Source organism: Eubalaena glacialis, chromosome 9 (genome assembly GCF_028564815.1).
Source record: "Eubalaena glacialis isolate mEubGla1 chromosome 9, mEubGla1.1.hap2.+ XY, whole genome shotgun sequence".
Lineage (NCBI taxonomy): Eukaryota > Metazoa > Chordata > Mammalia > Artiodactyla > Balaenidae > Eubalaena > Eubalaena glacialis.
In genome coordinates this window covers 20459949-20603364 of record NC_083724.1, presented here as the reverse complement: position 1 = coordinate 20603364, position 143416 = coordinate 20459949, and the positions used below count along the sequence as shown (strand labels likewise).

The 143416-nt window shown below is 49.5% G+C and overlaps 2 protein-coding genes across 5 annotated transcripts in view; both read right to left on the bottom strand.

Moving 5' to 3' along the window:
• The window catches only part of AKNA (AT-hook transcription factor), a 42005-nt gene extending 22008 nt beyond the window's left edge, over positions 1-19997 (bottom strand). Inside the window, exons 1-7 of the mRNA XM_061201007.1 lie at positions 19911-19997; positions 14497-14883; positions 10438-11504; positions 8645-8719; positions 3569-3707; positions 2740-2894; positions 84-143 (exon numbers count right to left, since the gene is read on the bottom strand). Coding sequence (XP_061056990.1) covers positions 84-143; positions 2740-2894; positions 3569-3707; positions 8645-8719; positions 10438-11504; positions 14497-14770 — 1770 coding nt within the window. The 5' untranslated portion in view covers positions 14771-14883; positions 19911-19997. The remainder of the gene's footprint in view (positions 1-83; positions 144-2739; positions 2895-3568; positions 3708-8644; positions 8720-10437; positions 11505-14496; positions 14884-19910) is intronic.
• Positions 19998-34850: 14853 nt separating this feature from the next.
• WHRN (whirlin) lies at positions 34851-124314 on the bottom strand. 4 transcript variants are annotated; one of them, XM_061200042.1, is made up of 13 exons: positions 122861-124314; positions 101177-101395; positions 91375-91500; positions 57788-57990; positions 56653-56689; positions 55268-55480; positions 54245-54454; positions 51339-51371; positions 40487-40558; positions 38717-39254; positions 36654-36835; positions 36014-36136; positions 34851-35725 (listed from the first exon to the last, which is right to left on the bottom strand). In XM_061200042.1, exons 1-13 carry the CDS (start codon positions 123479-123481, stop codon positions 35543-35545), a joined length of 2760 nt encoding a protein of 919 aa, XP_061056025.1. In that variant the 5' UTR covers positions 123482-124314; the 3' UTR covers positions 34851-35542. The 4 variants fall into 4 exon arrangements, with proteins under 4 accessions (XP_061056025.1, XP_061056027.1, XP_061056028.1 ...); XM_061200044.1 differs by having other exon boundaries at positions 36654-36832; XM_061200045.1 differs by lacking the exon at positions 51339-51371.
• Positions 124315-143416: the final 19102 nt, after the last annotated feature.

Sequence of the window (143416 nt, the reverse complement as noted above, 5' to 3'; positions counted from 1 at the left end):
CAAACGAGGCTTCAGAGCCTGTGCCATGGGAGACAGAGCAGCTGTCTGGCAGCTCCAAGGGCATCTCTTGAAGTGGGCAGTACCTTAAGTTGGTCCTGGGGTGTCAGCTGTCCTGCTTGCAGCAGTTCTACAAAGGACTCCACCTGGGAATTGGAAAGGGAAGGAAACACGCTCCATTAATCCAGACTCAGAAGGTGAGTCCTACAGACTCCCACACTTAGCCACAGTCACACTTCGGTGCGGAGAGCTGGGCCCTGCCTTGGGATGTGGGTTTTCTGACAAGCACGGAGAGGCAGGTGCCAGAAAAGCTCCACCACTGGCCTTGGCCATGGCAGCCTTGGGAAAAATCAAAGTGGAACCTCCAGGAATTTATCGACAGCAAAGCGCACTTACTCCTGTGCATGAAACCTACGGCAGCATGGTGGGCGTGGGGCAACAGGAAACAGTCTGAATGCCTATCTGTGGCACGGTATGCAGCCATCCAGAAGATGAAGGCACATGTGTGTGTTCTTATGTGTAAATGCCTCCAAGACCTACTTTTCAGCATCAAATCAAGGTACAGGACAGTGCTTATGGTAGGCTACCATCTGTATAAGATACGGAGAGAACAAAGAAGGAAAAATACAAACACAGTTGCTTATGTATTATAAACTATCTCTAGAAGGTATATTATAAACTATCTCTAGAAGGATGCAAGAGACTAAACTATTAATTGCTTCTAGGGAGGAGAACTGGGTGGTGGGCGGGTACAAAGATGGGAGGAAGGTTTTCTACTATATGTATCCTCTGAACTTGGAACAAAGTGAATTTATTGCCTACCCAGAAATATTCAGATTTGGGACATTAAAAAAGTCAAGGTACATTATAGTGTACATACTCATGTGACCATTTCTATAAATGCATGTGTGTGCATTAAACATTTTGCATGAAGCAGAAGGGCAAGAGTGGAAGAAAAGATTTCACTGAATATATTCTTTGTCCTGTGTGAGGGTCTTTACCATGGGTATCTATTACTGTTACAAAAATTTTTTTAATTAGGAAAAAAAAGGCAAAGACAATTTGGAGATTTCTAGCATTTCTAGGAAAGCTCTAGATCAGTGCCAAAATATAATATAGAAATTTACCTAATATAATTACATTATATAATTTATATAACATAAAATAGAAATGTAATGCAAGCTGCATATGTAATTTAAAACTTTCCAGGAGCCATACTAAAAATGTGAAAAGACACAAGTGAATTAATTTTAATAATACATTTTATAAACCTAAAATATTATTTTGACATGTAATCAATGTAAAAAAATATATTGAAAATTTTATATTCTTTTTGTTGCACAAAGTCTTTGAAATCCAGTATGTGTTTTACACTTACAGAACGTCTCAATTTGGAGTGGCCACATGTCAACTACTCACTAGCCACCTGACCAGTGGCTCCTGTATGGACAGGGCAGCCTGGATCATTAGGGGTCAGCTGGTGCCCCAGATTTTGCTCAGTGTGGTGACCTTGGCTTTGCTTTACTTTACAGCACACAGGACAAGGAGAAACATCTCTCCAGTTACAGGACCCAGAATGGCGGTGATAAAAAGGAATAAAGTTCATGCTGCTACAACATGGATGAGCCTTGAAAACATTATGCTAAGTGAAAGAAGCCAGACACGAAAGGACAAATGCTACATGAATCCATTTATAGGAAATGTCCAAAATAGGTAAACCCAAAGAGACAGAAAGTAGATGAGCAGCTGCCAGGGGCTGGGGGGAAGGGGAATGGGGAGTGACTGCTTAATGCATACGCAGTTTCTTAGTGGGTGATGAAAATGTTCTAAACTTGACTGTGCTGATGGCTGCACAACTGTGAATATGCTAAAAGCCACTGAAGCATTAACTTTAAATGACTGAATTGTATGTTATATGAATTATGTCTCAATAAAGATGTTACAAAAAAGAAAGAAGGAAAGGAAGGAAGGAAGGGAAGAAAGAATGGTGGTGTTTCTTTGAAAGAATTTGTTTTATGGACATGGTGACATAACTATCGCATTTCCCTTTCTGCATTGACAACTAGGAAGCTCAAAACCAAATGTGAATCTGATAAAGCATTCAGGGTCCAGCAGAACATTTTGTTTATTCACTTCTCCCTAAGTTCATTTTATTTTTTTTTCTATCCTTACTTCCTCTTTGCCCCAGTTTCCTCACTTCCGTTTTCAGAATGTGGTTACAATGCATGTATTTTCTAAGCTGCTTTAAAGTACTTTTGGAATAAAGCCAAGTGTATAGTTATAAACAGACCTGCAAACAATTCATAGTTACTTGGATGAAAATATAAAGGCCCCTTGAGAAGTAACTGAGGATTGATTTCCATAACGAAAGGAACTAAGGAAGTGAGATGATCTATCCTAAAGAGGAGAAGGTAGAGTAGAGGCTCCATAACCCTTCCAGAATCCTGAAAAAGCAGAGAGTCTCCCCCAGAAGTGAAACCGGAGATAGTTTCAAGCACAATTAGAGAGAGTTTGATGAGACACACTGGCAAAAAGGGAGTTAAATCTAGCACTGGGTGACAAGGAGGAGGCTGGAGCCAGGAGGTCTCTAAAACCAGGGTCAGGGGGGCTCTGTTTCCAGGTTAACTCCAGCAGGGGAATAATGAGTGAGCCTCGCAGATAGCCCCTCACCCAAGCGGGCAGAGGCTCTGCTTTCTCCAGGTGAGTTCCATCTCTCGTGGGCAAAGCTGGGGTTCCACTCACCTTGGCCAGGAACCGACTGGCCCGAGAAGTCAGCTCCTGGGCCTGCTCCGCTGATGGCTGGTCCTGGGCGATGCCCAGGTTCTCCGGAAGCCACCCTAGGGCGGGTGTGCTGGGGGGCGAGGAGGGGTTCAGGTCTCCTTCAGCTGATGGCCACCCTGGAACATACAACCACTAAATGCTGGGGCCAAGAGCAGTCCTTCCTGGGGCTGAGAGACTGTTGCTGAACCTCAAATCCACCACCTCCATCCTCGAATGACAGCTCAGCCATCTCACGATCGTGCCATCTTCACATCGACCTGAGGAAGGGGCCTGGGCAGTGCTGTCCCCATTTATAGGAGAGAACAAGGTGTGGATCAGCCCCGGATCACACAGCTAGAGCCAAGCCAGGTCTCTGGGTTTCCAGTCAATAGTGTGGGCTCCAACTCAGAAAGATGCGGGTTCAAATCCCGACCCTCCCCCATAGCAGTGTGACCTTCTACATGTCCTCACCTCTCTGAGCCTTGGTCTCCTTGACTGTCAGTGGGGTAACACCAGTGGGGACCTCACCAGGTGAGGGCTCTACAGGGACGATGCTCTTTGTCATACAACTCGTCCGAGATCACACAGCTGCTAGGTGGCAGAGCTAGGGCTTCGCCCAGGCTGCTCTGGCTCAAAGCAGACACTTTCTACATCTCCATTTGACCTCTTCAAGTCACAGGGCCCAGAGAGGGGCCTCACCTCCCTCCCTCCCCTGGCCTGAAGCCAGTGCCACCCCAGGGTGAACCAAGTGTCCCTAGAGCAGAGTCACAACAGAGGAGCCCTTCAGCCACATCTCCTCTCCCAGACTCACCTGAAGCCTCAGAGGGGCCCGGCCACCGCTCTACAGAGTGGGGCTGTGGGATGGTGAAGGACAAGACCTTGGTCCCCTGGGGCATCGTCCCCGTGTGGATGCTGTGGCTGGGCTGGGGCGGGTCCAAGTACAGGTTCACCTTTAAGGGAGGAGAGGCACAGCAGAGCCAAGGGTTGGGGCAAACCCACCCAAAAGGCCTCACCTTCATTCATGCCATTCAGGCGCTCAACAAACATGCCTTTGTATAATAAATAATACCTTTTAGTGGAACCCTTGGGTGGGGGCCAAACACTGGGCCAAGGGCTTACATATCCTTTCATTCTCTCTTTATGGCAGTCCTGAGAGGAAGGGACCATATGCCTATCTTACAGAAGAGGGAACTGAGACTCAGAGAGGTTGAGTCACTTACTCAAAATCTCCAGCTGAAAAATCCTTGGGCTGGGATTATAACTCTGCTTTGACCCCAAAGTCTATGGTTTTCCATATTAATAATTTTATTAATAATATTTGTTATAATATATCATAATAATATTGTAATCAATATAATATTTAACATAGAACAAGTATAATTATATTATAGTAATATGATAATTAATATTTGTTATTAATAAAAATATTTCCAATACTTATCATTACATTAATAATAACAGCAATTAATGACTGTTTGAATGAATGAGTCAATCAACAAGTAAAGGAATTATCTCTCAGTTGTAGCAGATCTCCATCATTTGAGGATGGATTTCATATGGTAAATAGTCTAGTGTTTGGGAGAGAAGTAGAGAGTCAGGGAGATGGCCAAGGAAGACCTTCTGAAGTTAAAGACCCAAGTGGTTTAAAGCAGGTTGGCAACTATGGTCTGTTTTAGTGAACAAGGTTTTAGTGAACACAGCCATGCTCGCTTGCTTTTGTATCGTCTGTGGTTGCTTTCATCCTATAACAGCCGAGATGAGTTGTTACCATGGAGAATATATGGCCCACAAAGCTGAAAATATTCACTATCTGGCCCTCTACAGACAAAGTTTGCTGATCTCTGGCTTAGCGTGTGAGCTCTGCAGTGCCTGGGTTCACACTGAGGCTCTACCACCACCCTCCTTTGAGTGCTAGAGCAGCTGACTGAACTCACCTGTCTGTGCACAAAGTGAGTGCTCATTAAATAGCAGCCACCACCCTCACATTCATCACCATCGATATTATAACTATTACCATCACCATCATCATCACTATCACCGTCATCATCACCATCACCATCATCATCACCATTGTCATGTATGTGGCCATCACGGAGGCAGGTCCCTAAAAAAGCTACTCTCCTATGGTGCCTCAGGGTCCCCTGGTCCTCATGACGTCAGGCAGCTTATCTTACTGCCCTCTGCTACCCTAAGGTCAGGAGTGGGCAGTTCAGGGTGGGCTCCCAGGCCCACAGAAGGCAGCCTCTCCCTGCTTAAGCTGCTCTTCACGTCCTGGCTGTGGCAGAAAAATCTACTCCAAAGTGAGGGACAATGGCTCAGCCATGGCTGGGCCCCCCTGCTGCCTCCCCCCTCTTTCAGGCCCAGCCTCTGATGAGAACAAAGCTGGATTTTAATAATCCCCTTGGCCATCTGCTCAGGCCCGCCTGTGGGGACTTGCCCACCAGCACCCCTCTCCTCCCAAGGTGACCCAAATCTGGGGGAGGCCCGGTCCTCCTGCGTTCCCCCCTGCCCCACCCCACCCATCGGCCAGCCTCAGCCCGGGCCCACCAAAGGCCCAACCTGGGGGAGCGACAGGAACAAACTGCTCTCAGCACCTCTGCTTGCACAGAGGGACCAAAGGCCCGCGCAGAGGCCCGGGAAGCGGGGAGCAGGGGTGAGTGTGGGTTTGCCGAGCTACTCAGGCTTGTCCCTCCTGGACCCGTCTCTGGACACAGGCAGGACCCACCCCCAGGGCCCCTGTTTAAACCAGGGTGTCCCACGGTGCTCCCTGAGGCTAGATTGGCTCCCTCAGGGGCGTTAAGCAGGGAAGGGTGGACGAGTGCGGGAAACACTGGGTTAAATAACTGACTAATCTCAGCACAGATGGGTTCCTCACAGCCTTTAAAATGCTAATGGGCTTTTATGAATGGGGCGGGGAGTGGAGAGACTAGGAAATGCTTCCGCAACTCCTCCAAACACACAAACCTCCCTCGAGCCTCTCCTCCCTCCCCCCTACCCCATCCTTACCCTTCCCTCCCCCTCCCCTCTTCCACTCCCACCCTCACCTCCACCAGGTGGCCATCAGAACACACACTTTAGGAAAGGCAGTTTTATGTCATCCCCCCTGATTCTTTCTGGGGTAATTTCCGGTCTCAGCCCCTCCAGATCCCCCTACAGCTGAGGTGGGGGACAGCAGCTGGAGGGAGGTGGCAACACAGCTGCGAATGCAGGACACCCCCATAAACTCTGGCCCTAAGCTAGTCACCGGGCAGTGACTCCTGACCAGCCCTGGCTCCCTGCCCGCACCCCAGACGGGATCCAGTAGTGCCCCCCGGCCCGGCCCTGGAACTCCCTGGTCAGCCTCCCCAGTGGCAGAGCTCACAGTCATTTAGTCTGGCTCTGTTAAACCTAAAAAAAGTGGGCTGTGGGCTATTGGGCTCAAACCCCAGCTCTGGCACCTACTTGTTGAGTGATCTTGGGCAAATTCCTTAACCTCTGTGCCTCAGTTTCCCCCATGGTAAATGACTGAGGACAGTGGTCTGTAAACATCATGTATTACTATTGATATTATCACTGTAACATCAGCATTCTGCCTTGTCATGCCTCTGCCACACACCCCTTGCCAGGGCCCGAGCTGGGCACACCCAGGCACGGGGAAAATAGTGCCCACTCTGGAACCAGGCAAACATAGTTTAATCCCTCACTTTTAATCCCTTACAAGGCGTGGGATGTTGAGCAAACCACTCCACCTGGCTGAGCCTCAGTTTCCTCCTGTGAAGAGGATCAAACGAGATGACTCTGGCAGCGTACTCAGCCTGGGGCCTGGCACCTTTTTACTGCTCAGCAAATGCCAGTCTCCTTCCCCTGGTCCCCACCCACTGCTGCTGCCCTAGAGCCAGGCCTGGCCTGGGTGTTTAGGGCCACATCCCCAGCCTGGGGTCCAGCCCTCCCCCTGGGGGCTCTGAGCAGAGGGCAGCGGGCCCCCGGCGAGGTCACTTCAGCCAGCTCAGCCTGGGGGAGCAGTACCGCTTCCGTCTCTGTGAACCGGGCTCCCTGGCACGGGCTCTGAGTGGGAAGCTGCTCTGGGGTTTCCCGAACCTTCGAGGGTAGAGTCTGCAGAGCTCCGGACACAGTGAGTAGCCCGGCTGGAATCTCGGCTCCCTCAGGCTCTGTGGAGCCCGGCAAGGCCCCTCCCCGCTCAGGCTCCACGTCCTCCTCAGCCCTGCCTGTACTGCTTCCCAGGGCGCGGAGAGGATCGTCCTGCTTCCAGAAGAGTCCAGCTTACCTGTGCTCACCCTTCTCTTGAGGAGAACCCTCAGGCCAAGGAGTCATTTTTCCAGAAAGCAAGACCAGGTGAGCTAGTGCTGAACCATTCCTGGCCTCTCCAACCTTTCCTCCTCTGCCCCCTCACACACGCAGGGGTCTGGGGCACCAGCCAGGCCGGTGTAGGTGCACGTGGTGAGTCCCCACTGGGACAGGGGAGTGTCCAGGAGACGCACACAGCTGTGCCCCCATGGTGTCCCCCTGCCTGGCACACATGGGCACCCAGTGAACACCTTCATATTAATACTATTAATCATAACAAGATTCCCTAACTCTTAGGAAGTACTTGCCAGGTACATACTTTCCATACACGAACTCATTCCTTTAAATAAGTAAAGGGGGAAGGAAGGAAAGGAGGGAGGGAGGAGATATTCCCGGCCTCTGACCCTGAGCTTGACCTTTGGCAACCTATTCCCCTCCTGGGGTCCTGATTCTCCAATCTGTGAGATAGGGGAGCTGAGGATTTGGACCCCATGACCAGTTCCTTTCTCCTCGGACCTTCTAGGAGCCTGCGGCCATGAAAATGTGGTTTCCCCGGAGAGGATGCCTCACCAAGCCCTCTACTACCCCCATCCCTTCGGCCCCTGAAACTGGCTCAGAGAGGTGGAAGAAACCTTAAGACATGGGGTGGGGGGAGGAAGGGGAGCCCGTTGGCTCCTAGGAGGCCCGATTAACCCCCTTTTACAGTTGTGCCCAAGGAGGCCAGGATGGAAAGGACCTGCCTGTGTCAGGAGGTGGGTATGGGGACGCAGAAGTCCTGCTCCTAGAACAGGGCCCCTTCGTTTCCTCATCGTGGCTGCCTCGGCGACATTTCACAAAAGAAGCGTCGCTAGATGGTGGAGAGCAGCGGCCTGGCAGGGGGAGGGGTCTCGGAGCGTGACGGAGACAGCCCGGGTGTGGGGGGGTCGTGAGTGAGGAGGCAAGTGAGAGGGAGGGTCTGCATCTCTGCACCCCAGCTCCCACCCCTCCTCCATCAGGCAAGAGGCGGGGGGAGGTAAGCAGGAAACCAGGAGGGGCTGTGAGAGTCCCACTTCCTGCCTCACCTCAGAAAAGGGGAAGGTCCCAAATGCAGAATTCACAGCTTCCCCTAGACGGGGTGGAGGCTGGGCAGGATGGGGGTGGTGGATTTCCCCGCCCCCCCTCCCCCTGTCCCACACTAGACATTCAGTGAGGAGAGAAGCTGTGGGTGAGAAAATGGGGGAGGAGAAAGGCCAAGGTGTGATCTGGCAAGTATGAGCCTCAGGGGTTGAGCAGAAATTCTGTGCTACTCCCCTGGGGCTCGAGAGCCCAAGGAACTTCCTTAAGGTCACACAGCTAGTCAGTAATGGAACCAGGAGTTGTGCCCAGGTGGTCTCACTCCAGAGCTCATCTAGAAGGAGAGAGCTTCTGGTGAAAATTCCTGGGCACCCTGGATTCCAGCATGCAAGGACTCAAAGTTCATCAACAGTAAAGGAGATTGAGCCTGGAGAGGGCAAGGTCACTGCCCCAGGTCACAGAGTGACCTTGTGGTAGAACAAGGAAGCACCGGGTTCCCCTATCCCCAGGGTCTCCCGAGCGCCCCCCTCCACCCCACCGGGCCCAGTACCTTGGCTCCGAGGCGCAGCTGGTCGATGGTGTTCTCAGCCTCAGCGTACTTGGTGAGGAGCTTGTGGTAGTCCTCCTGCAGGAGATGGGGGTGGGCAATGAGGTCACGCACCAGGCCCCTCACTGTGAGACCCCTCGCAGGGGACCCATTCCCCAAAGGGGGCCTCTGGGTGCCTCGGAGTGAAAGAGCTCTGTAGTGGTAGTTCAGCAGACCCCTTCAGGCTCACATGCACTACAGACCCCCACGGCCAAATTCTGGGGAGTCAGAGGTGGCAGGACAACTCCTCCACCATCCCTTCTACACCCCTGACAGTGAGTCAGGGATGAGGGCCTTTGGGCTGGTTTGCCTCGATGCATAACCGTAGCAACTTGCTTATTTGTCCGAATTCCCTGCCCTCATCTGTCTTCCCCACTGCTCTGTTCCCAGGAATTAAGTAATATGTGCTTAATAAGTATTTTTTAATGGCTGATTGAATCATCTAAGGGTCCGGTAGTAGAAAAGTAGAAGACTTGAAAATCACGGTTGCCTTTACTCAGAGTCACTATTTGCCATAAACAAAACTGAAGAGCTTCTTAAAACAAGTCATTACAGGGGAAAAGCAAGAACAAGTGTCACTGGTCGCCTTTGAAGGAGGCCAGGGAACTGACGCATTGTTCTGAACACTGGTAATTAGAAGGGCAGAATCAAGCGTTTCTCCTGTCTTTCCCATGTGAACGAGGCCTTGGTAACCAAATAGTTGATGACGGCAAGTTTCACTTTATAGAAGATTTCCCACAAATACATGCAGAAGGAATGCTAGCATTAGGATACTACCACTCTGTCACCCCCAATGAAAGCCTGGATCAAGGCAACGACTGTCAGGGGTCCTTAACACCACAAATGAGAGACCAGCAGGCAGTTTACACCTCCTGAAGGCACCACCTATGATGGGCTCTTGCCAAAAAAAATCCCTACCGGCACAGAGCTCATGATCTGGGGGGAAATAAACAGACGACGACAACTCGAAAACGCCTCTGCCTCTAACTGGGCAAAACACAGGACACAGAGAAGACAACGGGACACATGAAGAAATATCAGAGAGTGTATCAGCAAACCGCAGAGCGTGGGAGACTCTACAGGACAGAAACCGGTTTCCTTAACAAATAAGTTACAAGGAAGAAAGAGATCTGACCAAGAATGCAAACAGAAAGGCAGGGTGGGGAGGTGGTGCGCAGAGACTTGAAAAGGCACATCGACCGCATACGATACCTGAGCCGTGTTTGGATCCTGATTCGAACAAACCAAAATAAACAAGCCATTTATGAGACAGAGTGGGAGACGTGAACACTGACTGGACGTTGGTTGATATTAAGGAATTGGTGTTAAGTTTTAGGTATGCTGAGAGTATGGTTATCTTTAAGAGAGATTCCTTATCTTTAGACATACCCACTAAAATATGTGGGGGTAAATGATTTGAAGCCTGAAATTTGCTTCAGAATACTCCAGTAGGGTGAGAGGAGGAACAGGTGAGGCCATAGATGAAAAAGGTTGCCAGTGGCTGGGCGATGGGTCCATGGGGGTTCGTCATACTGTTTTCTCTCTTGTATATGTTTTGAGTTTTTCATAGCAGGAGTTAAAAACAAACAAACACGGCCTACCCTTGCAGCATGAGTGCAATCACTACTTTTTTGAACCAAGGGCTTGGGACTGTCCCCATCGCAGGGGACCCCTGGCCGAGCCCCAAGGCCCCCCACCCCAACCAGCCTCCAACCCAGACCAACAGGTGCCTTGGTGTAGAAGTGAGTCGGGCTTACCTGGAGCTGATGGACCAGCTTGGTGGCTTGTTCAGGCATCTGAAATTCTCGGGGTACCCTGGTGGTGGAGTGAGTAGGAGGGGGGTCCTCTCCCGGGCAGACTTCTCCGCTGCTTGACAGCAACTCCCGCACAATCTCGGCAGGTGACTTGAAGATCAGCGGCCTGGCAGGGCCCTCAGGCAGCCTGCTGTGGTTCCTGGCTTTGGGGGGGCGGTAACTCTCATCTTTGGGGAACTTCACCCGGGGTCCCACCTTGGAGAAATCAGGGAGCGGGTAGTTCAGCCGCCCCTGGCCGTACTTGGGGGCATCAGAAGATGAGTGACCAGCCAGAGTGGCTCCCGGCCTGGGCGGCGGCCTGTCCTGTCGAGCTGGCCTAGGTGGAGGCTTCAGGGGGCTGATGGAGCCGGTGAATCGGGAAGGGAGCGGCTTAGGTGATATCCGTGTCCGCTTCCAGGATTGGTCCCCGGGCTGAGGGCAGGAGAGGTTGGTGGTTTCTCTCCTCCATCTATCTGCAGGACACTGGACGCTCTGGGCTGGAGGGGCTGAGGACTCCTGGAATTCCGTGGCCGTTGCCAGAGTAACGCTTCCTCCAGTTCTATCGTTCGGGTTTAGGAGGTGGTGGCTGGAGCTCTGGGGTGAAGTTTCTGCCAGGGCAGCGGGCGGGGGGCCATCAGTCTCTCCGTCCCAGGTAGAATCCAGGCTGCCACTGGGGGGGTTGAGGCTCACAGTTCCACTGCTCCATGACCTGGCAGAGCTGAAGTCAACAGTTGGGTTGACCTCAGAATGTTCTGGAAGTTTGTCTCCACTGGCTTGTTCATCAGAAGCCACCCAGCCTGTGGGCTGACCCCAGCCCAGAGCCATGGGGCTGGTGTTCCCATTGCCCCCCGAGCCGAGATCAGTCTCATACCCCAACCTTGGGGAGCTCTCTCCAGCTTCCTGGACCTCAGGGCCTCCCACGGCCTCATCTGCCTCCTCTTCAGTCATGTCCAGTTGAGGATCCTGCTGGGGGGGCCAGCTGAGTGGCAAGTTGGAACTCTCTGGGCTGTCCACATCCTCTGCTTCAAACTCTGGAAAGACAGGTCATTGCTTAGTATACGCCAGGTCTGGACTCACTGTGTCACATTACCTAGGCCATCTCACCCCTCTGGGCTTTCATTTCCTCATCACATGGTGACAGCAAGAAGCCCAGCGATCCCCCCATAGGGCCAAATACTTTTCGAACACCTCCTCTAGTTGTCTCAAAGGTCCTCCAAACTCAATCCTCAAACCTGGTTGTCCCCCTAGCGTTTCCTGTCTCAGCAAATGGAAACATCATCCCACCCAACTGCACAAGCCAGAAACCTGGGAGGCATCTTTGCCATCTCCCTCCCCCTATCCCCTGCAATCCAACCTGTCACCTGGTCCTGTCCTGATTACCTCCTATGGTGCTCTCAAACTCACCTGCTGCTCTAAAGTCCAGAACCACCAGGTTTGCCCAAGTCTACATCCTCTCTTGCCTGGACCACTGCAGCAGCCACCTAATCATCTCAATTTTCACTCTTATTCTCCATATGAAAACTCTTCACTGTCTTCCTGTTGTTCCCAGGAGAGAGCTGAACCTTTAATATGGTCCTAAGGTCCCTGTCTTCACCCCCCATTAGCTCTCCTGCTCCATCTCTTTCCATGGTTCCCCTCAGTCTCTCCCTGCTCTAGCCATGCCACATCCTCTCCTACCACAGGGCCTTTGTACATGCTGATCCCTCTGCTAGGGTCCTCTCTCCCTCCCTTTGTTTAGTTAACTCCTATTTGTCCTTCATACATTAACTCAACCTTGACCGCATCAAGGAAGTCTTCTCTGATCTCTCTAACTTAGGTCAAAAGCTCTCTTTTATAGGCTTTCATATGACTGAATACCTCTACTTTGAAATATTTATTACAGCTGCAGTTTTCCATTTATTTATGTGATTCTTTCATTAATATTTTCCTCCCCCACTACACCGTAGGCTTCATGTGGGCAAGGATGCTCTCTGTTTTTATTTATTATTGTATTTGCAGATGAGGTGCTCAATATTTGTTCACTGAAAAGAAAGAAGGAAGGAGGACAATAAGGCATGCAAATCTCCCAGAAAATGGATAGTTGTTATAATTATTAGATAGTAAGTGCTCAAGAAATATCCATTCATCCATCCCACTCACCCATCCACCCACTCACCCATCCAACACCCACTCACCCATTGATCCAACCATCCATCCTTTCAATCGTCCATCCATCCACCCACTCACCCATCCATCACCCACTCACCTACCTATCCATCCAGCTATCACTTATCCATCCATCTATCCATCCACCTATCTGCCTATCCACCTACCCATTCATTCATCCATCTGTGCATCATCCGTGCAGTCAGTGCTTATGGAGCACCTCCTCTGTCCTAGACCCTGTGTCAGCCTCTGGCACAGATCCAAAGTTTCATGAGATACAGTCTGGGTACCACCAAGCACAGACTCTCTGCTCTGGCCAGATGCACCTTTGTCATAATCCTTATATCACTCTTTGCTTCCCCATGCTCTTTCCCCTACCCTTGGCACCTCTACATCTTTCATCTCCTTAAAATCTCCTTCAGCGAGTCTCTCTTGTTTACAGCAGCGTACTTGAAGCCCAGAGAGGTTAAGTAACTTGCCAAAGATCATGCAGTGGTTCAGAGCAGTCCTGGACTTAGAAGCAAGGTCCCAGCTATGCAGGTAAGTTAGTCTCTGCTGATGGGGGTCATGCAGTGGGATGAAGAGATCGGGCTTTGGAACCGGGCAGACCTGGCTTCAATCCTGGCTCTTCTGATGCCTCATAGGGCACCATGAACAAGTAGCTGACCTCTGTGGCAACCTTTACTCTACCTGGAGGCTATTCTCTCCTACCTGGAAGAAGGTGGTGAGGAAAGGTGGAGATATGGCTTGCACCCTGCCCAGCCCTTTGCCTGTCACACAGTAAGGGCACAGGACATGGCAGCAGCTGTTACATTACAGCAGGGGGTTACCATGTGACCTCAGGAAGAGATGCCTCTGCCCTTTCATCCCAGTGCATCCCCGTCACCATTCCCCAAGGAGAGCTCGGAAAAGGCTCCTGAGTGGGTAGCTGTGGGCAAACCCTACTTTAAACAGACCTGGCATGAGGAACTTGGGGTCACTGCACAATCTACTATCAGCCTGCCGGCTTCTCTGACATCTACGGGGGCCTGCCTGATTCCAGAATCCTAAGACAGGGGCGTTTCATTCATATTCGAATGCAATAATCACTATGTAATCAAGCTCAAAGGTGTTATTACTCCCATTTCACAGATGGGGAAACCAAGATTCAGAAAGGAGAAGGGACTTGTTGAGCCAAGCTAGGAATTTAGTCTCAGTTGTTCTTGATGCAAAGAAAACAGTTATTTCAGAAAACAAGGGAAGCCATCATTCTCGTTGCTAATCAGGATTTTAAAAAATCGTAGAAATGGGCAGAACCCCTGGACCAAGTAATTTAAAATATCAAGGTTACTATCAAATTAAGTGTGCAAAGATATACTAATGACATATCTCTGCATTATTTATAATAGCAAAAACTGAGAAACTACCTAAATGCCCAGCAGTAAGAGGACTGGCCCAACAAATTACAGAATATCCACACCACGGAATTCCTACGCAGACATTAGAAATGACTTGTGGAAGAATATTTGATAAGCTGGGAAAGCGTTCATGTCTATTAAGTTACAAAAAAGCAAGTTACAATAAAGTTTGTAGAATACTGTTGCATATTCGTACTACATTTATATATATACACACACACACACACACACACACATATGAAAGAGAGCAGCTATCTGGATAATAAGTAATTTTTAGTTTTTTCTCCTTTGGCTTATATTTTCTGATTTTTCGGCAATGAACAGTACTGTTTACATAATTTAAATCTTAAAAAAATTTTAAATTGTAGGCTTCGTAGATTTTAACTTAAAAAATTTTTGAAACTCTCTATTCCTGCCTCCCGCCAGAAGGGGGGAATGTTTGGGGGACACCACTGTGGGATTGCAGGGAAGTCGGTCTCACCCTCTTCTGCAGACTCTCCTGATTCAGGATCTGGGTGCCCATCAGGCTGTGAGTCCGGGCCCCACTCCAGTGGCTGCAGGCACTGCTGGGCCAGGCGGAAGTCCTCCAGGAGCTCAGGGCTGGTGGCACTGGGAAAGGGAGCCTCTTCTACCAAGCTGCTTGTGCCACTCCCATCAGCATCCTTTCCCTTTTCAGCCCAGGCCCAGCGCCTCCGCCGGGGCCCCTTTCCCAGGCCTGACTCGGCCCAGTGGACCTCCGTCCCGGAGCTGGCCATTGGGCCTGGCCTGAGTTTCACCTGGGCCCCTTCATCTTCAGGAGATGGAGCTGCCCCTATGGGCACCAGAGTTCCCGCCGGCTCCTCTCAGCACCAGCCATCCTGCCTGTGGCCTGTCGGGGACACAATCAAATGGAGAGCATTAATCCTTGAATCCCCTCCTTTCTTCAGAAGCAGAAATTACCAGCAGGAACTCTGGAGTCAGAAGCCCTGGTTCAGCTCCTGGCTCCACCCCTTTGAAGCTGCATGACCTTGGCCAAATCACTCCACCTTGGATTTCTTCATCAGTAAAACTGGGGTAATAATTCCTCTCTCTCTCAAGAGTTTTATAAAATTACCTGAGATATGGGATGAGGAGGCCAGCGGCCGGCACACAGCAGGTGTCCCATGTGTGCTGGTGCCTGTTACCATGTGCCAGGTTCCACACGTGGGCGCCGGGGCACAGGCCCTGCTCACATGAGAACTGAGGGCCCAGGAGGAAGCAGACAAACAACCGGCAACTAGAGATCAAAGTGAGAGGGATGGGAAAGCACGCTGAGGGGCCTGGGGGTCCAGGGCAGGCCCAGGAAGTCAGGATAGGTCCCATTTAGAGGCCACGCCCTCTGGGAACCTTCCTGACCTGCTCTTGGGTAAGATTTCAGATCGTGAGTGGGGGACCGGTGAAAAGAGCATTCCAGTATCCAAAATAATTGAAAACAGGTACTCAAATGAATACGTGTACACGCACTTCCCTAGCAGCACTATTTGCAATCGCCAAAAGGTGGAAACGACCCAGATGTCTATCAGTGGATGGATGGACAAACAAGTTCTGGTCTATCCACACAGTGGAATATCATCCAGCCACTAAAAGGAGTGAAGCAATGACATGTGCTACAAGGATGAATCTCAAAAACATGATGCTAAGTGAAAGAAGCCAGACACAAAAGGTCACATACTGTATGAGTCTATCTGTACGGAATATCCACAATAGGTAAACCCATAGAGAGAGAAAGCTGACTAGTGCTTTAGCTGGGGGAGTGGGGAGAGGGGAGTGACTGCTTGAATGGGCACAGGCGTCCTTTTGGGGTGATGAAAATGTTTTGGAACTAGATAGAGGTGGTGCTTGCACAACTTTATAAGTATACTAAATGTCACTGAATTGTTCATTTTAAAATGGTTAAATTTTATGTTATATGAATTTCATCTCAATTAAAAACAAATTTTCAGGCAGGGGTTCCATCAAGTACCAAGGCCTGGAGGCAGGAGGGGGCAACATCTAAGTGGTTTCCCGATGGCTGTGCTAGTGGGGGCAGGAGCTGGGGCTCTGATTGCAGAGAGTGTGGGCATGCAGACCACGGGAGAGCACGTCGAAGTGCAGTTAGAAGTTTCTCTCTGGCTGCCTGGGGAGAATGAACCAGAGGGAGAGCCTGGTTGCACAGAGACCTGTGGCACGGGAAGGATGGCTGCAGAAGGGCTCCTCCCCGCCTGCCTTTTGTCCTCTCCTCCTTTCCCTCTCTCCCTTCTCTCCCTCCCATCTCCTCTCCCCTCCCGCTATGGCCAACACCCCCAAGTGCTTCCTCTGAGCCCTGGAAACACAAGGCTGACAGAGCAGCGGCATGGTCCCACCCAAGGAGCTCATGCAAAGCGCCCACTCTACGGGCAGGAAAACTGAGGCCCAGAGAGCAGAGGGTCCTTGGCTGAAGCCGCACATGGGTCGGAACAAGGCTGGCATGAGAGGTTACCTTGCAGCTCAGGTCCCGGCTCTTCCCTCCGTGCCATGGAGACAATGAGAATAACTCCAGGCCTCCCAGGACAGACACGCCCTGTGTTTGTCCCTGCAGCCTCGTGTGCGATTGGGTCTTGGTCAGAGCCTTGGTTCATACCGTTGGGAAAAGTCAGCAGGCAACTATTTCTGGATAGAGAGTCCCCCAGGGATTGGCTGCCACCTTCTCAAGGGCTGGGGTAGGAACGGGGACTAACATTGTCCCCGCTCTGGTCTCAGGGGCCTCACCCTCTTCCCCCGACACAATCTTCCTCCCTCCTCCCTGAATTTCCCCCAGATCACCCTGTAAGCCTCCGCATGACCCCCACCACATATGCTGGGCCCTCGCTGTGCCACCCAGGCTAGAAGCTTTACTGCCTGTTCTCGATCTGCCCTCACCCCAAACAGGTAAGTAGGTCATAGGAAAACTATTCTTCAAGTGAGAAAACTAAAACTTAGCATGGAATAGTTACTTGACCAAGATCACCCAGCTGGTTAGTGACAGCAAGATTTGGAACTGTCGATTTTGGCCCAGTGAGTGGTCTCCAGGGTTTTTTTTTTTTTAATCACACAACTCATCATTAAAAATATATTTGCTCATATACCTAACATGTATTTCTTATAACATCACCTGCATGCATTCTCACACGAATATATTACGTGTTAGAAAAAATATATCTGAAACTGAATTTTTAAAAAGATCTAATAGAAAATAAATATTTTAAAAGGAAGTTCTAAAGCTTGCTTTCCACACCCTCTCGGGGGGCCTGTACCCCTCTTGGAAATCCCTGCCAGCTTGAGTGCTCTTAAGAATCCTCTAAGAATGCAGATCCCTAAGGTCAACCCGAAGGGACAGGGCCCAGGAGTCCGCATTTTAAACCAGCGCCCCAGGCAAGGCCCACCCTTTGACCTTGACTAGGCCTTCTGGACCCTGCCACGATGGCAGGTGTGGAAGGTGCTAAAAGCCTTTGCTTTTCTCTTTCTGAAACCTCCGCCAAGGAAGTGGCTGGGGGAGGCGTGTGGGTTTTTTTTGACTTCTAAAGGGCTTTTTTCTAGCCGTGCCACAGAGCAGCCCGTCCAATCACAGAGGCCTCGGGTGCACAAAGAGGAACATCCTGTCTCCTGGGATGACTCAGTCATTGCAGAAATCTCACTGTGACCAGGGAAAGCCACTGGTTGGAGGCAGCTGCGGTCACTGGCTGGAGTTTTGCACATGTTCCCCAGGCCCCCAAACTTGTGAGCCTCTCATGAGCGAAAGCTCTGCATTTTGCACACGCCACAGCCCTGGGTGCCATGGAGTCCAGGACCGGTCGGTCAGCCAGTCAGTCAACAAACACACATGAGTGCCAAGCACGCGCTGACTTCACGCTGGGACGAGGATGCCTGCTCACTGGGCTGCTGTGAAAGAGAAGCAGGCAGGGTGTCTGGAGACCAGCTTCTGGGCCTGGTGCTGCTGCTTCACCGTGAACTGCTGGGCTTAGGTTTTCCTCACTGTAAGATGGAGAAAATGCCACCTGCTCTCGCAACCATGGGGAGTGGCGCCCTGTTAGGGTGGGCTGGGAGGTAGGGGACGGGGCTAAGTGAACTTTGAGGTTCCTGGTTGACTTGTTGGCTTCTGAGGACCACAGACTCCAAACAGTTAACCCCCTCCTCCTCCCTGAGGTCCCACTTCAGAGTAACAAAGATATATATTGAGCACCCAGTGGGTGCAAATTAAGAAAACCTATGATCTCCTACTGTGTGCCAAGCACCACACAAGACATGAGGAATACAGACCTGAGTAAAAGCGTTCCAAAATTTCAGATGGGGGGGCGGTACAGAATGATTACTGTCGAAGGAAGCACTAAGCTGGGCCTGAGAGACAAAGAGCATTCCAGGCAGAGGGAACAGCACAGGCAAAGGCACAGAGGTCTGAAAGTACGAACAGAACTAGACAGAGAGCTATGGCAGGGGTCCCTGAATGGCGGCCAAAGACAGGGTGGTTCTAGACAGCCTTCTCGAGGGCACAGGGCTGCTCCCGAGGGGCAGTGGGGTTGGGTGAAGGCCCAGTGGGGTTGGGAGGCTGAGCCCAGGAGAGCCCCGTGAGCACTAAGTCCCCTCAAGGGGTGGGCTGTCCCTGTGGGACTGCTTTCTCCAGGGCTCCGGGGGCCCTGCCAGCCCTGGAGAAACTAGCCCCCCAAGGAGGCACCACCCACTCCCCGTCCTTTTGTACGTCTCCTCCCTCCATCCACACCACCTCTGCCGCTGGCTCTCTCGAGGGTCTGCGAGACCCTTGTGGTCTCTTTGTCCCCTTCCCGAGTGGCTCAGCCACCCTCAGGGGGCTTCTCTGCCCCCAGGTCCAAAAGTGGAGACCCTTCCCTTTATGGCTCAATCCCCAGGTTCTCCTCTGCCAACTTCAGCAACGCAGCCCACCTCTGCTTCCTCATGCGCTCCCAAGCCCCTTACTCTCCAGCCAGAGCTCTCCGAGGCACCACCCCCCTTGCTCCCACCCAGTCCCTGACATCTCCCAGATGTGGAAACTGAGCCGCAGAGAGGTGGCTGCCTTTCACAAGACCTCGCAGCCCGGAAGTGTGGCCAGGGATTGAAATCCAGGGCTTGTGACTCCGAAACCAAGTCCATCAGACTTGGTGGGGCGGCGAGAGGAAGGGGAAGGAAGACCCCCTTACCAAGTGGCTGGGCCCCTCCAGAAAGGCTGGGCTTTTGAGCTCAGAGCCCCATACTCGGCAGCTCTCCCTGAGCAGCTGGCAGGGCACAGACCTACTGTTCTCAAGGGGTTCCCGCCAGCCGTGTAGAAACCAGTTCCCGCCAGCCAGCCGTGTAGCACAGCCACTTCCCCCTCTGGACGTACCCTGCCCCCAGCTCTCTCCGGCGGCAGCAGAGGCCGAGGAGAAAGAGGAAAGATGCCCCTTGCTGCTGCGGACTCTTGTCCCGCCAGCCTGCAGGGCCGGGCTGGGTCTGCCGGCCCATCCCTGGCTCCTCTCCTTGTCCTTACTCGGCAGAAGGGGCCACTCTTTAGTGGGGACCCCCTGCTGCCTCCTGGCTGCTCCTCACCCGTGCATCATGTCTGAAGCCCCTTAGCAGCTCCTGGGGCTAACTCGCCATGTGCAGATGAGGACACCCCGGGCACAGAGAGGGACCAGCACTTGCCCAAGTTCACAGAGATCAGAATCAGAGCTCTGGCTGGGATCCAGCATCCTGAGGCTTGAGGAAATCCCCCCAAAATCCACCCTTGCCCTGGGGGCCGGGCTCCCCTAAGCCAGAGAGAAGTAATACAGCTGCCACAGCTGCAACTTCCTGGCTGGGCTGGTCCAGCTGCCCGGACTGTCCCAGAGAGCCTGTGACTGGCCCGTCCAGGGGGAAGGCGGCTCCCCCAACCCCCGCCCTCCTCGGCTCCCTCACCTCTCTCGGGCTCCGCCACCATCCTGTTGGCCCAGGCTCAGGGGACCTGCATGTGGAGTCTTTGTTCCAAACCTGGGGAGCCCCCTGCCTCCATGGCGCCCTGGCCCGCCTCCAGGCCGCTCTGCCAGCCCCAGTCGCTGCTCACAGACTAGCATCGCTCCCCACCTCTCCCCGCCCCTGCTGCGGCTGAGGCCGCCTCGCCTCGGCAGGAAGCGCCCAGCCTGATTTCCTACAAGTGTTTGTCAGAAGGAGGGGGTTTGTCTGCGTGCAGAGTGAGAGGGAGCAGGAGCTTAACCCCTTGCAGGCCCTCTGCAGGTCGGCACCGCTCAGGAAGGGACTCATAGAAGCTTCCAGTGTCAGAACTTGGGACCATCTCAGCCAAAGTACAGACCGGAGACAATAAAGCCCAGAGAAGGTCAGAGGCTTGGCCAAGGTCACACAGCATGCTGAGCCTGGAAGGAGGTCTCCAGCAGCCTCAACCCTTTGAGGGTCTTCTCCGTAGCCCCTACCATCCAGGGCATGAACTTGATTGAGGATCCCTCTCTCACTAGGGCAGTGCCCGTCTGTACAATGGGAGCCCAGACTGGATGCTTGCTTGGCACCCTTCCAGCTCTGACTCTCTGTCCTGTCTGCCAATATGCGACTAAACACCTCAGGAAGGCTGCAATGATTCCTGCCATCCCACCCACTGTCCTCGCCCCAACTGGGCCTGTAATTAGAGTGGGATTTTCCAGGCAGCATGGAGGTGGGGAATTGGCTGACTGAACTGAATTTCAATGGCAGGGCACAAGACAGGCCAAGCCCTGGCTCCACTCTAGTGGAGACACAGACAATAAACAAACATGGAGAGAAACAGAGTGGGTGAGATGGGCTGCTTTCAGTAATACTGATGCCTAGGTTCACCCAGACTCATAGACTCAGTCTTTGGGCATCAGCGATTTTTTTTTTTCTTTCGGCCCTGCCATACGGCATGAGGGATCTTAGTTCCCCGACCAGGGATCGAACCCGTGCCCCCTGCATTGGGAGCACGGAGTCTTAACCACTGGACCACAAGGGAAGTCCCCATCAGCGATTTTAAAGTGTCCCAGGTGACTGGGATGTGTGGCCCTGGTAGACAATCTGTGAGTCAGAGAGTAATGGGTTGGGGCAAAGAGTTTGGGGATGGTCAGGAAGATCTCTGTGAGAAGGTGGCATTCAAACAAGGCACCAGAAGGAAGAGATGGCCAGGAACAAGCCACAAGAAGGGCTGAAGGCAGAGTATTCTGGAAGGGCAAGTGCAAAGGGCAAGGTGGGAACCAGTGGGGCTTTCCCTGAGAACGGCAAGTGTGTGTGCCCCGAGCAGAGCGAGCCAAGACGGAGAGGCAGGAGCAGGGCGGAGGGGTGGCCTCGGTGTCCCGTCCCTGCACGTTGTGGCTCCCAACTCTGGCCCCGCCCAGGATCCAGGGATTCTGATTCAGGAAACAAAAAGAAAAAGGAGAAAATTTGGCCTTTGTATTGTCCAAAAAGCCCTCCAGGTAATTCTGGTGAGCAGCCAGGTTTGGGAACCACCCGTGTAGGAGAGAAAAATGCATTTTACAGTCAATGCAGACCTGGGTTCAAATCCCAGCCCCACCTCTTGCTAACTCTGCGACGTTTGAGGCTTCACCTCTCCAAGCCTCAGTTTCTTCATTTCTATAACAGGGATAAGAAGAGTAGCCACCCCACAGCACTGCTGCCAAGATCCAATGAGGTAACACTTACAAAGTGCAGAGCTGGGGGTCTGGAACACGAACTAATGAATGAATGAATGAATGAATACTCCCAAGGTCAGTTTGTGAGTATCTGGCAAAGCTAGAACCGGCGGCCCTCATCCCAGTTATCACCCCATCCCCTTCCCTGACTTTTACCCTCATCTGGGTGGTGGGACTCTACCCGCAGCCCAGCCAAACGTGCAACAGAGCCAGACCCTAATGAGGCCCCTCCCTGCCAGTTCTGGTGACCATGTGGGCCATTGTGTGAGGGGCGGGCTCCCCTGACACCCCGTCACTCACTCACCCTCCCTCCCTGGCCATTAACCCAGGCAGCACTGCCATCAACGCCAGGTGGCTGCTGATGCCAGGCACGCCCCATGGCCCCTGGATAACCCCGAACCCAACTTAGCGGCAGCTGCCAAACCCCAAGGGAAACAGCCTCCTGTGCATGCTGTTCCATCTCCTTGACACCCACTTCTTACCAACCCTCCTCCCTGCCTTGGCTTGTGTGGTGCCCCCTGCCGGCACACCATCTCCACCCACGGCCAAATTCTATCAATACTTGACCAAATTGAGCTCATTCATTATACTGCTACCCTCAAACCCACCCTTCCCCATGCAGCTTGGCCCATCTTTCACTCAAGTGCACAAGCCAGAACCGACCATCATCCTGGATACTCCCCTCTCCCTTACATCCCAAAACCAATCCATCATCAACTCCTATTGATTTTATTTCCTCAGTGTCACCAGAATCCATCCCATCTCTGCATCCCCACGTGGCCTTCTGCAACGGCCTCTCCTGGAAAGCTCTTAGGTCCCTCCAGTCCATTCCTCACCCTGCACCAAGGGTTCTTTCCAAAATGGAAGTGTCCAAACACGGCCCTTCTGTGCTTAAAACACTCTGCTAGTTGCCCACTGCTCTGAGAAAGAAGATGAAACTCCACACCCTGGCCGCCGCTCTAGTCTCTTCGCCCTCAGCGTGCTCGGGCAATACGGGGATCCTTGGTGTCCCCGGGACAAATACCCGGTGCTCGCCCTCATCACCCAACCCCAATTCTTCTCCCTGGTAACTTGCAGGCAGCTTGCAGATCCCAGCCCCACGTGCCCTCCTCAGGGACTTGCCATTTGGAATTAGATGTTAGGTCTGTCTGCCTGACCACTGGGAGCTCTGTGAAGTGTCCCATTACATCCCCGTGCCCAGCACAGGCCCTGACACACAGGAGAAGCACAGTGAACACATGCTGGATGATCTACGGAATCTAGCCAGTCGCCCCAGCCCGGCTTGCGGCCCTCACATCAATCCAGTGAGGGTGATGTGACATCCCCATTTTACAGGTAGGTAAACAGAGGCCCCGAGAGCTGCAGCAACTTGCCCATAGTCACAACGCTGGTGAGTGCTGCTGTAGATTCAGACACAAAAAGACCCGAGTCTTTAACGACCATGCTTGGTGCTCACACCGTGTAGCCTGTGGAGATTATTAATAACCTGGGCACCAGAAAATCGGGAGTGGAGTTTATTACCAACAAATTGCAATTCACTAAGCCAATGTTCTAACTTTATAAGGAGGCTCTGGTTCCTCACAGAGCCTTTCAGTTTTCTAAAGTGCTTTCTCATCCTTCATAGCACTAGATGCTTGAGAATCACTTTGGGAAGTAGGCAGGACAGGGGTATAATTCCATAGTACGGGTCAGCAAACTGAGGCCCAGAGATGGGGAAGAGATTAGTTCCTGGTCACCCAGGAGAAACAAAAGAGCAAACAAAACACCTTGGCCCCTACTGCCAGGGCTTGAGTACTTCCATCAGAAGCATGCCTGGAGCGCTGCGGCTGCACAAGCCTGCCAGTCCTCACCACAGCAGCCCAGTAAGCCCTTGGCCATTTGTTCCTCCAGCCCCTGGGTCATGATGCTCTAACGCCGTGGTGGCCATTTCTCACCCACTTTCCCACTGCCCACCCTCCCTGCTCCCTCCCTCCACAGTCATTCTTAAGCCCCACCTAAGTGGGGAAGGTGAATCTCTTTCTTAAAGTCTTCCCGTGCCTCCCAGGACACGGTTCAGGACTGGGATGGGCATTGCTTGCTGATGTGATGAGCCCTGGACAGCCACTCCTTCACACGATGTCCTGAGGTCCAGCGCGTACAGTGGAGCCACCAGGCTTCTCAGCCATCCTGGGGGAAACCAGGGGCTGGCGACTTCAGGATTCATGGGGGCTGAAGGCTGTTATTTCACCCTCTGCCCCTCCTTGAGCTCCTGATATCTCCCTTCCCTGGGGAAGAAATGAAAACCCATCCCAAGGTCACCCATTCCTTCCTGCCCAGGTTGCTGAATTTACCCCCATAGTTAAAATCCACAGGGATGTGGGGGTGAGGAAGCAGGGGAGGATTTCAGGAGTGAACCCAGAAGAACCTACGGAAGCCTGGCTTGGGAAGTGGAGACCCAAGTTCCAGCCTGAGTGATGCTGGACAAAAGCTTTTCCCTCTCGTAGCTTTGGAGGCTTGAGGCTTAATGAGAGTCTCTCTGAGGTTATCAGAAGTGACCTTCTAGCATAAAATCTCCTAAGTTCTTGATTCCACTTGCCCACACAGGCAGAAACACTGTGCTGACGGGAGGCTGCGGGGAGCAGGTGTTCAGGGCACATGGGCTTTGTGAATAATCAGAGGCTTCCAGGTTCTCTCTTGAAAGCTGTGTGGCCTTAGGCAAGTCACTTAACCTCTCTGAACTCCAGATTCCTCATCTGTAAAATGGGGCTTTACAGGATCCTTGGTCAATGAGGCTATGTACCTAAAGCCCTGGCCAGTGCCCAATTGGCACAGAGCTCATGAATAAATGACTTTGGCCATATTCATGAAACGCCCATATGGCCTGCTCCCTGCAGGACTGAGTTTAATTTTCCTGGCTCTCCCAATATCAACCACAGCTCAAGCTTTGAGTCCTTTACATAAAAGGGGACAGCCAGCCCTCCCAACGAAGTGGAGAGAAATGCTGCCATATCCCAGTGATTCTTCTCCCTGTGGCCCCCAAACCAGGTCTGGGGGTCACTGACCCAGCTAGAAACTGTGTCTCCACCTTGAATCGTTAAGGATGGGAGGAAACAGGCCTTCCTCAGCCAGCTGAAACATGGGTTATGAGGAGGGTGTGGTCATATTGAGGAAAACACACTCATGCTCACACACTCGTACACACACACACCCACACTCTCAAATTTATGTTCCATGGAAAGAATCAAACAAAAAAAATGTGCATGTGACGGGAACGCATTGCTAACAGAAAAACTTTATTGCGCGCCTATTATGTAAAGGCCCTTCCATGGATTAGAAGCTCATTATTTAATCCTCATACCAATCCAAGGAGGTAGGAATTATGCCCATTTCACAGGAGAGTAAGCTGGGTTTGAATCAGGCTGTCTGAAACCAGACACTACAATCTTAATCACTTTGCGACTGAATCTTACAGTAGGTGGAAAGGTTGGAAACAACCTCAATGTCCAATAACAGAGGATCATTAAAATAAATGATGATATTTCCACTCAAAGGAATATTATGCAGTGATTAACAGTCATACTGTAGAAGACAATAAAGTGATGTAAAAAATTGTGATATGTTAAGTGAACAAGCCAGTTATAAAATAATGTGTATCTAGTGTGAGTCCGTTAAAGAAAAACACAGTAAAATGTGGAGGAAGAGAAGGGAAAGAGGAAGGGAAAAAGAGAGAGAGTTCCTCCAAAATGTTTACAATAATTATTATTAGGTAGAAAACTAAGGCAAGTTTACTCTTTTTCCTTATGTGTGTTTTCTAAAAATAACAGTTGTTTTAAAAATAAGAGGGCTTCCCTGGTGGTGCAGTGGTTGAGAATCTACCTGCTAATGCAGGGTACATGGGTTCGAGCCCTGGTCTGGGAAGATCCCACATGCCGCGGAGCAACTAGGCCCGTGAGCCACAACTACTGAGCCTGCGTGTCTGGAGCCTCTGCTCCGCAACAAGAGAGGCCGCGATAGTGAGAGGCCCGCGCACTGCGATGAAGAGTGGCCCCCGCTTGCCACAACTAGAGAAAGCCCTCGCACAGAAACGAAGACCCAACACAGCCAAAAATAAATAAATAAATAAAAATAAAAATAAAAAATAAGAGGAAAATGAACATTTACTATTCTTAAAAGAACAAAGCAAAACAAAAAAAAGCCACTGCTGCACGTCTGTGCAGGGCTTCATTCTGATGAGACCTTGGGCCTGGCCCTCCTCGGTTTCCCGCCTGTGAAAGTTGGGAAGAGTGGTTGGGCTCTTTGAGGGCCTTGGCAGCTCTGACATTCTGTGACATTCCGTATCCCCATCCCACAACTTCTCTCTTCCTCTTTTTAGACTCTGACACCATGTGCTTTTTCACATGGCACATATAGCCATTATACAACATGTAGGATTATGTGAAGGTCACAAAAAAGGAAAGGAAGCAATCCCTGCCTTAGCCACTCTTAACATCTTGGGACATGGCATGTGTTATCTGATTGGAGCCTCATAATCGGGCATTTAACAGACGAGAAAAGGCTCAGAGAGGTTACACAACTTGCCCAAAGTCACACAGCACATTAGGGACAGAGTTGGATCTGCACCCACAAGTAAAGCATTACCCTCCGAATGAATCCCTGATTGAGGGGTGGGGGGCTGAGTGCAGCCTCCTGAACCCTGAGGTCCCTCCCGGTCCTTGGTCCTTGGCTGTGGTCCCAAGGCTGAGAAGACTCACAGCTGGGCATCCAACTCTGGCTTTGCTCACTGGTCCCTCCCCCACAATAGGCTCAGCTTGGAGTAGGGGGTGGGAAGAATGCTGGCAAGGATCCAGGGGGCTGGTACAAGACCACCACCGAGAGCAGGGGGTCTCTCTCTGCAGCCGAGCTGGAGTTTGGCTGACACTTGGCAAGGAAGATCAGAGCCAATATGGGACTGTAGGCTGGAATGCAGGAGGGACTGAGAAAGCAAAAATGTGAGGGTTTGGGGGCAGAGAGGCCTGGGTCCAAATCTGGTGGTTCTGACCTTAGATATGTTTCCTAACATATGTTCTATATTCTCATCTACAGCCTGAGGGTAACACTGTCCTCAGGGACATGCTTGTAAAGTAATGGGATAGTGTTTGCCAGTCTTAGCACACAGGAGGTGCTCAGAAAACCAGGGGTGCTGTTAGTCTCCTCCTGGCTCCCCTGATCAACCGGGGCCTCTTCCTGGCCACCATGCCCCCAACTCATCCTCCAATCCCTTCAGGACATGCTGCTGGATAAATCTTAGAGCATCATTCTGACCAAGCCTTTCCCTGCTTAAAGACCATCAAATTGGGCTCTTGTCACTTTCAGGTTAAAGGCTAGACATTTTGGCCTGGAATTCAACAACCTGTTCCCAAGTCAGAAGGCTGCTGCACTACACAACTCACACCACAGACTAGGAGCCTCATCTCATAAAAGTTTCCTTCCAAAATCCCACACTTCGGGGGAGCTGTAGTGGGGTGCAGGCCTTTTGGCCTGGCTCCCCTTGGTCTTCCTGTACCACCAGGAACCCTCCAACTTCTGGCTGCCATGCAGAGCAAGGCTCGTCTTCCATCACCCAACACCCTTCACATGCAGCTCTCTTATTAGAAAAAGGAAAGAGAGAAAGAAAGAAAGAAAGAGAGAGAGAGGGAGAGAAAGAAAGGAAGGAAGGAAGGTAGGAAGGGAGAAAGGAAGAAAAAGAAAAAGCTCTGAATGTGGCATTTACTAATTTCTATAATGTAAATACCCTTATTATGGTCAGTTTCAAGCTACCAACACAATATCACTGAACACAGCCCTGGGAAGAGATGCACACAATCAGCTCTCACCAGATGACACACCCCTGCAAATCCCAAAGTAATAACCGACTAATCCCCGTGAAGAGCTGTGTGACCTCAGATGAGTGACTTAACCTCTCTGAATCTCAAGCTTCTCATTTGTAAAATGAAAACAACAATAGCACCCATCTTATGGCAATGATGTGAACACTAGGTGATCAACAACAATGTACTGAGTACCTACTATGTGTAGGGCTCTGTACTAGGCACGGGGAGGGTGACTGGGGACAAGATGAACAAGAGCTCCTGCCCTCCCAGACCTCACTCGATGCAGTAAAACCCCTGGCATAGTGGCTGGAATATAGCATTCCATAACCATTAGCTATTATTATCAACGGTATTATTGTTGTTATGCCTTCCTTTCTGTGGGCCTCAGTTTCCTCATCTCCAAACTTAAAATGTAGCCTAAAAACTTTCTATGATGCCACCTCACTTGAGCCTTAAAGTGGCATTACCATTCCCATTTTACAGAGGGGAAAACTGAGGCACTCAGAACTGAAGCCAGGCTGAGGATTCAATCCAAGTTCTTCTAACTCTCATTCTCCAGATCTGTCCCACCTCCTGGACTGAGGAAACATAAAAAGGACCTGAAATTCAGCTGGTGACTCAGCTGGATGCTTAAAAAATAGTCTTTCTTCTCCACTTCATGGGGGTAAATTGAAATGTCCTTTGTGTGCACCAGTTTCCAAAACACCCTCTCAGCATGACAGCCACAGTGCCGGGACCATTCCCAGTCTCTCTGGAAACCCTGGCACTTCTGGCGGACTCTGCAGGCTGATGAGAGCTGATGAAACCCCCTTGCAAGAAACAACCCAAATCACATGTTTCAAATGCAAACCACTGGACTTTGGGTCTTTGCCTAAAGTCCTCACATGGGCACCTTCTCCCTCTTTCTGAAGAACTGAGACCACCCCTGGGAATAAACCCAAATAATCCTCCAAAGACCATGGGGTCCATCCCCTATTGGTAAGTAAGCCAGACTTAGGCCCCATCAAATGGATAGGTAGAAATTCTGTTTCTTGACAAAACAAAACCAACAGCCAAAAAATAAAACCCACCAACTCCAAAGGAGGTGCCTCGAAATTTCGCTTTGGAAGTCCCTATATGTATCTAACCTCAGTCCTTCATGCTTCAGTTTCAGTCATTTCCTTTCCTTCTGTTCTAGAGGGCAGAAACAATGTCTCTTTTCACTGCAGCCAATCTCAGCTTCTCTTCTCAGCTCCAAAACAGCCCAGGTTTGTTATCAGCAATTTTCCTTTCCAACTTTCTTACTGAGAAGCAGAAGCTTTCCAAACGTAGGTAATGATCCGCTCCAACCTGTCATTTCTTTCAACAAAAGCCAGGGAAACGAACAGGGAAGAGTCTTGTCCAAAGTCGCGCAGCAAGAAGGCTCTGGCTCTGCCTGTGCCAGACCCATCACACAGGGTAGAGGCCAGCTCGGCGGCCGCCCCGCTGCGCGCCCCTGGGCAAGTCTCAGACCCTCTTTGGGCCTTAGTCTCCCCATCTTCGTACCAAGAGAGGCTGGCCTTATTCCTGCAGTTCGTTCCAGTTCCTACCCCTGTCGGAGCTGCCCACCCTCATGCTGGCCCTTGCTCTACCTCCGTACCCCTGCCAAAAAGAGGAAAAGAAACTTGCGTTAGGCGTCCGGGGAGGGCGCGCGGCTCCGAGCTGTCAGGCTGCGCAGGTTGTTGCCGGGTGAGCGAATATCACACAAATCCCAGGACAGAGAAGTCCCACCTCCCCGGTAACCACAGCTACCCGGGCCACACCTCCAACCCAAACACAGCCCGAGGCCCAGCCAAGGACCACCTCCGGATTCCCTCGGGACCCCTCCCCTCCCGGTGACCAGCCCCAGCTGGAAAGAGAGAGAGAGAGAGAGAAAGCCAACTCCCCCATTGCGCGGAGGTGGAAACTGAGGCCAGAGGGTAGAGACTGCGCAACCCGTAGGCCGGCGGCGTTTGGACTCGGATCCTGATAGCCCGTCCAGGGCTCCCTCCTATTCCCGGGGCGGCGATCCGTCTCCTTCCCGTGCTCAGGGGTTTCCACGTGGGAGAGGCCGAAAGCTGCGCAGTCCCTGTGGATCGGAGCCCACCCATGCTGTCCACTCTCCCTCCCCATTCCGCCGACGGAGAAACTGAGACCCTCCGAGAGGCCAGGACCCGCCCCAGACCCACCGCGAACCCCTCCCCGCGTCTCACCTGCTGGCCGCCACGCCGCGCGGGTGGTTTCCCGGAGTTGAGCGGCAAACAAAGGCCTCCAATCCGGGCGCGGGGCGGGGCGGCGATATTTTGCATAATCCCGGAGGCCTGCCTGTGACGGCCAGGGCGAGGCCCTGGGAGGCGGGGCCTCTGGAAGCTCCACCAATCGCAGAAAGGCGACAACCCACGTCCCGCCCCGAGGGGTTCGGACGTAGATCCAGGCTCCAGGACTGAAAATCTCAAATCTGGGAGATTGCGTGTCCTTCTGGAACGCGCCCAGTGGCAGCCGGGAGGCCTGGAGTTAAGACATTTGTGCAGGGTCGCACAGAGCCACAGTGAGTGAGAAACCATAAACTTTGATAGCCAAAACTACTGCTTCATAACAGTAGTAATAAACTTTTCTGGAGCACTTACATGTCAGGCACTGTTGTAAACTCTTACTATGCTCGATCGTCTCGTAAAAGATAAGTGGGTATTATCACTACCCGCCAAGTGTATTCCACTCAAAACCATCATTAGACAAGTGGGCAAACGCAGGCTTGGAGAGAGATGAGAACTTGCCCTAGGTCCTGCAGTGAGAACAGCACAGAAATAATCCATTGTTCAGTGAAAGCGCACCGTGAAGGGTGGCAGTGTAAGGCGTCAAACTGGCCTAGGCTCTTGCCCTAGTTCTGCCAGTGGCTGCCACTGAACTTCAGGTAAATGGGATTCTTAACTCTCACCTCACAGGATTGCTGAGGGGAGTAAGTAAATATGCATAGCACCAGGCCTATAAGAAATAAATCAATGACACTAATTTAAAGGGCTCCTGGACCAACCTTATTTCACAGAGGGGAGGGGGTGGAATAGGCCCAAAGACAGGAAGTGACTTGCCCAAGGTCTGGCATCCAGCTGTGTTGCAGCCCAGTTCTCTTTCCTCCTGGCAGAAAGCTCTTCCCAGTTCCCCAGGTTACCACTGGGTCCCTACACACCCACACCCTCTCCAGCGTTTATTGTTTGTAGATTTTTAAAAATAAATTTATTTATTTATTTGTTTTTATTTTTGGCTGTGTTGGGTCTTCGTTGCTGTGTGCAGGCTTTCTCTAGTTGCAGTGAGCGGGGGCTACTCTTCCTTGCGGTGCACAGGCTTCTCATTGTCGTGGCTTCTCTGCCTGTTGCAGAGCACGGGCTCTAGGTGCGCGGGCTTCAGTAGTTGTGGCACGTGGGCTCAGTAGCTCCGCGGCATGTGGGATCTTCCCGGGCCAGGGTTTGAACCCGTGTCCCTTGCATTGGTAGGCAGGTTCTTAACCACTGTGCCACCAGGGAAGCCCTGTCTGTAGATTTTTGATGATGGCCATTCTGACCAGTGTGTGGTGATACCTCATTGTAGTTTTGGTTTGCATTTCTCTAATAATTAGTAATGCTGGGCATCTTTTCATGTGCCTCTTGGCCATCTGTATGTCCTCTTTGGTGAAATGTCTATTTAGGTCTTCCCCCCAATTTTTTTAATGGGTTATTTGTTTTTTTGATATTGAGCTCCATGAGCTGTTTGTATATTTTGGAGATTAATCCTTTGTTCGTTGCTTCATTTGCAAAAAGGAACGAAATTGGGTCATTTGTAGAGATGTGGATGGACCTAGAGTCTGTCATACAGAGTGAAGTAAACCAGGAAGAGAAAAACAAATATCGTATATTAACACATATATGTGGAATCTAGAAAAATGGTACAGATGAACCTATTTGTAGGGCAGGAATGGAGACATAGACGTAGAGAACGGACATGTGGACACGTGGGGGGGAAGGGGAGGGTGGGATGAATTGGGAGATTAGGTTTGACATAAATACACTACCGTGTGTAAAATAGATAGCTAGTGGGAACTTGCTGTATAGCACAGGGAGCTCAGCTTGGTGCTCTGTGATGACCTAGATTGGGGGGAAGTGGGGGAAAGAGGTCCAAGAGGGAGGGGATATATGTATACATATAGCTGATTCACTTCATTGTACAGCAGAAACTAACACAACATTGTATAGCAATTTTACTACAATTAAAAAAAATCATACAAATGAACTTATTTACAAAACAGAAATAGACTCATAGACATTGAAAACAAACTTATGGTTACCAAAGAGGAAAGGGGGGGAGGGATAAATTAGGAGTTTGGGAGTAACAGATACACACCACTATCTATAAAATAAACAGCAAGGACCTACTGTATAGCACAGGGAACTATATTCAATCTTGTAATAAAAAAGAATCTGAAAAAGAATATATATATATATGTTTACATAACTGAAGCACTTTGCTGTACACCTGAAACTAACACAACATTGTAAATCAACTATACTTCAATTAAAAAATAAAAATAAAAATAGATAAATAAATATGGTGATTAAAAAAAAAAGATGAGAAATCTGAGGCTCAGAGAAGTTAAGTGACTTGCCCGAGATCACACAGCCAGGAAGTGGTGGATGTAGAATTTGAGTCCAAATGTCAGACTCTGAGGTGTGGACTCTTTGAGGTGTGCCTTGTTCTCTGTCCTTGCGATCCTCACAGTGGTCTACTCCATCCCTCACCCTGCTTTCTTCCAAGCAGAGAGGGTGCCAAGTGATTTGAAGGCCAACTCGGCACTTGCTTGGGCAGGCCCTATTGCAAACCAAAAACTTGCCCTCTTCCGCCTTCTCCTTCATCTAGCAGCAGACCCTGAAACTGTCTAGTCGTACCTTCCGCCTGCCCCCAGCTCCGGCATTATGAGTAAAGATGTTGTGGCCAGGTGGACCCCTGGCCCCTCCCTCTCCCAATATCCAAGCTGCCTTAGCCCATTGTTTTAGGTCCCTTCAAAGGCAACAGGACAGGACACATGCTTATCTTGGGGCTTCACGTTGTGAACCTCAGGTAGCCGTGGGTCCAAATTTGTCCACTACCACTCATAAGGTATGCAACTTGGGACAAGTAACTTGGCCTTTCTAAGCCCACTTGCAAAGGAATTTTTTTAAGCTTAAAGTTCTACTGGGAGGGGAACCCTCATACCCAATGGCCTACAGCCCCGGAGTCAGACCCAGGAATTTCAGAACCAACAGTTCCAGAAACTCATTCTTGTCCTTTTTTCAGAGGACAAACTTGGAACGGTGGGCAGCAGCTGCCGGGAGCTCCCTGACCCCTGGGGTTGGATGGAGTGGGGAGATGGCTGGTACAAGACACGGAAGTCACGACCTGTCCTGGAGTTCATAGGGCAGGCCAGTAACTGGCCTGAAATTCACACAGCAGGTCAGTAATAGATGAAAACCTCTTGATTCAGAACAGATGCACAAGGACTTGGCCTGGAAAAGATGTGGTGTTTATAAGGTCAGACGGCTCCTTTGTTCACCAGCATCCCAACTGCAATCGTCTCCCTGGGGCTGACTCCGAGCCTGGAGTCTGAGCCCACACACAGCATCCCAGCCTCCATCAGAAGCAAGTAGCAGTATCCCCATTGTATTTATTTCCTGTGGTTACTGTAATGAATTACCACCAGTTCATGGTTTAAAACAACACTAATTTGTTCTTACAAAGAGAGGTCCGAAGCCCAAAATCAGTTTCACCTCGCTGAAGTCAAGGTGTTGGCAGGGCAGTTTCCATCTGCAGGCTCTCAGGGAGAATCCACTTCCTTGCCTTTTTCAGCTTCTAAATGGCCACCTGTATTCCTGGGCTCATGGTCCCTTCCTCCATCTTTGAACTGCATCCCTCCAACCTCTGCTTCCATCATCACAACACCTTTTCCTATGCTGTGCCAAATCTCCCTCTGCCTTCCTCTTATAAGGACCCTTGTGATTACATCGGGCCCACCCAGATAATCCAGGATAACCTCCCCATCTAAATGCCTTAATCACATCTCCCTTTGCCATATAGGTAACACTCACATGCAAGAGGAATCTGGATATCTTTGGGAGCCATTACTCAGCCAACCACACCCATTTTCTACATTGGGAACTAGGGTTCAGAAAGGTGAGATCACCTGCCCGTGACCGCACAGGAGTTGGAGTCTGATGCCAGGAGATCTGGGGCCTGACAAAGCCCTCTTGCAGCCAGATGAGGGTTATATTCCCTGCAGGGGTACTAGGGCTGGAGAGGAGCATACAGAGTCCCATTGGAGGGGCTGGGGCTTTGGGGGATACTGGCTGCTTTAGAGGTCAAGTGGAATCCAGGGCTCTGGCCTCAGGTGGTCTCCCTAAGCTGGGGAGGGGACAGGAGCAGCTAAGAGCCAGATCTGGTACAAGTCTGGGGAATCAACTGCCCCCAACCCACTTCTGGCGGACCCCTGGACACAGGGCTGGACAAAGCAGGACTTCTCAAAGTGTTCTTGCACCAGAGAAAGACTGGGGATGAAGGAAATGGGCACTAGGGCTGGCAGCGGGGCTGTGTAGCAGACCATATTTTGGCCCCCTCCCCTCCCCGCTCCCTCCATGGGTTTTTGCTTCTAACACCCACTGCCCTTGGCTCCTGGACCAGCTTGGTGTGCACAGATAGAGGGTGGGAAGTGATTGGGAATTCACTGCCTCTCCCCTCTCCCCCAGACCTTGTCCAAAGACTGACAACTTGAAAGCCCTGTCCCCTTTCCCTGAGTGGGGACAACTCTAGGCCAAGCTTACACTCCAGTGTCCCCCGTGGGATCAGGCTGCCACTGTCCTCCCAGGACTTTGCCTGTAATCACATCCTGCTTGGCTTCCTCACCTTCCCTTCTGATTCCCCCATTGCTATACTGGACTCTCCGCCACACTTCCTTAATGAATCACCTGAACACACATCCTCATCTCAGAGTCAGTTTCTGGGACCCGCCCTGAGATAGGCCACCTCTCTGTGTTTTAAAACATTCATGCACATTGTGCATTCTGCCTCGTAACATAAATGTTACTTAAAATATTACTATGTAAGTTTCAGGGGTACAGCGTTATAGTTTAACAACTATATATGCCTGTGCATTTTGATCTAAAAATATCTGTAAATCACCTTCAAGGAAAGTGTTCCAAAGATGTGGCTGTGGCTCCAGTGCCCCTGCGGTAACCTGCTGTGTGACCCAGATTGAGCCAAGGGGGGGCAGGGAAAATGTGATATTCTGGGTGCCTCCATCTGTCCTACCATCCCCTCTCCACGTCAAGCAATCAAAACGCCAGCCACACAGGCAGGCCACATAGCACGCTGGGTCCTAATCTTGTTCAGATCTCTTTATTGAAAAATTAAAGTCATAAGCTCTGTATATAAATACACTGACGACGCTGGTCACCTGCAAGGCCTCTGGGATAGGCTAGGGGTGTGGTGGGAAGCTGGGGTCCTGGGGTCCCCAGGGGTGTGGGATGGAAATAAATAATAAATACCATGGAGGATGAGGAGCTAGGAGGAACGGGGGTGTGAATGGGGGGGTGCTCGATGCTTATTTGTGGCACTGAAGGTCCTGCAAGATGCCGCCCTGGCTGGGGGCTGTGTCTATGGATTCTCATGTCACTTCACTCCAGACAAGAGCTCGGGCATCTGGGGATGGGCCAGGTCCTAGCTGGCCGGAGTGCAGCAGGGCCTCCACCCAACCCAGAGTTCCAGGCCCTGGGAGGCCTCAGGTGAAGACATAAGCGCTCTGCCCTTCCCCTTAGTTTCTTCCCTTCCTGAGGTTTCATGCTTATACTGAGTGCTTACTGTGTACTGGGCATTGCACCAGACCCCGACCTGACCTTCTGTTTGCCTTGCCCAGCTCTTCTTTCCCGGTTCTGGTCCAGTGGGCCAGGAAGGAGTGGAGGGATGTCTTCCTGCTACCCTGGCCATGCAGCCCCGGCCCCTGAAGGAGCTCAGTAGTGCCAGGAGGGAGGAAGGACCAGGGCCAGGGGCTGGGCAGCGGTGGGAGGCCCCCGGGCCTTGGCCCCTAGAGCATCACATTGAACTCGGTGACCAGAAAGTCAATGTAGTCACGCTCCTTGCTCTTGAAGGCCTCCGCGATGATGCGCGCGGCCTCCCGATGCTCCTTGCCCCGAAGCGTCACCCCGTTCACTTCCAGGATCACGTGGCCCACCTTGAGCTGCCCACAGTTGTGGGCTGAGCCGCCTCGCTGCAGGAGTGAGACACAGGGCACGAGCACATGGGGTGCCTGAGGGCTAGGCCAGCCTGGCCTTGACCACCCACCAGGGTAGGCCTGCCACTGCCAGCCAGGCAGCCACAATCTGGTGTCCACTGCCCTGATTAGGAAAACTGAGGCTCAGCGAGAGCAAAGGTGGTATGAGCCTGGGTCTGCCCTTGGGTGCTGGGTCGTCTCTGGGCATGGCAAACCCCTGGGGATGCTGAGAGGGGGACCTTCAGGGGTAGGGAGACGCGGTCAGGCAGGTCCCTGGGGACGTACCTGAATCGTGACGATCCTAGGCAGGGGCTGGCGGGTGTTGGCGCCGCCCTCGATGGCGATGCCCAGGGTGGCTGCACTTTTCTTCACGCGGACCAGGGTGGAGGTGGGCTCCAGGAGTCCGGGCTGCAGGTGTGAGAAAGGAAACCAGTGACAGGCCTCCTGGGTGGACAGGCCTGGCCTGGGGGCTGGACCAGCCACGACAGGCCTCTGGGTCAGCAGGGCGCAGACTCCAGCCCCGTGTCGGGAGCCTGCAGTGTGCTAGCGCTATGCACAGCACTTGGTGTGCTCAGCTCTCTAATTCTGAGGCTCGGGAGGTTAAGGCGCTGGCCCAAGGCTGCCCAGGGGGTGACACCAGGACTTGAATGCAGCCTGACTGCCTCGCCACCACATCACATCAGAACTGAGCCTAAAGATCCTTGAGACCCACCTTGAGCACTTGGCTTGTCTGTGTCAGTGGCCAAGGGAGGGCCTTCAGACTCTGAATACAGCGGTCTTTCCAGACACCCACATCCCTCCAGTGACGGGGGGCTCACTACCTGCCCTGTGGTTACTTGTCAAGTTGACCCCTGCTCAGGACCTCCTGTTCTTCACCTGGGGCCGGCCTCCCCCTCCCCCTCGGCACCCCCCGCTCCTCGCTCACCGGTTTGGCGGCCCCCTCGGTGGTCCTCTCGTTCCGAGGCGTCTCCTTGCTACTCCTGCCCTTGGTGGACACCACCTGTCTGCCTCGGCCTGGGGCGCTGGCTTCTGCCTCGCCGGCGTCCACGCCACTGTCCTCGCTCAGGGTCTGCCCGCTGTCCGAGAGCTGGGAGAGTGTGGAGGCTGCTGGGAGTGGGGACAGGAGGAGAGGCATGGTTTACAGCTGGGGCTGGTGAGGGCTTCCTGGAGGAGCTGAGCGGCAGGCTGGAAGGCTGGGGATTCTCTGGGCAGAGACTCCCTGCCACCCTCCCACCTCCTGAGACCTGCCCTTCCAACTGGGCCTGGCCCCAAGGCCACCACTTCCAGGACGTCTGCTTTGACTGCCCCTGGCATAATGATTAAAACAGAGCTTAGGAGGCAAACCCAGCCCACAGGTATGGGCTTTGTTTTGCTTTATTTTGTTTTGTTTTTTTTAACTCTCACAGTGTTGTCAATTTTTAACGAAGGACCAACACATTTGAATTAGGAGATTTCACACAAAAATTAAATTCCAAGCTTCTCGGGGGAAAAAAAAGAAGGTCTGCCATGCTTGGTCTGTGCCCCTGCTGACCCCACCTGGCCTGAGCTGAGCGACGGGCACACGCCCTCTGGTTTAACAGTCAAACCCAAACCGCTTCACTATGTGTGTAACGGCTTGGCCCCTGAGTTTGAGGCACTCTGGAGTCTGGCAGGTGGGGTTTGAATCCTCTCTGACCAGCTGCGCAATCCTGGGCGAGTTCCACAGCCTCTCTGAGCCTCCATGTTCTTGTTCTAACCCAGGAGCAATGACGCCTATCCCATGGGGTTATCATAAAGACTAATAGACACGATGTGTTGGGTGAAGCAGCCAAGAGAACAGGCTTATGCTAGATTGCCTGACTCCACGATTACATTCCGTGTCTCAGTCTCTTCATCTGTAAAATGGGGATAATAACAGTCCAGCCTCACAGAGCTGTTGGGAGGATTAGATGAGTTACTAATATTGGCAAGGTCCCTAGAACAGTGTTCCTGGCACACAGAGAGTGCTGTACACCTGTTAGCTTTATTATCATGTGTGTCCGGCTCAGTGCCAGGTCTAGAGTGATCCATCTATGATAGCTCAGGTTTCTCTCACCACATCCTGCCTGCTCTTCCCTTAGCTGCCTTCCCTCAGTGAGCTACTGAATGCAGGGACCCCGCATTCTGCATCCTAGTCTGCCTGCTGCTTGCATACAGCAGGTGCTCAGTAAATGTCTCCTGACCTGGCTGGCCACCTTCCCTGGCCAAGGCTGCCCCACGCATCACCTTAGCCACAAGATGGCAGCAGAATCCAACAAAACGTACCCAACTCACTAATAGGAGGGAGGGGGTCCTGGGCCTGCGGAGGGCTCAGACTTATGGAGTGGAAAGCCAGCGCTACCATTCCTGCCACCTCCCCAGCTGGACAACCTCTGGCAGCTCAGGGGATGCAGCCTCGGGCTGGCCTCCCAGGTGTCTGGAAGGTCAAGCCTGCACTCTGACCCTGCAGCCCCAGGTCAGGAGACCTCCAGGGGTCCAGAGACTGCAATTTCAATGCCCACCTGTCCCCCAGCACCTGCTCTGTGCCTGGCACTGGGGGACAGAGATCACAGAAGCCACCCCTGCCCTGAACAGGCTCAGTCTTCTTGGGGAGACTTGTAGGTGAGTGCAGGATGACCAGGTCTGGGGCCCCTGGAGGAGGAGCCCGACCCTCACAGCCACCTGGCAGGACTGTCAGTGTTATCTCCAGTCCCCGATGGGAAAGCATGGCAGTCTGTCCACAGTCACACAGCCAATAATGGCAGAGCGGGGACTCACATTCCCGCCTCTGCCTCCAAAGCCCCTCAGTGCGGGCTTGGGCTCGGGACCCTGTTCCCTGGCCCCCCTGACCCTGAGGGGGCCCCTCACTGGGTGAGCATCTGGTCCCACCTTGGCTGTGTTGATGGGCAGGTCAACGTAGGGAGGACAGGGAGCCCCTAAGATGACACAGCAGCACCCTGAGCCCAGCCCGCCAGGGTCTGCGGTACTCACTGCGCGTCTGGGGCAGCGCCCTCACTTCGTTCACGTCGGGCTCGCTGTCTGGGCGGTGCACCTCCACCATGACAAAGTGCTGGTTCGTGCCCGTCTGGTCTGGGTGGCCGGAGGGGGAGGGTGGCAGAAGGCTGCCCCCCGCCAGCGGGGCCTCTGCAGGGGGGCTTTTCAGGTGCGGGGGTGACTGGACCCGCGGGAAGGGGCCAATGGGGTGCTGGTTGACCAGGGCCAGATGGGCGTCCAGCGGTCTCTTGGAGCCGGGGTTGGCCGGGGAGAGGGAGGCGTAGATGGGGGAGGAGGGCGAGTCCTGTGCTGAGGAGGCCTCTGGGGCTGGGGAGGTGCCCGCCGGCGGGCTGTGGTTCCGCGGAGCAGAGAAGACGATGCCCGCGTGGGAAGACGCGGAGGAAGGCGGCTGGAGGTCCTCTCTGCCCGGCTTCCTCGTCTGGGTGATCAGGTGGTCGTGGCCTTGGGCCAAAGGTGATGGGGGAGGCGGTGGCTTGTAGCTAGGCAGTCCCTTGGAGGTGGACTTGACATCATCCTGCCAAAAGACCCAACAGGAGTAGGAGTCAGAGCCCATCGTGCCTGTTAGAGGGGAGACCTGAGCGCCCCAGTGCACCAGGCCCCGGCTGGAATTCCGTCCCCGCTCTAGCAGCTCTTGGCCACGCTGCTCTGAATAATGCAACACCCGAGTGGAAAACTTCTCCCTGCATCTCAGCAGCTGATAAGCGTCGGGATCTTGGCAGGAGTCTCTGGGGATGGCATCATTACCTTTGGGAGCTGAAGTTCTTGGCATTAGCCGGGGCTTGTCACAGGGCACGGGGCTTAATTAGATGCAGAATGCAGAGATGGAAAACAAAAAAGGCCTTTCTTTGGCTTTTCTTTTTAAGGGATTATCATAGCTTCTGGAGACAGGAGGTGTGACAGGACTGATGGGAGAGAGTGGGTAGAAGGTGGACAGACATGGGCTGGGGTGCTGTGTGGCCCTGGGCAAGGCACAGCACCTCTCTGAGTGCACCTCTGGGCAACGGGGAAAACTGCACCTACCCAGCAGAGTCGCGGGGAGGTGAGGAGCAGTGTGTGTAATGCATTAGCAAGGGGCCTGTGAGCCGGCAGGTGCTTGGTGAGTGGCAGATCCTGTCATCACTATGCCCCCCTCCCTATGCCAGCATCCAACACTGGCACAGCTCTGATGGCCTTGCGGGCACTGTTCCAAAGCCTTTACTTAGTTTAATTAATTTACTCCTTGCCACAAACTTATGGGGTAGTACACTATTATTACCCCCATTTTTACAGATGGGAAAACCGAGGTACAGAGAAGTTAAGAAACTTGCCCAAAGTCACACAGTCAGTGGCAGAGGGTGGGATTTGAACCCAGGCAGTCTGGCTCCAAAGCCCAGGCCATTCAAGAGTTATGTGGGTCAGATCACAAGGCAATGCTACCCAGACTGCTGATGCACGCGTGTGGGCACGAGGTCACGTTTAACTCCCTTTTCCAGTGCAATCACAGGGCTTCCTTGAGGAGCTCTCGACACACACTTCATGCTTCAGTACTTGCTATGACAACGTTCAGATAACATATCAAAAGTAACACCAACTCGGCAAATAGTCAAACAGCGAGACAGCCCTGCCTAAAATCCCCAGAACTAGCTGAGAGCTCACAGCTGAGGGCCTCTGTCTCCTCCCTGTGACTCTCACCAGGGAGCTAGCCCCCAGGGTCTCAGGCAGACCCGGGAGGGCAAAACGCAATGAAAGGGCCAGAGAAGGTCTTACCAGGGAAACGTCTGAGAGGGTGTTCATATTGCCCTGGACGGCCTCCCCGGTCTCCTCCAGGTCCAGAGTGTTCTAGAACAGAGAAGAAAGCCATGTGAGCAAATACAAACTGAGAGGGAAAAACCACTTTGCTCTCTAGGACACCAAATCTACGTGCCCTGAGACACCTTTGTGCTGTGGTTTAAGTTTCTCCTGACCTGCCCCACTCTGTGGGAATTTACTTTACACATTAAAATTAATGTCGATTTTCATTTGGAAATCAATTTCAAGGATGTCAATTTCTTGGAGACTTTCCAGGCCTCTCCTGAACTACATGCGGATGCTGTGGGGTGGCTCTGGCCTTGACTGGGATTTCCTGTAGCTCAGCCCGTGCTCAACACTCTCAACGCCTCCAAAACCCAAGGGTTCTCTCTCCACTGCTCCTGCCAGGATCCCAGGGAGGTGTGAAAGTGGCAAGATGCAGATGAGAGGCGGATGGGGAAAGTCTCTCTCTTTTAATTTTAATGGTTTTGTGCTGTGGGGGAAGGGGGAGAGGGTTATGGTTTCAATGGAGCTTATTTTACAAAGATGCTCATTTTTTCCTTCCTTTCCTACCTCACCGGAAGCCTAACGCTCCCTCAGGTGACGCTGAGCTGCCATCTCCAGCCACCCCGGGATGCCCAGCAGTGCTCCTCTCTAAGCTGGGCTCCTGAGGGCTCAGCAGAGCTACTTCTCTCCACCTCACCGGGCCCAGGATGGCAAGGAGCCTCCACGACCATCACCGGGCTCAACTCTCAAGTTCAGCGACCGGTACTGAGCAGTCTCAGTGCTCCAGACCGAGGGCCTGGGGACACAGAGGAGGTGAGACACCGCCCCTGCCTTCAATAGCTTAGAGAGAGTGGGGTGGACACAAATAAGCAAGGAGGAGATTGCACAGGGTGAGGAGACACAGGCATATAATGCAGCTGGAGGGGTCATCCGGGAAGGCTTCCTGAAGGAGTGAGCATGGCTTAAAGCTGGGCAAAGGAAGGAATGATGGGTGTTTCAGAGGGAGGGGTGTGCATTAAGCAGGAAGGATAGAGGATGCTTGAGAATCTTCGGGTGGTTCCACATGAGTCAAGAGCTGCTTAGACCTAAGCCTGAGGGCAGTGGGTCACCATGGAGATGTGGTCAGGTTTGCCTCCTAAGAAGATCCCCTTTGCTCACTTCCTCTCCAGTCACGCTAGAGCCATGCAGGCATGTCAGGGCCTTTACGTTTTACACTGGCTGTTCCTTCTGTCTGGAATATGCTTCCCCGGGACTATCCACAAGGCGTGATCTGTTTGCTCACCCCCTTCAAGACCTTACTGAAATATCACCTCCTCAAAAAGGTCCACGCCGACAACCGCACCTAAAATCACAACCCCCACCCCTGCCCTGCTTTATTTTCCTCCTTTGCACTGATCACTATTCTTCACCCAGCAGCCAGGATGTAATCTTGAAAGGTAAATCAGACAGTGTCTCTCCCCAGCTCATAATCCCTCCAGGGTCTTTCCATTTTACGCAGAGGAAATTCCAAACTCTGCCTTCGCTGTGCCTGGTGACTGGGCCCTTTCTTGCTGCTCTTCCAACAGGACGGGATGGTTCCTGCCTCAGGGCCTTTGCACTCACTGCTCTGCCTGCACTACACTCCTGGCTCACTCCCTCATTTTATTTAGTTCTGACCTTAGTGAGGCCTTCCCTGACCAGCCCTGTTTTCTAACAGCGCCCCTCTCCAACCCCCCCATACCACCTCTGTCTAACCCTTGACCCTGCTTCATTTTTCTGTATAAGATTTATCACCACCTGATCGGATACTATTGATTTGCTTATTGTCTCCCCACTAGGATAACTCCTCAAAGGCAGGACTTGTGACTACCTGGTCCCTACTCTATCCTCAGTGTTCAGGATAGTGGCTGCTTGGTAAATATTTACTAAGCAAATTAATTAATCCGTGAATGAATCGATGGGTGAATGAATTAATCGGTGACTCTGGCTGTCACAGGGAGGAGGCCCGAGCAGGCAAAGAATTGAGCAAGGTGGCTACGGTAGGTCACGGAGAGCAGTAATGGTGGCTTGAATGAGGGTGAAGGCAGCAGGTGGATGGGAGGAGCCCCCTGACTCCATACCCTAGGGCAGAGGCTGCCAAGTCACTCCACACTGACCCCCATCTCAAATGAGCCTCCTGAAGCCTTGAGCATTCTGGGTGGGCACAGGGCACGTGGTCAGCCATGGGAATCCACCAACCTACAAGATGCCCCGCCCTCCCGGCCCTGAGCCTTTCTCACCAGGGCTCCTCATCTGGTCCTGTGATGCCTCTGGGGCAACGCCAGGCCAGGACAACTGCCTTGTTTTATCAACAAAGCTGAGGCTTACGTGCAAACCTCAGCTTCCTGACCTCTCCCGCTCTCTCCAACACTGTCTCCTGCACACCACCTCACGGGAAGACGCCCTGACAGCTTCCGTGATGCAAGGATGGGGAGATCCTTGAGGAGGGGAGGGCTGCTCTTTCACACACTGATTAGTGGTTCTGGCTTTTCTGAGATCGCACCCAGCTCTGCCACTCACAGGTGAGTGACACTGGGCAAACCACTGAACCGCTCTGTGCCTCAGTTTCCTCATCTTTAACATGGGTAAACAGCAGTTCCTCCCTCATGGAGTTGATGCATTAACACCTGAAAAATGCTCAGAACAGAGCCTGGCACAGTATAAGAGGGGAGGTTATCAGAAGCCTGGGATCTTGCAAATCTGCCCTAGGAACCAAATGGCTACACAACGTGCCCTGGCCCATGTGAGCACTTCGATGGAAAGAAACAGTAATCCTTTCATATACCCCCTCCTCCAAAACCGTAATGAGTCCAGTGCTCCCAGGAAACAGTCCAGCTGGGCAACACAGACCATCTAGGATGAAGGTGAATGGCGAGGCAGGTTACGGGCAGTGACTTCCCAAGACTCGGCAGTTACTGCCTTGGCCTCAGCAGGAAGGTGAGGAAGGTGCCTACACAAAGACAAGAGAGGCCTCCATCACCTCAAATGTAGCTAGCCACTGCCACCTGCCCCCAAAATTCACCTTGTAGGCACCCTGGGGGCTTAGATGACAGTCCACGGTTGGACAGAAGACATGGGATTCTGTTCTGTTCTGGCACATCAGGAGCTTTGAATATTCATTTAGTTGATCAACAAGCATTTATCAGGCAGCCTTGACTTATGAGGAAAGCTCATGGGGGTAAAAGGTGAGCAGGCCACTGTGTCCCCAACACCCAGCAGAGGGCCAGGCATGAAGGAGCTGCCCACCAACTCTTGTTCGGGATCACTGATGGGGCTGGCGTTGTACTAGGGCCCATGGGAGGGGGCGAGGAAGGATCCTGATCCTGACAACACAAGCATGTTCTGCCGAGCGCTACAGGGAGGGCGTGACTTTCTCTTAGAGAGGACATCAGAGAACTCCAAACTGTGGAGGGCCTACTGCATGCCAGACCCCTGCTGGATGTTTTCCTTACATGATCTCATTGATTCTCCCAATGACCCTGTAAGGCAGGCACTCTGACTGTCCCCGCTCACATCTTTTACACTTAAGCTCAGAGAAGGCAGTGACTTGTCCAAGGCCACAGGGCCATTCTACAGCGGATCAGGTTTCTAACCCATGTCAGGGTGACCCCAAAGCCCATGCAACCTTACCCTGACCCCAGAATTGAATAGGGTCCTGATACTATAGGAACCAAAGGGCCCCAGGAGGACCCTCTCTGAAACAAGAGAGAACACAGCCATCGCTGGCCCCTGGCCTCAGTCATTCCCTGCTGTTAGTGGCATCCGGGAGCCAAGATGGAAGGCAGGGATGGAGAGGTGGGAGGGTGAGGGTGGATCAGGGACAGACATCCAGCCCTGGGAGGAAGGCCTGAAGTGGAGCAAGCGGCAGACGGGTTGGAGCCCAGCCCTGCCAGACTCCATCTGCTGAATCCAGACGCTCAGGAGCCCCGAGTCCCCGAGCCATGTTCCTTGTGCATCTGAAATAGCTGCAGACAGCAGGCTAAGAACCCGGGGGATGCGTCAGCAGAAATGCTTCTGGAACAGGCTTCGAGAGGAGGATCAAGGTCAGAGCTCATGAAGGAGCCCGTGCGTCCTGGCCTCCTCCCCACCCCCCTCAGCCCCAGCTGCTTGGGCTGCCCTCCTCCCGCACCCACTGAGGCCAGAGACTAGCTAAGGGTTTAAACCTGGCGGCTCAATTAATCCTGCCAGGTGGGACCCTTCATCAATTCTACAGCTGAGGTGACTGAGGCTCAGAGAGGGGAGGCCACCTGCCCAAGGTCACACAGCAAGGACGGAGCAGGAAGCTGAACCCTATTCAAGGTCTGAGTCTGTTATCCAGACTACTTCCCATGAGAGCCAGGATGCCCTCAAGACCTGCTGCGGTTGCTCCCCCATCTCCTTCCTCCTCAATCTGCGGCGGTTCAGAAAATCCCCTTCCTTTCAGAGAGAATTCCTTTTCATCTGAGTTTGCCCAGTCAGGGCTCAGATACCCCAGGGTCTGGTTTGAGGGAACTGTGGGGAGAAAATGAAATGAAATCATAAGGGGCAATCATCTGTGCTTGCCTCTGCCGGATGGACTTGTGATCCTGGAAAGGGAGGCCCGTAAGGCCGTGCGTGGCCCGGGTGCCACCTCAGCAAAATGAGGCCCTGCCCTCTTTCTCTCCCTTCTCTCCCCTCCCCTCTCTCCCCTCTCCTCTCTACAGCCCAGTTCTGGGGCTCCTCTGCCTCCATCCTCTCATTACAATGGGAGGGCTCTTACATAAAGGTGCTATTTTCAGCTCTTTGTTCTTCTTGCTTCTTTACTCTGATGTCTGGACTACAGGCTCCCCCCACCTCCACCCCAAAATGCACCAGAGGCCTGAGGCTGGGAGTGCCCTCCCCTTTCTGTCAATGGGCAAACTGAGGCACAGAGTCACAAAGGCTTCTGGAAGGTCGGCAGTGGAGGCTGCTGAGAGGAAGAGGACAGCGGGAGAGAGAGAAACTAGAGAGGGAGGAGCGAGAATAAGAGGGAAAAAGAGAAGGGAGAAGACTGGGGAGAAAAGACCAAGAAGAGGAGAGCAAGGGGAGAAGGAGGAAGGGAACTTGAGAGAACAGCAAGAGGTGGTGGCCTCACCAGAGCTGGGGAAGGGGAGCTTGTTGCAGCCGGTAGAGCCAGAAAGTCCTGGTGTTCCTGGGGGACAGGGGGCTGCCCAGAGTGTAGGGGACAGGTCTGGGGGTCCAAAAGGATCACGTGGCCAGACCCTGGGGTGATGGCCTTGCTGGTGGAGACAGATCATGCTGTCCCAGCCTCTCCGAGCCGGGGCTTGGGTGGAAGTCTGGAAGCTGCAGGGGAGGGCAGAGGAGAGGACACCGAGAGAAACAATCCTCAACACAGAGGGCTGGAACCTGCACTCGCTGCCAAGGCTGAGGCCATGGGAACTGGCACTGGGCCTTTTAGCAGCTTGTCCACTCCTGCTACCATGTTTGGCCACCAAACCACAGAAGCAGAAAAGCCCCCGGGAAGATGGTGCACAAAGCCCTCCCGAGAGGCGGGTGTTACTGCCCTGTCCCAGCACAGCCCGTGCTTCCTTCTGCCTCCATGCATCTCCCTCCCAATGGTCTTAGGAAAAGGACGTCATTCAGTGGACAGGGAGGGTGGCCCAGAATCTCCAGGTCAGGGACGGAAGAGCCCTTAGGACAGGCATTGGAAAGCAGGGCTCCAGGAAGGAGTCAGAAGCCGGTGAACCTGGCTGGGGGAAAACCCTGCATCTTTTATTTTCATTAACCTCTAACCGAAATGTAGCATCTCCTTCCTTTATGAACAGAGGCAACACAGCCCAGCAGAATCAGCAGCGCCTGTGACACTGTCACAGATCTTTCGTATCACATTGCAGAGGCTGCAAAGTCCCATTTATGCTCATATGGCCTGACAATTACAGCTGTTACCGACCTGCTGTCAGACCTTGTTACTGGGCGGGATGATAAAGAAGCACACGTTTTACCATTTGTTTCCACATTTGAAAAAGGCATTTCATCATCTGATTTGTTTCCTTTGTAATTCTGTGTGTTTTAGTTTTAAACATTTAAAACTGTTATCCTGAGAACGGGTCCCAGGGCTTTGCCAGCTTGCCAGAAGGGTCCATGGCACAGAAAAGGTGAAGCCCCCCCCCCCCACCCTACAGTCCTATGTCAGTGTTTAGTCCAGCTCTCCTAGGTTATAGCCGGGCAAACCCGGGCTCTGAGGGGAGCAGGGGCTGGTCATGTTCCAGCAGGCTCTGACCTCCATGGACGTGGTTCTATTTGGTGGAAGCAGCTTCCAGCACTCGCAGTGCCCACACAGGGAGAATGCTCCTCAGAGCACTGGGAGGAGGGGGCTTCCCTGGTGGCGCAGTGGTTGAGAATCCGCCTGCCAATGCAGGGGACACAGGTTCGAGCCCTGGTCTGGGAAGATCCCACATGCCGCGGAGCAACTAAGCCCGTGCACCACAACTGCTGAGCCTGCGCTCTAGAGCCCATGAGCCACAACTACTGAGCCCGTGTGCCACAACTACTGAACCTGCACTCTAGAGCCCACGAACTACAACTACTGAAGCCCGTGCACCTAGAGCCCGTGCTCCGCAACAAAAGAAGCCACTGCAATGAGAAGCCCGCGCACCACAATGAAGAGTAGCCCCTGCTCACCACAACTAGAGAAAAGCCCGCGCACAGCAACGAAGACCTAACGCAGCCATAAATAAATAAATAAATAAAAATTAAAAAAAAAAAAAAAAGCACTGGGAGGAATGGTCCTTATTTCAGACGCCGGCTGAGGCGAAGCTGCGGCCACCCTGAGGGTCACTAATGCCTCCGGTGAACCTATGGCTCTATGCTCTCGCACCACCCTCCGACCCACTTATCAAAGTGTGAATCATGGAGATGATTTGATTCGAGGCTGCCGTCCTCACTGCCCTTGCTAAGCTTCGTGAGGGTGGGCGCTGTTGTCTCTTGTTCCCGGCTACCAGTGCCCCGCTCAGAGCCTGCATGCAGGAGGTGCTCAACGAACGCTTGCCATATAAATAAGGAGCGGCAGAATGACTGAGTAAATAGATGGGCTCCTTCCTGCTCCCCCGCTAGGGAAGAACTTGCCCAGAAGAGGACTCCTAAACTCACCCGGGTTGGACCAGAGGCAGATGCAGCAGGTGGGATGTGTACCTCTCATCATTTGCTCCCTGTTTCTGGAAAGAGCTGCCTTGACAGTCAGGGGTCTCTGCAGCTGGAGGCGTCTGAGACAGGCCTGAGCGCCTCCGCCCTCCTTTGGCCCCGGATGAGGAGGAAGGCAAGGAGGCCATGGGGAGGAGGCTGACACTGCCAGGTGCTGACAGCCACGCCCTGCACCCCCTTCTCACCTTACTGCAGGCGAGACGGGCAATGGCCTTTAGAGGCAGGGTCCCCACCTCCAGCACCCTCTAGCAAGCCTGGGGAGCCCCTTTCCAGGTACCTGAGAGGCCTAGAGTGCAACACCTCTCAAAACCAGGAGGAAGAGGGCTGTGGGTAAGGCCAGGGCAAGTTCCACTGCCTCCCCGACCTCAATAGCATCTGCTCCATGGGTACAAGGCTGGCTTTGGCCTTTCAGCCCCTTTTCCTCTGCAGTGCCCTTTGCCAGCCTTTAGAGTATCAACAGAATCGGCTCCTATATAGTCCACACCTGTAAGTCCACCCCTACTCTCACTCAATCTCCATGACAACCTGTAGATGGCCGGCCTTATCAGCCCACTGTACAGATGCAGAAACTGAGGCTCCAAAAGCTTAAGTCGCCTGCCCAAGGTGACACGGCTACTAGTTGGGAGAGCCAACCCTGGTGTGTGGGATTCCAGAGCTTGTGCACTTAAGCCCCTCTGCCACAGGCCTGCTCACACTAGATGAGGAATTCAAGAAATGTCGGGCAGGCCTTTCTTCTTTCACGTAGCTCTCCTGGCCGACATCTTTATGGGAGGGGAATGATACTGTTTGGAGGCAGCCAAAAATTCCCAGGGCTGACTCTCTATTAGACAAATGGAAAATAAACACAATTTGTTGAAGGGGGAAGGCTGCATCTGATTTCCTTTGATCGACTGTGTCTGGTTTGAGGGAAAATGGCTGCAGAATAAGCCACGTTTAACCTGGGATTGATAACCGTGCAGCACGATCCAGGGAATTTGGGTTAAATGGAAACCGGCTCCAACTGGGGCATCCGTCTGCGGCATGTGGGTCATGAGAGCCAGCCGCCTGCCCCCTTGCCTGTCTGAATGCCAGAGCAGAGGACATTTTCCTACGATGTGGGAGGTAACTGTTCAGGAGGCTGGAACGTTAGAAGATGATCCTGGGTGGCCAGGGAATGAGGTTTCATTTCGGTTTCTGCTTCACATTTCCTTGATCTCCGCTCTGTGCCAAGCCCTGGGCTGGCAGTGGGGACACAGACAGGAGAAAGATGAGGTCCCTGCCTGACCCCACCAGCTTTCCCTGTGTACTGGGGAAGACACTCAGGCAGAGGTTAAAGCAACACGGCGGGCATTTTAATGGAGACGTGAAAAGCACGCGTGCTCCACGAGGGAAGGGATTTTGGCCATGAGCATGAAATGTTTTTGGCTGTTGTCCATCCAGATTGTGGGGCACGTTTGTTACTCAGCATCCCTGCAGCAAAAGCTCACTAATACATGGTGGTGTTGCAGACCAGTGCCTGGCACTTAGCGGCAAGTGGATTAATATTATTTTAAGCTCTCTCTCAGGAGGAATGATGCAGCCCTTGTTCAAATACACAGATAAGTGGTGGGAACACAGGGCTGCCATTCCTTGCCGTGCCTCCCCTGGAATATTTTCCAGAATCTCCTGACAAGAGGACTCTCAGAGTTGGAGGAGACTTGGGGGTCTGCCTGCATCGTACAGATGGGGAGACTGATGCTGACGGTGAGCGAGGGGCTTTCCTGAGGGTGCACTGCGTGGTGGGGGCAGAGAGGAGGAAGGGTGTGGGCTCCTGACTCCCCGGATGGGCCTGGTGCCCTGCATTCCTGCATAGAGGGGCTTCCAGGAGGAGGTTTCTGTCCTTGGCTCCGCATGCAGGCAGCATGGGGTGTCCAGTCTGAGACCTGCTGTGGTGTGGAGGGAGGGTGTTCCCAGGAGACACTGAGGCCAGGGCTGACCAGGCAGCAGGAAGAGCTGGCGCCTGCAGAGCCCGTCATCACGTCTCTTAGCAGCTCAGGCTGCACGACCTCCCCAGGCCCTTCCTGGGAATGAAGCTGGTCTTGGTTCAAACCCATCCCCATCTGTTCTCAACAATCAGCGGCATCCTGGTGAACTAAGTCAGATCATGTCAGCCCCTGCTCTAACCTGCCAACGGCTCCCATCTCACTCAGACGCGAAGTCAACGTCCTCAGCACATAATCTGCCACTGCCCTTCCCCTTGCTTACTGCTCCAGCCTCATGGCTTCCGGACTTTGCTCAGACACTCCAGGCATGCTCCCACCTTAGGGCCTTTACATTCGCTGTTCCCTCTGCTGGAAACACTCTTCCCCAGCTGTGGGCAGGACCATCTTCCTCACCTCTTTCAGATCTTACGCAGGTGTCACTTCCTGACCATGCCACCCCCTCCCCAAGTCCCCTTTCCTGTTTCATTTTTCTCCTTAGCGCTTTTTACCACTTAACATACTGTGCATTTCAGTTATTTATGTGGTTTAGTCTGTCATTCCTGCTCTACCCTAAATTCCATAATGGAAAGAATTTCTTTGTTGTTCACCACTGTATTCCCAGCACCTAGAACTGGATATAGCACATAGCAATCACTCAATTGATATTTGGTAACAGAACAGAAGGAAGAGAAAAAGGGAGAGAGGAGATAGATAGATAGATAGATAGATAGATAGATAGATAATGCCTAGCAAGCACCTAGTGAGCTGCTTCAGGGAAGAATCACAACCAGACTGCAGTGTTAACAGCACCAGCTCAGAGGTAAGCAGGCCTGGGTTTGAATCCACATTCCACTGTTCACTAGCTGAGCAATCTTGAGCAAGTCACTTCTCTCTAAGCCTCAGTTTTCTTCTCTGTAAAATGGGGATCATAGCAGTACTTGCCACACCTAGTTACTGGGCGGGTCAAAGAAGATACAGTTGGAAAGCATTATCATAGTGTCATGGAGATGCTTGACAAATGCCAGCTACTATTATTATTAATAAAGGCCCAAATTATTAATATGGACCAGGCTCTATGCTGAGCACTAGGGATTCGATGGTAACTCCAGACACAGTTGTTGCCCTCAAGCAGCCCACAGTCAAGGCGGGTAACCAGCCAGTCTTGTACAAATTATTGGAATATAATGACACAAGAGCCATAACAGCAAGAAGCCCAAGGGGCTGAAGGAGCCAGAGGCTCAAAGTCACCCCCCCCGAGAGGATCAGGGAAGTCTGCTTGGAAGAGGTGGCATGTGAGCTAAGGGCCGGAGCACACACAGGAGCTAGCCAGGCCATGTGAAGTGGGAAGAACACTCCAGACAGACAGATTGTGTGGCATATGCGAAGGCCGAGAGGTCTCTCAACAGCTCCACAGCACAGAAATTATCATCCTCATTTTATAAAACTGAGCTCAGAGAGGTGAAACTACTTCTTGAGGTCACACAGCAAGGAAGTGGCAGAGCTGGGATTTGAACAGAGGGCATTCTCACTCCAGAGCCTGAAAAACCTGATGAACTGGCAAACAGGAGAGACAGTGAGCACCAGGAAGAACCCCAGCTCCCCACCAGGGCCGGGTGCGGGTGTAAGGAGGTGGGGGGAAGGACCATAGCCCCCTGCCTCTGCCCCAGCTAAGGCACTCCCACAGCCCCACTCGGCAGGAAGGACAGTACCTCCATCAGGTCTATAAGCCACAGCAGCCGCTCCTGGGGAGGAAGGGTGGGCAAAAGGCAAAAAGAAAAATACATCAAATAAATATTAGGGATGGAATGGGCACAGCAAACCCCCTTCCCAAACATGCACACACACACACAAAGGCAAAATAAACAAAGGGATTCTCCAAGTCCCTTTTTTCTTTACTTGGGATGCTGTGGGCAAGAATAAAGAAGGGGTGAGGAAACCCCACTGCTACAATCAGCATGGCCTCATTCTAACTGCCTCCTTGAAGGAAACCAGGGGTTCCTCACTGCTCTGCAGAAATGACACGTGTCCTTAAAAAGGGCCTTCAGGAGATGGTCATGCCCCCGGGGGCAATCCTGGGACTCTCTAGCAGTTGAGGCTAGGGTCATTATTTCCCACTTGGCAGATGGGAAAACTGAGGCTAAGCAAAGGGAAGTGACTTGTCCAAGGTCACACCTGCAACTGAAAGGCAGAGCCTGAAGGAGGACCCTGTTCAGAAGCCTCTATCAGAGAAGACCCAGATTTCAGGGAGGCCCAGGCCCCATGGTGGCAGAGAAGCTCAGCGTCTGCAAACTGGAGCCCTGGGCTGTGCATGTGGAGAGCACCCAGCGGGGATGAAGTTTGGAGGGGGAGTGGCAGATCCTCAGCCCAGTGCTTTCCAGAAGCCACCAAGTGCCTGCAAGGCCCCGGATACAGGGTGGTTTTTCTGGCCAGGCTGGGACAGTTCAGGAAGAACAGAGGTTTCCTCTGCCCTCGGGCTGTGGGCAGCATGTCTGGGATGTTACTCATCCTTTACTCCTCCCAACAAGCTGGGGAAAGCAGCACCGCTGCCCCAATGCGAGGAGGGAAACGGAGGCACTGCGGATCGAGGCAGCCTTTCCACATTGCCTCTCCTGCCTGTACGATGTTCTCTCAGCACCCACCTCCGAGGGCTCGCCCTGGTCTTGGTTAGTCCTGATCTGACATGCCCGTGCTATCCAGTGAGTCTCAGACTCATGGTTATTCCCATTTCAGAAGCTGGGAGACCCCTTCCATCTGTCCCACAAACTCCCTGCTCAAAATCATCCCATGGCCTTTCTGAAGTCTGCCTTTCCCAGGGTGCTCCAATCCATAGAGAGGGTCTCTCCGGCAGGGCAGGGTCAACTGCCACAGCTGGAGCTCAGATGGCCAGGGTCAGCGCTCCCCAGGTGCAGGAGAGACCCCCGGGCTGGGACAGGGTCATTGGAGGCCAGTGCTGAGCTGGGGCTGAGACCCCTGCCCAGAGGCTTTCCTGGGTATAATAGTTACCCTGACTCCTCTAAGTCCTGCAGCCTGGCCTGCCATCAGGGCCTCGGGCTGCCATGGCCAGAGCCACCAAGGACCTCAGGTGATTTTACCCACAGGGAAATCAAGGCCCAGAGAGGGTGGGCTTAAACCTAAACCTCTTGCCTCCCAGGTTAGAACACACCCCATCCCACCCACTGTATTTCTCATCCCTGATTCGAAAGGGACCATCCCAGAATTATAGTCGGCAATCCTCCAAGTTTTAGAGCAGTGACTGATGGCTCCTGAAGCCCCACATGGACGTTATCAAGCCCATCTCTGTGGAGTTGGACCCAGAGAGAAATAAACCCTCGGGCCAGGGCCCCCGCAGCCTGAAAGCAGCTCACACCCGTGTGCCACATCAGAGCCAAACACGCAGCCCCAGGCAGGAGGCAGCCTTCTCCCCGCCCCAGAGGTCTGCTCAATCCGAAGCGTGACATCGCCTCCACTGCAGCTGCGTCCAGAGCCAAGAGGAACATGTGGCAGCTTCCTGGTCACCCCAAGAAGGACGAGGACTCTTGGGGGATGAAGGTGACTTGGGATGGTAGGGATAGGAGGTAGAGGAGTAGAAGTTTCCCCAGAAACTCAGATCCCCAGAGCTAAAAAAAAAAAAAAAAAAGCTATATTGGGAGCTGGAGTCCCCAAGGGAAAGGCACACACGCTCCAGGGCTATCTCCTGGTGGCTGCAAGCTCATCTGTGCCCACTTACCGCCTGTGTCTGCAGGTGGACATCACCGCACTCTGAGACCTCCTGCTCCCCCAACAGGACAACGAACACAGTCTAACAGAGATTCCACCCGTAAGAGCTCCCAGTTCAGTGTCTGGGAGTAACAGTGTTTAAGGAACTCTACTTTCCCACTCGCTTTCCACAGCAGAGAGGTGCCGAATGACCGACAGACAGGAAAGGAGAGGATGGAGCCAAGCCGGCTCTCCTGACCTCCAGCTCCAGCTCTTCCCACTGCACGGACCTTAGTAACTGGCTGTTTCCCATGACGGATAATAAGGCATTTCCTCTGCCCTTTCCTTGCAAAGGCCTCCCGGGGTTAATCTGCCTCTGAGCATGCTGGGGGCAGAGTCACACCATGAGATGGACCAGATGCTTCTCTAGGGGCTGGTGCGTCTGGGAGAAAGTCAGGCTGGGCTTTGGGGCTCCAGAGAATCAGGAGGGTGTGTCTCAGGGAAGATCCCAATCATCACGACCACGACCACGAGCGCCCTGTGTGGTCTCTCGTGGGATCCTCGCATGGATTGGCATTATTTTTTCTATTTGTCTCATGACCTGTGTTTTTCACCTTTCTCCCCCAGCCTGCACCCTATCCCCCAGACTGTGAGCGCCTGAGGCAGGGCCACAGCTGCCTTGTTCACCGGTTGTGTCCTAGAGCCCATGCCTGGCATGCAGCAGGCACCCAACAATTAGGAGGTTTTCACAGGTGAAAAAACTGAGGCTCAGAAAGGCAAGGCACAGAGCTGGCAAGGGGTCGAATGCCAGCACCGACTCCCAGTGCTGGGATTTGAACCTGCATGGGTCTCACTCCAAAGCCGTTATCTTAACTCCCCTGCTGGCCATCAAGCCAGGGACGGGGAAGGGGCAGCTCACCCTGGCTGAGCTGACAGTGGTGGAGGTGCCGTGGCTGCCCGTGGACGAGCCTGTGTCGCTGCAGGAGACCATGGAGCAGGTGTCCCCGGCCACAGGGCCGCGGGGCTGCCGTGCCTTCATCGACTCAATCTCCCGCCTCAGCACCAGGTGGTCGAAGCGGTCCAGGTCTTGGGGGGAGATGGTGCCTCTCACCTCAGAGAGGAGCAGGAACTGGAGGCAGGGAAAAGCCGGGCACTCAGCAGGGAGCTCCAGCAGCAGGTGGGACGGCCCCCTGCCACCCCAAATGACCTGCATGCAAACTTGGCCACCGGCCTCCCCTCCTTCACCCTCGTGGCTCCCCACTGTCCTAGGAGAAAAGTCCAAGCACCTTCGCCTGGAGGCCGGGCCCAGCATCATCTGACCCCTGCTTCCATCTCACCTCTTCCTCCCCGGCATCTCAGCCTGCACATAAGGCTCCAAGTCCCTGAACAGGAAGCCCCTGGCTGTCCCTTCCCCCTCCTCTCCAAATTGCGTTTCCTCTGTTAAGTCTTCCCAAATGTAACCACTCCCAGTGGATTTAATCACTTCTTCCTCGGTGCAGCTTTTGAACCTCCAACAGACTTCCACTAGAGCAGGGTTCTCAAAGGAGGCAGCACGGCACAGTCACTTGGGGGCCTCGTAAAAATTACTGGTGGCTGGCTCCCATCCACAGATGTGTGCGGTCAGCCAGCCTGGGGTGGGGCTTGAGCATCGCTTTTTAAGAGCAATCCAGATGATTCTAAATGTACACTCAGCATGGAAGCCCGCTGCGTTAGGGCCCCAATCACAGGGGACCTTAACTGACAGTTTCCCCAGGAGTCTGCGGGCTCCCCCGGGGCAGGGTCTGTCTCGGTCCCCAGCCTCCGCCTGGGGTTCAGTTTGGGCCTCTTTGTGGGTTCTCAGGAAAGGAGTGGGGGACAGAGGGCGGCAGGGAAGGATGCGGAGACCCTGAGAGCTGAAGCCAGGCGCCCCCAGCCCCGCCTCGCCCGAGGAGGCGCGGGTCACCTTGGCGTGGGTGTTGAGCAGCTCACACAGGGCCATGACGAGGGCCTCCACGGACATGCTGCCGCCGCGGTACTCCTCCAGGTAGTAGGCCATGGTGGCGCGCTCCCGTTCGTTCAGCAGGTGCCGCGCCTGCTCCTCCAGCAGCACCCGCGTCTGGTTCCCCAGGCTGCTCAGGGTCACCTGGGAGCCGGCCGGCCCCTTGTAAAACCCCAGCTGAAAGACAGCAAGACAGAGGCCTGGGAATTCGGAGCTGCTCTGGAGGCAAATGGCCAGGCCCAGCCAGCGACCCCCCTGCCGAGGGAGGGGGTGGGTCCCTCTGAGGTCTCGGCCCACATGGTAAAGCTGCAGATGTTACCGGTATGTTCCCAGAGCACGTGGCCTCCTGCAGTTGCAAAGCGCTTTCACGGCTCATGTAGCACTTTTACATATGTTATCTCATCAGAGCCTCGTGACCATGCAGAGTCAAGCAGTATGATGATTATGGTTCCCATTTTACTCTCTAGGTTGAAATATCTTTCTTGGTATGGGGATAATAGTAATTTTATTTCCAAAACATAGCTCAGATCTGCACCCACACACTCCCCCCTTCCCGGCACTGCCTCTGCCACCATCAGCTGTGTCTAAGATGCCATCCGGTCTCCCTCCTTGTCTTTTCTGCCTCTCTCTGTCACCTACACAGAGCTGCTGAGAGGACCTCGTAAAAACACAGATCTCCTCACCTTGCTCCCCTGTTTAAGCCCTTCAACGGCAACCTATCATTTTAGGTTAGCAGGCAAACCTCTTACACGACCCACTGAGTCCTGTGTGATCTGGCTCTCCCACCAACAAGCCAAGTGTGGCACCTGCCTCAGGGCTCTGGCACATGCTGTGCCCTCTGCCTACATCATCCCCCTCCTGCTCCTGCCCAGACTTCGATCTCACTAACCTCCACTTCACGTTCAGTTTACGGCCCAGACACCGTGTCACTACCTCAGACAGCCTTTGCCCTCTCCCTCTGGCCTCTCCCCCAATCTAAACTAGGTGTCTCTGTCATTCTCTCTCATCAGACGCAGCACCTTTCCTAGATGGCACTGAAAGTCTTTTGTGATTAGATACATGTGCAGTTTTGTTTTGTTTTTATGTGTGTCTCCTTCACTGCGGATAACCTCCACCAGGGTGGGGACCTGATCTGTTCTGTTCGTGCTGTTAACCCAGGTGTCCAGGGCGGTACCCAGAACCTGGTGGCACTCACAGACGTGTGTAGGATGGAGGATGGACAGTCAGCGAGCTGCCCAAATGAAATGAGATCGTGTCCGTGAGTCTCCCAGTCCACCCTGCCAGGCCCAGAGCTCCCCGCATGGGGAGATGTGAAGAAGCTGAAGACACCCAGACAGAGAGCAGCCTACCTTGTTGGTCCCCTCTGCTGTGAGATCCCCAGGAAAGCTATGAAGAAAGACAAGCATGTTTAGCCTCATGTCTGAGCAGTTCAAACAGGCACGGGGAAGGGAACGGCTGCTTTGCTGCGGGATGAGCAAAGCTTTGGGAGAACTATGGCCTGCACTCGCCGGGGCTGCTCAAGGGAATATCAACCCCTGGACAGACGAGCAGCTTCTGTCCTCCTGACCAACCATGTGGATGGCATTTCTGAAACCATGCAAGGTGGTCTCCTGAGTTGTTTCCAACCCTACAGGGGCCAGGGAGGTAACAAGGACAGGAGAGACTAAATGGCAACTGCCTCGTGGCCTCGGGGTCAGGCCAACGTTAGGGAGGGTAGGGATGGGGTCAGCTGGAGATGCTGAAGTGCAATGCGCAGGTGCAGCTTGGCTCCAGTCTATTTTCACAAAAAAACGTGGGCTCAAGATACCAGGATCCCTGATTTTCAAGAAGCAGCCAGAAATCCAGTTTTTTTCATGGGAAACCAGACGACCTTTTAAATGTTGGTAACTAATTTTTAAAAATTATAATACTGTGCAGGTGAAAGGAAGAGAGAAAGGAGGGAATGAAGAAAGGGAGAAAGAGATGCTCTGGGCGTGTTTGGCTTGGGGGCCACCAGCCAGTCTGAGACTTCTGATGGAAATCCAAAGGTGACACTTTACATCATTAGCAGCTACGCAGCCACCTGGCAACTGTATCTCACTTTATGACTCCCAAGACCCTTTCACCCAAGTAACGCATGGGATCCTCATCCACACATCTGGGATGGGGGCTGGGGTTATGACTCCCACTCCTCAGACAAAGCAACTGAGGGCCAAAAAGTAAGTTATGTGATTTGCTGGGGGGCAAATAAAGAATGGGAGAGCCGGATCCTGGGGCTCAGCTTTCCAAGGGAAACCAAGGCCAGGAGGGGAGAAGGGATGTGCCCGAGGTCCTGCCCGGCAAACGGAAGGGACCCCGGGGCTGGGACCACAGGCTCTGAGAATCAGTGCAGTCTTCACAGGTCAGGGCATGGTGCATGGCGAAGAGGTGGGAAGGGCTGTTACTGGCTTTCAGAAATGGCCCTGGGGTCCTGGGGCTCAGAGCGAGAGAGCAGGGCAGCCACACCCTGTTGAGTTCGTGGCGGTGTCCCCGATCCGGGAACTGGCAATCCACTTGGTCTCGTCCACGGTGGTTCGGGCATGGGGCAGCCTCCCGACGTCCTTCACTGTCAGGATGAGGTGCTGGGATGACTTGAGCAACCTGACCGCTTCGTCGTGCAGGATGCTGAGAAAGCTCTGCCCATTCACCTCCAGAATCTGGTCCCCAACCTGCCAAGACCACAACACAACACAGTCACCTGGGCTGTTTGCAGGACACCAACACATCAGGGCTTCAGAGCCCTGATCCCAATTCTCCTCCTGGGTAGCCTACCAAGGAGGTCACCAAGCCTCAGAGAGTCTATGCGGGTGCTTGAGGTCATACAGCAGGAGGCTCAGAGAGGTTATGTGAATTCCTGAGGATCACACAGCAAATCAATGGTAGAACCAACTGTCCAATCCTGATCCTCAACTCATGCTCCTGTCACTAGAAAGGGCCACCTCCCCTCAACTTAGCAATGGCTTTGAGGGATGTGTCTATGAGATTCCCAAGGGTCCCCTTATCTAGAAAACAAAAGCCATTTCAGAGGCCTGGAGGTGGGTGGAATTGGGGGTAGGATGAGGTGTGAAGGCAGAGTTCCACTATTTTCCTTTTACACTTCTACATTGTTAAAATTTTTACAAGCATGCATTCTTATATTACCTTAAAGTGTAAACATCATTTTAAGTTACTCAAGAAAAAAAGCAATAAATGAGAAAACTAGCCTTCCGTTAAAGGAATAATATATCGCTTGGATTCTTATGAAGAAGGCGGTTTGGGGGCTTCCCTGGTGGCGCAGTGGTTAAGAATCCGCCTGCCAATGCAGGGGACACGGGTTCAAGCCCCTGGTCTGGGAAGATCCCACGTGCCGCGCAGCAACTAAGCCCGTGCGCCACGACTACGGAAGCCCTCGTGGCTAGAGCCCGTGCTCCGCAACAAGAGAAGCCACCGCAATGAGAAGCCTGCGCGCAGCAACGAAGACCAGATGCAGCCAAAAATAAATAAATTTAAAAAAAGAAGGCAGTTTTATTTTGTAACATAAGAACATATTTTTTAATGAAAGGAGTAAAAAATAGAGAGAAAAAACGAGCCTTCCAATAAACATAAGTATGTGACAAAACCAGAAGAGTCTGGCTGGGAAGCTGCTGCAGTGTGACCCGGGGCGTGTCAGAAGGACGTGCAGCATGTTTAAACTCGGAGGTTCGGTGCTTTTCCTCTGTTCACCGATGGGTGACCAGAGGGGGCTGCCCAGGGTCACAGCCCACCGTGGCCTTGAAGGGCAGCCCCATAATGCCAATTATTTTTTATTTTTTATATTTGTTTATTTATTTATTTATTTGGCTGCGCCGGGTCTTAGTTGCGGCACACGGGATCTTCATTGCTGTGTGCAGGATCTTTTAGTTGTGGCAGGCAGGCTCCTTAGTTGCGGCTCACAGGCTCCTTAGTTGCGGCTCACCAGCTCCTTAGTTGCAGCATGCATGTGGGATCTAGTTCCCTGACCAGGGATCAAACCCGGGCCCCCTGCATTGGGAGCGTGGAGTCTTAACTGCTGGACCACCAGGGAAGTCCCCATAATGCCAATTATTCCTGGCCGCTTTTCCTTCTCCCCCGTCCCAGCCTGCTGATGGCACATAGTCACCCCCAAGGGCGTTTTCCAGTGTTTTTCAAAGCAGAATTTGGAAAAGGTGAGCCAACTGGGAATTTGGAAGAAAAAGAGAATAAGATGTGGTGATAAGGCTGAGAACTGAAACCCTGGTCCCCAGTTTCTCATCTTTTCTTTAACCCCTCACCTGCTGTTGGGGAGTTTCCAGAGCAGAAAGTGGTTACAAATTCAGACTTTCCCACCCTCCTCTGCACCAGCGTTGATGTGCTCAGAGAAGGCCCACTGCATCTTTGCCTCCACAACCCCATTCAACATTTCCTGTGCACCTACTACGTGCCAGGCTCTGAGCTGGGACACCATGCAGAGACACCATTCAGACTTTCCCACCCTCCTCTGCACCAGCATTGATGTGCTCAGAGAAGGCCCACTGCATCTTTGCCTCCACAACCCCATTCAACATTTCCTGTGCACCTACTACATGCCAGGCTCTGAGCTGGGACACCATGCAGAGACACCATGCACATCCTGCTCTCAGGCTGCTCAGCGGGCTCTGTCTTGTGCTATAATTGGGTTTTCCCACCAGCCTCTCCACACTGTGTCCCCAGGGCCCGGCACACAGTGGGAATGCAATAAAAATTCATCAAATGAATGAAGAGTCAGACACCAGTCCCTCCATTCCTAGCTCCAGGACCATCTCTGCTGCAGCTCAGTGGGGACCAACACATGACACCAGCCTGGGGCCCCAAATTTCAAACCACTTTTAACCAGATGCTGACTGTATGTCAAGAACCTCGTCTGTCCCTTTACATAGTTTTCCTTATTTAATATCTTTAATATCCTGCCAAGTAGGTATCATTGCTCTGCATCTCACCAGAGAGAAGACAGAGGCTCAGAGAGGTTAAGTAAATAGTTTGTGGTCACAGAGCTAGTGAAGAGGACAGCTAGGGTGTAAACCCAGGTCAGGTCCCAAGGCCCTAGTGCTTTCTACTGCTGGGCTGCTGTCGGGCTTCAGATCCAGCATGTCCAAAGCCTGCCATTCCTCCCTAGCCCTGCCCGCAGCATCCAGCTCTGAAAACCCACCCCCATCATAAACTCTGCCTTTATTCCCTGAGTAGACTCTCCAGGAAGTCTCACCTTCCTCCTCTCCCATCGGTCCCCTAACCTGGGTTCCCACCTGCTCATACCTGAGCTCCTGAGCTGGCATCCTCCTCCGTGCATTAACTTCTAAACTGGCCTCAGACCTAGCACCCGATTGATGTTTCTTCAGCTTTTTGCTTTCATGATATCCGTCCCGGCTTAAAAACCTCAACAACCCCTACAGTCCAGGAGGCAGCGTAACACTATGGTTAAGGGTTTCAAAGACCATCAGATTCAGGTCCAAATCCTGGCTCTGCTACTTTCATGCCACATGAGCTCAAGCAAATCCCCCAGTGAGCTTTTGTCCCTTAGTTTCCTCTGGTGTAAAATGGGGAATCCTAGCCCAGGATTGCCCTCCAAATAAATCTCTATAGTCATCAGCATGTGTTTCCCAATGCCACCAGCAATATCAACAATTTTTTTCTCTCTTTCTGCATCTTTGAGCTCCCTTAGTTGAGAAACTGGGGTCCCTGAGAACTTAGGCAACCCCAGCTGGTTTCCTTGTAAAGAGCTAGAGGTGAGACCCAACACCTGATTCGGGGCTTGGCACACAGCAAGTGCTCAATAAGTGCTTATGTGCGGAGGTACGGATTTTGCCACTTCCCACTGTGCCTCTCTCCCAGCTGGTGTTCCCCCATGCTGAGAAGCAGAGCTGTGTCAAAGGAGAGCTTCGCAGGCAGGCATTCGGGCCTTACTGAGAGCCGAGGGATGATCACAAGGCAAGGACGGCCCCCTTGGCCCACGTCATCACAGTCTCCCTGAGTAGCGGCTCTACCTCTCCCCTCTGCCCCTGGTTGTCCCCCCACAGATCCGAGCTGGAGGCAGGCTGTACTTTTCATCTGCTGAAGTGCTCTGTTTCCTTAAGTATCCCTCTCAATAGCTTTGGCTTTTGTTAAGCTAAGGAAGTCAATTTTAGTCTTTCCCACACGCTTTATTTCATCCCAGCAGTTTAATTAAAGGAAATAACATCTGAGACACCAGATAAGTGAGGGCATCCTTTTGTGAGCAAGCCTCTCCCTACAGGTCCAGGCCTGGGGGAAGCAACTCAATTCTACAAGCACCTACCTGGCCCTTCACAGCGAGGCTGGAGAAGCAGGGAATGTCCCAAATATTGCATGGGACGTATGTACACTAAAAAAAGTATTCGCTCTTTAGCTGGAACTCAGATTTAAATGGTGGCCTGTATTTTTACTCGCTAAATCTGGCAACACTGAGGTCGGGGTGTCAGTAGCCTCTGGGGGCAATGGTTCTTGGGGGTGTGTGTACCGATTTAGTGCTATGGTTTCCAAACTTCAGTTACTCTCCCTTCCCTGAGCTGGGCACCTGTTATTTATGCAGTGCTGTGAATCACCGGCACACATTTACTGCAGCCTCCTCGTAAACATTCACATCCATGAAATCAAAGGTCTGCTGTGCTAATCACATTTCCCCCTGATGCCTGCTGAATGAATCCCTACCCGATCTGTGAGTCAGTGTGGGGTTCATGTGCAATCCACCTGGGAAACAGGTGTGAAGTAGGAGTCACACTCTGGAAACCCCAACTTAATGGGGGGGGGTACGTGAGCCCGTCTTCCCCATCTCTTTCCATCCTCTCCTATCTTTCTTCTTCTTCAGAGCCTGTTTTAAAACTGAAGCTCTAGACGGGGTTGTCTCCACGCAGCCCTCTGCAGCACCTGAGTTGGTCTGAGTGACTCCCGTTTCTGTGTCCAGCTCTCTCTCTCATTCCCTCTACTTGTTGGAAAGCTTCCCGTGGTCCGGGAGCCCTGTCGGAACAGGCGTCTGCATGTTCACTGTCATTCAGAATTCACAAGCCACGTTCAAATAAATCCAGCGTCTCACCTGCTGCTCACAGCAGCCCCAGGCCAGCAGGCTGTGGAGTCCCGTCCCTACGGTCCAACAGAAAGATGCCCATGGTTCTGAAGCCAGGCAGCCATGACACAGTGGCCGTGTGGTCCTGCACAGCTCAAGTACACTCCTCGTCGGTAAAAGGCACATGATACTGCCCGCCTTTTCCAGGTCTCTGAGAAGCAAGTGGGACCACTCAGCACAGAGCCTGACACTCGAGAGGCTTTCGAGAGATTTTCATTCACTTCCCTTCCAAATGGCGGGCACAGGTTGACATGTCAGCTTGCTCAAGGTCATGGTCACACGTGGACAGCGAGCCAGCATTTGAGCCCAGCCTCTCCCCTAATCTCCCCCAACCCTGCGCCACCTTTATCCCACATAGTGTCTGGCACGCAGGAGGCATTTAGTAAACGGGAAGGGATTGCAGAGACCCCTCCTCTCTACTCTCCCAGGCTCACTTCCACTCACTTCCCCTTTTCCTTTGGTTTGTGCAACGTGAAGTCCAGGTGGAGTGTTTAAAGGTCTTCATCTGGCTCTTCCCCTAAAGCACTCCCTCCCCACCAAAAAAAAAAATACCTAAGAGCTCTCTGTGTTTATTCATTGAAATGTTACTCTCTCCTTCCCATGGTAGCCAGCTCCGGAGTTAGATAACCCGGGAGGGGGAGGGCGAATTTAAGGCAAAAAGGAAAAAGGAAAACGTGGCTACTGTCAGGCCTCCCACGGTCCCCTACATATGGGGAGACAGGCAGCACAGGGACGTGTCAGGGACCACAGAGCGAGGCAACAGCAAAGCCCAGACCCTGAGGCTGATCAACCAAGAAAATACCCACCAGCCCAGAGCTGTCAGGACACGACCCCCTGGAGAAGGGAGAGACAGGAGCAGAGCGTGATCGAGTGTCTAACATTGCTCAGCTTTCAGACAGGCGCCGATGGGGAGGACGTAGAGGGATGAATAAATAAAGGAGGCTTTATTTTATTTCTCACCACGGGCGTCCTATTCATCACCAGTGATGAAGGAGCAGAGGGTGGAGCGCGGGAGTGCCCTTCATTTTAAGGCAGAGGAAAGACTCCTCCATCATCCACAGCCACCGAGTGACAGGCTCGGGGTCGGGATGCTCCGAGGAGAGCGGAAAGGGACTTTAACAAGGACAGGACACTGATTTCCCCCTGAACTTGGCCAGCCAACCACCAGGAAGCAGGAATTCACTTCCCCTGGGTCTGAGGCCCCTGGAGCAGTGGAAAGAGCTCAGCAGGCTTAGGAGTGAGCTGGCCTTGGTAATGATTCCCTGTTACTCCTTAAGAGACTTGGGGACTTGTTTATGGTTTCTTTTGCTGTGCAAAAGCTTTTAAGTTTCATTAGGTCCCATTTGTTTATTTGTGTTTTTATTTCCATTTCTCTAGGAGCTGGGTCAAAAAGGATCTTGCTGTGATTTATGTCATAGAGTGTTCTGCCTATGTTTTCCTCTAAGAGTTTGATAGTGTCTGGCCTTACACTTAGGTCTTTAATCCATTTTGAGTTTATTTTTGTGTATGGTGTCAGGGAGTGTTCTAATTTCATACTTTTACATGTACCTGTCCAATTTTCCCAGCACCACTTATTGAAGAGGCTGTCTTTTCTCCACTGTATACGCTCGCCTCCTTTATCAAAGATAAGGTGACCATGGGCAGAAGACCTAAATAGACATTTCTCCAAAGAAGATATACAGATTGCCAACAGACACATGAAAGAATGCTCAACGTCATTAATCACTAGAGAAATGCAAATCAAAACTACAATGAGATATCATCTCACACCGGTCAGAATGGCCATCATCAAAAAATCTATAAACAATAAATGCTGGAGAGGGTGTGGAGAAAAGGGAACACTCTTGCACTGTTGGTGGGAATGTAAATTGATACAGCCGCTATGGAGAACAGTATGGAGGTTCCTTAAAAAACTAAAAATAGAACTACCATACGACCCAGCAATCCCACTACTGGGCATATACCCTGAGAAAACCATAATTCAAAAAGAGTCATGTACCAAAATGTTCATTGCAGCTCTATTTACAAAGCCAGGACATGGAAGCAACCTAAGTGTCCATCATCGGATGAATGGATAAAGAAGATGTGGCACATATATACAATGGAATATTACTCAGCCATAAAAAGAAATGAAATGGAGGTATTTGTAGTGAGGTGGATGGAGTTAGAGTCTGTCATACAGAGTGAAGTAAGTCAGAAAGAGAAAAACAAGTACAGTATGCTAACACATATATATGGAATCTAAGGAAAAAAAAAAAGGTCATGAAGAACCTAGTGGCAAGACAGGAATAAAGACACAGACCTACTGGAGAATGGACTTGAGGATATGGGGAGGGGGAGGGGTGAGATGTGACAGGGTGAGAGAGTGGCATGGACATATATACACTACCAAATGTAAAACAGATAGCTAGTGGGAAGCAGCCGCATAGCACAGGGATATCAGCTCGGTGCTTTGTGACCACCTAGAGGGGTGGGATAGGGAGGGTGGGAGGGAGGGTGATGCAAGAGGGAAGAGATATGGGAACATATGTATATGTATAACTGATTCACTTTGTTATAAAGCAGAAACTAACACACCACTGTAAAGCAATTATACTCCAATAAAGATGTTTAAAAAAAAAAAAAGAGACTTGGGGAAAATAATGTTACCGCTCTAGGCCTTTCTTCCCTCAAAACGGGAATAAGACCGGCATCCGTGAAGAGTGTTACACCAACTAAATGAGAAGCCATTTGCTGTGTGGTTATTGAGCACAGACCCAGGAGTCTTGCCCTCGGGATCTAATTCCAGGCTCTGCCACTTCCCAGCTGTGTGACCTCGGGTAATTTCCCTGCCCTCTCTGTGGCTCAGTTACCTTCTCTGGAAAATGGGGAAAGCATCAGTGCCTACCTCATAGGTCTGAGGATTAAATGAGTTAATACACTCTCCACTGTATCCCCAGCACCTAAAACAGCACCTGGCACATGGTAGGTGCTCAATGAATATTTATTGAATGAACACATACAAAGCAGGTAAAACAGTATCCAGCATACAGTAAGTCCTCAATAAATGTTAGCTGCGTTTTTGAAAACCATGTTTACCCTTAAAGTGACCCTTGGTCACTCACCAACCAAATATTGCAATTCTGCCTCCTCTGAGTCTCTCAAAGCCATACCCTCCGCCTTTCCACCTTCCGTGTCAACACTCACACATGATGGCCGCACCCACGAGGCACATACTGTTATCCCCATCTTACAGATGAGGAGGCTGAGGCCAGAAAGTGAAGTGACAAGAGCTGGGATTTGGCCTTTGTTCTGCCAGCCTGCCAAACCTCTGCTCGAACCAGTATCGGCTCCTCCTCGAGGAAAAACCAGCCTATCCTTCCACCTCTGACATGACCTCTCAGCCCCGGGCATTCTGCCATGCACACAGTAGGTGCTCTGTTCTTGCCTGGTGAACGGAACAAACGAGCCCAAAGAACCCATGGAAGGATGGCAGCAAGGCTGAGCTCCCACATCAGAGGGAGGCAGGGGAGAAACCTGCCAACCACTCGACCCCCGTGCTGAGCTGGCAGGCAGGAATCCATCCTCTCCGGATGCGCACACCAGTGGGAGCCTCGCTGGGCCAGGGCCCTAAGGAGGCTGACTTCAGGCCCTTCTTCACCACCTTCCCAAGACTTCATTGAAATGGATTTTGCGGCTTCAAATGAGGACTCCGCTGACTGTAGCATTACCACAACGAAAATTCAAATTCTACTGAAGACTTTTATTGCAATTATGAATCTTTAATAGTCTTCCATGTCAGGTTTAAAACTTTAATGGGCTTGTTTTCTTTCTTGCTTTTTTTTTTTTTTGGTACAAGTGAGCAATGCAGTTTTAATGAGACAACATTAGTTTTTTCCAACAGTTCAGAAGTCAGTAAACCTTGTCTGTATATTTTTAAAAAAAGATCAAGGTAAATGCTCAGAAGGTTCCTAGAACAAGCAAGCTGTGGGTGAGGGCTGGGTCTGGGGGAGCTCATCACACAACCCTCTCTGATAAACCTTGCTCTCACAAGGCAGAACCCACTCAGACATGCCACGGATGGAACTGGCGGACCTGGTGCATTCTGACTTCCTTCTGGTTCCTTCTTCTCACACTAAGACGTCCATTGTCAGTCCTTGCTTACTCTATTCAGGACATGGGCAGCCCTCAAAGAAGGCCTGCTCTAACCCCCAGGTCATCAGTGGAAAAACTGAGGCCCAGAGAGGGGAAAGGACTTGCCCAAGATCATACTCTGAGTCAATGTTGGAACGAGGGCAGAGAAGCCACTCCTGAGCTCTTCTCACAGGAGAGTTTGGCTTTCAAGTAAGCACATCAGAGCAATTACAAACGTCAAACCCAGGAGGAATAACAGCTATCAAACCCCTTGAGCACCTCGCTCAGGCCAGTGACCTCGTACAATTTGGCTCTACACTTAATAAGCACCACCTGAGGCATGGAATGGTATAGCCTGTTCTATAGATGCGGGCAGGGAGGCTCAGAGAGGTGAAGTCACTTGCCAAGGACACCCACCAATCAAATAGCAGAGCAAGATATGAACCCAGCCCAACTGCTATTCTGAGCCCCAGACTTGTATTCGCCTACTCAACATTTCAACTCAGATGATGCAAAGGCACTCTAAACCAGCACTGTCCGAAAGAACTTTCTGCAGTACCAGCCCCAAAGCCCTCATCATAGTTTGAGACCATGCTGGGCTGTAAGCACTGAGTTCAGGGCCAGAGAACTGCACCCCCCCTTGCATGGCACACGGGAGGCACCCCACCAATGCCTGACAGAATCAGTAACTTGTGAATAAACAATTAGATGAATGGATGAACAAATATACGAACAAGCAAGCTAGTCCCCTTGCCCTTTCTGGTTTCTGTAAGGAGGCAAGAGACATTTTTCATTTATGTAAAGGTCTAGTTTGACAAGGCCAGGGCATGTAGGGAGGCTGGGTACTTACAGCCTGGCTCTGTGCACTGCAGCAGGGAAAGAATATCCAATTTGTCAATCACAAGTAAGGGAAAGAGGTAAAAACACAAACCACAATTTAGTTTTGGCTGGAATTTCACTCTGGGAAATGGTGCACATTTATCCAGCCCTTCATTTTGGAAGAGAGAAAACTGGGGTGAGGGGTAGAGAAAATATGTCATGGGTCTGAGGCCTTCTGGTAAGTTGGGGTAAAGCTGGCCTGGAACTAGCCCTCTCACCTGATTTGTGCTGCTCCATAGACCTGTAAAAATCAGTGAGTTCTCAAGTTCAAACCTTCATGTACACAGAGTGACCAATCAGAAGAGGTAGAGTATATACTCTATGCTCTATACTCTACATTTATAATGGTGACAGAAGAGAGAAAACAGGAATAAACTTAACAGGAAATGTGTAACACACATGTGAAGAAAACTTATAACACTCAAAATGGACTCAACAAATAGGAAAAAAAAAAAAAAGATGGCCTGTTGTTGGAAAGGATTCAGCATCATTAAGATGTCAATTCTCTCTCATTTGAAAATTTAACATTATCCCCATAAAAACACAAACAAGCTTTTGTTAGATAAGCTGACATAAACAGTTCATGTGAAAAAATAAAACTGCACATGGAGGAACCCTAAATGCACATGGCTAAGTGGAGGAAGCCAATCTGAAAAGGTTACGTAGTGTATGATTCCAACCACATGACATTCTGGAAAAGGCAAAACTATGGAGACAGTAAAAAGATCAGTGGTTTGCCAGGGGTTTGGGGAAGGAGTGGGGGGATGAACAGGCAGAACACAGGATTTTTAGGGCAGTGAAACTATTCCTATGATACTGTAATGGTGGATACATTTCAGTATACATTTGTTGAAACCCATAGAATGTACAATACCAAGAGTGAACCCTAATGTAAACTATGGATTTTAGTTAATAATAATGTATCACAATGTGGCTCATCACTGTAATAAACGTACCACACTAATGAAAGATGTTAATAATAAGGGAAATTGTGTGTGAAAAGGGTGGATGGAGAAGGGGTATATGAGGACTCTATACTCTCTGCTTAATTTTTTTTATCAACCTAAAATTACTGTAAAAATGAATCTGTTATAATTTTTAATTAAAAAATCAAAATACGAGAATAGCTATGAAAACCCTGATACAGAATTGCTACAGGAGGAGGTACCAGATACTAAATCCTGCTCTAAAGCCTCTGCAATTAAATGGTGGGGGACTGACCCACGAGCAGATGGACAGACAGGGGAACAGGCTAGAAACAGGCCCAAGGACACACAGAAATGTAGTACATGATAAAAGTGGCATCACAAATCATTGTGGCGAAGATGGGCTTTTAATACATAGCACTAGGATAACTATGTAGCCATTTGGAAACAGATAAAATTGGATCCATATCTTACACTGCACACAAGAAGAAATCAGATCTGCATGGAGTTCAGGGCCAGTGTGCTCATCAGAGCTTTAAAAAGAAAAATGTATTTACAAGTGTTAAAAGAAAAAAATGGATAAAATGCTCTATATCTAAGAAAGGTTTTCTAAAGAGACCTCAAATTCAACAGAAGAAAGAATTGGTAACTAAACTAAATGATAATTTTAAAAACTTGCACATTGGGAAAAAAAAAAACTCTATAAGCAAAGTTGAAAGAAAATGACAACCAAGGAGAAAACATTTGTAATACATGTCACAGATAAAGGGCTAGTAAGCCTTAATATATAAAGAATTCTTAAATTTTAGGGGGGAAAGAGTCCAAAATCTTGACAACAGAAGGATAATAAAAGACACAACCAAGTTACAAGAAGACATAAAAATGGTCCATACACATATTAAAAGATGTTCAATTTCACTCATAAGAAAATTACAAATTAAGCTACATCAAGATACCCTTTCTCACCTATCAGATAGGAAACAATTAAAAACTTGACAGCACCTGTCGGGCATGCTCAGACATGGCTGGTGGGAATTCAGGATGGAACAACTCTTATGGAGTGGGACGTTGCAATATTGACCAACTATATATGTATTTACCCTTTGACACAGAAATCCCAACTCTAGAAATTTACCCTGAAGATACACTTCCCAAAGTGACAAAATACGTATACATGGAGTTACCCATTGCATCATTGTTTGTAACTGTAAAATACTGAAAACAATCTAAGCGCCCAGACAGAGGACAGCAGTTGAATAAAGTACAGCAAAGCCACACAGTGGAGTACTATGCAGCTGTAAAAAAGAATGACAAAGATTTCTGTGCAATGACATGCAGTGATTTCCAGGACGCTAAATTTTAAAAAATTAACTGAAAAAGAATATCGCATACTACCTTTTATATAAGAAAGGCAAAAGAACATATACATGTATCTGCTTATTCTTACAAAAAGAAACAGAAATAAGCTAGAAATTAGCTTATTTAGTTGTCTTGCGAGGAGTGGTGGGGGTGGGTAGAAGGGATGTGGGGGAGAAGTAATACTCTGAGTACATTTTTTTGGTACAGTTTTGATGTTTTTGTTATTCAAAAAGTAAAATTAAATCGATAAAGATGTGGGGAAACCCTACTGAATTCCAGCAGAAACAAATGAACCTATTTCAAATCAATAACAGAACTAAGGTGAAGGGGAAAAAAGAAATAACCCAAGTAACACAGTACTTTGACTATAAACACTCAGTTTACAGACAAAATGTACTGCAAACAAATCAGAAACACAACTTAGTAGGTTCGTTTTCCAGTGGTATGCATGTGGCAACTGCAAAACTACTTTTGTGTCTTGTAAGACTGGGCAAATGATAAATATAATGAACCATCTAGACAAGAACCAAGAACCTCCCTCAGGGCCAGCACTATGCTAGCTGTTGGGGATACAGTATGTACTGTACTGTATTAGTTCTCTATAGCTGCTGTGACAAATTATCACAACCTTAATGGCTTAAAAGGACATAAATTTATTATCTTACAGTTCTCAAGGTCAGAAATCCAGCATGGGTCTCACTGGACTAAGATGTCAGCAGAGCTGAGTTCCTTTCTGGAGGCTCTAAGACACAATCCATTGCCTTGCCTTTTCCAAGCTTCTAGAGGCCACCCACATTGCTTGGCTGTGGCCCCATTCCTCCATCCTCAAAGCCAGCATCTTCGGGTTAAATCCTTCTCATACAGCCATCTTTTTTTTTTTTTTAATTAACTAATTAATTAATTTATTTTTGGCTGTGTTGGGTCTTCGTTTCTGTGCGAGGGCTTTCTCTAGTTGCGGCGAGCGGGGGCCACTCTTCATCACGGTGCGCGGGCCTCTCACTATCGCAGCCTCTCTTGTTGCGGAGCACAGGCTTCAGACGCGCAGGCTCAGTAGTTGTGGCTCACGGGCCTAGTTGCTCCAGGGCATGTGGGATCTTCCCAGACTAGGGCTCGAACCCGTGTCCCCTGCATTGGCAGGCAGATTCTCAACCATTGCGCCACCAGGGAAGCCCCAGCCATCTTTCTTGTTCTCTCTTATTATTCTCTCCTCCACTTTTAAGGCCTCTTGTGATTACACTGGGCCCACCTGGATAATCCAGAATCATCTCTCTATGTCAAAGTTAGCTGATCAGCAACCTTAATTTCATCTGTAATCGTAACTCCCCTTTGTCGTATAACCTAACATATTCACAGGTTCTGGGGATTAGGATGTAGACATCTTTGGGGCTCATTATCCTGCTTACCACATGGGTGGTGCTCAAAACATGGTGGCACTCATGGTTAGCCAAAAAGAACCAAACACTAAAAGGCTTTCACCACCCCATCTGGGTGAGAAGTTTAACAGGGCATCTGGCACTTTGCCAGCTGGAGCACACTTTGGTTCAAACTTGCTAAGAAATATTTGACAAAGTGGTACACAACTTTTGCAACTCTACTTCTAGGAATTAACCCCAAGAAAATCATCATGACTATGCAAAACAAAAAGTTTCAAAAATAATTTGGACCGCCCTCTTAAATGTCTATGAATCAATCACTCAAATACCCTATGGTATATCCATACAGTGATGCTATAAAGTCATAAACAATAATGTTGCAGAATATTTAATGACATATAATTATTTTTTCCAATTAAACTTAAAATTGCATCTAATAGAAATAGGCAAACAGTAAAAAATGGGTATAAACACAAATTGTAAAAATCTTGCCTCCCCAAAGCTCCCTTCCCTTAAAAACACATCTCAGGCCCCCAGACTACTGAAGTCACAGGCCCCAGGACTGAGACTAAGAAGTAACCACCATTATACATATATAATGGAGTACTACTCAGCCATAAAAAAGAACGAAATTTTGCCATTTGCAGCAACATGGATGGACTTGGAGGGATTTATGCTAAGTGAAATAAGTTGGACAGAGAAAGACAAATCTATGACATCACTTATATGTGGAACCTAAAAGATACAACAAACTAGTAAATATAACAAAAAAGAAGCAGACCCACAGACATAGAGAACCAACTAGTGGTTACCAGTGGGGAGAGAGGGGGAGGGGCAATATAGGAGTGGAGGAGTGGAAGGTACAATCTATTAGGTATAAGATAGGCTCAAGGATGTATTGTACAACATGGGGAACATAGCTGATATTTTGTAATAACTGTAAATGGAGTGTAACCTCTAAAAATTGTATAACTGTATAATTTTTTTAAAAAAAGTAACCACCATTAACAGTTTCTTGGGCATCCTCCCAGGAACTCTCTTCACATATGTAAGTATGTACAAATATACTTCTCTTCTTAAAAAAAAATGGAATCACATAACACCACTCTGTACCTTAATATTTTGCAAAGGTCTTTCTGAAATGGAAAGATGTTATGGAGGATGGGGGAAAGCAAATAGTCTGACCCCAACTTTGCTGAACTATTTCTGTCCATATCCTATGCCCTGTGAGCGTAACACTCTGGAAGGACAGACACCTAGACTGTTGCATGAGTTTTTCCCTTAGTGTAGGATTTTCTACATCTTCTACAGTGGTCATGCTTTACTTGTGAATTCAGGTTTTTTAATGTTATCTTAAAATTGCCCATCTAATGTGGTCTTCAAATGTGTTAAAGAGACTGGGAAGGAATATGCCAAAATGTTCACAGGAGTTGCCTCTGAGAGGTGAATTCCAGGCAATTTTAATTTCAAGCTCTTTATTCATTTTCTCTGCTTTCCAGACTGCATATGAAGACTATATTGTTGAGGGTAAAGAAAATAAATTCAAAAAAGAAATGTAAAAATTTGCCAGGGGGCATGATATAAAGCTAACATCTCCCTTGACATTTGGGGGTCTGGGGAAGAGTGGGCCTGGGCCCTTGGCAGATCTGCTATGCCACTCTGGAGAAGAATCTTTTTTACACCATCCAGTCCGATCCTTGTCTCTTAGTCATTTGGGATAAGTCATTCTCGTCCCTCTCTGGGCTCAGCAGCTTGCTGGCACAGATAGGCTGGGAGGCGATTTAAGCTCTTCTGGAAAGATCCCCTGAGGTTTCTCTCATCTGTTGCTCCTTTTAAAATCTTACTTCAATTGGAAACAACTGAACGCCTGACTTCAAGGGAATGGTTAGGTAAATTAAAATTCAGCCAGAAGATGGAGTATTATCATGCAGCTATTACAAATTGCACTTATGAGAAGTTTTTAATTACATGGGAAAACGCAAGTGAAAATGTGGGATGCAAAATAGTATATACTGTATAATATCATTGTGTAAAAGTGTACAGAGAAAGGAATAAAAGAAGCTACATCAAGGTGCTAACAGATGGAAACAACCCAAGTGTCCATCGACTCACAAATGGACAAACAAAATATGTTATAGCTACACAACAGAATATTATTTCACTATAAAAAGGAATTTACTGATATATGCTACAACACTATATTAAGTGAAAGGAGTCAGACACCAAGGCCACATATTCTGATTCACTGATATGAAATGCCCCAAATAGGCAAATCTTTAGAGACAGAAATGGGGGTGACTGCTAAAAGGGTACAGGAATTTTTTGCAGGGGGTGGGGGAGATGATGAAAATGTTTTAAAATTAGATGGTGGTGATGGTTGTGCAATCTTATGAATGTACTTCACTGATTTGAATACTTTGAAAGGGTGAATTTTATGGTATGTGAATTATATGTAAAAAAATAAAAGATGTTAACAAAGGTTGTCTTTGGAAGGTAGGACATCTGGGTCCTTCTACTGTCGCGTGTTTCTGTGTGTGTATTACATATTGAATCTATTACTTTAATAGCTGGAAAAAATAAACAAAAAAGAAACAAAGTCCCCCAAAGGGTGTGAGTTAATAGTTCTAGTACACGGCCCCACCCAGGTCTCTGGACTCCCCAGCCTCTGAAAGCTTTGGCCTCCTTCTGTCTGCCTTACAGCAAACAGCTCCTTGATTCTGGAGTTAATGCAATCAGTCCAAGTGCTATGTGTCTCTCCAGGTTTGTCCAGCCACAGGTGAGGTCTGGGAAAAGCCAGGGTCTCCTTCCCCACCCCGTGCCGCCTCACCCTGCCTCTCCTCTCGGTCAGCCCCCAGGTTCCCCTCAGCACACCTGTGAGCCCCAGCCCATGTCTCTGTGCCTTTGCTCCTGCTAGCCCCTCCCTGAAGATCCGTTCCTTCACTTCTCTACCTGGTATAATTGTCCACAGTCAACACCCCAACCAGATTACACAAGGGCAGACAGCACATGTCTTTTGGCTCCTGCTTTTGTGTCAGGCACACACACATGTTTAGCAAATCTCAGGTGCCTGAGTGAATACCCTGTAAGGCCCAGCTAGGGAGCTACTTCCTCTCCGCAGCCACACTGGCTCTCCTCCCCTGGGCTGATGGCTCCCTCCCGAGGTCCCAGCCCAGGCAGGGGAGTGCAGTAGTAACTGCAAGGATTTTGAACCAGCTCTGCTTGGGTTCATGTCCTGGCTCCACCACTTCCTGGCTGTGTGACCTTGGTTAAGTCATTTAACCTCTCTGAGCCTCACATCCGTGAACAGGGACAAAAACCTTTTTAAAAGGTGGCTGTGAAGGTTTAAAGGAGCTAATATATGTCAAGTGACTGTACCTAGTAGATGCTGTGTGTTATTCAAATACTACGTAGTATTGGTATTAATATGGTACCTAGTTTGCTATTTACTCCTCCCTCCTCCTCAATAGACTGAGATTTGAGAACAGTGGCCTGTATCTTTGTCCAGCAGTAGCAACAACTTCGCAGCTTATGAGAAATGCAGAACCGCAATCCCCATCCCAAAGTTTCCAAGTCTTACATGCTCTCCTAGAACCTTGCCACTCTCCATCAGGAGCTGTAGTAGCTTGAAATGTGTCTCTCCCCCCAAAAAAGTGATGTCCAAGTCCTAACCCCCAGTACCTGTTGAATGTGACCTTATTTGGAGATAAGATCTTTGCAGATGTAATTAAGTTAAGGATCTTGAGATGGGATCATCTTGGATTTAGGGTGGGCCCTAAATCCAATGACTGGCATCCATAGAAGAGAAAGGAGAGAGAGATGTGAGACCAGAGACATGCAGGGAAGACCAAGTGACGAAGAGGCAGACACTGCAGGGATGCTGCCACAAGCCGGGGAATGGCAGGAACACCAGAAGCTGGAGAAGGCAAGGAAGGATCTTCCCCTAGAGCCTTCAGAAGGAGTATGACCCTGTCGACACTTGATCCGTGGGAGAATAAATTTATGTTGTTTTAAGCCACTAAGGTTGTGACGACCATTTGTTACAATAGCCCTAGGATACAGGAAGTAAGAGTTATTTCCTTCCCCTTGAACCTGCCTTCTGAGGCTGGGTCATAAAAAGAATACAGCTCTACTTGTCTCTCTCCCAGGACCCATGCCCTCAGAATCCCTTTCTAAGCCACCATGCTTAGAAGAAGCCCAAACTAGCTCTGTGAGAAGATGGCATGGGGAGGCCCGTGCAGGGAAGAGCTGGGGGCCCCCGGCCAGCAGCCAATGCCAACCTCCAGACATGAGACAAAACAAGCCTCCCAATGGCTCCGGCGCCCAGACTGAGCCTTCCAGCTGTAGCCTGAGGATCACAGAGCAGAGACAAGCCGCCCTGCTGTGGCCTGTCCACTTCCTGACCCGCGGCGAGGCTGAGCAGGATCTGTGGCTATTGCACACCTCTTGGTTTGGGGAGAGTTATGAGGCCATAATAACTGCAGCATTTGCTGAATCATAATCTGCACTTGACAAGGTCCCTGATAATTTGTATGCATGGTCAAGTGCCTGAAGCACTGCCCAGCATGGTTACTGACCTCTCTCAAAGCCCGTCACGTGTGCCCTATCCCACAGCAGGGGCTAAGGAAATGCTCGCTGATCATTGTTTCCCTCATGAAACGGCGCAACAGGCTGACCTCAGATCCAGCAAACCATGCACATCCTCGATATACAGGCACCGAACTTGGCATGGCCACGTGTGGAGCCAGAGGGCAACTGACGACCCTCCCGTGCTGGTCAGTCGCCACCCAGCTCCTCGGGCCCTTCCCTTGGCCGCTTGGGACAGGGATGAGAAGGAGAGCCAGCCCCTGGAAGCCCCGTCTTCCTCCTGTGGACAGCACGGTTCATGGGGGCCGTGGGCACCTGAACGAATGCTCTCCCCTTTTCCTGTGACCAGGGCAAGCCGCAGCTGGGCTCCTGCTTCACGTGGCCTCCCTGCAGAAACTAAGTGTTACTCTTTTCTGCAATAGCCTGCCTGGGAGCAATTACTACCCTAGCAGGGGCCCCTTTAAAAGTCAGGAGGTAGGACTAAGCAACTCGAACGTTTGCAATTTACTAAGCGCGCATTCAGAGGCTAGCTCACAAAGCCGGCTAGGAGAGCATGCTATGGAAGGCCTGAGAATGTGGCACAGCCTGTGGGAGTGGGGTGGGGGGGAAGAGGCTAAAACTGTCGCCCAGCACGTGCCAGGATTCTCAGGAAAGAAATCACCTTCTGGCTCCTCGGAAAGGTGTTCATCATCTGGGCAGATCCATCAGCTACCCAAGAGTTTCAGATGCCATCAAGGACCAGTCTCACCCACCAGCACACACACTCATGTGGATACTGAAGATCACTCACATAACCAGAGCTACCATTTGAGGGGAGCTTATCCTGTGCCAGGCACTGGGCTTTACCTGCATTCGCTCATTGAGTCTTGACAATATGGTACTTAGGACACAGGTGGTGGGGGTGCTGGTATCATTATTTTTACTATTTTTAGAGAACCTGGAATCTATGGGAAGCACAACTCCTCCCCCACAGTCCTTGGAAGGGAAGCAAGATGCCAGCTGGAGGTTCACAGCTCATGGATTCCCACCCAGGAGAAAGAGGTGGCCACCGCACCCCAGGGAAAGGCAGCCCCAGGGAAAGGCCTGGCAGAGAAGGCCCTGCTCCGGCGACGGGCTTGGGAAGGGAGGCAAAGCCAGTCTTCTAAGGTGGAGCTTGGCAATGATGTGAAAGCTGTTATCCCACCTCTTGCTGAAAGAGCCAGGGGACTTTCAAGGTTCCAAGCAATCAGGGGCTGCTCTGCCACGATTCCTCGCAAGCAGGCTCCGTGCAGGGCCCGGGCTGGCATGCCGGCGAGGAACTGAAGGAACAGCCTGGGTTTATTCCATCCCGGCGGGGCAACGCCAGACTGACCCTTCACCGGGGAGGCAGGACCCACAGCGGAAACCACATGGATGGGCATTAGAGCTGAGAGCCAGGCCCATGACCTTGGCCAGCCCCTTCCTGGCATGTGACCTTGGGCAAGTCACACCCACTTTCGGAGCCTCAGTTTTCTCATCCACAAACAGAACCAATTCTATTTACTTACAGGCTTATACTGAAAACCAGAAATAATTTTTTTAAAGCCAGCATATTTTTTTTTCTTTTTTTTTTAACATCTTTATTGGAGTATAATTACTTTTTTTTTTGTTTTCAGCCTTTTTTTTTTTTAATTGGGGTATAGTTGTTTTACAGTGTTGTGTCAGATTCAGTCTTAAGGTAGAGACATAACTATGCAACATGACAGTAATATTTTGATAATCACTTATTGTGTTGTTGGTTTTATTTACCTATAGCATTCCTATATACATTGCAAGTTAGCAAAGCAAATGTTTCATTGGCCCCAGTCTTCTGCAAAATGTCCTATCATTAATATTGGAGTATAATTGCTTTACAATGTTGTGTTAGTTTCTGCTGTATAACAAAGTGAATCAGCTATACATATACATATATCCCCATATCCCCTCCCTCTTGCGTCTCCCTCCCACCCCTCTAGGTGGTCACAAAGCACTGAGCTGATCTCCCTGTGCTTTGCAAAGCCAGCATATTTTCAATACCTTTATCTGTGTTAAGTGCTTTTATAGAGATTCTCTGGCTACATCCCCACAAGTTCCTAAAGGTATTATTTTCCCAGCTTTAGAGATGGGGAAGCTGAGTCCAGGGAGATAAAGTGATACAGCTGGTAATTTTGACTCCAAAGTGTGTGCATTTAACCACCATGTGACACTGCCTGGTAATGACTCACAGTGCCTGGCACAGTGGGTATGAGAAGTGGTTGCCATTGTTATTAGTTTTCCCCAAATAATACTTTCTTGCTGAAGTACAGCTTTAATCATAAATTCTTAGTTAGATAATCTTAAAAGCTGAGCTAGGCCCGTGCTCTCCCATGGAGATGGCACACATCCAGTCATCTGGGCCCCAGGTCCCCCTTCTGTCCACAGCAGACACTACTGCGAGAGCCTTAGCTTAGCTAAGTATTCTTTCTGGCAGAACCCAGTTGCAAACACACAAATACAAACACTTCTGCAGCCACACTAATTAAATGGCGTTGGCACACAAGATAGAGATTATTTGCTGTCCCTGCGAATGGAAAGAGCACTGGGTTTGGAAGCACAGAAACACGGACAAAGCCTTTCTCAATGTAAAATTTTAAAAACCACGTTACCAGTCAGAGACATTCTGACTTCTGTGTTCAGCCATCCAGTTGGCAACGGAGGTGAGCACGTGGCCTCAGAGAGCTCTGCATTTGAATGGCCAATTCTCTGCCAGCTAAGAACACGCTTTGGGGCGAGCTGCTTAATCTCACTGAGCCTCAGTCTCTTCATCCATAAAATGGGGATGACAACAATCAGTACCTCTGCGTGGGGCTGCAATGAGGACAGACGAGATGATCCCTCCTGGGCGGGACTGGGCTGGGAGTGGTCGGTGACTATTAGTGCTTTTGTGCTGTTGTTATTCTGAAGATTTCAGGAATATCACTGGGTGTGTGGAGGCAGGAGCACACACACCACATACACAGAGAAACAACCCGAAGTCAAGGATTATTCACTCCTCCCTCACCTCCTGGGGGCAGTAAGCTCAAGCTGCCCAGTTTGCGTGAGAACCATTTTACAAAGGGACGACCCTCTAAGTCCTGTAAGAGCCACTACAGTTGGCCAGAGGAGGGGGTATGAGGGAAGGAAGAGGTGGGAACTGGATTTCTGTGACTAAGCTCCAGACCTGCCTGAGTTTCAATCCTAGCTCCTCCACCTACCAGCTGTGTGACCTTGGGCGTATTACTTAACCTCTCTGGGCCTTGGTTGCCCATCTCTAAAATGAGGATGATTCTACTGCCTCCTCACAGGGTTGCTGGGAGAATTAAATGACTCAGTGCAGGGACAGCACTCACTAAGCACCCTGGTTGGCACAGAGGGAGCACTCCCCAGATGCTGGTGATTCCTATAATTATTACTGTCAATTAGAAATACTGGAAGACTCCTCTGCCCTAACTTACTTCCTTCTATTATTATTGCTCCTTATTATTATTATTATTACTACCCTCACACTGCCGTACCTTCTGCCATTTCCACCATACTTTTACTTAAACATATTCTGAATGGCCAGGAGAGTCCTCCTGGTTCCAAATCCAAAAGCCGAAGTGCTGATGTCACTGTGCTGATGTCAGAGACCTGAGCAGAAGCAGGGAGGGCTGAGGGCCTGGCTGCCAAGGGCCGTCAGTCTGTTTTTTTCCATCACGCAAGTTCAGGGTTATAGGGTCTCGTGGCTAACAGGGGAGGTCCTGGAGCCAATCCCTACTCCAGTTTCACCACTTCCTTGCCGTATGATCTTGAGCAAGTGACCTCTCTGAGCTTCAGTTTGATCATCTTTAATGAAGCAGATGTACAGTGTCTACGTCAAGAATTGTTTAGGGATTCATTAAGGTGGAACATAAAAAGCGCTTAGCAGGGTGCCGGGCTGGAAAAATCACTCAGTGGATGTTCACTGTCTCCATTCCCCTCACTGACGCTCAGCCAGCACATCACCTGGGGCGCCAGGAGTCTTCGCTGCCTTCTGTCTCCCACTCCCACCCTCCCCATTCAACACGATTTCCATGCAGAGCACGCAGGAGACACAAATCCAGGTGCTGCATCTGGTCCCCAGATCACCAGCACCTGATGCCCACCTGAATGCTCACAGCCCTCCAACCACAAGAAAGACCCACGGGCTTGGGGTGCCCGGGGAGAGACATGGCTGCTCACCCTCCCTGCCACCTAGCCAGCAAGACTCTCTCCAAATCCTGCTCAAGGTGAGAAAACGGACACGCTCAGGAGACATTTTTTCGTTTCTCCTTCTCGTGTTTTCTCTCTAGCGGACCGCAGAGAACATTACAGATACTACATCGCAGTAGTAAAAAATGATAACAAGGGCTTCCCTGGTGGCGCAGTGGTTGAGAATCTGCCTGCCAATGCACGGGACACGGGTTCGAGCCCTGGTCTGGGAAGATCCCACATGCCGCGGAGCAACTGGGCCCGTGAGCCACAATTACCGAGCCTGCGCGTCTGGAGCCTGTGCTCCGCAACAAGGGAGGCCGCGATGAAGAGTGGCCCCCACTTGCCCCAACTAGAGAAAGCCCTCGCACAGAAACGAAGCCCTAACACAGCCATAAATAAATAAATAAATAAATAAAACCCAAAAGTTTTTTAAAAAAACCAAAAAACAAACCCTCCCAATTAAAAAAAAAAAAAAGATAACAAGATGGCTAAGATACACTTTTGCTACATTTTTGTGCTTCGACTTTTGAGGAGGGCCTTCTCAAGGCTCTGAAGTGGCAACAACTTAGTCAAAATCTTAGAAATCAGAGATGTCAGGTTTTGAACTGAGAAAGGAAGCACTTTTCTAAGAAGCTGATGGTTGGGTCACAAAAGGAACAGAATGAACAAGGGTCCCCAAATCACTGTGTGCACAACAGGCCAGGGAGAAAAAGGTCTGGAAGGACACGCCAACGGCTGACAGTTGTCACGTCCCGGGCTGGACAGGGGCAGGGGAGGAAGGACTGTCACCGCAAACACGAGTCAGCGCGTGATCTGACTTTTCTACAACCAGCAAGTGTCATGTTTACAATTAGAAAAAAGTTAAGATTTCTTTCTTAATATGTATTACACTTGGCTAACTTGGTACCTGCCAGGATTCTCCACTGTAAACTTATTCTTTTTCCCTGCATAATTACAAAATATATTGGTAGAGATACTTTGAAACTATGCAGAACATCCTGTTTCTGCTTAAACTTCTGCCCACAATTTAGCTTCCATTGGTGCGTCTTGCCTATAGCAATTAATACTGTAATGTAATGTTCTAATGGTGATTTTTCTCTTCCCTTATTCCTTCTACATTTTTTCATGGGAATTTTTTTCCTTAAGGAAGAGTGGTCGCTTCTCCCCCATTCATGTATTTATTCCGTTCTTTATGTAATGACATTAGTATGGATCCATGGATATTTACTGTCTTCTCCTTTGGCCATGAGGTGCTCTTTCAGGTTGGCTCTGTACACATCTGATAGGCTGATTGGTTGGTTGATTGATTTGGTAGCACATCTTTGTTTTCTGGTCCCAAAAGATACCCCAGGCTTCTCTGCCCTAGACCTGGAATCAATGACTCCTACAAAGAGCCCTGGTTCCTTTCATTTAGAGAATAGTATTTAGAAACTAAAATCTGAGTGCTAGTTGTACCTATTTTAATTGGGTACAACCCCTCTCAATGGATAGAGTGAGGAATTATATGTGTATGTACTAACTCACGCATATATACACATCTATATTGATTTCTGTATCTATTTATCTGTGGGTAAATGTACACATTTTGTTCTTTTTTTGTAAATGAGTCCATATTGATACCTCTGATGAGAGTCCAGCACCACAGGGTTTATTCTATGTTCCCTTTCCTTCCTTGTAAGTTTCTCTGAGAGTGAGAAACCTGGCTCTCACTATCTAAAATGTACTTATTTTTTCAAATGAACCCTGTACAAATGAAGTAGTTTCAGAATTCCTAATCCATATCCCTTTGAGAAAAAGAAATCTGCCAACTGGAGTACAGTGTCAAAGTACAGTTCGTCTTGTCTTTGCCTTACAGTATTGGTAGAAACAATGTTTTTCAAAATCGCTTAGGTCAGCTTCTTCCTTCTCCATTCCCTTTCAGTGTGGTCATGGGAATCATCTGTAATAGTTAGATTCCTTTGTCTTCATTTGTCTCAGTCTGCTCTCCATCTATCCGCGCAACAACCGGGTTGATTTTTTAACATTTATATATAGCAAAATTCACTCTGTGTACAGTTCTATGGGTTTTGACAAGTGCACAGACTCATGTGTCTATCACTACATGCAACCAGTTTTCCATACAAAACCATTTCCCAGGTCCTTTGCCCATTTTGAGAGTTCTTTATACATTCTCAATATAAGTCCTTTGTCGGAAATGGGATTAGAAAATATTGACTTCTCCAAGTCTGTGGTGTGTCTTTTCAATTCTCTTAAAATTGTGTCTTTTGCAGAGGGAAGTTTTTAATTTTCATAATGTCCATTTTGTCAATTTTTTCTTCTATAGGCTGTGCTTTTGGTGTCACATCTAAAAGCTCTTTGCCTAATGCAAGATCACACAGATTTTTCTTCTATGTATTCCTTTAAAATTTTATTTATTTATTTATTTATTTATTTTAGTTGCACTGGGTCTTAGTTGTAGCACGTGGGATCTTTAGCTGCGGCATTTGGACTTCTTAGTTGCGGCACGTGGACTCCCAGTTGTGGCATGCATGCCGGACCTAGTTTCCCGACCAGGGATCGAACCTGGGCCCCCTGCATCGGGAGTGTGGAGTCTTACCCACTGGACCACCAAGGAAGTCCCTCTCCTATGTATTCCTGTAGAAGTAGTGCAGTGTTATATTTTACTTTTAGGTCTACGATTTATTTTGAGTTAATTTTCATAGAAGGTGTGAGGTTGAGGTTGAGGTTCATTTGTTGGCATGCAGACGTCCAATTGTTCCAGCACCATCTGTTGAAAGGACTACCCTTTCTCCATTGAATTACCTTTGCACTTTGCCAACTGTCAGTTAAGTATGCTTTTGTGGGTTTATTTCTGAACTCTCTACTCTGTTCCACTGATCTATGTGTCTATCCTTTCACTAATACCGCATCATCTTGTTTACTATAGTTTTATAGTAAGTCTTGAAATCAGGTACTAAGTCCTCTAACAGTGCTCTTTGGTTTCAGAATTGTTTTAGCTCCTCTAGTTTCTTTGCCTTTGCATTACAAAATTTACAATCAGCTTGTAAATATCTACAAAAAATCCTGCTGGGATTGGAATTAGGATTGTGTTGAATCTAGATCGAATTAGGGAGACCTGACATCTTAATAATATTCAGTCTTCCTATCCAGGAACACAGTATATATCTCCATTTATTTATGTCTTTTTTGGAGTTTTCAGCATACAAATACTGCACATATTTTGTTATTTATACCTACTCTAAACTGTATTGTTTTTATTAATATTGAATTCCAGTTGTGCATTGTTAGCATATAGAAATGCAATGCACTTTTGTATCCCTCCACCTTGCTAAACTCATTTATTAGTTCTAGGAGTTTTTTTGTAGATTCTTTGGAATTTTCTATGCAGATGATCAGTCTCTGTAAATAGAGTTTTATTTCTTCTTTTCAGATCTGTATGCCTTTTCTTTCTTTCTATGGACTTATTGCACTGACTACAACTTCTAGTATGATACTGAATAGGAGTGGTGAGGGACGACATGTTTGCCTTATTTCAATCTTAGAGGAAACCTTTTAGCTTTTCACCATTAAATATGTTATCTACAGGTTTGTGAAGATGCCCTTCATCAGGTTATGGAATTTCCCTTTGATTCCTAATTTGATTAGAGTTTTTATCATAAATGGACATAGAGTATTGTTAAATGCTTTTTCTGATTACATGGTTTTCTCAGTAACATTGATTTTCAAATGTCGAACCAGCCTTGCATTCCTTGGATAAAACCCACTTGGTCACGGTATATTATCCTTTTTATAGATTGCTGGATTTGTTTTTCTAAAATTTTGTTGAGGATTTTCACATCTATGTTCACAAAGAATAGCGATGTGTAGTTTTCCTGAAATGTGTTTGTTTGTTCTTGGTATACACAATGCTGGTTTCATAAAATGAGTTGGGAAGCATTCCCTCATCTTTTATTTTCAGCGAGAGGCTGTATAATTTTCTTCCTTAACTATTTGGAAGAGTTCATTAGTGGAAGCATCTGGCCTTGAGTTTTCTTTTTTGGATGGTTTTTAATTATAAATTCCGTTTCTTTGACACACATATAGAACTTTCAGGTTATCTATTTTTCTTTCTTGAGTATTAGTGGTTTGTGTCTTTCAAGAAATTGGTTCATTCATCTAAGTTAGAGAATTCATAGGCAGAGAGTTGCTTGTAACACGCCCTTATTATCTAAGGTTTTTTGTTTTTTTTTTTTACTGTTAGGAATTATGTAAATATTAAGAGGTAATTTTTGTCATCTTCATTAGGACTGCTGTAAAATCAGCCATAATCACAGATAAAAATACTTTTAGAGGATCCTTACTAAACAAGTATTCTGTAATAGCCACATCCTTTTCCCACCAAGAATACACAGACAGCAGCCTTGGAGAGTATTCCTGGCTCATTCTCTCCCAGCAGAACTATTTCAGGGACACACAGAGACAGAGTCAGCAGGCAAAGTCGAACTGCCAGATGATGGAGGGGCTCCGTCCAGAGGTGTCTGGACCCACCTCTCCATGATCCTCAGCCAGTCCTTCCCCTCCTTCTGGTCCTCAGTCTCCCCATGTGTAAAATGGGAGGGTTGGAGGCTGGGATCTATGCATATAGATGGATTCCTGCCACTTATCCTTCATCAGGGAAGAGCCGAAGGTGGCACCAAATGCCCATGGGCACCTTTGATGAGCAAACCTCACTGCGGGCCATGGCTGCTACTCAGCTTCTTCAACATGAAGGCAGGAGTCTCTAAGGGAAAGGGTCTGACTGCTCAGGCCCATCCCAGGTAGTTGTAAAAACCACTAAAACACCTCTTAGCAGGATTCATCCCTTAACAAAACTGCCAGCTCTGTGCCGTGTTCAGGCCAGGATGCAAATGAAGCAGTGCTCAAGATTGGAGCTTTGGAGTCAAAAAGACCTGGCTTGGGGCCTGCCTCAGCTGCAGCCACTGACTCCTTCATTCAAGACACCCACTGTGTGCCAGGCACTGTCTGGGCAGGGAGATAACAGTGTGTAAAGAACACCAGTCTCTGCCCCATGCTCCTGGGATCTCAGAGAAGAGACAGTCATTAATAAATAATCCCAAATTATGATGGGATTACAAGTTCCTACCTCATAGAGCTGTGGTGAGGGTAAGAGCTGACACGTGGAGATCACCTGCTACTGGGTGAGTGTTCTGCAAAGGATGCCATCCCAGGCTTAGTCTAGAGAGGACCCTGGCAAAAGCCAGTCTGCAGAGGGGTCAGCCCAGCCCAGCTGGCTTCTCCAATTTAGCTGACACACAGCACACAAGACAGATCTGCAAAGTAGCAGTTCATCCCCATAGCCACTGAGACACCGAATGTGAAGCAGATGCTCCACGGCCGGCCCCAAGACCACAAGTAGCAGAGTGGTGACCCCAAGGGTGGGGCATTCATGAGACCAGAGATCCTGCCCCAGTGAACCCCAGCCAGTATGGAAGCGTGGCTCCCACTGGCAAAAACAAAATGGGCCTCCCACCCTGGAATGACCTCAAGGGTGAAGGCCGTGGAGCCGGGCAGGGTCAGGGACAACCACTCTGGGCTTCAGAAGCTTGGTGATTTCTAAGAAGACTAAGTGGCCTTTGTTGCTTTTCTCCGCATTCTTTTGATATTTAGCCAGTTTAGGGTACTAGGGAGGTGGTAGAGCAAAGCCCATGGCGTTTAGAGGGCTTGAAGGGCTAGGGCCGTACCCCTGCGTGACCCTGAGCAGGTACTACACCTCTCTGAGCCTCAGTTGCTCTATTAAATGGCATTATTAATGCCCACCATAGGGTTATTGGAGGATTAAATAAGAGTGTACCTAAAGCATTTAGCACAGTGCCCAATTCATAATAACTGGTTAATAAATAGCAACTGCTACCATTATTATTAGTTTTAAATGCCAGTCAATTCTGGCTGTCCTTAAAGGAACAAACAAAGTTTTATGGTCCATTCTTTGGTAGGGTTTGCTGGAGGCAGGTGCAAAGGAGTAAGAGAGGCCTAAAGATCAATGCTGAAGGGGCAGTCAGCCCCTGCCGGGAGGGTGGGACAGTTCCAAGTTCCATGCGGCCGCCCCCCAGCCGCCCCCCTCCCCGACCCCCGGGTGAATGCTGGGAAGTGCCTGACCTCCTCCGAGGAGCTTCTCCTCCCAGCAGTGTTGGCTGGACTCACAGGGCCCCTCAGGAGCTAAGGGAGCGGCTGGAAGCCAGGCACAAGGGGAACTGTTGCCCCAGGAAAGCTCTGCAAGGCAGCAAGGAGCCCTATTTACAAATAAAGCCTGTTCTTGGCTCTACCGCCCACACGGCTAAGTCCCTTTATTCCATTTCAATATGCCTAATTCCATGGAAAATGCGTTGGCAACAAACAGAATCAGTCAGTCCTGGATGCCTGAGTGAGTGTAGGCAGGTGTTAGCATATGCGAGGGACCTTGGAGAAGAAAGTAAAACAGTGGCAGGGAGTATAAAATGCTTTACTGCGGTGGGGACTGAAGATGGAAGGGACTTTACTGAAGGTGGGCATTTTATAAGCAAATAAAACCTCTGACTGCCTGCAACTGAGAAGCAAACTAAAGTAACTGAAGAACTTCTATGGAATATTTTTCCTCTGCCTTGTTTCAAAATGGAAACCGCTTTATTGCTGCTGTTTCCGTGACTATAAAACTAGTATTTGCTCCATTCAGACACTGTATAAGGATGTAAAGAATAAAATGAAAATCATCCATAATCTTCCCACCTCGGGATAACCACGTGTAGACGTTTCTCTGGGCATATTTTTGTGTATGTATACGATATGCATGCGATCCTGATAGATATGTGGTTTGGCAGTCTGTTTCCCACCTCATAACATACCATGGACATCCTTCCATGTTAATAACTGCAGATCTCAAGCATCATCTTTTCATGGCTGCAGTCTTGGGTGCATTAGACACCCTGTGTGATCTGGCTGTTCCCCTCCTCAGCATCATCTGGCACCTTCTCCCTGCCTGGCTTTCTGCGTTCAGCCAACTCTGGTCTTCCTTTGCAGCCTGGAACACTTCTTTCCACTTCAGGGACTCAGCATTTTCTGTCCTTTCTGCCTGAAATTCTCCTTTCCTCTTTCACATAATTAATTTTCTCCTTTTAAATTTCAACTGAAATGTTTCTTTTTCCAGGAAGCCTTCCTGGATATCTACCACCAGACACTCAGAGTTCCATGTACTTTGCCATCTTGGTATTTATCACAATTGTAATTAAACGAACAGTTGTGGAACTTATTCCGCCCTTGTCTTCCCACTAGAAAGTAAGCTCCAGGAGGTCAGGGACTGTGTCTGTCTGGCTCAGCTAAGAAGCCACAGGGCAAATACAGTGTCTGGCACGCAGGAATCCTTAGTATATATCTGCTGATTAAATGCAAGGAAGGAAAGGAGGGGCAGCCAGGGAGACCCGTTGCCTGCATGTAATGCCCACTTCCTTCCTTCGTTCCACACAAAAGAGGTATCTGCCAGCAGGTTACCTACTTTGGCAACTCTCAGTGGGTACGGGAACCTGAAGGAGAATGGATCACGTTCCTGTGCCTGGGCACCCGCTGGTGCTCTCAGGCCGGGAAAATGTGCAGATCTAGGAGAAAGCCTCAGAGATCCGCCTGCCCAACCGTTCAACTGCTGACGGTCTGAGCTGGGAGACTGAGGCCCAGAGGGCAGGGGACAAGTCCACCTTCACACAGCTGGTCAGGGCAGGTCCTACGCCTCCCATTCCCCCCAAACAGGGCAACCCTAGGCTCTGTGAGGCCTGGGTTCAAATCCCAGTTCTGACATGAGAAAGAATTTGGCCTTTATCTCCATGAGCCTTGGTTTCTTCAACAGTAAACTGGAGATGGTAACACACACGTTATCACTGGGAGGCAGTGGAACATGGTGGTTAAGAGTATGGACTTGGAGTGAGCAGGTGTGAGTTCAAATCTAGCACTTCCTAGCTGGGCGACCTTGGGCAAGCTGCTTACTATTGCTCCTGAATCTGCCACCTGTCAAAGAGGGAGAAGGACATTCCTTTTTCATATACTGTTGCAAAAATGAGTAAGATCATGTGAAGCATTTAGCGCAGTCCTAACACAGTAACTGCTCGGTAAGTGGCTAACATGATAGCAAAGCTACCACCTGTCAGTAATCAGAGGGAGAGAGAGAGAGAGAGAGAGATGCTCAGTCCTCTCCGGCCAGAACCTAGCATGTCATCTCTCTTGCACGCTGCTGCTCCCCGCTCCCACTTTCTCTTAACATGGATTCAGTAAGAGTGTATTCACCACCAACAAAGTATGGAACCTGCTCATGCATTTGCTGTCACTGAAGACACTGCTTACGTCATCACACAACATCCTCTCTAAGAAGGACCAGAGGAAAACTGCCCTCAGGCCTCAGGAAGAGGAATAACCAGGCTTCTCCAGCACAGTTGGTCTGTTTTCATCTTACAAATGTCCCTGACCTGCTTCCCTCTTTGTGTTGGTTGCCTGGAAGCTCGGAGTCAAATCTGTGTGCTGCCTGTAGCGGTTTGCAGCCCCACACAGCGACTGTTCTTGGAAGGACTCTCACCTTGGCTTTCTCTCTTTCTCTCTGCCTCCAGTTTCCTTCCTCCCAATTTCCTCACTTAATCGTTTAAAAAAATCTTTACTCTGTGTTTAGAAACTGACTTCAATCTTTTTTGAAATTTTGGGGAAAATAAATGGAATTAAAAATGCATACATGGGGCTTCCCTGGTGGCGCAGTGGTTGAGAATCTGCCTGCCAATGCAGGGGACATGGGTTCGAGCCCTGGTCTGGGACGATCCCACATGCCGCGGAGCAACTAGGCCCGTGAGCCACAATTACTGAGCCTGCGCGTCTGGAGCCTGTGCTCCGCAACAAGCGAGGCCGCGATAGTGAGAGGCCCGCGCACCGCGATGAAGAGTGGCCCCCGCTTGCCACAACTAGAGAAAGCCCTCGCTCAGAAACGAAGACCCAACACAGCCAAAAATAAATAAATAAATAATTTTTTAAAAAATGCATACAGGCTAAACACAACGTGCTATGCTGAACTGGACTGTATCCTAGAATAGGAAAGGAGCATTAGTGGGAAAACTGGTGAACTCTGAATGAAGTCTGTAGTTTAACAGTATTGTACCAATGTTAGTTTCTTAGTCTTGACAAACGCATCATGGTTATATAAGATGTTAACATTAGAGGAAGCCGGATAAAGAACAAGTGGGTAATCTCTTTGCAACTTTTCAGTAAATCTAAAATTAATACAAAATAACAAATTTATTAAATACAATCTGCATATAGAATACCATGAGATTGTCTCCTTTTGGAGTCCCAACAAGGAATCATCTTTACTCGCAGAGAGCATAGCAAGCCAGAGAGCCAGGGCATTTCAGAATCACCTAGAACCTACCAACATTTGTGGGGCATCTACTCCCCTCCCCACCCCTGCCCAGGCTGGCCTGGTAACCAGCACAGTTCTAGAACCAGAATTCTGATTCCTGGATGGGAATCCCGGCTTTGCCTCTTACAGCTGTGCAGCTCTCTGAGTCCCAGATGCTGCGCCTATAAAATGGGCTAATGGAAGAACTGCTTTCACAGGAGTGTTGGGAGGTTTAGGTGATTTTATGACATAAAGTGCTTGGGAAAGAGCAGACTGTCTCAGTCAGTCTAGGCTGTATAACAAAGTACCACGGACTGGATAGCTTATAGACAACAGACGTTAATTTCTTGGAGTTCTGGAGGCTGAATGTCTGAGATCAGGGAGCCAGTGTGGTCGGGTTTTGGTGAGGACCCTCTTCTGAGTTGCAGACTGCCAACTTCTTTCTCATTGTATCCTCCCAAGGCAGAAAGACAGCCAGGGATCTCATTGGGGTCCCTTTTCTAAGGGCACTAATTCCATTCATGAGGCTCTACCTTCATGACCTAATCACCTTCCAAAGGCCACACCTCCTAGTATCATCACTTTGGGGGTTAGGGTTTCAAGGTATGAATTTGGGAGGAACACAAACATTCAGTCCATAACACAGACCCTCAATAATTTTAACCTTTATTTTTAATGTCACTGTGAGTTTGTTCCTCATTTTTTTCTGAGAAAGAGATGCTATATATTGTTAGTATCTGGGAAAGGGAAGGGAAACTCAGAGAGGTAGAGGGATTCTCCAAGGTCACACAGCTACTAAAGCTAAAGCAGCAAAGCTGGGATCTGGACTCCAGACCCAGAGCTCTTCCCATTATGCCATGTTTCCTAAGAGAACCCCCCGAGCCACGTCATGGAGGATGGGGCTGGAGTCTCATTGCTGTCTCTCTGCCACTCCAGCCTCATCCTTTGTGGCTTGGTGGGGGGAGAGGTCTCCTGACCACCACTCTGATCCGCCATGACCCTTCTCGTCCGCATAGAGAATCCGCTTCCGTCCGTCAGTGGGGCATTCAAGGCCCTTTGTTAAGAGGGCACGACCTCATCTCGTGCCTTCTTTCCCAGCCTCACATGTGGCTAGTTGCCCATCCAGTCACACACGGTCAAACCACATGGCTCCTTCAACCAGAGACAGCTCCATAGCCCAGCCCCTTTACCCAACAGCCTCTCTCGTCCCACAAGACATGGCTCAAACACCACCTGTACCCAGGGTCACTGCTGCTGTGGCATCCCTGCCATCAGGATTTAGCCCAAAAGCATGCTGCCATTTATCTAGGTGACCTGTGTCCTGAGTCCAGTGCCCTTGTGGACAGTCTCTGCCTCACTCACTGTCACCTCCCCCCCAAAGCTCTGAGCCAGTTCCTGGCCCTCCCCAGCGGGGGATACAGTGTAGCAGTTAAGACCACGGGCTTTGGAATTAAGACTATTGGGCTCAAACCCTGCTCTGCAACTGATCAGCTGCATGACCTTGGACAAGTCTGTTTAACCGCTACATGCCTCAGTTTCCCCAACCGGGAAATTGGGGTAATAACATACTACCCCACGGGATAAGGTTCAATGAGATGATATGTGTAATGTCAATTACGAATGCTGGGCACACAGATAGCCCTCTTTAAAATGAGAGCTAATTGCTGGTTGCTCTGGATCAAACGCCAGCCCCGAGGCTGCCCGGTGCAAACCCACCCCAGCCTGCAGCTTCCTCTCCTCTTCCCTCTCCGAGTACCACAATCAACCCTGAAGTTGGGGCCATCACAGGCCATCAGCAGTATTTCCAAAACAGCAGCCACGAAGAGCTCAAGCTGGCCTGCTGCCCAGCAGCTCGTGGGGGGCTGCCCTGCTCTGCGGATCGCTAGGAGAACTCGGGGTTCGGGAGGGGTGGCGGCTCCTGCTGCCTGCTCTGAGCTCTGAACTAGAGCCGCGCAGCCAGGGGAGGGCTCTCCGCTGGGACAGGCCCTTCGCGTGGGGGGCCGACTGCTCTGCCGGACGTCCCGTTGAAATCAGCTGCACAGGGCTCCACACACAGGTCTTTCCCTCCCTCGCCCCAGCACGTGCAGCCTGGTGCCCCATCCCCTCCCTGGGAGTCAGGGGTCTCTCACCTTGAGCCCGCTGCTTTCCGCTTCAGAGCCCGGGTCCACGCCAGTGATGTAAATGCCCAGGCCGTACTCGGCTCCTCCACGGATGGTGAGGCCCAGGGACCGGCCGTCCCCCAGCACCAGGTTCACCTGCAGGAGGGAGGGAAGAGAATATTCGAGGGCCTGGAGGGCACTAGGAACTTTGGGGGGGCGGCAGGCTAAAGACCCCCCCTCCCATACTCTGACGGGCACACCTATTCAGGCCTGCAAGATCTCCTGGAACATTCCGATTTCTGCCCCAGCTCCGCCCCTGGTTTGCTGAGTGACTTAGGGAAGCCCCTCTCCCCTCCGTGGGTCACAGGTACAAGTGCAGTAAAAGGAAGGCGCTGAGGAGAGGACCTCCAGGGACCCCTCTGGTGCTAACACTCTAGACACTCCAGGTTTTCATGTGTTCCTCACACCGTGGTGGCCACAGACTCTCTAGGCCTCCACTGGCTGCCCTTGACTATATGCCCTTCAGTCAGGGAGTACCCGTCAGGCTGCGGACCCTCCACCCAGCTCCCTCACCTCCCATCCTCCCACCTTAGGATCAAGGCTAAGTCCAGGTGCAGGGCCCCACCACCTGCCACCCCAGGGGTCTCCCGCCTCCCCAGGGGTCTCCTGCTCTGCCATCCATCCTGAGAGGCCACGGCAGTGTCGCTTCAGCAGCCCTTCATTCCACAAACACAGGGAGCGCCCACTAAGGGCAGACCCAGTGCCAGGCCAGGGGATGTGGAGATGACCCAGACACAGGCCTGCTCCCAAGGGCTCAGAGTCCTGAGGGGCAGAGAGACCAGTAAACAAACCTTCACGGTACCGCGTGATCAGGGCCGGGTGGGGTGACTTGCGGGCTGTGTGGGTGCAGAGAAGGAGCAATGGTCCCGCCTGGAGGTGGGGGGATGGATGGGGTGGGGTTTCCTGGAGAAAGTGACATCTCTGATGAGATTGGAGGGTGGGCAGGAGTCAACCAGGCAAGGGTAGGGCAAGGGCAAGAGGGGCATTCAGGGTCATGGGACAGCAGTAGGAGAGCACACTTCACACAGGACCAGAGAAGTGAGGCACAGTGGCCACAGCAGGGAGCGCCGGGGGTGGGATGGGGGCCGGGGAGGTGGGTGACTGGGCAGGAGAGGCTGGGGCAGATTCAGGAAGCCTCAGAATCTATGCAGGAACCTGCAGGAGCACGCAGGTTAAGTGTGCCTTGCGTCTGAAAGGGGAACTTACAAAAAGAAGTGGCCAGAACAGCTAGAACCTACCCCAAAAGGACAGAAAACATCCCGCAACAAGTTAAGACCCAGTGACATGTAAGGGACCTAAAGAGAGCACAGTGTGACCACCCACAGGAGAGGAAGGGGTGGAGGTCCCGGCGGGCATCAGGGCAAATGTCATGGTGTTAGGGAAGCCATCCAACTAGCTTTCTATTTCCAAAAAGTCATTCATCTAAGAGTTATCAGGGGCTCTGCACCAGCCACCAGGAGAAGCTTTTTACATTTATTATCTTCCTTCTTCTACCCCCCCGCCGCCAGAGGTCAGCGGGGAGGTGCTGAAGAGGACAGACTCAAGTCCAAACTGACCAGTGGGGGCCCGGCTGTGTGACCTTGGGCAAGTTACTTCACTTCTCTGTGCCTCAGCCTCCTCACCTAGAAAATGAGGATGAAAATAGTGTCTGCCTTATAAGGTTACTAGGGAGAGGATCAAATTGAGAGACAAATGTAGGCTAGTCTCTGGCCCACAGTAAACGCTCAATAGATGTCAGCCACTGTTGGTGCTACTTTGCACAGGACAAAACCAGACAAGGCCACACAGCCGCAGCTGACACCTACTGGCTGGCAGGCCACTGTCGGGAGAGAGCCCTACACACAGAACGACTCTACATGGTTTAGTTCTAAGACTGTAGACTCCGCAGCATGTCAGGGAGGCCCATCCCTGTGGGAGAGTGCCAGGCCGTGCTGCCCAGTGGAGTGGCCCCAGCCCCATTAGTCCTGTGCCCCCATTTCCTCATCAGGAGGACCACATTATAAGGAGAGCATCCGTGAGGCCCACAGAACCCTCAGGGGGACTTGTGAGCAGTCATCCAGAAATGTCAGAGTTCTGGGAACAGCAGGCTCTGGGGACGCTTGAAGTCGGACTTGGAAACAACTTCCTAGCCCCCTCCCTTCCCCAGTGCAGCTGCAGGGCTGGGATAGGTTTGAGGTAACCTAGGTCCACCCTGGTTCACCCTGGTCCCTCATCACATCCAGGTCTGTGTGTTTGGGAGGTGACAGTGTGGTGGCTGCCTGTGTAGACTCTGAAGCCAGACTGTGGAAGTTTAATCCCGGCAATGACACTTGCTAGGTGTGTAACACTGGGCAAGTTACTTCACCTCCCTGTGCCTCAGTTTTCTCATCTATAAAATAGGGAAAACAATCACAGCAACTTTATTGGGTTGTTGTGAGTGATGAATGGGTTTACCTACTTGGAGCACTTAGAATCATGACACAGCAGAGGCACTCACACAGCGTCAGCTATTGTTATTATCTTCAAAATGTCCCTCTTGGGCAAGCCATGGTGCTGAGCTTGGGCAGGTATGATCTGGAAAGAATGAGGAAGCCTTCTTCATGCGAGAGAATGAACATGGGCTGCTTCTTAGACAGGGACAGGCCGTGCACATGTGAGCCATTGCTGGTATTCCATCCAATGCAAACCAAACCCCAACTCCGCACTGGGCAGATTCAGGGGAGAATCTAACTGGGTCCCTGTCCTCAGAGGAACCCCTGAGCTGGAGTATTGGCTGTTGATGGCTCACAGCTGAGTGCCTGCCAGGACCTGCCTCACCTAAGGTCACAGCCTCCCTGGAGCAGCTCCCATCCAATGACTAGTTGATGCAGACAAGCGAAAGCCTGACCCCTGCCTCAATTCAGGACGACCTTGCAAGTCACCCCCAGCTCCAGAGCTCCCGTGGGACCAGCCAAGGCCTCTGCAGAGATGGTATCACAGCCCACTCCTCCCTCTGCCCAGTCCTGTATTCCTCACGCCTTTTCTGGTGGTGATCCCAGGGCATTGCATTGCTGCTGTAATAAATGACCATGGATTTAGGGGCTTAAAACAATGCAGATTTATTATCTCAAAGCTCTGGAGGTCAAAAGTCTACAGTGGGTCAACAGGACTGCATTCCTTCTAGAGGTTCTTGGGGAGAACCCATTTTCTTGCCTTTTCTAGCTTCTAGAGGCCACCTGCATTCTTGGGCTCATGGCCCCATCCTTCATCTTCAAAGCCAGCAGTGTAGCATCTTCTGATCTCTCTCTGTCTCTGCTCCTGGCATCACACCACCTTTTTCTGACTCTGACACTCCTGCCTTCTTCTAAGAACACTTGTGCTCACACTGGGTCCACCCACATAATCCAGGATAACGTCTCTATCTCAAGATCCTCATCTTAATCACACCTGGAAAGTCCCTTTGCCACGTAAAGTGACCTGTTCACAGGCTCCAGAGATTAGGAGGTAGACGTCTTTGGGGCATCATTATTCTGTCTACCACAGGCACATTCCTATAAACCTCTTTCAGGGAAATCTTGGTCTCAGAGTCCATTCCTGGGAGCCCGACCACAGGCACAGCATCCCAGAAATATGACCTTCAAGCCCTGAAGGCCGAGGGGGTCAACCAGGGCAAGGGGAGGGCAAGAACATGTGCAAAAGCTCAGAAACAGGACAGAGCAAGGCCCCTTGGGATCACTGCAGGGTTCTGTTTGGTGGGAGAGTGGCAGGGAAGGAAGGGATGGCACTAGCCTGTGTGGGGCAGTGAGTGAGGTCAACAAGCCTGGGCTTCAAGCAGGAGAGAAAAGGCTCAGATTCGGATTTTAGGAAGACTACTGGGGAGGGCTAGCAGCAGAGGAGGCCAACTTCTGGAGCTCCTTTAAGACAAGGTGTGTGCCTTACGGCGCTGGTGGGGTGAGGGAAGGCGAGCTTCACACCTGGGGGAGGTCAGTGAGGCTGGCTGAGGACAGAGTGGCAGCTCCCGCCTCAAACCCGGATGGACCCTTCCTGCAGGCTGTGCTGCTGGGGCATGGAACAAGCCAGGCCTGGCCTGGGGGCCTCACACCAAGGCTCCAGCCCAGTTCACTTGGTGGCGTGGGTCAGTCCCTCCCCCATTCCCACCCCCACCTGGTCTCTCCAGCTCCGGGACATGAAGATTCTGGGGGGAGAGAGCAGACAGGAACCCAGGAGCACACAGACGGCTGTGGTCCCCGCCTTTGAATACTAAGGATGAAAACAAACCCCACTGCCTGCCAGTCACTTCCCCATAAATCCTTCACATGGGAATAAAACGGAGTCTTCATCCCAGGACTGTAATAACAGACCTATCAAGAGCAGGGTATCTGCTTCCATCACCTGCTGGAAACTCCACAAGCACCTGGCAGGAAACAAAACTCACCTATGGGAAAGGGCACTAAGCTGTGAGAGGCAGCCTGGCACAGTGAAAAGAATACCATTCCCACCAATAATAAGAATGTAATGATAACTCACTAAATCAACTGGTTACTGAACGTATTGAGTCTTTCCTAGATCCCAGGCACTGTGCTCAGCACTTTACATCCCTTACTTCGTTGAGTCCTCTTTCCTCCTCTATGGTTTCTCTTATTATCCCCATTTCCCAGGTGAGGAAAGTGAGGCCAGAGAGGTGAAATGACATGGCCAAGGTCAAACAGCTGGCAAAGCCCAGGCATTGAATCAGCTCACTGCACTGCCTCCCACAGGCCTGAGTTCGCATCCTGGTTCTGCCCTTTACTCCTGGGCAACCCTGGGGCAGGGCCTGTTGCTTTTCTGATCTTCAGTTTCTCCATGAGTGAAATGAGAATTGCACAGCTTATCCGGGGCAGGCACTGCCATCCCCCTTCCCACCTTCCTCTAGAACGCCAACCCTGTCCAGGAAGCAGCATGAGCAGCCTCAGGAGATGACATCAATAAACATTTGGGGACAAAAAAGATATGAAAGGTACCTAGCACCTAGGAAGCATTGGATAAATGATGGTTGTTACTGCAATGAATTACTATGCCCCAGGCACTATCCTCTGTGCACATGATTTATTGATTCTTGAAACAGCCCCATACAGCCGCTAGGACCATCCCCAAACCATGGCTAGGGAAGCTTAAGTGACTCACCCAAGGTTAAGTGACTCACCCAAGGTCACACAGTCAGGGAGTTCTGATACCAAGTGCAATACTGTGATTTATACTAAGAAATATATATTTTGTCTTTGTCTTCGTTCCTGGCACTGAGCTCCTGAAACCTTTGTAAATTCCTAAGTGATAAGACCACTAGAAGCATCTTTTATTCTAATGAGGTGACTCTGATTGGCCTCCTGGAGGGTGGTTGGTCACCAGAAAGACCAAGCCATGATTAGAAGCTTGGAATTTTCAGCCCCATCCCAATTTCTCCAGAGAGGGAAGAGGGGCTGGAAGTGGAGTTAATAACTGATCATGCACGGGACTTCCCTGGTGGTCCGGTGGTAAAGAATCCACCTTGCAATGCAGGGGACGCGGGTTCGATCCCGGGTCAGGGATCCCACAGGCTGCAGGTAGCAACTAAGATCCCACATGCCGCGGGTAGCAACTAAGCCTGCGTGCCACAACTACTGAGCTCGCGCGCCTCAACTAGAGAGAGAAAACCCACACACCACAACTAGAGAGAAGCCCACGTGCCACAATGAAGAGTCCGCGCACCACATCGAAGATCCCGCGTGCCGCAACTAAGACCCGACGCGGCCAAAAAAATAAATAAAATTTTTAAAAAAATTGATCATGCCTACATGATGAAGGCTCCATAAAAATCCCAATAGTATGGGGTTCAGAGAGCTTCTGGGTCAGTGAACAGGTGGAGGCATGGGGAGAGTGGTGCACCTGGAGGGGGCATGGAAGCTCTGCGCCCCTTCCCACATAACCTGCCCTACACAGCCCTTCCATCTGGATGTTCATCTGTATCCTTTACCGTATCCTTTTCTAATAAACTGGTGCACAGTAAGTAAACTGTTTTCCTGAGTTCTGTGAGTCACTTTAGCAAATTAATCAAAGCTGAGACGGGGTCAGGGGAACCTCTGAGTTACAGCCGATCAGTCAGAAGCACAGGTGATAACCTGACTTGCAACTGGTATCTGAAGTGGGGACAGGTAGGGGGCTGTTTCATGGGACTGAGTCCTTAACCTGTGGGACTGGACACTCTCTCCAGGTAGACAGTGTCAGAATTGAGTTAAATTGTAAGACATCCAGCTGGTGTCGCAGAGAATTGCTTGGTGGGAAAACCCCCCAAACATCTGGTGTCAGAAGCACTGTGAGTGTGATGGTAAAGGAGAAACACAGGAGGAGAACCGTAGGTTTTTCTTCAGAGCTGGTCCCAAAGCCTCCTCGCCTTCCATTCCCAGCTGGGTCCCAGCCTGAGCTAAGGGGCAGACCCCACCTTATCTCTGTGGCTGCTGAAGGCATGAGCCTGGGGGAGCAGCCGCTGCTGCAGAGGGTCTGCCTGCTCAGCCCGGAGCGGGGCCGTGGGACCGAGAAACCACTGAGACTTGCTCACTTGCTCATGAGCCAGTGACCCTGGCAGGGGGCAGGAGGGGACTTTGAGCCCTGCATTTTAATTCAGTCATTCATGTAATAAATACTCACTGAGCACCTCCACTGTGCCAGGCACTGATCCAGGCACTTTGGGCGTACCAGGGCACAGAACCAAGAGCCTTACACAGTGGTGGGGAGAGGAGGCCCTACCACTGTCTCCATGTTATAGAAGAGGAGATTCAGGCTCAGAGAGGTTATGTAACTTATCCAAGGTCACACAGCTGGCAAGTGGTGGAGCCAGGACTTGAACCCAGGCAGCCTGGTTCCAGTGTCTTACTCTCCCTGCCACGCTGACACCACCTATCTAACTCCCACAACAGATCTGTTCCAGTTTTTTCATACAGAGGCTACATCTGTACTATAGAGGCTGGGGGTTAGCCCAGAATGGGAAGCTGGAACACTGAACAACTCTGCACCCTATTTGCCTCTGACGATGTGATGGTGACTTGAGAGCAGACAGGCCTGATTCCCAGAGGCGCTACCTGTGTCCTTCCCTTCTGTTCCTTCCTTCAGCCTCATGGGATGGTTCTCACACTTCAGTGTGGAGAAGGGCATTCCTAGCAAGGGCTGCAAAAGCAGAACCAGCTTCAGTGGACAGATTAGGCGGTTTTCAAGGGTAATTTTGCTACATGTGATTTTTACATCATTATTGCCCTGAGAACTCATTTCCCTAGAAGGTGTGTTCCCACTGGGGTTGAGGTTAGGATTTTTGAAGTTTGGCACGGGAAGTCTGGGAGTCTGGTCATGGCTATCTGGAATATTAGCTGAGACCAGGCTGCTGGAGAGAAGAGAATCAGGCCAGGGGGCCAGAAGTGAGGGCTCCAGAGACCTTTCCCCCATGCCTTTCCTCAACAGGAAAACGGGGGCTCCATGTTGTATCAGCAAAAGGAGGAATGGGGTGGGGGGGGGTGTAGAAGCTTCAGCCTGGAGCTATAAAATCTGTGAAGGCTTCTCTGGTGTGGTTCAGGGTATTTCCTGCCTCCTGAGGTATCTGGGTCCTCCCTGGAGCATGATTCCCTCAGCCTTTGCCTTCTACATTCCTGTATACGTTACTCTAAGACTCCCAGAGCGCACCTTACATCCTCCCAATCCTCCCACCCACTCAATTCCAGTGGCAGGGTCCTTCTCTCTAAGACTTGAAGATGCCATGCTCATTCCCACCTCAGGGCCTTTGCACATGCTGTCCTTGCTGCCTGGCATTTGCAGTGCTCAGAATGGTACGTGGCGGCTCCATCTTCCCCTCTCAGTCTCAGCTCAGAAGTCATCTCCTCAGAGAGGTTTTCCCTGCCCACCTCATCTGAAGCAGAGCCTCCCTTCCCATCACTCTCTAACCCCCTTCCTGATTTTATTTCCTTCCATCAATCTTCACCACCTTAATTATCTTGCTCATTTATGCTCATTTCTGGATTTTTGTCTCACGCCTCCTACGACTTCCAAACTCACTGGAAGCTTCCCCAGAGCAAGGCTTCATGTCTCTTGTCCATTTCTCCATTCCCACCACCCATAACAGCGTCGGGCATAGGTGCTCACTAAGTGTGGGCTGACTCGCTCAATGGGTCCTAGTTGCCGCAGTGTCCCCTGAATGTCGGATTTTGCATCTGTAAAATGTGCATAAGGACACCTACCCCATGGGGAAGCCACGAGGATTCAGTGAGATGCTGTAAGCACAGAGCCAGCACATGGTGAGCTCTTACTATTCTAAGTTCATGCCCTATACAGGGAAGAGCTTGAGAAAAAGATAAAGCAAGTTCTCTACCCACCCTGGAAGGCTGGCCTTGAAAATGACTCAATGCCACAGGCTGTGCTGCTTTGTCAAGATGGCCAGAGAGCAACATTGCCTGGCGGGGAGGGGGATATGAGCCCACCTCTGCAACCCTGGCCACCTTGAAGAAGCCCAGGCAGGCTCTGACAGTGTATACGAACTGGCTACCCCACTGCCTCTTGCCTGGCACAGAAGCCCCCGCCATCTCTGCCGCTTCCTGCATATCGACATTTGAGCAAAGAACACAAAACCCATTAAATAAATGTTATGGTCTTATGGACAGGAAAAGAGAGCTGAGGAAAGAGTCTCCAGAGGGAAGGCGGTTGGCTCAGAGCCCCAAGCTGTGTCAAGGTCTTAAAACACCAGAGACCAAAGTCATGGTCATGCATTGACCATGGTCATGGTCACACCAAAGTCATGCTTACAGGAATGACTTTCTTGGTCCCAGGAGCAACCATAGGGTGCAATGCAAACAGCACCTGGAGTGAACCTTAAACACCAGGGGGACCATCTCTCAAGTCCTTTCTAAAGAAACAGTCATGGTCTTGGGAGGAAGGCTCTGTAGGGGGCATCTATTGATGCCCCTGGCCGTCTTCTTCAGGTTACAACACCCCATGGTGCTTTGGGCTACAACCCCTCCTCCACCAGCCACAGTCTTGGTGTTTCTGTCAATCAAAGGGCACCTCCCTGCCAGCCAATCAGGTGCTCCCTCCCTGGAATATGAATCTTGAGGGGAAGGATGCAGAGAACAGAAACCATGGGGATCCCTTTCTTCCTGGAGACTGCACCCCGAGTCCCTCAGCTTCAATTCTGGGGCTGCCCACACCCTTTCAGTAAATTCTGACTTTGTGGAAGGTGACCAGGACCGGTTTCTGGTTTCTGTTCCTTACAACCTGAGACCCACACTGCAAAAGGTGCCCTGTGGAGCCTGGAGTCCTGGCAGCTGCCTGTGGCCATGCGCCTGGGTCTGGACCACTGAGAAGTTATATCATCTCTAGCGTAAATCATCCGAGCTTTCTCTCTTCCTCTTTCCACTCTAGGGGCTCCCGGGGGACTAGACTTCAACCATAAGGGGGCGGTATCCCAGAGGATGGCAGACGGAGAGCAGAGCTGCCCCATCAGCCTAGACGGTCCCCTTTACTCTGCTATGGGAGGGGCAGATAATCTAGCTTATTTAAATCACGGTATTTGGGCTCTTGTTGCAGCAGCTTAGCGTGAATTATGGTATGTGGCGCATAGGTTAAAACGAAAAGAAGACCCTTCAGTTGGGACTTGAGGGAGAGACGAAGGCCAGAGCCCCTACAGGCCGACCCCCTTCTTCCAGCCTCTAAGAAACTTCCCTATTCTGGGTTTGGCAAGGAGAATGTGGTCTTGATGGCCAGCCCCCCATTCCCAGCCCTCCACCTCCAGGAGTCCCGGCGAGGCCAAGGCCCAGAGGCTCACCTTTTTCTCATCCCCGCCTTGCAGGAGGTGTAGGGCGCTCCTCCGGTCACCCTCGTGCTGCCGCAGGGTGCTGCCATGGGGTTGGGGCAGGCCCGAGGGCGGAGAGATGCTGCGGCCTTGGGGGTCTACCCAGGTGTAGATATGGTTGGTGACGTAGCCGCCAGGGATGCGCCCCGCTGAGTACACCGACAGCACCAGCTTCTTGGAGCCCTTGAGAGCCTAGAGAGAGAGAGGGAGAGACACGAGTTAGCAGGAAAGGGAACGGTGAGGGATTATCCAGAACTTGCTTCCTCTCAGACCCCGCACATGGAGTAGGAGACCAGCTCCTAAGTGTCTTCCCTTTACTAGCCCTCAGTTTTGTCCTATGGAAATGAGGACGTCTGTCTCACCCCACTCCGGCCCCCATCTTGAAGTAGTCCAAACACATGGAATAGGACCTCTCAGCACACCTGTGCAGAGCAGAGTTAACCGAGCAGGCCTACAACTGCAGCCTTACGAGGGCCTGCTGGGCGGGCCTCTGGGCACTTGGATTCTGAGTGTTCCCACCATTCCCTAACTAATAAGGGCAGCTCGCCGTGCCTGGATTATTTGTGCAAACCATGTGGGGGTCTGGGATGTGGGTACAGACAGAGGTGCCTACCTCTGGTGCTGAGTCTCTAACGAGCATCCCCGGTAGACAACATTTCACACATGTTGTTACAACTCAGTGCTGGAGGAATCAAGCCCATCCCGTGTGACTGCGCGGAGACAGGACTCAGATGCTTCTGCCTGGTTTCCTGCAGACTTTGCCTCACGTGCTGCTCCTGTGCTCACTGTGCTGTGCAGCCTTTTGCTGTAACAAATCTTAGCCACAAGCACAATCATATGCCGAACCCATGAGCCCTTATGGAAACTGGGGGTGGCCTTGGTGACCCCGAGAAATTACTAGACAAGAGAGTCAAGAGATAAAAATACTGATACTAATGGTAGCTTAACAATGATAAAGGGCCTGTATATATGAAACACGCGGCTCTGTACCTGATGTGCTTTATCTCCTGAAATCCTCATGGAATCCAATTTAGTGGGAGAGGGATTCCATGATTTAGTGGAAGAAAACGAGGGACATGACCTGCCCGCACGGCTAGTACGGGGTTCCTTTCGTACAGCAACTAATTTTGAGTGTGGATACCACCTTGACTCCACACTTTCTAGTCTGGGGATGGAACAGCCACAGGGAGAGGTGAACCCAAACTCTGAGCCCTGGGAGCGGCCATGCTGCTTTCCCATGATGCACCTGTACTGACATGAAGCCCTTTATTCAGGGAGACGGTCACTTAGCACTGGGATTAACAGCAAACATACCCCTAAACCTGGGACTTCTGAGCCAATGACAGATAGTACCTGCACATGGGAAAATTCACGCTGCCGTTAAAATCGCATTTTACAATCATTACAGAGTATTTGTAATGCCATGGATGTGTGATACATTTTAATGTTAAGTGCGGTCAAAAGGATATAAATCCTGTCTTACAGTGTGATCTCAGTTATGTTAAGAGAAAAATTACACAGGAAAAAAAAATGAAACTGAGGAGTAACGTGCCAAGATGCCAGCAGTGCTTCTCTCGGGGTGGCAGAATTCTGGGTGATGATTATTTTGTCCTTCTTGTTTCTCAATATTTTCCAAATGTTCCAGAATGAAGGTATATTGCGTTCAATGACAGAAAACAGCAATATACATAAAAGGGTAGGGAGGCACTTAGCTATCTGAATCTGTGGAGCGCTGGGTTCTACTGACCCCCCCAGTTCTCCTGGCAGACAAAAGGGACCAAGGGTGGGGCTTTCAAAGACAGTGGGGAGCCCTGGCTGGGCGGGGCTGCCAGACAAGGACACTGGGCCACAGGACTGGACACTCTGACATCTGAACCTCTTCCAGAGGAGGACAGGCAAGCTGGAGTGACCCTCAATTCCACAGCTTAATGCCAGTCTCGGGTGGAGGGATAACGAGAGGATGGCAGCTCTCCAAAATCCTGCTTGTGAAAAAGATTTCTGAGAAGATGAGCAGAGAAAGATTGTACAGTGTTCTTTTCACATTCCCTGGGACTTCCCTGACAGAACAGTTGGGAAAATAAAACCTCTGTGAAGCTTGAGATGCAGGATGGAGGAAGCCGTAGACCAAGTGGGCTTCTGCCAGAACTCAGGGCACGGGCACCATCCGCAGAAGCCACTGCAGCCGCTGAGCGGTCTTCCTGACCCTTCTGCCCTGCCCCCTGCTCCCTCCTCCGTGAAGGCGCTGCTGCGGCTCTGATGCTGCTCCAACTGGCCTGCCTCTTCTTTGCTCCCTTCCCTGGACAGACAGTGAGTCTGAGCTCCATCACTCATCAACAAGGGCTGACTGAGCCTACTGTGTGCCGGGCCTGAAGAGAGCAAAGTGGGCATATCCTCATGGCACCTGCAGCCTGGAGAGAGACAAGGCTCTGTCAGGCGCACAGTAGGTCCTCAGAAAAACCTGGTTGCCCTGACTGGATGAGAAAGCACATATATGGCCTCCAAAGGAACCACAGCATGCACAGGCATCATGCTGCAGCCACCTTCCTCATCTGATCCGGAAGGCTGCGCTGGAATTAGGAACGGGGAAGGCAAGTGGAAAGAATGGACGTTGTGGATTTGGGCAGAACTGGATTTAAGTCGCTTCTGTCACTTGTAGGTCAGGAGCCCTGGGGCCGGCTGCTTCCTCTCTGAAAGCAGCACATGTGGGATGCAGACACTGCCCACCTCTCAGGACTGCATGGGTTAAATGAAACAGTGTGCTTGAGGGCCGGGCCTCTGCACACAGTGGGGGGTCAGCAGGTAGCAGAGCCCACTTGCCTCTCCTCCCAGGAGTGTCCACATTGAGAAGGGAAACCAGGCACAGATAAGCATTGTCCAAGGAGTTAAAAAAAAAAAAAAAAAAAAAAGGTGTCTGAGAGAATGAAAACCAACGCACAGTGCATGATTTGTATTCTGTGTCGCTGGCATTAGTGGCATTCTCTTGGTCAGTTCTATAAATAGGCAAGCAGCAACCTTGAGAACGGAGAGGATGTTAATGACCTTGATGAGAACACCACGGAGAGCTGGCACCGGAGAGGGCCTGGGAGGTCACTGAGTCTCCCAAGTGCTGCCCGTCCCCAGTGTGGTACAGAAGGGGACACTGGCAACCCGAGATGGGGAGGGACTGAGAGGGTAAAGCCCAGACACAGGAGGCCAGCCCTGGACAAGCCTCTTCGCCTCTGCACCTCAGTTTCCCCATCACAAGCCTGTGGGACCAGAAAATCTGACGGCCACTCAAGCCTAGACCATTCTGGAACCTCTGATATTGGCTCTTTGGGGGGGGTAAATATGGGCTTTCATTGGGTCTTGGAGAGCACGAATATCATCATCCACTGCATCATCATCCATCTTTATTTTCCTGGCAAAACTGAAGAAAAAAACGAGATTCCTGAGACAGCACTTTCCACATCCAAGCAGGCTCTGGGAATATGGTCTTGGTGCCGTGGCCATTAGAACCCCGAGGGAAGGTCTCCATCCACTGTGCTTTGACTAAACCTTGTGTGTCACGCAGGGAAGGCGAGGAGGAGGGGATGGTCTAGGAATTCAGTTTCTACTTTCTCATTGCCTTCTTGTCTCCTTTTTTTTTACAAACAACCGCTTGCTTATTTTAAAAGGTGTCACTGAACGGAGGGGTTAATTCCTAAAAAGAGCTGGCTGGTGCTTTCTTGCCCTGACAACCCTTCCACCTGCCTTCCCCACTTACTCACCATTGCTACCTTGATCCCCGAGGCTCAGGCCATCTGGAGGATAGTGTGCTTAGGTGCCCGAGCCATTCATTTCACAGAACTGGTGGCTTCTCTCACTGGTGAGCCTCAGTAGCAAGCAGCCCTATGCAGTAGGGTAAACTAGAAAGAACTCTGGCTGTGAAACCGAGACCCAGGCATGTCCCTGTTGTGCCACTGTCCTGCTGGGTGGTCGGGGGCTACGTCCTCCTCTTGCTGGGCCTCGGTTTTGCCAACTGGCAATGAACGGGTTGGAATCCCTGATTGCTAAGGTCCTGCCCCAAGTTAAACTTCAATGTCCTCTGGTTCATTGCTGTATTTAGAAGAAAAGAAGTTGCTATCAGGTCCCTGAACCAGATCTTGAACCTGGAGGCTCTGAGGTTCCAGATCAATTGGGAGGGACCAAAAGGGTTTAAGAAAACTCCAGAAGGGCAGATGGAGCATCTCAGGTGTTGCAGGATGCACACCCCAACTCAGCACTATCATGGGCAGCAGAGGGACCTTCAAAGGGACCTGAGGGTTGGGGGGACACACTCCAATGGGACTCCCACTGTGTTTCCCTGCTCTTTGTAGGCAGCTGCTTATGTGCGGTAAATCACATCCAAAAGCTACCCTAAAGCAGCCTGCGTGCTCTGCCTGTGACTGTTGGTGACTGTCAGCCACACCCCTCTCCTGCTGCAGCAACCTGCAGCATCAGCCAGTCTCCTGAATCAACTGCTTATAAGCTGTGCCACCTCACACAAGTTACCAAACCTCTCTGTTCATCTGTTTCCCTCCTGTAAAATGAAGATCTCTTTTCTACTCTCTCTTTAGGTAGAGGAACCCTATTAGCACAGTGCCTGATACTTTTAAGAATTCAATGAGCTAAGGCTAAAAAAAAATCCCATGAGATCTAGGGAAAGTCCACTGCAAGCAAGAGCCGTCACCAGAGTCCTCTGCTCCCCTGCGTGTTATCACATTTACTGATGAAACTCGACCGAGGGGCTTACCAGCATTCCACCAGGTCAGAACACGGAAATCTCGATCTGACCCGGCGGATGGCATGGCTAAGATACGACCCATCACCAGATGACTACTCAGATTGCGTGCTATGATTGTAGAAATGTAAATTATATGTGTATGTCTTCAAACTTAATAACTTGCTACTTGGATTAATGCTCTCAGGAGGCAGCTCTTCAGAGCTGACTCCGACACCCCAAACCCACAGTCTGGGCGATAGAATTCTCTGCTCAGCAGAGGACTGAGAAATAGACTGGAGACGGCTACAGTGTGAAGGGACTGGGGGGCGGGGTGTTAGCACGGCAGATGCACACACGCTCCCGTGTTCAAAAACATGCACCAAAGTGCAAGCACAAGGGCACAAGACCATTAGACTATTGTCTGGAGGGGCAGGTACAAAAGAAGTGTTTCAGAAAAGTCTCGAGTAAGGACATATAATGGCGAGTCATCCAGCTTATTTCAGGGCAAGGTTTTCTCTTCTGGGGAACAGATCACTCAAACTCAGGAAGGGGAGCTGGTCTAAGGCCCAGGTTAGTGATGGGGAAGAGAGGGAAGGATGGTGCTACCTTGCTCCTCCTGAACCCACCTTGCCTAGTTGGGCTTTGGGTTCAGACTCACTGGGCACCAATCCTGGCTCTGAGGTGGACCTGCTGTGTGGCACAGAGCAAATAACCTAACCTCTCTGTGCCTGTTTCTGCATTTAAAATGCAACTGTTGTAAGGATTATTCAGATAATGTAAACTACTTATATAGTACATAGCACAGAGTAGGTACTAAATGCGCACGAATTCCCTTCCTAAGTCTGCCAGCTTCTTCTCCCAAACAAAAGCCCTAGAAATTCTCTAAACCTCCCATCTGCAAGGATACAAATACATGAGCAACTCTAGCCCCTCCCTCCCAACTTTCCTCCTCTTCAGAAACGTCCTTCTTTCCTTTAATCCACACTTCCTCATATCAGCCCCGCCTTTGACACTCAGCCCCTTTCCCACCACCTCCAGGAAGCCTTCCTAGATAGTGAGTGTCTCCCCTTCTCGGAGAGCACCCAGCACACTTGTTTTTGTTGCCATCTATACTATAGCCTCTGCATCACCTTCATATATTCTGTCTCTAAGACTACAAGACAAGTTCCTTAAGGCACAATGCATGTTCTGTTTTCTTTATACCCTCCCCCTGCTCCTTCTCCTTCATTCACTTACCCATTCATTCATTTCATTCATTTGCTCATTCATTCAAGATATTCACTGGGCTTTCGAGATGCCAGGCAGCCCTCAGGAATTTGTTCAAATGAGGCCACAGAAAGAGCAGTGCACTAGCCTGGGGCTCAGGCAGCCCTGGGTCACCAATTCCATGCTTCTGCACACTCACGTGAGCATACACACCTCAGACACACGTGGAATTCGGAGAGAAAAGCAGAAGAGGGAATGGTTAAGAGCCGCAGCTCTGAAGCAGGGCTGCAAGGATTCCCATCCCGGCTCTGCTACCCGCCGATGGCAACCCCAGGCAAGTTACTTAGCCAGTCTGTACCCCAGTTTCCCAGGCATAAGACGGGATAATAGTATTATCTCACAGGGCAGTGGTGAGGATTAAATTAGTTAATATACATAAAGTGTTTAGTGACTGGAAGATAGGCAAGAGGTACAGAAGGGTTAGGTGTTATTATTATAGAGATCCCAGAGTAGAAGTCTCAATTCACCATCCATGGTAACCACACACAGCTACGTTCTGATGTCTGTCCTTCCCGACTTCTTGTGTGCATTTTACAAACACGTGGATGTTCACACACAAAATTATTGTTGTCTGAGGTTTACACAGGTTGACTCATACTTAAGATTTCATTGATATCTTTCTTTTTTTTCAGCTAAAAAATGTATTTTGAAGCTCCTTCCTCAAAAGATCACCTTTTCCAACACTACATGGCATTCCCTGGCAGAGATGCACAACCACTGAATTCCCACTCCCCTGTTGCTGGACATTTATGTTGCTTCTCATTTTTGCCAGCACGAGCAATCTGCGATAACATACTTTTACGTGCATCTTGGAGCACACGTGCATCTAATTCTCTACACCAGAGAAAAGTGAAATCCCAGAGGCAGTGGGCTGTCTTTTTTTCATATGCAACCCTGTCCCTCTCTGTGTAGTTCCTATAACTACCTGCAGGGGGCAGCACTGTGAAACCTGGACCTATAGGAGGCCTGAATGCCCCCCATCTATGGGCGCCGTGGATGGGACTGGGTGAGGGCTGTGCAGTGATCTTTTCCCGAAGCAGAGCTCACTGTGGCGTGGGGATCCATCCTCTTTCATGCCTTCTTCCACAGGCTCCAGAAATCTCCCCGTTTAGGCAAATCTTGGCTCTATCTTCCAATCCCTTCTGGGGACCAAAGTATAAAACATCAAAATAAAAAGGTGGCTGAGGGGGAGGACCCCTCAAGAGTTTTTCAGTAAAAGGTATACTCACTAGAAAACCATTCCCAGACATAGTTCCACGTCTTCCTAGCTATGAGAGTTCAGGCAAGTTCCTTAAGCCCTCCAAGCCTCAGCTTTCTCACCTGTTAAATGGGGCTACTAATGCCTACCCTCATGGAGCGGTGTGGACAAAATGAGGACAGACAAGATAATGTACATAAAGCATCTTGCACTGGGCATGGCATATAGCAGGTGCCCAGCAAATGGTGGTTAATATTATTGATAACAGCAAAATTATTGCAATGACCACGCGTTTTATTCTTCCCAGTGCACATATGAAGAAAGAACATCTAGGTGCTGAAGTGTCTTATGTAAGGTCACACAGAGGATAAGAGGCTGGGCTTGGACTTGAATCTCGGATTCTCCAAACTCATGCATCTCTTACCAGTAGTTCAAGAAGGTTCAAATAACACAAGGCCAATCCTACGTCTTGGCCTCACAAAATGGACAAGGAGAGGATCTGAAAAGGGAGCGTGGACTTACAGGCTGTAAATAAATGAGAGGCCTTGTACTCTTGAACCCTGAGCTGGTCCCAGGTGCAGCCATAGGCACTGGGAAGACCCTCCCCATTAGCCCCACTTTGAGGGAGGACAGAAATTGGTGTGTGGACTCTCTGCCCCTGTGGCATATGTTAATGTCATGAGAAAGTAAAGCCCTAATTAACACTCTGTCTTCAGAGCTCCTTCCTCTGCACCACATTTTTGTCTGTGTTAATTATTACCTCTTACAGGGACCACTAACTGCAGCAGCTTTCCAGCCTCCTCTCTCAGCCTTCAAAATTAGTCTCTGCAGGGTGTCCGGACATCCTTTTAAAATGCAAGTGGACCATTGCCTGCCCTGCCCCAAACTCTCCCAGTGCCTCTCAGGCCTGCACAGCTGGCCCTGCTGCCCGGCCAGCCTCATCTCCTGCCCTGCCACCTAGCCTTCCTTATAGTATCAAGTGGTCCAAGCTATTTTCACGTACTGCTCCCCGTCCCTGAAAGTACGTATCTCAGCGTACTCACTTATATAAGTGATTATTTTATCCACATCTTTCTCAACAGACGGAGAAGACAGGAAATTCTTCTGGTTTGGTCACAGATGTATCAATAAATATGAAAGATAGGAGATGGTGGGTGATTCCACATAAAACGAGAGACAATGAAAAATGCAATTGAAATTGCCTTCCTCCTGAAATTGACCTCCTTCCTCTTGAAATTGACTGCCAATGAGGAATTTTACCTCTCCTGAAGTACCAATGAGTTCTCTATAGAATCTAAAAAAAATGTATTAATTTCTCTTTTTGCCTTGGTTGCTAGGAAGCTCAGAATTCCATTTGAATATGAAATATCATTCCTATAAAGGCACCACCTCACACATGCCTGTGTGCGCGAACACGTGCGTGTGCGCGCGCGCACACACACACACACAATACACTTTTCAATATGGTTTCTGATCCCTCTTTCACGTGCCTCTTTCACGATATGCTTTTTAGGTTAAGTCACTCAGTTATTTTTGAAGTAGGAAGTAATATTAATTACAAATATATTAACAAATAAGTACATGGGATATGTAGAGTTTAAAGAGGGTGTTAAATCACACCAGTCACATAGAAGGTGTTCAGTAAAACAAATACCAAGTGTATGAATGAATGCTGAAGGACATCTCAAGGATTAGACATCTTCTATATGCAGCTGGAAGCAGAGATATTTTTCACAGACACTTGGGCAGTAACTCTGCTTTCTCATCTTACCTCTCTTCTTCCACTTCCCAGAAATACTTTGCTGCTGCTGACTTTGGTCTAAGAATGCATGTCATTTACAAACAAAAGTCCAAACATTATCAGTCTATCTTCTTGTGGAATGTTGACATCAGCAGGCAGTAGTGTGGTAAGAATTAACGGTATCTCCAAGAAGGGCAGCTTAATTGCAGTGTACCTGACGTCTGTATGCCCATCAGGGGGCCAGGATCTGGGCAAAGCTGTGTCATGACATGGCCCATCAGTTCTGGCTCTTTGAGGCCACTTCACCTCCTTGAGCTGGTGCACCCCAGGGAAAATCAAGTGGACTGCAGAGCAGCTGTGTAAGCCCATCCAAGACCCCCTCCCAGAAATGCAGCTCCACATAAGGGTCAGGAAGCACCATGACAACATATGTATGAAGCAAAAATGAAAGGAGGAAGGTAATTAAACCACTGAGGAAATGTGAATACATAGAGATAAAGGCCAGGGGAGATGGCAGAGAAGTGATGACTAGTTAAGGAGGGTGGGAATATCTGCATCTTCTTTTCTCCTTTTCAGTTTTCTTAATGATGTTTAAACTTGCCTTTAATTGGGAACTTACTAAGTAGATTTTCAAAAATCAACTGTGCATTCCCCTCATTCTCTTTTCTTTATGAGTTTGACATTCTCCAAAGGCTCAGTGTGAAGATGCAGAAGGAAACCTTTGCTCCAGTGCTGGGAGTGCCAGGATCCCAGAGGCTGGAACGGGGACCTGAAATTTCAAAACCCCTGCTCTCCAGTATCTTTGCCCCTAAATGTCTTAGCGAGCTAAGGCGGGGCGAAAAGGAAAAACATGAAGGATCAAAGAGAGGGAAAAAAATGTTGTCCTTGGCGATAATGCCATGAGAAATTTACAAGATAGTGACAGAGTGACCCTCCCTTTGCAAAACAATTCACAAGATGAGGACAGAGCGATTCCAGAAAGATACTGATTCCTTTTTAATGCAATTCTTCAATTATCCACTAAGCCTGGCTTTTAGTCTCTTATAATTTAAGTAAATTGCTTTACAAATGTTCTTTTAAATTTTGTCTCTTTATTTTTTTCTTTTTTCCTTTAAGGAGGAACTAACAAGATTCTAGGAGTCATAAATATAATCACCAGATGTGCCTCGATGGGTTTGCAATGGACTGCTTTGCTGTCTAGAATCAATGTCCATAGCGCATCCATCCATCAGGAAAATCAGTTTATATCAATATCATTTTCTCAGTGCATGAGTGGATACATGGATGGGGAGTATTCTCCTTGCTGACTCTCCACATTCCTGTCCATCATCACTTTCTGTGCATTCTCAGTTAACACCGGGATGGGCTTCCAATTTAATTCACCCTTAGACTGAAGAATCTGAATTCAAGGTGGATGAATCAACCACCTCCTAACAATCTACCCAGGAGATATGATAAAGAAAAAAGCTGATAGATTTGATGACATGGAGATGTCAAATTCTTGTGATTCAATGGGCAAAGAACATCAAAAAGTTATACACCAAATAAATGTTTTATATATGTATTATATATCTATATATGTATATAATATATGATATATGCTATACACCATATATATGTATATACAGCTATACAAACAATAAACATGCAAAGCAGTTCAACTTCACTATTTAAATTATGCAAATCAGAGTAAGATACATTTTGTCGATCAGATTGGCAAAAATGGAAAAGAAATACAATATCCAGTGTTGGCAAGGCTGGGGAAAAATGAGGCGTCTCATACACTGCTAATGTTGGGAGGAGGGACTGTAATGAAAACAAACTCTTTCCCAAGAGCACTTTGGCAACATCTACCCAAGCCTTAAAAATCTGCCTATCCCCTGAGCCAATGCCACCTCTAGAGAGACAGTCCAAAGAATTATTAGAGATGTGCTTAAAGATTAATGGGCAAGGATGTTTAAAGCAGAAATATGGATAATGTTTTTTTAAAAAAACAGTCCAACAAGAAGAAATTAGTTAAATAAACCATGTACCCCTTTGCTATGATATATTATGCAATCATTAAAAATCATTTTCGAGAAACATTTATCAAGGTGGGAAAACAGTCCTGATACATTGTCTGGTGAAAGAGGCAGGATCCATGACCACGTTCAGAGTGGCAGTTTTATAGAGGGTTCCCAGTGCAAATTTACACACACAGGCACACAGGGGACTGAACAGACAGGAATCAAATTGTCCACAGTGACTGTATCTGGGTGGAGGGGATTATCAAGATCTGGGTCTTTTTTTCCTTTGTGTTTTTCTGGGGTTTCTAAGTTTTCTAAATTGAACCCGTATCTCTTAGGTCATTAACACACACACACACACACATTTTATTTTTAAAAGCCCAGACTCCTGTACTCTTCATGCTTCCTATGAACTGAACAAAACGGTCTTTGATTTACCCAGTCTGCAACGGCCACCAGTCTTTTACACAAGGCCGAGGAGACTCTGTCCTCATCCTGCCCAGATGGCAGACAGCAAGACAGATTCAAGCCTCCACCATCCAGTGAGATGATTTCATAAGTTACAGGTTTATCCTAATGGGGGTTGAGCTGAGGTCACAGTTATCTAGTTAGGGAATTTCCACAGACTGCACAAAATAAAATCCTGACAAAGGTCAGGGCATGGTGAGAGAGATAAGAGAGGGGGACAAGGAAAGGAGGCAAGGAGTGCCCACTGCCACCTCTGTACCTAAGGTTTAGTCAATGACATGCATAGAGCTTTCCCAGGAAAGGGCAGGGTGGCTGTGGCCGGGGTGGTCTGGTTCCTCATGGCTTTTCCTGCCAAATGGAAAAAATTGGGCAAGAAGTGTACATTTACTAAACCCCAGGTCTGGCCAGCACCGTGGCTTACACCCCGCTTCTCAGAAGCTGTCGAGAGCAGTGGCCAAGAGCAATGCTTTGGAGGCAGAAAGACCTGGGTTCAAATCGGGTCCTGCGACCTCCCATCTGCGTCACTTCCTCTCCCAGATGCTCAGTTTCCTCTCCCCGGGGGCTGTGTGAAGAGTCAGTGTCTGCTAGGAGATGGGTGAAGAGACAGACATTTGGGGGAAGAGGGGAAGGAATTTGTGGGCGATCTGAACATCCTGACCTGCCCAGCAGACTTAAAAATCTCAGGATTTGGAAGGACTCTTGGAAGGGGGAGAGGGTTCAGGAGAGTTGGGGAAAATCTGGGAGCGGTTTGGGGAACCCAAGAAGAAAGAAGAGGGAGGCGGAAGAGAGATGAAGAAAAGCATAAAGGTCATGCTGGGTCCAGACACACCAAAGGACACCACACCCTCCATCTGGGGCCAGGAGGATGGAAATGGCAGAAGGAAAACCCCTCCTCAAGGACTTCTGAGCGAAGCTTCCCTGCCTACATGGGAGGTTAATTTCTGATAGCTGGACCACTTTTCTATTCTTTTCTTTTCTTAATCAGAAACCTCTTAATGAAGCCTAGAACACCATTGCAGAAGTGGTTCAAATAAATTACAGGGTTTTTTTTTAAAGTGCGGATGCCCATGTTGTCAAATCACCACTTTCACCTGCATTAATTGCTTAAATGGGTTCTGGAAACAGCTAACTCCTCTGCCTCCTCGTCAGGGCCCCTGGGGCGCCCAACAGGGAAGGATGCTGGGGAACAAGGTTGGGCATGCAGCTGATCGGGGGACAAGGCTGTCACACGCTGGCCTCTGGGCCATGCATCTATCTTGCCTCCCGACATTTTTAAGGGAGGTCGGGGCATACAATTCCATTCAATCCCTGGGCTTGATCACTGCTGTAAAATGAAAATGCAGATGCCAACATCCAGATAGGAGCAATTACATTTTTAAAGAAACTCTGTCTATGTGGGAATATTGATTACACTTAGTAAATGACTGTGCAATTCAAATATCTACACTGGATCACGAAAGCCCCAAGTTCCAGAGTTTTCTTCCAAATACATTTTTTCTTTGTTTTTCAACAGGCACAACGGAAAACTTTCAAAGCCAAGCAAATTCAGTCGATAGCATTTTTCATTTCAATCCTTTCAGTGGGACCTCTACATCCTTATTTCTCAAACTTCTGATGTGCAACGGCATCAGTGACCTGTTTGTAAGGACAGGGAACCAGGCTCACCAGTGCGGGAGTCTGAGTCACAGAGGGGCAAAGGGAGTTGCTCAAGGTCACAGCCAAGTACACTGTCAGATGAACCCAGGTCCATCTCCAAAAGTTACCTCTTGGGTACAGACCTCCCTTCCCTTGATTTTCCAATATATCAGCTGACCTTGCACATCTGGAATTGTGCTCCGAAACGGCTAAGGATGGGGACAGGCTCGATCCACCTTTCTGATCAAGTCTTTATGTGGATATAAATGGGGGTGGGATGCGGGACGGGGTGGAATCCAAAAGAAAGATGTGCTTCCCAAACCTCAGAGTGGTTAAGACTTGTCTGGGGGGGGCTTGTTAATTTGTGAATCACCACTTTTAAGGCCCCAACACCTGGGTGTCTGGAAACACACTTTTGATGTCACTTTACTATGTTCTTCCCTGTAGCCTGCAGCTTAAAAGTACGGTAAAGAGGACAGCTTGGGACCTGTTTATGGGAGGCTGATCTATTTGCTTTGCATTCAAAGTTGAGAGGATGCTGATATTATGAAAACTCAGGTAGAAAGGAAAAATAACTATAAAACTGGCTGCCAGCTGAAGCAGTACCACACCCAATTTAGCAGAAGGAACACAAATTCTCAAAGGGGGAAGGAGGCAAAGGGGCTAGGACTGGAAAAGAAGAAAAAAAACCATTTATGCATTCTCAGGTAAAGCAGCTTTGAAACATACATGTGATTAGTAGGAACTTGCCCTTCACCTGAAATGTTGAGGTTTCTTGAAACCTGAAGTGTTTCTTTTTTTTTTTTTAATAATAAAAAGCCAGAAGATATAGAAGATATATCTCACCCGAAATTGGTTCATTGATTGCTTCAGAATGCATAAATGATTCTATTTTGGAATCTCAGACACAGTCAGGCTGTGGAAATAACCCACTTCTGGGAATGTGATTTTTAAATTGAAAGCAAAGTGACAAATGAAATAACTGAAGGGGTCTCTTAGGGTCGATTTGGGCTGCAGACGTTGGAAAAAGCTATTGCCCAGGGCTTCCCTGGTGGCGCAGTGGTTAGTGGCAGGTGGCGCCTGCCAATGCAGGGGACACGGGTTCGAGCCCTGGTCCGGGAAGATCCCACATGCCGCAGAGCAACTAAGCCCGTGCGCCACAAGTACTGAGCCTGTGCTCCAGAGCCTGCGAGCCACAACTACTGAGCCCACGTGCCACAAATACTGAAGCCCCTGCGCCTAGAGCCTGTGCTCCACAACAGAAGCCTGTGCACCACAACGAAGAGCAGCCCCTGCTCGCCACAACTAGAGAAAGCCCACGTGCAGCAACGCAGACCCAACGCAGCCAAAAATAAAAAGTAAATAAAATAAATTTATTTAAAAAAAAAAGAAAAAAAAAAAAAGCTACTGCCCACCGTCACAGACCACACTTTTTTTTAAGGTCTTTCACTTAAATGGTATTAGAGGGTTTCCTATTCAGTAGGTTTTCATACCTATTAACTCATTTGATCCCTACAGCCGTCCTGGGAAGGAGGCAAGTGGGAGGTAGCTCTGCCCATTTCACAGTTCCGAAGCTGAGGTTCAGAGATGTCACATGATCCGCCCACAGCCACACAGCCAGCTTCCTGGTACAGCACACAGTAGAGCCTATGGCTTTCCTTGATTTTTCTATCCAGCACCCAGTACTCTGCAACCCACAGACTTTCTTAAGCAATCACACTCAAGAACCAAGGAATCCTGAAGTCACCAGTATTGTATTGGGAGTAAGATCATTCCATTCATTCAGCAAATATTTATTTATTAAAACACCTACTGTGTGCCAGGCACCGTGGAGGTGCTGGGGGTGTGTCAGTGAGTAATGCAGGTCAAATTTCAGTTCTCATGGAGCTTACTCGAAGTGGGGAAGGCAGATGATAAACAGTAAAATGTCCTTCTGGTAGTGACAAGTGTGCTGAAGGAAATTAAAGCAGGGTACAAGGATGGAGGAGTTGGGGGGGTGGGGGCGATGCTGCTTTGGAGAGGGTGGCAGGGATGCAGAGGCATGCAGATGTCACGGCACTTAAAACACTCGGTGGGACTTCCCTGGTGGCGCAGTGGTTGGGAATCCGCCTGCCAACACAGGGGACGCGGGTTCAATCCCTGGTCCAGGAAGATTCCATATGCCGCGGAGCAACTAAGCCCGCAAGCCACAACTACTGAGCCCGTGCACCACAACTACTGAAGCTCACGCACCTAGAGCCCGTGCTCCGCAACATGAGAAGCCACCGCAATGAGAAGCCCGGGCACCGCAACGAAGAGTAGCCCCCGCTCGCTGCAACTAGAGAAAGCGCACGCGCAGCAACGAAGACCCAATGCAGCCATAAATAAATAAATAAATTTAAAAAAACAGAAAACAACAACACTTGGTGACCTGTGGCCATGAATGGATCCAAGTCCCCCTCATGACTCCCTGAGGGCACGGGCTGTATACTGGTCATCTCTGATTTCCAAGTACAAGCCACAGGCCTGGGTGTGGTAAGTGCTGCTTAGAGCACAAGCGGACAAACGGCTCTGCCTGATGACAGGCTGGACTAAAACATGCCACTTTCTCTCGACATGTAAGCATCAGACTCCCCACTTAGTAAAATGAAGCCTTTGGATAGTTTTTAAAAGGCCCCCTGAATGTCAGGCACAAAATGTGCCGTCTGCCTGCCTTCCAGCAGGGGGGCTGGCATTGCCTTCCAGAAGGACAGGTACATAACCCTAGGGCTGGGTTCCAGGCGGGGAGGTAAGGCAAAAGGGCTACTTAACTCCTAATCCCAATGGTGACCCTGGGCTAGTCAATTTCACCTCCTTGGGCACGACCCTCCTGACCTCCCTGCCTTCCCTGGGGGGGTAGAAAGCACCCAGCATACAGTAGACACACACTTAGTCAGCCTCCTCTCTTCCCAGTAGTGTTCCCGAAAGCAAGGTTAAGACACAAGTGCACCGACCCCATGGTGCTGCCTCCTGCAGCTGATGCCTGAGTGCACAGGAAGCAAATGGAGAGGCTGATTCTTGCTCTTTGCACCCTTTCCACCTGCCCTGCTGTAAAATGGAAATGTATGCAGCACAGGAATCTTGAAAAGGCGGCCCCCACCCTGGGGCGCAATTAGAAGTCTGTGTGAGCTCAACATTAACATCAGATTCTTGCTTGGGGGTTTTTAAAGAAAAAGAAAAAAGGAAGAAATAGAATCGGTTTTGAAAGACCTGTATTGCAGCCTGCAGCTACCTCTAGCCATGAAATGTCATTCCTTCTAATCAGATTCTCTGGTCCTTGCTGGGCACTAGTCCCGGGTCCCTAAGCCGTGGAGACCAAACACTGCCCTTCCAGGTCATCCAAGAACCTTGCTGGAAAGCCAGTTGGAGCCTAATCCCCAGGAACGTCTGCTTTAGTGCAAAGCCCTTTGAAGGGTGGCGGGGGGATTATGACTCGGAGATGCACATGTGCGGCAAGCACGAGCCGACAGGCAGGCAAGGGGCTGCGTGCACTTGACAGGTGCGTACAGACTGGGTGTCTTGTGGCTGAAGTCAGGCGGAGGTGGGAAGCAGCACCGCGCACAAAATCCAGTTGGTCGGGGGTTAAAGGATCATACTTATCTTTGTAGCTCCATCTAAATGATGAATCTACGGCAGGTAATAAACAACTGGGTTTGTCGGGAGGGAGAGGGGGAAAAACAAGAAGCTAGCGCTGGAGTGATTCTACATCTCTTTCCCGTCCAGCTTAAAGTCAGGAGGCAGGAATCTTCTACTATAAAAATATCAATCCTGAAAAAAACAAATAAAGGCATTCTCTTCCACCCTAGAAAATGCTTCTTTGATTTGAACCGCAAATAACCAGTTGAAAGGCACCATCATTTTCTAAAACCTTGAGCCAAATAAATACACAAGACTAAATTAAAGAAATGCACCCTTTCAAGGTACTGCCTCACGCTCTGGGCCCAGCAACCAAACATCTATTCAATAATGGTTTTATTAATAGTGAGCTTTCAACATGTCATTGCTGGCAGGACTCAGAGGACCCAAGAGTGAGTGCAGAGCCAGAGGAAAGCCTGTGTGTCCCCAGGAACACATTACCCACGGTTTCCAAATTGGAAGACAGGAATGAGACAGGGGAGGAGGAGCTGCATTTCAGACACAAAGTTGGAAGTGGTGATAATTTGTAATGGCTTCAGCCAACCATGTACAATGGGAAGATGACAAATGTGTCATTTAGAATGTGCCAGACCAAATACAATAACTTATATTAATACAGACAGATTCTTCCCGGGTTACTATGCAAAGGAAGGGAGGGTGTGATAACTCTAACTAAATGAAAGGGCCAGCCACTGTTTTAAACTTCTGGAACGTTTCAAATTCTAATATGCTCCTTGGATGCACCTGGGGGGATTCAGAGACTGTAATGAAGCCGTTTAATTTTTATCGAGATGAAACACACGCACCCATACACACACATCCTGGTGGCACATGGATACCCCGCATTCTGCTACCAGAAGAATCAGGGATTCAGAAAGCAAGTTCGTGAGTGAATTTGATTTTGAATGCTCCCAGGGTGGTGCTGGGCATGCCACAGTCCTGTTGTCATTTTCTCATTTACTCTGGAATGGCACAAGGGTTAGTGTTCTTCGGTTGAGGGACAACAGTTAAGTTCTCGTCAGCACAGTGTGTAAGCCATCAATTTCTTGATTTGGTAGGAGGCTACCCAAGAGTGCCAAGATTCTTGTCTCCCAATCGTTAGCCAACTTTCTTTACTCTCCGATAAACGAAATCAATTCCAAAAGAACAAGAAAACACCGGATTAGACATTCTAAACGCCTCTGTGTAGTACATACTGAGCAAATCACAGACTGTCTGAACTGGAAGGGACCTTGGGCAGCCCTGGCTCATCCACCCTAGGACCCATAGAGAGTCAGTGACTGGCCCAAGGTCACACAACAAACGTGTAGCAGAGGCCAATGAAACATCCCTGGCCTGTGGACTTCTTGGCCAATTTATCAAGCATTTTTGGCTGAAAATCTTTGAAAGATCTACTTTTTTATTATTATTAGCTTGGCTCCTGTTCATTCAAGATACACTTTTCAAAAATCAAACGTTTCAACATAATTGCAAATAGTAAATGGCTTGCCTTATCCGCACCTGTCCCTGCTGATTTAGCAAATAGGCTTCAAGAGAGGGATGGGAGCCCCACCAGACAGAGGATAAAATCCTCACTGAACTTGCCCTAACAATGGATACTTGATTTGTCAGAAGAGAAGTGGAAGAACACTTGTATACTCAATCTCCTCTGTTCACTGAGAGGAGGTGACCCTCTCTGATTCATCAACTCTTAAGGAATCTGATTCCTAAAATTTAATTTTCTTTATACACACACACACACACACAATTAATCTCTCCTTTGAAAAGCTCAGAGGATCTTTCCCCACTTTCTACCTGCAGAGGAAAAATAAAGATTTCAAGATTGAAAACGTATCTCCTCAATACCCAAAACATGGAAACAACCTAAGTGTCTACTGACAGATGAAGGGAGAAAGTAAAGGTGGCATATATTTATATACAATGGAATATTATTCAGCCATTTAAAAAAGGAAATCTTGCCATTTGTGACAACACAGATGAACCTGGAGGACATTATACTAAGTAAAATAAGCCAGACACAGAAGGACAAATACTGTATGATCTCACTTATAAGTGGAATCTAAAAACATTGACCTCATGAAAGTAGAGAGTAGCATAGTGGTTGCCAGGGTTTGGGGGTGGGGGAAAGGGGAGATATTGGTGAAAATTCCAGTTATAAGATGAGTAGGTGCTAAGGATCTAATGCACAGCACGGTGACTACAGTTAATAATTCTGAACTGTATTCTTAAAATTTGCTAAGTGAGTACATCTTAAGTGTTCTTACCATGAAAATAAAGTAACTGTGAAGTGATGGATATGTGAATTAGCTTAATTGTGGTAATCATTTTGCGATATAAAGGTGTATCAAATATCCCACTGTATACCTTAAATACATACACTTTTTACTTGCCAGCTATACTTCAATAAAACTGTGGGAGGAAGCAAAAAATAAACAAATGAATAAAATAAAATTGAAGAAGAAGAAAAAAGAAAACACGTCTCCTACTAAATGCAACGTGCTACCCTGGAACAGAAGAAGGACAGAAGCAGAAACACTGGTGCCATTTGAATAAAATCTGAAGTTAAAATCCCTGCACCGTAGCTTATAAAGAGGGGCTGGAAGGGCAGAAATCCCGGTTAAGGGCAGTTTGTACCTCGTAGAGAAGCCGGGGCCTCTTTGGGCTTTCAGTTAAGGGACTTAACACCTTTAATTTTGTGGAAATGTGTCAACAGCTGCAAGTGTTCTAAACTGTCCCTGAAACTCCCGCCTATCCTGCAAGCCCAGGCCCTCCTGAGGCCTCAGAGATGAGGTGCCGCCTCCTCCGTTTTAAATTCCATCCATGGAAAGTCCGTCCCCCTCTCTCCCTGGAGTTAAGGTGACACAAAGCAGCACTCGTTTGCCTGTTGCTTCTGAAGGGTCCAAAGGGGTGTGCTCCAGGCTGGTTATGTGTCTGGCACTGGCCGGAAGGAAGAGGGTCACCCGAGAGGCAAGTGTTCCCTCAGCCTGTTCAGGAAAAGTGACAGGGATAAGGAGCTGCCCGGATCGCACTGGCTCTCACCCATCCAAGGGCAGTTCTGCTCCTATCAACACCACCCCGCCCCCCGCCCCCCCCCCAGCAAGGGCAGTTCGGGAGCTTCAAAAGCTATTCCAAAAGAGTTCGGGTCTGACTCTGGAAGCAACAAGAGCAAACACAGGAGCTAAGGCCTGGGGCTGCTCTGAGTCACCGGGTAGCAGCACCTTGGCGTAGTCGAGGGACGTTCAGGGAGAAGATGCAGAGCGCCATCAACGAGATGGGGGAGGGCCTATCGGAAACTCACAACTGAGCGGCTCCAGCCTTAGAGGTGCCGCAGAGTCTGGGGTGGGAACTGAAGGAAGACTCAGTGTTTTGAAAGTCCATGTTACCTGAGGCCTTTCCCAAGTCTATCACCTTGTGATGATTAAGCTACCTGAGTCCTTTTAAACTGCCACTAAAATTGAATCCACGTTTATAAATGACCATTTGGATCAAGTATCTTTCAAGTATAAATGGATCCTCTGGGAACTCCAGACCTTTTAGGGTCAAAGGCTAATGGACTATTTCTTTATAAATAGGTGGAATGTCAGATAACAGGAAGAGATTGGATGGGGGGAGGAGACACACAGGAGGATGCCCGGAAACCCACAAGGAGCTTTGTCCGATGCACCCCTGAACAATATAAACTCATCAGTCTTTTTTCAGAAGCAGTGAAGAAGTTTCTAAAATCCTCAGGGGCCTCCCTGAGGGGCAGACAGATCAGGAAGCAAATGAGGGAAGCCAAGGTCAGAGGATGGTCAGGCCCCAGGTGAACAGTCAGGAAGTGGGTTCAAGATGCACCTGGCCACAGGTCATTAACAGACACAGGAAGTAGCCTGGGGACCTCTGCTGCCTAAGCGTTCCCCAGCAGCCTGCAGGCCCTCCGCTGGAGTCCAAAACACCTGCATAGAGGGGACCCGAGGCAGGGGCGAGTGGTGGGGTGGTGAGAAGCTGGGTCACAGGCCGCCCCGATCCCCTGGGAAGCATTTTCCCTGCAGAAGCAGCTTGTGTCACTGTTCCTTTTCCCCAGAACTCTTCACTTCTTGCACACAAAGGTGGTGGTGGTGGTGGTGGTGTGTGTGTGTGTGTGTGTGTGTACCCCTGCAAGGGATCCCTGAATCCACACATAAACCAAACGCTCTCCACCTCATACTCCAGTTGATCTGCAATAGCCCTGGGCACGAGATCAGCAAACATGTACATTCCTTTAAACAGCATGATTAAATCCCTAAGAGCTAGTTGTCGGGAGGTTATTTTTCTCAATTAACAGACAGAAAAAGTACAACTACTCTCAAGGGGGTGGGGGATTTATTTTTGACATTCAGGCAGTCGCCTCCTTTCCAACAAAGTTAGAGACACTTAGAGTCCAAGTGAGAACCAGAGGTTATGAGGGGGCAAGTGACGTGTCCCAAGATACATGGCCTGGTTCAATAAACAGCAGGGTCAGGCCAGAACTCTGTGGGTCACCAGACCAGCCTCCTTGGACCACTCTGACGCTAACAAAACTTTCTTTCAGGGGCAAAAGCCTAGAGAATAATGAGAATAACAACAGCAGAAGGGGAGGTCACCCACTGATAACTAACTATATGCCAAGCAGAGACCTTATCTCTCTTAATGCTCATAAGAACCCACAGCCCCTTTCGCACTTTGTAATCACACATTTGCCTAAGTATTTGTTAATGCCTGTCTCCCACGCACTAGCCTTTATGCCCCATGAAGGCAGGGTCCATGTCCGTTTTGCCCATCACTATATTCCAAGTGCCTGGCATCTATTTGCTCAAAAAACTAGATGTTCCTGTTTTAAAGAAATACTTTTAAGAAAAACGGGACCCAGAAAGGTCAAGCGATTTGCCTAAGGACACACAGCATGGAGTTACTGCCAATATGAGGAGCTTCGCCACTCTGCCCCGTACTCATCCCCAAACCAGAGCCCTACCTTGACGGCCTCAGCGTGGGTCACCCGGGCCAGGGATCTGTCATTGACACGCAGAATCTGGTCCCCGACTCGCAGCCCTTCCTTCTCGGCCAGAGAGCCTGGCTCCACCAGTGACACATAGATGCCCACGCCATGCTCCGAGCCCCCGCGGATGCTGAAGCCCAAGCCCTCGTGGGCCTTGGCGCGCCGCAGGCTCACTAGGCGTACCTCCCCGGGCTCCGCGCCGTCGGGGCCGCCCCAGCTGGGTTGCCTGTAGGAGGCGGTGGCGGGCAGGTAGAGACCCTCGGCAGTGTATTGGTCGAAGAGCAGCTGGTCGGAGCGCGGGATGACCAGCCGCAGCATGGGCAGCAGACGCCGCTTGACCGGGCTGTCCAGCAGCACGCGCAGGGTGCGCACCAGGTCGAAGACGTTGCGGCGCGCGTGGTAGGCGTTCAGACAGTGCGTGAACTGCTCCCGCTCCGCCTCGCTCAGCAGCGCCGTCAGCGCCTGGTGCAGCTGGCGCACGTTGGCAGACAGCAGTCGCAGCCCCGCGCCCCTGCCGCCGCCGCCCGCCCCGGCCGCGGAGCCCAAAGAGCCGGTGGAGGACGAGCTCACCGACAGGCCGTCCAGCTGCGCGTTCATGTCCCTGCCGAGGGCCGGGCGGACTCGGGGCGCGCGGTGGGGCAGCCGCTGCACTCGCTGGCACTGGCGCGACAGCTGGATCCCCGGGAGCGCGGAGATCGCAGCCGGAGTCTGGGTTTGGGAGCTGGGGGGACGCCGAGACAGGGGCTGGATCCGGGGAGACGCAGAGACGGCGGCCGGAGTCTGGGCTTGGGCGAGGCGGGGGGTGGGCACGGAAACAGTGCCTGAATCCTGGGGGTATCGCGGAGACCAGTGCTAGAGTCCCGGGCGCGCGAAGACGGAGGGGGTCGCGAAACTGGAGTCCTCGGGGCGCAGAGACGGAGGCTGGAGTCCAGAGGACGCGGAGACAGAGGCTGGAGTCCGGGCAAGGCGGAGACGGCGGCGGGGTCCCAAGGGACAAGGAGTTGGCGGCTGGAGCCCGGAGGTCGCGGCTACTGCGGCTGGCGCCCGGGGGGACGCGGAGAGAGCAGCTACATTCTGGAGGGCACAGAGACGACGGGTGGCTGCAGTGGGGTGGGGGGTGCCCAGCAAAGCTGACCGCCCCGTCACACCATGCCCGCGGCTCCCCCAGCCGGGCCGCCCGTTCCTCTCGGGCTGGGGGGCCCCAAAGTCATAAGTTGGGGTGGGGGGCGCTCTAGTCCCAGAGCCCCCCGAATCGCAGCTGATGGAGCCGCACGGGCGTCCGGCAGGGGGTGCGGGGCATGTCCGGGGCAGCCCTGGGAGGCAGCAGCCCGGGGACCCCTGCGCCCCCCGAACCACCCGCGCGCAGACGGAGCCGCGCGCCCGCGAGCCGGGACTTTGAGAACTGTTGAGCAGCCCGGGGCCGATCTTCCAGCGAGTTCCGACGCCGTCGCTCTCGCCAGCCCAGTCTTGCCCCGCCCCCTTGCCCCTCCCCCTCTCCCGCCCCCTCCTCCCCGCAGGCTCTTCAGGAAATGACGTCCGGCTTCGCGCCTGGCGGTTGCCTGGAGACGGGGTGAAACAGTCCAACCCCAGGGAAGAAAGGGGCGAAAGTGGGGGTAGGGGTGGGAGAATAATGCGAGTCCCCCCACTTCTCCAGCCGCGGGCTGGGGGGCTGGACCTCAAAAACTGTGCTTTTCCGCGATGGAAGCCTGTTCGTCAGGATCGCTTTGGTGCAACTAGCCAGCTAGCTAATTCACAATGGCGGGGGGGCGGGGAATAACCAACTTTTTGACCCTAAAATACTAAATGCTTCAGGCTCAGTTTTCACCTTGAAAGCTCGCGGTCCCTTTTTGCACACACTAACATTCAAGTTCATGTGTTTATGTGCACGATTGTTGGGCACCTACTGTGTGCAAGAAACCTATCTCTTCAAGCATATACTGGTGTCTGCAGGAGCCAACTCCAGTGCAGGGATAGATCAGACTGGACCCCTGCCCGATCTCTAGTAGGTGGGAAAAACGTTTTCACAAATATAAAGTGGACACAACACACACACATGCAGATAAAATAGAAAACTGGAGATATCGGAATAAGGTGGGTGGATTGTATCAATGTCAGGATCAGGGTTGTGATCTTGTCAACACTGGGGGAAACCCGGTGAAGGGTATATGGGATGTCTGTATTATTCCTTACAACTGCATGTGAATCTACAATTATCTCAAAATAAACATTTTTTTTAAATGTGTATGAAGTGGGTTGGGAAAAAAGTATTCTATGCCTTCCCATACCAAGACAAATGGGAAGATACTCCAAGACTGTTTTAGAGACTCTGATCCCCGTCACCCCCTAATACAATCTAAGGGAAGCCTGTGCTTTCATTCAGAGGTGACTTTCTAAGGAGCCCAGTAGTGACCCCAACACACACACACACACACACATACACACACACCTACCTCACACACATCCCCTCCAACCTGAATTGTCTCTCCTAATCTATCTTCTATAGAAAGGCATATTTTCCCTACAAATATTCTGGAATTGCCATTCTAGAACCACCTGACTTCTATCTGGGAGAGGGAGAGATGGGGTGTCACCTGAAGGAGTAGGTTTGAGCTGGACCCAGAAGGATGGAGCATTCATTCATTCATTTACTTATTTGATCACTCTGCATTCACCATTTTCCAATCACCTATTCTGTCCTGGATCTTGTGCTGAGTGTTGGAGACCCCAATTTAAAAAATGAAATCTCTTACCTCAAGGAAGTTAGTCTACCAGGGGAGAAAGACCACATAAATTAAGGTAAAAACCAGTATGGTAAGTGTTGTAACGGCTGAGAGAGCCCAGGTTTATGGGAGGAGAAAATGGTAAGGACTTTATCAATCAAAGAGGTGACACATGAATGAAGGGAATGGATTTTCTTTTTTGGACAATGGGGAAACATGGAGGGATTTTATACCCTGTTAGCTTAGTGCATTCCCAGAACTGAGGCTAGGAATTGAAGTTATATTATTCTCCCCAGATTGTCAATTCTCTTCTTCATTTCCCTAAAACAGAGCTTGATTAAATTAATGCCCAGTGAACATATTTGAGAGGGTGTCTTAAACAGCCGGTGTCTTAAACAGCCAGTGTCTTGGACATCCATCTGACAGCTCTGTTACAGCAGTTAATGACGTGTATCTTTCCTTCTCCTTCTTAACTGCCATTGAAGCCTTGATGTAACTAGCCAAAGGTATTTAAGAAAAAAATCAATCTCCCTCACCCCCAAAATATATTAATGGCAAACCTCAAAATGCCACCAGGCAGGGCTTCATTGTATGCAGTTCAGGTTTTCTGCAAATGTATTTCATGCTAAGCTTTCACTTACTTTGTGTTCTAATTATAGTTATTGTGATTGGCTTGATAAATGCATCCCAAGAGCTAAGATCCCCATTCCTAACATTTTATTTCTGTGCAGAGGATATTTGCAAGAAGGTATTTTGCTTTAGGCAGCAAAAACTACTGCTGAACACAGGTCTTAGTAGAAAAAGAAACACTTTCTTCTGTAAACATCAGAGACCATCTGGGATGCTGTGCTATTGTTTAATGTCATAGAGGCCAATTTGGGGGGCAGACAAGTGCAAGAACATGGAAAAAGAACTCATTGGGGTTTCTTCCAGCCATCTTGCATGACCTCCTTCGTATCAGTTTGCACTATGTACCATTGGAGGCGAGGCAGTGTGTAACTGTGCTCAAACCTCAAGAATCCTATTTCATGTCTGAAGATGTGTTTGTCGTTCAGAAATAAGCTCTTGGAAACCCAAGATGCCTGCGCTTCTGAGGGCTGCACTGCCTCCGGCCTTCAAGACCTGGAAGGAAACCCTGAGTATGTGAGCAGACCTGGCCTTGGTTGCATACTGCCCTCTTCAGAAGGAAAATAGAATTCTCCCGTGTCCGCTGCAGGCTTCCCGTGGCTGTCTTCATCAAAGCCACTTTTAATATAGTCCATTATTGTTACCCAACTCTGGCAAATCAATGCCCTTCTCCTGTGGATGTTCCTGGAAACTTGGACTGGAGCAGTTGAAAAGACAGAGGGAAGAAGAGTGAATTGTATTCAACTCAGAAGTGCTTTGTGTTGAACTGGATTTTTGGTTGTTTATTTCTCATGTGCTTGTTTTAACCAAGAGACAACATATCGAATTGCACTCTGGATATTGGGCAGAAAACCATTATTCCAACCTCAGAACGTCCCTTTACTAGCTGAGAGACCCATGGCAAATGGCTTCCCTTCTCATCTGTAAAATGAAGCTTCTAAACCTTCCCTGTCTCTCCAGAGCACAGCTGTAAATACCACACCCTGTGCAGTAAGTGAAAGCACGACACAGCGCATAGGTTCGCCTAACGTTGTTAGTTTCTCCTCTTTTCTACGGAAATGTTTGAAATCCTTTTACTATTTCATAGTCATTTGGAGCTTCTCCCCTTCCCTCTTATCTACAGGAAGGTATCCTTAGAAGACAATAGAGATTAATTTCATTTGAGATGCATTTCCCATGGGACATATAAAAAAATATAGCTAATGTTTATTGAGTGCCAGACACTGTTTTAAACATTTGTAAAAATTTTAACTCACTCAGTCTCCCAATTATTCTGTAAAGAGAGATACTACCACCACCACTACCACCACCATCATCATCATTCTGGTAAAACAGACAGAAAACCAAGATGTAGGGACATTACTATCCCCAAGGTTACAGCGGTAGCTGATGAAAGAGTTGGGATTTGAACCCAGGCCATCTGGCTCCAGAGTTCTTACTCAGTCACTGTGCTGTGCAGCCTCTCAAGTGTTTGGTTTGAAGACGCTAAAAGGTACCCTATGCGAGCGGCATAAAGACCACATTTCTTGCAAGTTGGGCTGGGCATGTCAGAGGTTAAAAACAAGTCACACACTAATGGCTCCTGGTTGGTAAGCTGACATTCTATGGTGGAGAGGATGAGCAGGGGGTTAATAAAAAGATATCATTGAGAGAGATGGAGATGAAGAGGATTGGGGGACCCCCAGGGCTCTCAGTCTGGACAAAGGAGGAGGACACTCAAAGCCATCTGGTGTAGGGTGTCCTAGGGAGCCCCTCCCAGCTCTGGGATCCCTAAAGAAAGAAGATTAGCCACTGGAGTTATCACTTCTGCTCCAGTACCACAGCCTATCTCTTCCCTGCAATATCAGTGGGGATGGTATCAGCAGAGAAAAGGAACGCATTCGCCTCTATGACTAGTAGATAATGCAGACAGTATTGGTGGAAGTGCAGGGAGATAAGAGAGAGGCGAGAAAAAGAGAAAGCACAAAAACATCAGGAGAAGAAGAGAGATACAGGTATTTATCTTAGCCTGGGTATAATCTCCAAAGAGTCTGTCTCACGGTAATGGAGAATCATGTGGTGTTTGTGCTAGAAAGGCGTTAGAGCACAGAGTTGATCTCCAGGTTCAAATCCCATCTCTGATATTTGTTACCTGTGTGACCTTGGGCAAGTCATGGAGGGCTTTTGCACCTGAGTGCCCTTACCTGTAAAATGGGGACAGTGACACTGCCATTAGTGTTATAATGAATATTGATTGAACTCAGGTATGCAAAGTGCTTATCACCCTGCCTGGCATGTACCAAGCACTTCCACAAGGCTTGGCATCTGTCTCGGTCAAAGCTCTTACTGCATGGGAGGCTCTCAAGAACAGGACCATAGCTCCTTTACCTCTGTGTCGGGTGCTCGGCTCCAGGACAAGCACATAGTAAGTGCTCAGTAATTACTGTTGAATGTATCCTTAGTTCTCTTCCTCTCCCACCCTTGGTTATGGATAGGACCGTCAAGGCTGGAGAAGGTCATTGTCTGGTCCACAGTCCCAGTGGCAGCTAGAGGTGTCTGTCCCAGGCTTTCTGATTTGTAGCTAAAAGGAAAATTTACTGAATGCTTCCAAAGAGCTAAGCCCTTTACGGTGTTATTTCTTTTTAATCCTCACAACGGATCCTGTGAAAGGGATATTATTATTATCCCCACTTAACAGATGAGGAAACTGAGTGTCTAGGCTATAAAGTGGTTTCCCCAAAGTCTGTGCTGTTAACCACCCACCATGCTTGCCCACTACATGTTCTCACTGTACCTTGTATTAAGACAGATGAGATTGCGGCTGACTTCTCTCACACAGCTTTGGGGAAACAGCAAACTCTGATGGCAATAATAAATGGCAGGGAGCTGATCTGTGGGCTGGAAAGAGGCAGAGCAGTGGAAGTGACTTTATCAGGAGTGCTTGTGTAATCTGATTGCTACGAAGTCTGGAAGGGCTTCTTTAATCAGAGGATTATATATTAGTTACACAGGGACACTCACTCCACACATCAGCTTGGTTCAGATTAGAGAAGCCCCCAGCAAATATATCCTTACCATGCACACATCCATGTGGTTAACTGGGGCATCCATTCATGCCTTCACTCTGTCCATTCACTCATCATTCAAATTTTCCTTAGCTCCTCCTCTGTTCTGCCAGGCAGCTGTTCTGGGGATCCAGTAAGGACAAGACCACCATGGTTCCTGCCCTCCTGGAGCTGTCATGTTGTGTGCATCAAACGTACTAATGGGTGGCTGGAGGGGAGCGTGATGAGCCTTGGTGTGAGGGTCCCAGACAAGCCTCCCCAGCTGGCATCCCCTTCTCTGAGCCTTCTTTCAGCATCACAGCAAAGGATCAGTACTGCAGACAGACTCGCTTAAATAATTCCAGCTTATATAACCCTAGAGGAATCGCATCACCTCTCCGAGCCTCAGTTTCTTCATTTATTAAAAAAAAAAGAGCTATAGAAAGGGCTATTTAAAAAAAGGAAATAGTTGGAAGGCTAGTGAAGATAATGCATGTAAAGCAGGTAGCGCAGTGCCTGGGACCAGGGGAGGTCCGGTCTGCTCTAAGAATTGCTTTGAGAAAATAACTCCTTAGCTTGCCTTGCCTGTGCTGATCCGGTAAAACTTTTTGTTTTTTAATAGTCAGGTGCTTTAAATTTCTGGTTAATTGCCTCATTTCCTCACTGCTCCTCGAGCAGACTTTTTGTTTTGTGTGTTTCTATTTTTAACTTCAGTCTTCCGGGATTCTGAAAAAGAACGCTGTCCTTGGGATCCTCTGTATGTTCTTGGCCAAATCCTTTCTCTCCATGCCTCAGTCTTGCCATCTGTACAATGAGGGGCTTGGGAGGCAGGGATCGGCAGGCTTTTCTAGCTCTAAGAATTAAGTGTTTGTTTCTAGGGCAGAAGAGGAGAAGGGGAGGGGAAGACAAGGACGAGGGGGAGGCATGAAGAGTTTTCTGGGGGTTCTGAGCAGATTTAGGTTTAGAATTCTGTCTCTGGCTCCACGGCTGAATGATGACTCTTCCTCTGACTGGTTTGAGGCTCCTAATGTCTCTTTGCCTCCGGGTTTCAAATAGCAGCTAATGGTCCTAGCTGCCTTTCAGCAGGTTTTGTGATTTTTGCCTTTGACTTTGACCATCCTCAAAGACACTCGGCAGACATTGTTATTACATTTACACGGCCCAGTGTGCCCAACTGCTTGGCAAATTGTGTCAAAGAATCTATAACTGTTACAGAAGAATGCTCGCTCTCTGTATTCTTCTTTATTCCTTGGAAATTTGATATTCTTATTGACCTTCTATGAAGGTAACAGTACATGGAGTTCTAATATCCTAGAATTATAGTGATTTTTTTTTTTTAAATCAAGTGGAGCCTTAAATCATACTCATTCATTCATTCATTCAACAAACATGTATCAGGTGCCTACTATGTGCCAGGCACCATGTGGGGCTGAAAGAGCTGAACTCTAGTCCTTGTTTTCATGGCTCCCATCTACTTGGGAATAATATATAAAGAATAATACTGGCTATGTGTTGTAATAGAATGTATTAGTTATCTATTGCTGTGTAACAAATTATAACAAAGTTGGGAGCTTAAACAATGCACATTTATTATCTCATAGTTTCCATGGGTCAGGAGTCTGGGGATCGTCTATCTGGTTCCTCAGCTCAGTATCTCAAAAGACTGCAATCAAGGTGTTGGCAGGGCTGTGTTCTCATTCAAAGGCTTGATTAGGGAAGGATCCACTTTCAAACTCATTCAGTTGATGGCAGAGTTTATCTTTAATGACAGTGTCATGGAAGGCCCCACCATTTTGCTGACTGTTGGCTAGGGGCTGCTCTCTGACTCTAGATGCCACTCACAGTTTTTCGCCATATGGCCCACACATGGCAGCCGACATCTTCAAAGCTAGCAAGGGAGTCTCTCTCTCTCCAGCCTACTAAGATGAGTCTTCTATAATGTAAGGTAATCTTAGGAGTGCCATCCCATCATCTTTGTCATAAAAGGTAACCTAATCAAGGGAGTGACACCCTATCACTTTTCATATACTATTGGTTAGAAGCAAGTCACTGGTTCTGCCCACACTGACGGGGAGGGGATTATAAAAGGGTGTAACTCATTGTGGGGGTCACCTTAGGGTGTGGCCGTCACATAGAAAATGGACAAAGTGTAACAAGTGCCCAGAGGAGGAAGCCCTGATTCTTCCAGGTGAAGTCAAGAAGGCCTCCTGAAAGAGGGGACATTTGAAGGGTAACACTGGGAGGGTGAGTAAGGGGTCACCAGGTAGACATGCTGGGAAGGACACTCTAGGAGGAAGCAACAGCATGAAGAAAGACACCGAGGCAGGAAAGAGTGCAAATCGTTCAGGGAACTGCAAGGAAGTTCTGCATAGTTGGATTCAGCAAGCATGTGGCCAGAGATTTGGCTGGAGAAGGGGGTGGGCAGAGGCAAATCATGATGGACATGGAATGCTGAGCTCGGCGATTTCGACAGTATCCTCAAAGCAACAGAGAGACATCAATTTGCCAGTGTGGATTCCGATTCTTCCTAGAGGAGCATCTGGCACCTCCTCTAACATCTCTCGAAGATTTATACACTTTTTCATAAAGAATCCTCAGTGAGGGTGGCACTCTTTCAAGGGTATGATAGACACTAGAGCTTGCTAAAAATATGTCTGCACCTCCACGGCGTACCAAACCATAGACTGTTTATATTGGAAGGGACTTTCAAAATTCATGCAGGCCAGTGACTGCCTTTTCTCCTCATGTCAGTCTGTTGCAGCAATGTGTGGCAGGCGGCAGAGTCAGACTGGGCGAGGTTCAAATCCTGGTTCTGTCACTCACCTGCTGGTAAGACCTTGAGCAAGTGAGTAACCTCTCTGGTCTGTTTCCTCATCCATGAAATGCAGATAGTAAAGAATGCAATGAGGATCCAATGTGATTGTATATGCCAGGCACTCATCTGGCATACAGTATGTGTATTAGTTTGTTAGGGCTACCATAACAGAGTTCCATAGGCTGAGCGGCTTAAACAACAGAACTTTATTTTCTCACAGTTCTAGAGGCTGAAAGTCTGAGATCAAGGTGTCGGCAGAGTTGTTTCTTTTGTGGCCTCTCTACTTGGCTTGTAGATGATTGTCTGCTCTGTGTGTCTTCACATGGCCTTCCCTCTGTGTGGGCAAGTCTGTGTCCAAATTTCCTCTTCTTATGAGGACACAAATCATACTGGATTAAGGCTTACCCTAAAGATCTCATTTTAACGTATTTACTTCTTCAACGACCTTGTCTCCAAATATAGTTATGTTCTGAGGTACTGGGGTTAGGACTTCAACATATGAATTTGGGGGGGGGAACACAATTCAGTTCACAATAGTATACTCTCAACTAATGTTAGATGCTTCTTCCTCTGCGTCTGATTGGTGAAAATCCTTATGTTCCAATTTCAGCTATGATTTCTCAGCTTCTGTTAACTATTCCATGAGAACTAGTTTGTCTCATCAATAACCTTCCAGAAGGACGTGTGTTGACACCTCGCTCTGTAAATAACAATAACAGCAAGATAGTCCGTGATGCTAACCCAACACCACTGAGATATGCCTGACGAATCAATTGAATAACCTTTCCTTAATTTAATCCAATGGCAGTAATTTTCTGGAACACACCATTACGAGGGAGCAGTATGATCTCCAGGGCTTTTTGATGCCTAATTAAAAGGCAGCGTAGCAAAAAGGAGGCTGCAGTTACATCTCAGAATCACATTGTCCGGATTTGGGAGTTGGAGGAAAGGAGTTTTTTACTAAACTGTGAGGAGGTTGGGCAGGGTGGCCCAGGGAGACTGTGGGAGCCTCTGCTGGTCACGTGGAGAAGGCTCTGTGCCTATGTTTTTGCTTGTCAGAATAAGCCAAGGTCATTGCTCTTTCCTTACAGGTGATGGGCCTGAAGGCCTGCCCATGGGCTGAGATGGTCATTGGCTGAGGAATTTCAGGGAAGGCTGATCCATTTTTAATATTAACTCATTCAGCAGCACCTTCTTATTGAAGATTTATGAGGTGCTACTGACGGTGGACATAATAATAAAAATAACTGATAATTTATAAATACCTCTAAATTATGGGTTCTTAACTTGGGGCTTGTGCTTCAGCGCATCTGTGAAGCCCCTGGAATTGTGCACATATTTCTTCTGTGTGTGTGTGTGTTGATGTTTCGTTTCTCTAAATTCTCTGGTCTATGAGCCCAAAAGGTTAAAACCTCCCTATTCCAAATAATATTTACTGAGCGCTTACTCTGTTTCAGGTACATTACGTTGCTTTCTTCATTTAACACTCATGTCAACTCTCCCATCTTTCTGTATCATCCCTGTTTAATAGACAAGAAAACTGAGGCTGGGAGTCTTAAGTCTTCAAGAGGCAGAGCCTGGATTTGGTCCATCCATGCAACAAACACATTGCATACACACTAAGCGCCATGCATTATTCTAAGAAGCAGGGATGCAGTGGAAAATAAAACAGAAAAAGTCTTTGTTCTCATGGAATTTACATGCTAGGGAGATCTGAACAATCTATTGAGATTACAACTACTAGATTGAAACATGCTGTTATACTATTTTACTTATATTTATATGATAGCATGTAACAGTTATCAATTGCCGCAATAATGCTGCATAATAAACAACCACAAAATTTCAGTGGCATACAATAATAAATACTTACTTGGGGTTAGGCAGAGGGGTTCTGCTGATCTGAGTCTGCTTGGCTGCTTTTGGCTAGGGTCACATATGCGTCTGTCAGTCAGCTGGCAGATCATCTGGAGTCTGGCTGGCTGTGCTGACCTCAGCTGGGATGCCTCTTCTCTGCTCCATGCGGTGGCTCATCCTCCAGTTGGCTGACTTGACCTGGCTCTCTCTCAGCAACGCAAGAGAGAGAAAGAGTGCAGAACCACGTTGCCACCACGTTCTGTTGGCAAAGCAAGTCACAAGGCCTGTCCAGATTCAAGGTGAGGGGTCGGGGGGCGGTGGGGGGAAGGGGTTTAGACTCTGCCTCCCAATGAGAAGAACTGCAAAGTCACATTGCAAGGGGCATGGATACAGGGAAGGGAACAACTGGGACTATTCTTGCAATTAATCTACACAAAACAGGCTGTAGTGGGTGGGATAGTGTCCCTCTCACCCCACCAAATTCATGTGCATCCAGAACTTCAGAATGTGACCTTATTTGGAACAAAGGTCTTTGCAGATGTAATTAAGTTAAAGATCCTGAGATGGGATCATCCTGAAGGTGAGCTCTAAATCCAATAACTAGTGTCCTTATAAGAGAGAAAAGAGGGAGACTTGGCACCCAGAGACGTGAAAGAAGGCCAGGAGAAGACTAAAGCAGAGGTTGGAGTTAAGCTGACAGCAGCCACCAGAATCTAGGAGAAAGGCATGGAATGGATCCTCCCTCAGAGCATCCAGAAGGAACCCACCCGGCCAATGCCTTGATTTTGGGTTTCTGGCCTCCAAACCGGAGGAGAATAAATTTCTGTCCTTTTAAGCCACTCACTTTGTGGTCATCTGTCACAGCAGGCATAGGAAACTAATACACATGGTTAATAACAATTATTTAAAGTTGCTGTGCTTCAAGTGTTATAGTATTTGACTCTCCCCATTTAGAGGTGGGAAACTGAAGTTGAAAGGGTATGATGACTCGCTCAGGGTCCTTCCCTAAGACAGGTGGTGGAGGGACTCAAATTCAAGCAGCCTGGTATGGGCAGGACTTCTCACGCTTCGACACGCACAGGAATCTCCCAGGCACCTGTTACAGTGCAGATCTCAGTTGATGAGATGAGATGAGATGAGATGAGATGGGACCCGGGGTTCTGTGCTTCTCATGGGCTCCCGGGTGATTCCAAGGCCGTGGTGCCTGGACCCTCACCTGAGCAGCAAAGGTGTAGTGTGGGATGGGCACTGGGCACTGAAGATCCAGATTCAGGATTCCATCCTGAGTCCTGGCTCCACTATCGCCTCACCATGGACCAGGAGCAAGTGGCTGAATTGCTTCACTTTTCACAGTGGGAGTAAACTGAGGATGTTCATTCCCACCCACCTCAGATTAAACAAGGTGAGGGGAGGATGAGGGGTGAGCAGTGGAATTTCATGGAAGGTTTTCAGGGACAATTTCCCTTTCTCTGGGTCTTGGTCTCAGATTCATAGATGCAGTGTGGCTCCACGATTAGGAGCAAAACACAGGCCATAGAGTCAGACTGACCTTGGATTAAGCCCTGACTCACCTGCTTCTGAAAGCTTCAGTTTCTGTGTCTATAAAATGGACATACACATCTTACCTGTCTTCCTTGTGTGGTCTTCTTGAGGATTCAGTCAGATAATGCATGTAACGTGATAAGCACAGTGACTTTCACATGGTTAGTCCTCAGTAAATGCCACATAAACATAATAATAATTAATTCAGTTAATATGTTATTATTATTATTGCTAAATCAAAATGAGACGATGAACTTGAAAGCCCTCTATAAACCTTCAAGACAGCAAACAAAGGTGAAGATAAATGGTCTCAAGGTATGTGAATTCAAATTTGCCCTTTTGACCCCTCTCCTCAGAAAGCTGTTTAGGATGGAGGCCACCCAGGGCCCAGCACTGAGCGGAGAGGGCAAGTCCTAGAAAGGGAGGCTTGGCAGTGGTTCCCTGTTCACCTGACCTCTGCTCAAGGAGGGACTTAGACAATTACACTACAATGAGGTGGGTGCTCAGGGAGAAGGAGGTGACCGTGGCACAGAACGGGCACCTAGCCCAACATGGAGGCTGGAAGTCAGGAAAGACTTGCTGGAGGAGACGGTGGCTGAGCTGAATCTTAAAGGAGAAGGCAGGTGAAGAGAGTTGGTTGGAGAGGGTGGTCTGGAATCGAAGCCAAGCTTCTTCATGCAGCTTAAGGAATGAGTGGGGGTCTGCCGTATTGTGAAGGTGGAGAAATGCAAACCTGACCGAGGGTGTTATTTCTTTTGCAGAAAACCCGTTCAACCAACAAATGTCAGAAAAGAGGTTCCACCTCATTTGAGAGCAGGGAATTGCAGATTAAAACAACAACAAGACATTATTTCACACCATCAGATTGGCAAAAATCAAAATATCTGACATTACCAAGTATTGGCAAGAGCATGGTGCAAGAGGTACCGCCTACTGGGCTGGTGGGAGTGTAAATTGGCACGACTACTGTGGAAAACTACTTGGCAATCTCTAGTAGACTTGAAGACATGCCCAGTCTATAACCCAGCAGCTCTACAGCTTGATACAGCATGTTCCCCAGAGGAACTCTCGAACTTTTGTACCAAAAGTGTGTCAGTTAGTTTCTGCTGCAGAACAAACCACCCTTAGACAATAATCATTTATTCAGCTCATACTTCTGTGGGTCAGCTGGGCAGTTCTTCTGGTCTGGCCCAGCTTGACTGATCTCTGCTAGGCTCTATCATGTAGGACTGGCAGCTGGAAGAACTAGGATGGCTTCACTCACATACCTGTGGGTTCACTGGCTGTTGGCTGGGGAGAAAGGTGTGGCTGGGCCACATGTCTCTCATCCTCTGGCTCCACGCATGATTAACACCCTTGCCTGGTACAGGGGTGTCCTTAATAAATGGGAGCTGTCATCACATTTGCCTGCTGGATGAACTGATAACCTGGTTTAGGGAAAGGTAGGCTTAGAGGTTTTATTCTTTTTCTTTCTTTCTTTTTTTAAATAGCTTTATTGGAATATTATTCATGTACCATACAATTCACCCACTTAAAGTTAACAATTCAGTCATTTTAAATGTATTCACAGAATTGTGACAGCATCACCACAATCAATTTTAGAACATATGCAATCACCCCAAAAAGAAACTCCATACCCTTTGGCCACGGACCCCCAATCCACTATCCCCCTGAGCCCTAGGCAACCCCCAATCTATTTTCTGTCCCTAGAGATTTGCTTATTCTAGATATTTCATATAAATAGAATCAAACAATATGTGGCTTTTGTGACTGGCTGCTTTCACTTAGCATAATGTTTTCAAGGTTCCTCCATGTGACAGCCTATATTAGTACTGCATTCTTTTTGTAGCAGAGTAATATTCCGCTGTATGGACAGACTACATTTTCTTTATCCATGCATCAGTTGAGGTACATTTGGGTTATTTCCACCTTTTGGCTATTACGAATGCTGCTGTTTAGAACATTCATGTACAGGTTTTTGTGTGAATATATATTTTCATTTCTCTTAGGAGTAGAACTTCTGGGTCATATGGAAACTCCATGTCTAACAGAACTACTAGATTGTTTTCCAGAGAGGCTGCACGAAGCCTTAGAGAGTTTTATAGCTCTCAAGTCAGCCTTTTGGGTTCTTCAAGGCTAACATCTGTTCGTGTAACTTTTAGTTCCTACTTTGCTATTCTTGTTTGTTTTGTTTCTTTGCTGGCTTTTTACAAACCAGGATTCAGGTGTGATATGGCTTCAGATCCACTTAAGTTGACAGTGTTTGGGCAGCTCTGACTATGCCTCCTGCTGGCCTCTGAGGCCCCAACAGGATTTACAGCTAGTGGCTCCCTCCCCTACATGCTTTCATAGGGCTCCTGGGGAATCTTTCTGTTCCCAGTTCTATTTCATTCCTGTTCCCTCTTCTATAGAGCCTTCCACACCGCCACTCCTCCGCCAGGCCACCAGAGAAAGGCATGGAAGTCATCGAACCAACTCCCACTTCTTGCTGGGGACTGAGGCAGGATGAGGGGGAGGGGGAGGGTGTGATAAAAAAATAAGTTGATAGCAGAATTGAAACAGAAACCCAAGGGTTTTTTTCTTTCTTTTTTTTCTTAGTATAGATGTAACGCATGTTTGTTGTATAAAAATTAGAAAATAGATATAATTCAAAAACAATAAAAAACATTTTTAAAAAAGATCACCCATAGTTTTACCACCTACAGAAAACTAATGTTAACGTTTTAGTTTATAACTTTTATTCATTTCATTATTCATTACTTTACTCAGTAAATGTTTATTGCGCATCTACTAATTGCCAAGTACTTTACTAAACCCTGAAGACATTTTTCTTTGCATATGTATATGTGTAAATATATACATCTTTCCCTACAAAAAACAGAATCACTCTATATATGTACTTTATCATTTGAATTTCTCTGTCATTCCTACAATATGTGATAAATCCTTTTCTGTGGCAATACATTATTATTCTTAATGAACACATAGAATATGCTATGATTTATTTAAGCAATCCCCTATTTTGTACAAGTAGATTATTTTTAACTTCCCCTATTATCAACGTAGCTATAATCATCTTTTTATTTCCTTAGTTCTCCAGATAAATTTGTAGAAATATAACTACTGGGTCAAAAGGTATATTCTTTTTTTAAGGCAGTTATTGGTACACTTTGCCAATTTATTCATCAAAAAACAAAAAACAAAAAATACTGTACAAGCACAATCTCCCATCATCAGCGTATAATTGTGCCTATTACCCACCCATCAGGAACATTCTACTAAATGCTGGGGAATTTATTCTCTTTATTCTTTTCCAGTGTGAAAAGTAAAAATGGTTTTATTAGTTTCCTAAGGCTATTCTTACTACAAACCATGTGACTGAAAATAACAGAAACTTATTGTCTCACAGTTCTGGAAGCTAATGTCTAAAATCAAGGTGTTGGCAGGACCCTACTCCCTCTGAAAACTGTCGGGGAATGCTTCCTCCTTTTCCTAGCTTCTGGTGGTTTGCTGGCAATCTTTGGTGTTCCTTGGCTTGCACGGCCTAACTCCAGTCTCTGCCCTCATCATCATGTGGCTTTCTCACTGTGTCTCTGTCTTCACAAGGCCATCTTATTATAAGGACACTAGTCATATTGGATTAAGGACCCATCCTACTCCAGTGTGACCTCATCCTAACTGACTGCATCTGCAATGACCTTATTTCCAAATAAGATCACATTCTGAAGTACTGGGGATTAGGATTTTTTGGTTTTTCATTTGACATGATTTCTTTTTTAATTGAAGAATAGTTAATTTACAATGTTGCATTAGTTTCAAGTGTACAGCAAAGTGATTCAATTATACACACACACACACACACACACACACACATATTCTTTCAGATTCTTTTCCATTATTTGGTTATTATAAGATATTGAGTATAGTTCCCTGTGCTATACAGTAGATCCTTGTTGTTTACCTACTTTATATATAGTTGTGTATATATGTTAATCTCAAACTCCTAATTTATCTCTCTCTCCTCACATACTTTTTTGTTGTTGTTGTTTTTTGATTACTGGTAAAATTGAGCATTTTTTTCCATATGTACCTTAGGCCATTTTTCTACAGGGGTGTTTGTCTTTTCCTTATTTATAAAACTGTTTATATAATAAAAATATTCATACCTAAACCACAGGTTTTTCTTTTTTACTCGGTTTCAAACACAGCAAGATCTGTCCAGACTCTGGGGTATTCGTAAAGTTGCCAGAGTGTGTGGCTTGCTCTGGGTGCAGCTCCCTGCCCACCAGCATGGCAAGACAATCCTCTTGGTATAATTCCAACTGGAGGGCATTGTGACTTCAGGGCTTCTGTATTAGTCAAGATAAGTTAGATTGTGCCCCATTAAAAAAAAATGACCTCAGGAATCTTGGCGGGTCACAGCACAAAGGTGTGTGTGTATTTCTTGCTCAGACCACGTGTCCACTGCAGGTTGGCTCTGCCCGCAGTACTACTCCAAGATCCAGGCTGCTGCAGGAGCTCCCATCTGGGACATCAGGGTCAGAAAACAAAAACCACTCTAATTTTAACAGAGAGAATTTAATACAGGGATTGTTTCATTGAGTACTAGTGGTATGGAAAGTCAAAGGGAACAGTGAGGTAATACAGAGAGTAACTGCAAGGGAGCAAAGACCACCTCTGGGTCTGGGGGAGCAAAGGGGAGGGATTGGGGATGGTACAGCCTAGTGGCTTGGAGGTGGGGCGGGGAGTGGGTGCTGCTGCTTGCACCTCATGGGGGGGGCGGGGATGTTATGAGGCTGGTTCTGGGAGGGCTGGAACACCTGGAAACTGGAACCAGCTCTTAGTTCAGGAACAAGGGCTGTTGCTATGGCAGCACTGACAGGATCGGCAGACAACAGGAGTGAGCCAGATCCCTCTCCTCTCCTCCAGCCTTGCATCCTCCCTTGAATGCCCACTAATAGTTTCTTAGTTTGAGCAACTATAACAGAATACCACGGACTGGGTGGCTTAAGCCACAGAAACTCACTTCTCACAATTCTGGAGGCTGTGCGTTCAAATCCGAAAGGCTCATCTCTACAGCACAGCATGCCTGGTGGTCTCTTTTACCTGGACCAGAGGAGTGTATACCTTGCATTAAGCCTGGATAGGTTTTTTTCCCAGTCCCTCTGCATCATCAGCCTCGAATTCATGTCAGTTCCTCGCAGTGGCCTTAATTTGAGAGTCCACCTTAGTTTTCCACATTGCTGGGACCTTTCTTTTTTTTTTCTAGTCATAAGCATTTAGTGAAAAGTTGGAGGGACCCTATTGGGGGTTGCTAGTCAGTTGCCACTTTTCAGCAATTTCTTGACTCCTAGCCCATGGCTTTAAATTGCCTGGACCCTGGTTTGTAACTTCATTAAGACGTCCTTTCTGTAACTCTCCTAAGAGGCTTGGGGTTGTATGAGTTTCCCAGGGCAACCATCACAAACCACCATGAGCTTGTTGATGTAACACAACAGAAATGTATTCTCTTACAGTTCTGGAGGCTGGAAATCCAAAATCAAGGTGTTGGCAGGGCCATGCTCCCTTTGAAGGCTCTTGGGAAGAATCCTCCCTTGCCTATTCCTAGCTTCTGGCGGCTACCTACAATCCTTGGTGTTCCTTGGCTGGGAACTGCAGCCTTCTACCTCTGCCTCCATACTCACATGACCTCCTTCCTCTGGTCTGAGTGTGCCCTCTCCTCTTCTCATATTAACTTTTTTTTTGGCCACACCGCACAGCATACGGGATCTTAGTTCCCAGACCAAGGATCAAACCAGTGCCCCCTGCAGTGGAAGCATGGAGTCTTAACCACTGGACCGTCAGGGAAGTCCCCATATTAACCCCTCTCCTCTTCTTATAAGGACAGCAGTGATTTGATTTAGGGCACACCCTAAATCCAGGATGATTCCTATCTAGATTTTTAACTAATTACATCTCTACAAAGAACCTATTTCCATGTAAAGTCGCCTTCTGAGGTTCCAAGTAGACTTGGACTTGGGGGATACTATTCAACCCATGTGTGTGTTGCCGGGGTGGGTCTCTGGACTTACTCCAAGTGTGAAATCCCTTTGTTGGCTTCATGGTTTCTTTTTGGGATGCTTCAGAGCACCCTGGCCTCATACCCTAACTCGGAGGCTCCGTGGTGACAAGAGACAAATGTCTCTCCTGCAGCTGGGCTTGTACTAAACCTCAAATCCAAACACTGTAGGATAAGTTAATTAAGAACAAATCTCTTTGCCTTTACAGCATGCAAATCCGTGGATGTCTGCAGCAGTTGACTGTACAAAGCCAATTATTTTACAAAGTGCTCTTAGTTTTCCATATGCTGTGGATTTTCCTCAAAGCAGCAGCCTTGGGCAGCTTTGCGTAGCAAGTCAGTTGAGGCCGGTCAACTGAGCGCTCGGGTAAGTTGCTCTGTTCCCCAGGCTGCACCCAGAGGGAGCATGGTTATCTGCAGACAGAGGGCCCGGAACCACATGGTCCCACCAGACTGTGAGCTCTCAGAGGGCAGAGAACATGTCTTATTCCTTTCTGTATACACAGGACAGTTTCCAGCAGACAGCACTTACTCAGTTGACTTCAGTCAGATTTCCCATACAGGGACCTTGAGATGAAGATTTGCGGGCGTATAGGTAGTTCTGGAAGTACTCCCAGGGGAACCCGGTAAAGGAGCAGGGGAAACAGATAGGGAAGAGGAGGAGGGCCAGCAAGCAGGGTGCAGGGCTGCGGGAACCAAGTGCCCAGGGTGCAAAATGTGTGGAGGTTTGTGCACGGACCTGAGAATAAGAGTCCCCATAAATTCTGCACCCCATTGCCTCACTTGCCTGTCCCTAGCCCCAGCCCTCTGGGCAAGGATGGAATTTCAGACAAAATCCCTCAGAGGGCAGCTTCAGCCTGATCCTTTGGGGGATGCTGGAGTGTAAATGACACCTCAGTTTTCCTGATTAGAGGCCAGGGGTCTGGGGCTTTCTGATTCCTGCCCTCTGCTGTCATTGGTAAAGTCACCCTGGGGGTTTCGAGGATGTAAATTCCCCAAAAGACCTACAGATGCTGGCTGTCAGAAGAGAAGGCACACCTAAGGAGAGGGTATGGGGCACAGAAAGAGTAAGAAGGGATCTGGGCAGGCCACTAATGATGTGGCTCACCAGTGTTTGTTGAGTGAATGAATGAAGGAAAGAGAACATTTATGAGTAAATTAACAATTGAACAAATGAATGAATGCACTAAAAGTTGAGAATGCTCATAAACATCCTGTCCTTCAACTACCTCTGAGCTCCCACCCCACTCAGCCTGTGGGCTGCGTGGAGCTAATGTTTATTTAAAGCTGGGTGGCAAGCATGGGGGTGGACGTTCTTATAGCAAAGACCAGGACATTTCCCATCACTGGTGGGTACGCAGAATACCCAGAGATGTGATCCAAAAGCTGATGGACATAACAGCCCAAAAGAGAGTAGGGCAGGGTGTCCTTCCCTTCCCTGGGAACATCCCCAAGGGAGAGGAAGGGAACAAGGAACGTAGTCGCTGGCTGATTAGTGCCCTGGACGCTGGGCTCTTGTCCTCCCAGTTTCTTGTCCTGCCCATTATTATTTTTGTATTATTATTGTATCACCGTTTAAATCCCATCACTTCTCCCTGCTGACTCTCATTCCTAAATATTTACTCATCTGGTCGCTCAGAAAAATTGCTTGAGTCCCCAGCCTCTGAGACTGGCAGTGCAGAGCGGCAGATAATTCCCAGCCTTGCCTGGCTCTCCTGCTGTTGGTGCAGTGGTGGCACCGACAACTCTGGGGGCAACATGAGACATGCAAGCACTCTGCCCAGCACAGCCCCCTTCACCCGAGAACCACTTTTCCTGTCCACACTCTCACTTTCTGTCAGGGGCATCCTCATTGTTCTGATGACCCAGGCTTAAGACTGAGGGTCATCT

Excerpts from the sequence above, each read along its gene's own strand:
- WHRN (XM_061200042.1), bottom strand. The coding sequence starts at position 123,481 with ATGAACGCGCAGCTGGACGGCCTGTCGGTGAGCTCGTCCTCCACCGGC. Across the intron at positions 36,137-36,653 it reads CCGAGGGGGCCGCCAAACCG|CCCGGACTCCTGGAGCCCAC; the intron begins GTGAGCGAGGAG and ends TCACACCTGCAG. Across the intron at positions 35,726-36,013 it reads CTAGGATCGTCACGATTCAG|CGAGGCGGCTCAGCCCACAA; the intron begins GTACGTCCCCAG and ends TCACTCCTGCAG.